A 144179-nucleotide genomic window follows, 5' to 3' on the forward strand; every position below is an offset into this window, starting at 1 on the left:
CACACCAGCAGTGTGAGGAGACCTGAAAGTGGCACATGGCAGAGTGTGGCGATGGAGGCAGCAGCAATGGGAGGCCGTACAGGGACCCATGACAGATTACGGGCCTGGCAGCAGCATGAGAAGGCGGTACAGGGGCCCATGACAGATTACGGGCCTGGCAGCAGCAATAGGAGGCCCGTAATCTGCCAGCACCCTATGACAAAATGGAACCCACCAGCAGTGTGAGGAGACCTGAAAGTGGCACATGGCAGAGTGTGGCGATGGAGACAGCAGCAATGGGAGGCCGTACAGGGACCCATGAGAGACTCTGGACCTGGCAGCAGCATGAGGAGGCGGTACGGGGGCCCATGACAGATTACGGGCCTGGCAGCAGCAATGGGAGGCCCGTAATCTGCCAGCACCCTATGACAAAATGGAACCCACCAGCAGTGTGAGGAGACCTGAAAGTGTCACATGGCAGAGTGTGGCGATGGAGACAGCAGCAATGGGAGGCCGTACAGGGACCCATGAGAGACTCTGGACCTGGCAGCAGCATGAGGAGGCGGTACAGGGGCCCATGACAGATTACGGGCCTGGCAGCAGCAATGGGAGGCCCGTAATCTGCCAGCACCCTATGACAAAATGGAACCCACCAGCAGTGTGAGGAGACCTGAAAGTGGCACATGGCAGAGTGTGGCGATGGAGACAGCAGCAATAGGAGGCCGTACAGGGACCCATGAGAGACTCTGGACCTGGCAGTAGCATGAGGAGGCGGTACGGGGGCCCATGGCAGATTACGGGCCTGGCAGCAGCAATGGGAGGCCCGTAATCTGCCAGCACCCTATGACAAAATGGAACCCACCAGCAGTGTGAGGAGACCTGAAAGTGGCACATGGCAGAGTGTGGCGATGGAGACAGCAGCAATGGGAGGCCGTACAGGGACCCATGACAGATTACGGGCCTGGCAGCAGCATGAGGAGGCGGTACAGGGGCCCATGACAGATTACGGGCCTGGCAGCAGCAATAGGAGGCCCGTAATCTGCCAGCACCCTATGACAAAATGGAACCCACCAGCAGTGTGAGGAGACCTGAAAGTGGCACATGGCAGAGTGTGGCGATGGAGACAGCAGCAATGGGAGGCCGTACAGGGACCCATGACAGATTACGGGCCTGGCAGCAGAATGAGGAGGCGGTACAGGGGCCCATGACAGATTACGGGCCTAGCAGCAGCAATGGGAGGCCCGTAATCTGCCAGCACCCTATGACAAAATGGAACCCACCAGCAGTGTGAGGAGACCTGAAAGTGGCACATGGCAGAGTGTGGCGATGGAGACAGCAGCAATGGGAGGCCGTAAAGGGACCCATGAGAGACTCTGGACCTGGCAGCAGCATGAGGAGGCGGTATGGGGGCCCATGGCAGATTACGGGCCTGGCAGCAGCAATGGGAGGCCCGTAATCTGCCAGCACCCTATGACAAAATGGAACCCACCAGCAGTGTGAGGAGACCTGAAAGTGGCACATGGCAGAGTGTGGCGATGGAGACAGCAGCAATGGGAGGCCGTACAGGGACCCATGAGAGACTCTGGACCTGGCAGCAGCATGAGGAGGCGGTACGGGGGCCCATGACAGATTACGGGCCTGGCAGCAGCAATGGGAGGCCCGTAATCTGCCAGCACCCTATGACAAAATGGAACCCAACAGCAGTGTGAGGAGACCTGAAAGTGGCACATGGCAGAGTGTGGCGATGGAGACAGCAGCAATGGGAGGCTGTACAGGGACCCATGAGAGACTCTGGACCTGGCAGCAGCATGAGGAGGTGGTACGGGGGCCCATGGCAGATTACGGGCCTGGCAGCAGCAATGGGAGGCCCGTAATCTGCCAGCACCCTATGACAAAATGGAACCCAACAGCAGTGTGAGGAGACCTGAAAGTGGCACATGGCAGAGTGTGGCGATGGAGACAGCAGCAATGGGAGGCCGTACAGGGACCCATGAGAGACTCTGGACCTGGCAGCAGCATGAGGAGGCGGTACGGGGGCCCATGGCAGATTACGGGCCTGGCAGCAGCAATGGGAGGCCCGTAATCTGCCAGCACCCTATGACAAAATGGAACCCACCAGCAGTGTGAGGAGACCTGAAAGTGGCACATGGCAGAGTGTGGCGATGGAGACAGCAGCAATGGGAGGCCGTACAGGGACCCATGAGAGACTCTGGACCTGGCAGCAGCATGAGGAGGCGGTACGGGGGCCCATGGCAGATTACGGGCCTGGCAGCAGCAATGGGAGGCCCGTAATCTGCCAGCACCCTATGACAAAATGGAACCCACCAGCAGTGTGAGGAGACCTGAAAGTGGCACATGGCAGAGTGTGGAGATGGAGACAGCAGCAATGGGAGGCCGTACAGGGACCCATGAGAGACTCTGGACCTGGCAGCAGCATGAGGAGGCGGTACGGGGGCCCATGACAGATTACGGGCCTGGCAGCAGCAATGTGAGGCCCGTAATCTGCCAGCACCCTATGACAAAATGGAACCCACCTGCAGTGTGAGGAGACCTGAAAGTGGCACATGGCAGAGTGTGGCGATGGAGACAGCAGCAATGGGAGGCCGTACAGGGACCCATGAGAGACTCTGGACCTGGCAGTAGCATGAGGAGGCGGTACGGGGGCCCATGGCAGATTACGGGCCTGGCAGCAGCAATGGGAGGCCCGTAATCTGCCAGCACCCTATGACAAAATGGAACCCACCAGCAGTGTGAGGAGACCTGAAAGTGGCACATGGCAGAGTGTGGCGATGGAGACAGCAGCAATGGGAGGCCGTACAGGGACCCATGACAGATTACGGGCCTGGCAGCAGCATGAGGAGGCGGTACAGGGGCCCATGACAGATTACGGGCCTGGCAGCAGCAATGGGAGGCCCGTAATCTGCCAGCACCCTATGACAAAATGGAACCCACCAGCAGTGTGAGGAGACCTGAAAGTGGCACATGGCAGAGTGTGGCGATGGAGACAGCAGCAATGGGAGGCCGTACAGGGACCCATGACAGATTACGGGCCTGGCAGCAGAATGAGGAGGCGGTACAGGGGCCCATGACAGATTACGGGCCTAGCAGCAGCAATGGGAGGCCCGTAATCTGCCAGCACCCTATGACAAAATGGAACCCACCAGCAGTGTGAGGAGACCTGAAAGTGGCACATGGCAGAGTGTGGCGATGGAGACAGCAGCAATGGGAGGCCGTACAGGGACCCATGAGAGACTCTGGACCTGGCAGCAGCATGAGGAGGCGGTACAGGGGCCCATGGCAGATTACGGGCCTGGCAGCAGCAATGGGAGGCCCGTAATCTGCCAGCACCCTATGACAAAATGGAACCCACCAGCAGTGTGAGGAGACCTGAAAGTGGCACATGGCAGAGTGTGGCGATGGAGACAGTAGCAATGGGAGGCCGTACAGGGACCCATGAGAGACTCTGGACCTGGCAGCAGCATGAAGAGGCGGTATGGGGGCCCATGGCAGATTACGGGCCTGGCAGCAGCAATGGGAGGCCCGTAATCTGCCAGCACCCTATGACAAAATGGAACCCACCAGCAGTGTGAGGAGACCTGAAAGTGGCACATGGCAGAGTGTGGCGATGGAGACAGCAGCAATGGGAGGCCGTACAGGGACCCATGAGAGACTCTGGACCTGGCAGCAGCATGAGGAGGCGGTACGGGGGCCCATGACAGATTACGGGCCTGGCAGCAGCAATGGGAGGCCCGTAATCTGCCAGCACCCTATGACAAAATGGAACCCACCAGCAGTGTGAGGAGACCTGAAAGTGGCACATGGCAGAGTGTGGCGATGGAGACAGCAGCAATGGGAGGCCGTACAGGGACCCATGACACACTCTGGACCTGGCAGCAGCATGAGGAGGCGGTACGGGGGCCCATGGCAGATTACGGGCCTGGCAGCAGCAATGGGAGGCCCGTAATCTGCCAGCACCCTATGACAAAATGGAACCCACCAGCAGTGTGAGGAGACTTGAAAGTGGCACATGGCAGAGTTAACATGTTTGGGGCATGATTCATGGCGGATTTAGTCAGTTGTGTCAGGAACTGGTGGTTTGAAATCCAGACTAATCCACGCCTGATTCATTTTCACAAACGTGAGTCTCTCCACACTTTGGGTGGACAGTCGTGTCCTCCGCGGAGTTACAATACCTCCTGCCGCACTAAACACGTGCTCCGATGCCACGCTACTGGCCGGGCATGACAGCCTTTCAAGGGCAAATTCAGCTAGTTGGGGCCAAAGGTCAAGTTTCGTTGCCCAGTAGTCAAGGGGATTGTCTACCTCGGTTGGCAGGGTGCTGTCCAAGTAGGCCCAAGCCTGTTGTTTGAGGTCCTGCTCCAGGTCCACCTGATGCTGCTGCTGCTGCGGCTGGTTAGTAGTTTCCTCACTGCGCTGGTGAAGAAAGCTACTCATCATCGACTGCAGACTGAGGCAGCCGCTGCTGGTGGAGCTGCCACTGCTCCTACCACCCCACCCCTCCCCTGCTGCCATGGCAGCGGAACGCGAGCGCACAGGGCCCACAGTGTCTGAGGATGGACGTTGGTGCAGAAAGGCAGAGACCAACTGACTACATAGGTGGTTTTTATAGTACGTTATTTTGGCCTCCCTCTCAGCAGGTGTGAAAAAGGCCACCATTTTTGAATGGTAGCGAGGGTCCAACAAGGTGGACAGCCAAAAGTCATCCCTCTGTCTGATGGTTATTATTCGGCTGTCGCTACGCAAGCAACCGAGCATGCTATGGGCCATTTGTGCCAAGGAATGCGAGGGACTCCCTGCCTCCATCTCCACAGCATACTGCCACGGTGCGTCTGGGTCCTCTGTCTTCTCCTCCTCCTCTACCAGATGCTCCTGCTCCTCCACTCCTGTCCGCTGAGTGGAAAAACCACCCATTTCACTCAATAATTCCTGAGCACCAATGTCCTCCTCTACCTCCTCCTCTTCTTCCTGTCCTGCCCCCACAGGGGTCATGTGGCGTTGAGATCTGTGCGCCACGTCTACCGCACCCTGACCAGCCATTGTTAACAGCATTTGTTCCAGGACGTGCAACAGAGGAATGACGTCGTTCATCCCATAGTCCTGCCGACTCACGAATAGCGTGGCCTCCTCAAAGGGCCTGAGCAAGCGGCAGGTGTCACGCATGAGCTGCCAATGGCTGACATCTAAGTTACACAGGGGAGTACCTTTATCCGCTTGTAACATCAGGAAATCGGTGATGGCCTTTCGCTGTTCGTAAAGGCGGTCTAACATATGTAGGGTTGAATTCCACCTTGTTGCAACGTCGCAGATCAGGCGATGCTGTGGAATTCCGTTCTGCCGCTGCAGCTCAAGGAGGGTGTGCTTTGCGGTGTAGGAATGGCTGAAATGCATGCAAAGTTTACGTGACATTTTAAGGATGTCTTGCAGTGGGATGGTGGATTTTAGGAACCGCTTGACAACCAGATTGAGCACGTGAGCCATGCATGGCGCATGGCACAACCTTCCTTGACGCAGAGCAGACACCATGTTCTTTCCGTTGTCGGTCAACATGGTTGCGATTTTCAGTTTGCGCGGAGACAGCCATCTGTCGATTTCTCTGTTCATTACACTCAGAAGTTCCTCCCCTGTGTGACTACGTTCGCCAAGGCATACCAGGTGCAGCACAGCGTGACACCGTTGCGCCCTGCACATGTGATATGCTGGTCGGGTAATGGGACTTGGCACGGGGGTGGCGGCTGAGGACACGGCGGAAGAAGAGGTGGTAGAGGCGGACATCTTTGCTGGACCAAGGACGTGCAAACGTGGAGGCAAAAGCGGCGTGACCTTTCCAAGTTGCTGGTGCGGCTGTTCCGGCACCACGTTCACCCAGTGGGCCGTAAATGACATGTACTGTCCCTGACCGTAGTTACAGCTCCACACGTCGGCGCTGCCGTGCACTTTGGCAGAGACCGACATGCTCAAAGACTGGCCCACCATCTCTTCTACATGTGAATGCAGGGCTGGCACTGCCTTTTTGGCAAAGAAATGACGGCTTGGCACTCTCCACCGCGGCTCGGCACAAGCCATCATTTCTCGGAAAGGTGCTGAGTCCACCACTTGGAAAGGGAGGGACTGCAGCACCAGCAACTTGGACAGGAGGACGTTCAGCTTCTGCACCGTCGGGTGCGTGCTTGCAAACTGTTGTCTCTTGGAAACGGATTCCAAGAAAGACTGCTGACGGAATCCGTGAAGAGGAGTAGCAGGAGAAGGAGCATCTGAACGAGCGGAAGATGGCAACGAGCGACAACTCCCCTCAGCAGAGGTGTTGGAGCCTTGACTGGCTGATAGAGGGCGATTGACGTCGGGTGACGGAGCAAGTAACGGAGCGGGTGATGGAGCGGGGGCTGGGGCAGGCAGAACCGCCGTATCTTTATCACGGTTTTCCCAGGCCACCGAATGGCGACGCTGCATATGCTGACGCAACGCTGTAGTCCCAACATGGGCCCCCTGGCCACGCTTGACTTTCTGGCCACATAGTCGACATACGGCTACGTTTACTTCCTCGGGCGGCTTGACGAAAAATTGCCACACCGCCGAGTAGGAAACTTTGCCCCCGCTACTCCTCACTGGCTGACTGCTACTTCCTCCGTGCACACCGGCACCACTACTGGCTGTGGTGGTAGGCTGCAGTGGAGCTGGTGCTCTACTCCGTGGCCGTTTGCCTCCACTGACACTGCTGCGACCCTGCTGCCTCCTGGGCAACCCACCGACTGTTTTGCTCGCTGCCAAGCTACCACCCTCTTCTCCTGATGATGCGGAAGAAATAGCCTGATGACGACGAGGCTGCCAAGTGCGATCAGCCTCATCATCATCAATTAGGGTCTCCGCCTCACTACTAGCCCCCTCGGCTGCGTGTGGGTCAGGAGACAGACCTGTATCTAGACCGGCTACCGAGCCACTCTCCTCGCCAGTACTTCTTCGCCTGGCTGCTGAAGAGGCGGATGTCTCCCCCCGTTCCTGACCGCCCTCTGTTAGCTCTTCCTCACTGTACAGTGGGGCTGAGCCCACAGCATGCGATACTTCGCTTGGTGAGGGAACACCAAAGGACAGGGGCAGGTAGAGGACACGTGATTTCAGTGGGCTTGCTCCCGGGCCATGCCAACTAACGGTTGTGTCTGACGTACCCACCGACCGTTGGCTGTAGGTGTCAGAGGTGACCTGGGAAGAGGAAGATGACCGAGCCAACCAATCGATGACGGCAGGGTTGTCGGTGGAGACACGACCGCTGGATGACACCGGGAGCACTGGCCTCTGGCTGCGACTAGTGCTGCCTCGACCCCTTCCTCTGCTGCCACGTCTGCTCGCTCCTAAAACATGGCCTCCTCTGACACTCCTCTGCGTGTTGTCTGACATACTCTTTAATTCAACGATTCTGTGTCCCTGAGTAACGATTCTGTGTTCCTGAGTAACAGTTCTGTGTCCCTGAGTAACAATTCTGTGTCCCTGAGTAACAGTTCTGTGTCCCTGAGTAACAATTCTGTGTCCCTGAGTAACAATTCTGTGTCCCTGAGTAACAATTCTGTGTCCCTCAGTAACAATTCTGTGTCCCTCAGTAACAATTCTGTGTCTGTCCCTGAGTAACAATTCTGTGTCCCTCAGTAACAATTCTGTGTCCCTCAGTAACAATTCTGTGTCCCTCAGTAACAATTCTGTGTCTGTCCCTCAGTAACAATTCTGTGTCCCTCAGTAACAATTCTGTGTCCCTCAGTAACAATTCTGTGTCTGTCCCTGAGTAACAATTCTGTGTCCCTGAGTAACAGTTCTGTGTCCCTGAGTAACAATTCTGTGTCCCTGAGTAACAGTTCTGTGTCCCTGAGTAACAATTCTGTGCCCCTGAGTAACAATTCTGTGTCCCTCAGTAACAATTCTGTGTCCCTCAGTAACAATTCTGTGTCCCTCAGTAACAATTCTGTGTCTGTCCCTGAGTAACAATTCTGTGTCCCTCAGTAACAATTCTGTGTCCCTCAGTAACAATTCTGTGTCCCTCAGTAACAATTCTGTGTCTGTCCCTGAGTAACAATTCTGTGTCCCTGAGTAACAGTTCTGTGTCCCTGAGTAACAATTCTGTGTCCCTGAGTAACAGTTCTGTGTCCCTCAGTAACAATTCTGTGTCCCTGAGTAACAATTCTATGTCCCTGAGTAACAATTCTGTGTCCCTCAGTAACAATTCTGTGTCCCTCAGTAACAATTCTGTGTCTTTCCCTGAGTAACAATTCTGTGTCCCTCAGTAACAATTCTGTGTCCCTCAGTAACAATTCTGTGTCCCTCAGTAACAATTCTCTGTCCCTCAGTAACAATTCTGTGTCCCTCAGTAACAATTCTGTGTCCCTCAGTAGCAATTCTGTGTCTGTCCCTGAGTAACAATTCTGTGTCCATGAGTAACAGTTCTGTGTCCCTGAGTAACAATTTTGTGTCCCTGAGTAACAGTTCTGTGTCCCTCAGTAACAATTCTGTGTCCCTGAGTAACAATTCTGTGTCCCTGAGTAACAATTCTGTGTCACTCAGTAACAATTCTGTGTCCCTCAGTAACAATTCTGATTCTGTCCCTGAGTAACAATTCTGTGTCCCTCAGTAACAATTCTGTGTCCCTCAGTAACAATTCTGTGTCCCTGAGTAACAATTCTGTGTCCCTCAGTAACAATTCTGTGTCTGTCCCTGAGTAACAATTCTGTGTCCCTGAGTAACAGTTCTGTGTCCCTGAGTAACAGTTCTGTGTCCCTCAGTAACAATTCTGTGTCCCTCAGTAACAATTCTGTGTCCCTCAGTAACAATTGTGTCCCTCAGTAACAATTCTGTGTCTGTCCCTGAGTAACAATTCTGTGTCTGTCCCTGAGTAACAATTCTGTGTCTGTCCCTGAGTAACAATTCTGTGTCTGTCCCTGAGTAAAAATTCTGTGTCCCTCAGTAACAATTCTGTGTCCCTCAATAACAATTCTGTGTCCCTCAGTAACAATTCTGTGTCTGTCCCTGAGTAAAAATTCTGTGTCTGTCCCTGAGTAACAATTCTGTGTCTGTCCCTGAGTAACAATTCTGTGTCTGTCCCTGAGTAACAATTCTGTGTCCCTCAGTAACAATTCTGTGTCCCTCAGTAACAATTCTATTTCCCTCAGTAACAATTCTGTGTCCCTCAGTAACAATTCTGTGTCCCTCAGTAACAATTCTGTGTCTGTCCCTGAGTAACAATTCTGTGTCCCTGATTAACAGTTCTGTGTCCCTGAGTAACAATTCTGTGTCCCTGAGTAACAGTTCTGTGTCCCTGAGTAACAATTCTGTGTCCCTGAGTAACAATTCTGTGTCCCTCAGTAACAATTCTGTGTCCCTCAGTAACAATTCTGTGTCTGTCCCTGAGTAACAATTCTGTGTCCCTCAGTAACAATTCTGTGTCCCTCAGTAACAATTCTGTGTCCCTCAGTAACAATTCTGTGTCCCTGAGTAACAGTTCTGTGTCCCTGAGTAACAATTCTGTGTCCCTGAGTAACAGTTCTGTGTCCCTCAGTAACAATTCTGTGTCCCTGAGTAACAATTCTGTGTCCATGAGTAACAATTCTGTGTCCCTCAGTAACAATTCTGTGTCCCTCAGTAACAATTCTGCATCTGTCCCGGAGTAAAAATTCTGTGTCACTCAGTAACAATTCTGTGTCCCTCAGTAACAATTCTGTGTCCCTCAGTAACAATTCTCTGTCCCTCAGTAACAATTCTGTGTCCCTCAGTAACAATTCTGTGTCTGTCCCTGAGTAACAATTCTATGTCCCTGAGTAACAGTTCTGTGTCCCTGAGTAACAATTCTGTGTCCCTGAGTAACAGTTCTGTGTCCCTCAGTAACAATTCTGTGTCCCTGAGTAACAATTCTGTGTCCCTCAGTAACAATTCTGTGTCCCTCAGTAACAATTCTGTGTCTGTTTTTGAGTAACAATTCTGTGTCCCTCAGTAACAATTCTGTGTCCCTCAGTAACAATTCTGTGTCTGTCCCTGAGTAACAGTTCTGTGTCCCTGAGTAACAGTTCTGTGTCCCTGAGTAACAGTTCTGTGTCCCTCAGTAACAATTCTGTGTCCCTCAGTAACAATTCTGTGTCCCTCAGTAACAATTCTGTGTCTGTCCCTGAGTAACAATTCTGTGTCTGTCCCTGAGTAACAATTCTGTGTCTGTCCCTGAGTAACAATTCTGTGTCCCTCAGTAACAATTCTGTGTCCCTCAGTAACAATTCTGTGTCCCTCAGTAACAATTCTGTGTCCCTCGGTAACATTTCTGTGTCTGTCCCTGAGTAACAATTCTGTGTCTGTCCCTGAGTAACAATTCTGTGTCTGTCCCTGAGTAACAATTCTGTGTCTGTCCCTGAGTAACAATTCTGTGTCCCTCAGTAACAACTCTGTGTCCCTCAGTAACAATTCTGTGTCCCTGAGTAACAATTCTGTGTCTGTCCCTGAGTAACAATTCTGTGTCTGTCCCTGAGTAACAATTCTGTGTCTGTCCCTGAGTAACAATTCTGTGTCCCTCAGTAACAATTCTGTGTCCCTCAGTAACAATTCTATTTCCCTCAGTAACAATTCTGTGTCCCTCAGTAACAATTCTGTGTCCCTCAGTAACAATTCTGTGTCTGTCCCTGAGTAACAATTCTGTGTCCCTGAGTAACAGTTCTGTGTCCCTGAGTAACAATTCTGTGTCCCTGAGTAACAGTTCTGTGTCCCTGAGTAACAATTCTGTGTCCCTGAGTAACAATTCTGTGTCCCTCAGTAACAATTCTGTGTCCCTCAGTAACAATTCTGTGTCTGTCCCTGAGTAACAATTCTGTGTCCCTCAGTAACAATTCTGTGTCCCTCAGTAACAATTCTGTGTCCCTGAGTAACAGTTCTGTGTCCCTGAGTAACAATTCTGTGTCCCTGAGTAACAGTTCTGTGTCCCTCAGTAACAATTCTGTGTCCCTGAGTAACAATTCTGTGTCCATGAGTAACAATTCTGTGTCCCTCAGTAACAATTCTGTGTCCCTCAGTAACAATTCTGCGTCTGTCCCGGAGTAAAAATTCTGTGTCACTCAGTAACAATTCTGTGTCCCTCAGTAACAATTCTGTGTCCCTCAGTAACAATTCTCTGTCCCTCAGTAACAATTCTGTGTCCCTCAGTAACAATTCTGTGTCTGTCCCTGAGTAACAATTCTATGTCCCTGAGTAACAGTTCTGTGTCCCTGAGTAACAATTCTGTGTCCCTGAGTAACAGTTCTGTGTCCCTCAGTAACAATTCTGTGTCCCTGAGTAACAATTCTGTGTCCCTCAGTAACAATTCTGTGTCCCTCAGTAACAATTCTGTGTCCCTCAGTAACAATTCTGTGTCCCTGAGTAACAGTTCTGTGTCCCTGAGTAACAATTCTGTGTCCCTGAGTAACAGTTCTGTGTCCCTCAGTAACAATTCTGTGTCCCTGAGTAACAATTCTGTGTCCATGAGTAACAATTCTGTGTCCCTCAGTAACAATTCTGTGTCCCTCAGTAACAATTCTGCGTCTGTCCCGGAGTAAAAATTCTGTGTCACTCAGTAACAATTCTGTGTCCCTCAGTAACAATTCTGTGTCCCTCAGTAACAATTCTCTGTCCCTCAGTAACAATTCTGTGTCCCTCAGTTACAATTCTGTGTCTGTCCCTGAGTAACAATTCTATGTCCCTGAGTAACAGTTCTGTGTCCCTGAGTAACAATTCTGTGTCCCTGAGTAACAGTTCTGTGTCCCTCAGTAACAATTCTGTGTCCCTGAGTAACAATTCTGTGTCCCTCAGTAACAATTCTGTGTCCCTCAGTAACAATTCTGTGTCTGTCCCTGAGTAACAATTCTGTGTCCCTCAGTAACAATTCTGTGTCCCTCAGTAACAATTCTGTGTCTGTCCCTGAGTAACAGTTCTGTGTCCCTGAGTAACAGTTCTGTGTCCCTGAGTAACAGTTCTGTGTCCCTCAGTAATAATTCTGTGTCCCTCAGTAACAATTCTGTGTCCCTCAGTAACAATTCTGTGTCTGTCCCTGAGTAACAATTCTGTGTCTGTCCCTGAGTAACAATTCTGTGTCCCTCAGTAACAATTCTGTGTCCCTCAGTAACAATTCTGTGTCCCTCAGTAACAATTCTGTGTCCCTCGGTAACATTTCTGTGTCTGTCCCTGAGTAACAATTCTGTGTCTGTCCCTGAGTAACAATTCTGTGTCTGTCCCTGAGTAACAATTCTGTGTCTGTCCCTGAGTAACAATTCTGTGTCCCTCAGTAACAATTCTGTGTCCCTCAGTAACAATTCTGTGTCCCTCAGTAACAATTCTGTGTCTGTCCCTGAGTAACAATTCTGTGTCTGTCCCTGAGTAACAATTCTGTGTCTGTCCCTGAGTAACAATTCTGTGTCTGTCCCTGAGTAACAATTCTGTGTCCCTCAGTAACAATTCTGTGTCCCTCAGTAACAATTCTATGTCCCTCAGTAACAATTCTGTGTCCCTCAGTAAAAATTCTGTGTCTGTCCCTCAGTAACAATTCTGTGTCCCTCAGTAAAAATTCTGTGTCTGTCCCTGAGTAACAATTCTGTGTCTGTCCCTGAGTAACAATTCTGTGTCCCTAAGTAACGATTCTGTGTCCCTAAAGTCTCTGTGGCCCTAACTCTGTCCCTAATACAGAGAGGTCTGTCTCTCTTGAATGACCGGAGGCTAATGGAGAATTCTAAGATGGCCGCTATTTATAGCTCGACCATTACACAGTGCTGGCTGGCTGGCTGCTGATTGGCTAATGCGATCACATGTCATGAATGAATGCATTATGGGTCAGCGCGCCTTGTCTGCGCGCCTTCCCAGAGATTCCCGCTCCGTCGCCACACATGTCGCCGCCATTTTTGGAAAAATTTCGATTCGCGCATCCGAAGTCTGCTAATTTTCGGATTCGGCGCGAATCGAAATTTTCCTAATATTCGAAACGAATTCCACTTCGCCAAGTTCGATTCGCTCATCTCTAGCTGTAACATAACAATGTGGCAAAAGTTAAGCGCTGTGAATACTTTCTGGATGCACTGTATATAGTAAAGATCCGTCATTGGTAATATCAAAGAATCTTCTCCAAAGACCATCATTTGCTTGTCAGGGAAGTAGAATTCAAGATAACTTATAGCAGCAAATCCATGGATGTGGTAGAAATTTTGCCACAGAATGTATTTTGTAATGTTGATAGGCCGAGCTTTACTTCTTTCGTTTAAATTTTCCAAAATGCTTAACATTCAGTTTATATTTATTCATGATCAGCTAGGTGAATTCATTTCAATGTTGACTTAATTTTGTTTACTAAAGTCATCTGCAAGTCATAGGATATTCAGCCGATGGAGCTGTGATTACCAAGTTCTTTTTTTTGTAAAATAAACCTTCAATTCACTATTCAATACTATCTATTCTTTTCTTGTCTATATGTAGGTAACTTAAATCATTATTTTAGCTATTTTATATAAATGATCAAAAATTTTCAAAATTTCAAAACAAAAGACATTGAAAAAATATTTATTTAATCACAAACAAGAACATTGTAGTGGAGTGCCACTGTCCTCACCATACTCAGATACAGGTACAAGATGCTTTTTTTCCACAATCCCCTGGGTTCCCACAAGCCTGTGGGCTTGTGGACATACGCAGGGAATATATGCTTCTCGATTTTCCACCCTCAGTTTCTGCAAAGAGACTGCACACGATAAGGCAGGGATGGCTGGGCATGTGATCTGAAGCCAGGTCCACTGTTAGTCCTGGCAGGTGGGCAGCCAGACAGGAGAACATTAGAATTCAGCTTCTAGGGAAGACCCAGTCACTGCTGGAAATACAAATGCTACAATAGTACTACTCTTCAGCTGAAGTAGCCCTAAATCTACAGCCACCTGCCTGTGGTACTAGCCCTGGGACTCCTGTCTCCGCTCTCCTGTGGTGCCAGCCTAGTGATTTCTCCAGCTGTTTACCTGTGTACCCAGACCTACTTTGAACTTCACTGTGAGAGACACTGTTGTGTCACTGTAGTATACACCATTTGGGCATATATATTTAGAGCGAGGCACTGATGTTGTAGGAATTTTAGTTGAAAAGTGGGAGACTTTTTTGTGCTGCTGCTTAGCACTGAATTTTATAGATTAGTATATTTTTTTGTTGGTGAGCATGAAAGTTTTTTGTTCTTTAGTTTAAAAAAAATAATTAGTAGAACACTATTTTACAAAATATAGGAATAGCTAGTTTATTTCTAGGAAAAGTAATTTTATTAAGAAGTAAATATCAATGCATTTTCTCGCAATTGAGCATCAAAGTGCTTATAGACATAGTAAGATGAGAGTTAGGGTCTATGGGACAACCGGAGAAATTAATTGTTCACTGGAGAGAATGGTCTATAGTCTAGTCTGAAAACCATGTCTGACCACTATTTGGTTGGAGACAGAATTGCCTGCAGGGCTCCTTGCCACCTCTGTCTATAGGCCTAGACCAGGGGCGGACTGACCATTCAGGCATTTCCCGAGGGCCTGGGGTCAGTAGGGGCCCAGTAAGAGGCTCACTGGGCACAATTCACTAAGCGGTAACTTAACGCATCTGAGTATGCGGTAGGATTCCACATAGCATTTAAAAAAAAATTTTTTAATTGACTAAAAAAAGCTACTAAAATACCGCATGAGTTATCTTATCAAGTCATGCAGTATTTTATTAGTGAAAATCATTCAGCTGTCAGGGGGGTTCCCAGGTTCCCCCCTGACAGCTGAATGTAAAAGAAAGAATTGCCAGAAGTTTAAAAATAATAAAAAAACAGCGTGGGGTCCGCCCTCCATCCATACTAAGCCCTTCGAGTCTGGTATGGATTTTGAGGGGAACACCCACGCCAAAATTATTTAAAAAATGGCCTGGGGGTCCCCCCAAAATCCATACCAGACCCTTATCTGAGCATGCAGCCCGGCAGGTCAGGAAAGAGGGGGGACGAGTGAGCGCGCCCTTCCCTCCTGAACCATACCAGGCCACATGCCCTTAACATGGGGGGGAGCTTTGGGGCAGGGGGGCTCCCTCCACAAAGCACCTTTTCCCCATGTTAAATTGCTAGCAATTTAGAAATAATAAAAAAACAGCATGGGTTCCACTTCGAGAATGGTATGAATTTTGAAGGGAACCCCCCACGCCAAAATTTCTTAAAAAATGGCGTGGGGATCCCCCCAAAATCCATACCAGACCCTTATCCGAACATGCAGCTTGGCAGGTCAGGAAAGGGGGGCGGGACACGAGCGAGCGCGCTCCCCCATCCTGAACCATATCAGGCCACATGCCCTCAACATGGGGGGGTGCTTTGGGGCAGGGGGGCTCTCCCCTAAAGCACCTTTTCCCCATGTTAATGGGCCAGTGGTTGTGGGGGTCTGTGGGTGGGAGGCTTATTGGAATCTGGAAGCCCCCTTTAAAAAGGGGTTCCCCAGATCCCGCCCCCCCATGTGAATGAGTGTGGGTACATGGTACTGCTACCCATTCACAAAAAAAAAAAGTGTAGTGTGAAAAAAGACAGGAGACAGTCCTTTATTAAAAGAAGGAAAATAAAAGAATGTTCCCTGAAGTAGATCCAATGTCAATCACAATGTCCGCCACAGCTGCTGCCACCCGAAAAAGCAAAAATTTCAAATAGGCTCTGCTCCCGCTGCTGGATCTCGGCAGTCTGACTGCTCCGCTGGCTTTATAGTTCTTAAATATGTAAGTGTGTGACCCTGCCCCTAGTGACATTATTGATCCAGCAGGCCCTGGTTGATGATGCCACAAGGGGCGGGGTCACACATGTGATGTCCCCGGGTGGCCATGTACCCCATACTCATTCACATAGGAGGGGCGGCATTTGGGGGCCCCTTTGCTGAAGGGGCTTCCAGATGCCGATAAGCGCCCCACCCGCAGACCCCCACAACCACAGTCCAGGGTTGTGGGGAAGAGGCCCTGGTCCCAATCAACATACTACCCACCGCCATACACTCCGCACTCCTCTCCCTGTACATACTACCCACTGCCATACACTCCGCACTCCTCTCCCTGTACATACTACCCACCGCCATACACTCTGCACTCCTCTCCCTGTACATACTACCCCCCGCCATACACTCCGCACTCCTCTCCCTGTACATTTTACCCACCGCCATACACTCCGCACTCCTCTCCCTGTACATACTACCCACCGCCATACACTCCGCACTCCTCTCCCTGTACATACTACCCACCGCCATACACTCCGCACTCCTCTCCCTGTACATACTACCCCCCGCCATACACTCCGCACTCCTCTCCCTGTACATACTACCCTTCGCCATACACTCCGCACTCCTCTCCCTGTACATACTACCCCCCGCCATACTCTCCGCACTCCTCTCCCTGTACATACTACCCCCCGCCATACACTCCGCACTCCTCTCCCTGTACATACTATACCCCGCCATACACTCCGCACTCCTCTCCCTGTACATACTACCCGCCGCCATACTCTCTGCACTCCTCTCCCTGTACATACTACCCCCCGCCATACACTCCGCACTCCTCTCCCTGTACATACTACCCCCCGCCATACTCTCCGCACTCCTCTCCCTGTACATACTACCCACCGCCATACACTCCGCACTCCTCTCCCTGTACATACTATACCCCGCCATACACTCCGCACTCCTCTCCCTGTACATACTACCCGCCGCCATACTCTCTGCACTCCTCTCCCTGTACATACTACCCACCGCCATACACTCTGCACTCCTCTCCTTGTGCATACTACCCACCACCATACACTCCACACTTCTCTCCCTGTATCCCTGTACATACTACCCACCGCCATACACTCCACACTCCTCTCCCTGTACATACTACCCACCGCCATACACTCCGCACTCCTCTCCCTGTACATACAACCCACCGCAATACACTCTGCACTTCTCTCCCTGCACATACTACTCACCACTATTCACTCCACAATGTATATTCCCTAGCAGGGGTGGACTGACCATTTGGAAACTCGGGCACTGCCTGAGGGCCCGGGGTCAGTAGGGGGCCCCATGAGATGCCCCTGGTGCCTTTCTCATAGGCTTTTTTGAGTTTGGGCAAGGACGCAGGGGCCCCATGATCCCTTATTGCCCGGGGGCCCCATGAGTTGTCAGTCCGCCCCTGTTCCCTAGTTAACATTAACACTTTCTGCAATGTAAGTTATCTCAGACAGTACTTAACCATACCCCTTTTAAGCCAATTTGTAAGCCCAATTGTTAGCACAATTTAAAACACACACCCTCTCTCACCCCCTCCTCTCTCTCTCTCTCTCTAACTCCTCCTCCTCTCTCACCCCTCCTCCTCCTCTCTCACCCCTCCTCCTCCTCTCACCCCTCCTTTCTCTCACCCCCTTCTCTCACTCCCCTACCTCCCCTACTTCCCCCAAATGGTAGCCATGTTTACACCTGCAAGTGCCCAGTGGCTTCTACTGAAAGAAGCTGAGAACATTCATGCTGTTTTTGCTTCAGTAAATATTTAAATGTCCTTTCTATGCAGCTGAGCTGCAATATGTAGGTGGGGTGTTGTGTGGTTTTGGCTTGAGTGTAGGCGGAGACACAGGGGGCCCCATGAGTTGTCAGTCCACCCCTGGACAGCTTATTTCAGACTGGACAGAGATGGATACAAGTACATTTGAATAATGAGTGATGGAGAAGGATGCCGCTGGATGATTTGAGCTCCCCAAATCTACCAACAAAGCAAATTTTCAGGGGTTACAACATAGTAACAATCCTAGAGAAAGAGGTTACAATGGAAACAGGGAAAGAGGAGGATATAAAGGTAGAGGAGGAGGGCAACCAAGGGATGACAGATGTTTTGTATGTGGACAGGAGGGTCATTGGAAGAGATTGCCCAAATAGAGGAGGTAAACCAGCACCACAGGAGGCAAGGTGCCGGAACCCACCCATTGAGTACCCAGTCAGTTGGCAGAATCAAAGTCCACAATATGGCTGCCCTGAAGGTAAAAGCTCCCTCATATATTCAGCTGTCTCACATACTCCCCAACAGGTATCTATAATAATTCTAGAAGAATAGGAATTTGAGAAAGGAAAATATGTTTTGTAATTGATACAGGTTTGACCAGGTAAATTTTAAAGGAAGAAAATTATTTGGGACCACTTAATTTATGTGAACCTTCTATGGGAATTAGAGGAGCAATTCTTCAAACTTTGAAGACCCCCTCCCCTACCTGTAAGAGGGGGAATTGCTAGTAAAGGAAATGACAAGATTATTTGGCATGAATTTACCATCATTTCAGATTGCCCAGACAACCTGTTAGGAAGAGATTTACTTTGTAAAATGGGCACTATATTGGCACTTGATGAGGAAGGCATACACATGAGTACCCTCTTTTTGACATGCTAGCCATGACCAGTTTTCCCAAATTACAGCTAGTGGCATAATTATGGAATTCCTGGTTGACACGGGAGTCAGCCAGTGTAGTTTGAGGGATGACTATTATTAAGGGAAAAAAGAATGTGAACCTTCAATTGGTATCACAGGGGTATGTGTCAAAACCTGGGAAACATCCCCTTTGAGTGTAGAAAACCCTTATGGGAAGGGTCCCATGGTGAATCATTCCTTCAAAATCATACCGGGATGCCCCATGAATCTTTTAGGCCAAGATTTGTTGGGGAAGTTCAGAGCTACAGTCAAAGTAAATGAGAATGGAGGAATGCACATCGAGTCACCACACTGTTTTGTGAGCATGGGAGATCTAGATAAAGTGAAGCCTGAGGTCTGGGCCACCAGTAAGTTAGATGTAGGGTATATTCCCTGTACACCTTACAAAGCCAGACTTAAACCAGGAAGTGGCCTAGTATACCAAAAGCTATATCCCTTGTCACAGGAAAAGATTGATGATAATATGTCAATAGTAGAGAAGCTCCTTAAAGAGGGAGTTTTTAAACCTGTGATTTCCCCATTCAATACCCTGGTAAATCCAGTGAAGAAAGCTTATGGTACTTTCTGTCTAGTGCAAGATCTGAGGGCCATAAACGACCTCATTATTCCGATAGTACCTATTGTCCCGGGTGTGCGCTCATTGATTACCTCCATTCCACACAATACACATTGTTATACTGTGATGGATTTAAGTAATGTTTTTTATTCCATTCCTGTTGATGAAGAGACACAACTACTGTGAAGCTTTGCACTGGTCGGCAGGCAGTTAACCTAGGTCAGTTTGCCCCAAGGCTATGTTAATTTACTGGCTATATATTCCATGGCCCTCCGAGAATCCTTAAAGGGTTGGGCACCCCGCCATGGTTCCACGTTGCTCCAGTACGTGGATGATTTATTATTTTGTTCACCTGACAAGGAGGCTTGTAGGAAGGACAGTATATTTCTGTTAGATTTTCTGGGTACCACGGGACACAAGGTGGCAAGGTACAAGGTACAATATTGCCAAAATATTACGGTGGGTTACTTGGGCTTCACTCTGTCACAAGGCACCAGAATGGTGAGCCAGTCAAGGATCCAAGCCATTACAGGTCTGCCCCACCCAAAAACTAAAAAGGAAATGCTCTCCTTCCTTGGTATGGTTAATTATTGTCACCAATGGATACTTGACTGTTCCCATCATGACAATATACTCAGGCATCATGCTAAAACTGAGGCTCCAGACCATAAAAAATGGGACTAAGAATTCACCATGCCTACCAAACTTTGAACTCTTCATCAGTTTCCTCTCCTGCTCTGGGTTTAGCAAATTACAATGCTGATTTTCATGTATATGTTCGTGATAATTGTAAAACCATGGCGGCTGTTGTCGTTCAGGATCATGGAGGACACATGAGGCCAGTAGCGTATTTTTCAGAAGTAGTACCAAGTGCGGTGCAGGGCATGCTGGCAGGTCCCCTAGCTATGCTAAATTGTTAGGGATAAAGGGTGAAACTGATCACCTACCCCAAGGAACATGACCGTGTCCAGGTAATACATGAGGACACTACTCTTAGACATGCAACAAACCCCCATGCTGGATGCTCTGTATATATTTGTAGATGGTTCTTGTTCCAGACCTTCAGATGATACCTTTTTAACAGGGCATGCAGTGGTTCAGTTACCTGATATTGTCCATGAGGCACTACCCCTCCCTTACAAGTCAGCATAGGCGGCAGAGTTGATAGCCTTAACCAGAGCATGTGCATTTTTTGAGAATGAGGATGTAAATGTTTACACAGATTCTAAGTACATTTTTGGGGTTGTTCATGACTTTGGAAAAATATGGTAGAGGCGGGGATTCACTACTGCAGATGGAAAAGGAATATCACATGCAGACCTAATAAATAATTTTTTGGATGCCACTCAGAAACGTAGGCCCATAGCAGTAAATAAATGTAAGGCACCCACATCCTCCTCCGACTTTGTAGCCAAAGGCAATGCACTTGGCTAAAATGCTGCCTTGCAGCAACAATTTTTGCAAAACTCACAAATGTCTATGGCCATATTAGAAACACCTATGATACCGGAACATTTTTTTTTAAGGAACTTCAGTATACAGCAAATGAGGAGGATATAACATACTGGCAGCTAAAAAGGGTTGATATTAGATGGTCTAATGTTGAAAGTAGGAATTATAAGAGGACTCCCACGCCACAGTGCTCCTCTTATCATATCATAGTTCCATGGCATAGGACATCAGGGTTGGCAGGTAGTGAGAGGTGAAAAAAACAAAAGATTCTGTATACCAAATCTTTTGGAACAAACACAAGACCAAATATTGTGATGTGTAACATGCATTAGGAGCAACTCTAACAATCCCAATCAGGCTAAACATGATTATTTGGTGTCACCTAGTGGACCATTTCAGGAACTCCAGATTGATTTTAAACACATGCCTAACAATGTACGAGGTACGTTTCTGCTAGTGATAGTGGATCATAATAAACAAGGAGGATGCAAAAACCTTTGCTAAAATCCTTTCCAAAGGAAGTCATCCCTCAATGGGGATGTCCAGTAAGTATAGACTTGGACAAAGGACCAGCATTTACTATGAAGGTTACACAACAGGTAGCCAAACTGATGAGCATTGACTGGCAGTTTCACATACCCAACCATCCACTTAGTTCTGCTCAGGTAGAACAGCAAATAGGACCCTGAAGGAAAAATTAAGGAAGGCAACAGGTGGGACATTTAATGGATGGGAGGTGTACCTGTTAGCTGTTCTGGTTGAGATGGGGATCACACCTAATAAAGTCACTAAACTTTCCCCTTTTGAAATTCTTATGGGAGGATATTCCCCACCCCTGGAGAAGAGGCCCTTTGATAGTTTTGTCAGGGGATTTGGAAATAATCCAGAAGAGATATGTCCAGGAGTTGAATAGGATGTTGAATGGTGTATACGGTGATGTCTCTCGTTTCCTCTTCTCACAGATGATCCACCCACCTGTACAAGCCAGGAAATCGGGTGGAGATTAAGGAACTTCACAGACACGAGACCATAGATCCTCCATATGGGGAACCCACCATAGTGATGGCTGTGACGAGAACAGCTGTTCTGACAGCTGATTCCAACGTCTGTATACATGCTTCTAGAGTAAAAAAGCTCCCAGAACCACGAAAGAACCACGAGTAACAGACAAAACAAGGAAAGGAGACAGACTTATCAACGCCCTCCAACCTACAGGATGCTGCTTCATCCAGAGATGACTTGGAAGAACTTTATTTTGATTTCTGTCTCTCAGTGATAACTTTTCAGTGACTTACTGGGCTAGCCATTGCTGCTATCACCCAGAAGAATGGCCACCAATTTGTGGACACAACAGTGAGACTATGAATGACACTGAACTGATAAAAAAAGGAGCAGAGGGGGCATGGCTTGGCCGGTGATGGAGATGGCCGCCTAATCCACTCGCTCCGACACATGGAGGTCTACTGATAGTCCTGTGTAAGATGGGGAAACAGCTCTCATTTTTTGAACACTGTTTGTGTGGAAGTAAATTAATGTTTTGACTGACATTCTGCGATTTAGCCACAAGATGTCACTGTTTTTCTAACATAGCTTCAGACTGCATAGATATTTGTATATTCATGAAGAGGTGGGGTTTTGCACTCAGAGTTGGAGTTTAGTGAACAGGAAGAGAGACTGCAGCCATGTTTTGGATGATGCTGAATGAAGGGGCCGTGTGAGCTGAGAATCCGATGACATCCAGGTGTGAATGCGTCCCTCAGTAACCAGAGATTGCTGCCCAGAAGCTGATGAGATTGCTGCCAGGAAGCTGATGAGATTGCTGCCAGGAATGCTGAGGAGATTGCTGCCAGGAAGGCTAATGAGAGCAGAGGAACTAAGCAACACATACGGCAAGACCGCATGCTTGTTGGAGAGACATTTGTTATGTTCAGAGTGCCCAGCGGATGAAAAGCAGACCCGGGTCGGTAAGATCGTTTACGCATCTCATTTCAGTTTTGGCGCCTTGAGACTGAGTCCAGGCCTATAGTTAGTTACTTAGGGTCTCTGTTTGTGTCAGGCCACAAGTGTTGTTACTGATTATTGGAAGGACTCCACAACTTAAAGTGACATTTCACATTGGAGAGCTGATAAAATCCTACAAACTCAAGCCAGACTGGTGTTTTGCTCATAAGGAATACTCAGGCACGTGCTTCAGGACCAGTTATGGGAGGGGGAATACTGTAAATTTGTGTAAGATTGTAAGCTGTTGTGCTGCACCACAGGCTAGCCCATACCGTACACCCATACACTGATTCCTGCTCTTTTAGGGTAATAACAGGTAAGGTGTGGCAGCTTAGTTGTGCCCGCCAGTAGGTAAATTACTTCACTTTCTACCTTCATCCATCAGAAGGCGCCGTGCTGTGCAGCACAAGGGTCTCAGCCTTTGGGCTGGGTGTATGTAAATTTATTGTATGTTTCCAGTATTTGTGGTTGTGTTTATTTGCCACATCTAAGTAAAATTCTGTTGTGACAAAAGCTGGTGTTGGGGTTGCTTTCCTTGTTCGTGACTTCACTGTATCCTGGGGAGCCCACCCCGATACACGGCTTACACCTGCACGGGACAGCCTGCCATGAAGCTGCATTACATCAGGTAAGGGGCACTGCAGAGGCCCATACTGCTCATATTCATGAACTTCATAGACATTTAGAGAACTTAGATAATAGGGGCAGACGCAACAATCAGATCAGATGTGTCCCGGAAACAGTTGAACCAGGCTAGCTACCCCACGCAATTTTAGTGATACTGAACGACCTCTTAGACAGGTCCCCAGACACGTCGGTCAAAATTGAACGCCTACACAGGGCGCTACGCCCCAGAAGCAGAGATACGGACCCTCTTAGAGATGTAATATGTTTCATTACCAGCTTTCATATGAAAGAGGAGATCCTACGGCGAGCGAGGAATAGAAGCTGCCTCACTTATCATGGGGCTGAAATTACACTTTTTAAGGATCTATCCCATGTAACTTTACAGCATAGGAAGGATCTCCGCCCTCTCCTCGAGCTCCTTCGAGGAATCGCATATAGGTGGACGTTCCCCTTTTGCCTTACTGCTACCCACTCGGGTCACACAGCGATTCTGCGAGGCCCTGAAGACATGCAACTGTTTTGTGACACTCTAGATAAACTGGTAGTGGCACTGCCAGACTAGTATAATGGTCTTTGACTGTCATCCCTACCTGAAGAGGAACCCCTTGAGCTCCAGTTCTAGCATAAACCCGCGACAGCCAGACGCCCTAGATCTCCGCGTCAAGAATTGCCAGCACCTGCAAACCGGCAATCCCCACATGAAGGCAGCCAACCAGCTTCCCCTGCACATCGTAAAGCCTGACGTGACTAGTGCCAACATGGAGGCCTGCGGCCCCCTGTTTTCTCCACAAGGAAACTGTCTCATATTATAATCGACTATATTCAATCTACAGCAGATTCTTTTCGAGGTACGCATATTTGAACTCCCTAGTCTCAGGAAGAAGATTCCTATGTTTTTGCCATCCTGCATATCAGTGATCATCTGACTAGGGACAGTGCAATCCCGCAATACTTTTGATACCATGTGTAGGCCCCCCTCCCTCGGTATATGACAACCTGGAGCTTGAGTGCTCACAACTAGTTCCTAGAGGTTGTAGGCCATTATCACGCAAACCTGTGTAAAGGTTATGTATATCTCCAGCACATTGCACATTTTGGTGTCTCGTTACTGAGATAGTGATCTCCCATCCCACATGTGCCTTATGTAAGAGGTTCACCTATATGGCATTGATTACATAGAATTACCAGGTACATAGTTTCATGGTTAGTTTGGTTGAAAAAAGACAAAAGTCCATCCAGTTCAACCATAGAAATAAAAAAAATTATAATCCTACACACACAGTTGATCCAGAGGAAGGCAAAAAAACCCAGCAAAGTACGATCCAATTTGCTCCTGCTGGGAAAAAAATTCCTTCCTGATCCCCCGAGAGGCAATCGGATATTCCCTGGATCAACTTTACCTATAAATGTTAGTATCCAGTTATATTCTGTGTATCTAAGAAACAATTCAAAACAATACATTGTCAGTTAACACTTAAATGTTATAGTGACCGCATTTTTCAGGATCTTGTCACTTCCCACCACCTGAATCCCTACCAGGGGGAATAATGTTACTGAGCCATATATTAGGTCAAACACTGTGTCCATGTATTGTTTGTGTTACTTTTGTTTGATTGTTTGCTTTTTTTCCCTACTGTAGTTTGCCCATTGGGAAGTGTAATTACCACTATAGGACCCTCTTATGAGTCCTCTACTGTAAATCTGCTTAGATATATGCCTCAGCTAGTGCACTGATCCGCTTAACCCTCATGACAGTGAATTTCGGTGAGGTATACTCAGTTTTAGAATACCTGAAGTAACATCAATACACGGGTGGGTTGTTTCTCCACTAGTTCTGTGGAGGATATTAACATATTGTTATCCGGAGCAGTGCACCCAGCCTTGTCTGAGCGGACCTCATGTACTTTAAAAGCACCATTATAAGTGCTGCTGACGAAGTCACTCCACTTATGTGTTGTGATGGATATAGTATCATGCTTACAAGCTCCCTTGTGTATTCAGCTTAGTCTATGTTTGCGAATGTGCCCCATTGGGGATGCCCCTCGGGTAGAAAGGTGAGATAGGCAATCTGTCCCAGTTGAATAGGAAACTTGACAGCATCACTGCGCCATTACGTCCAAGGCCTGTGTTCGCTATTAGCGGGAAACGTAATACTGACTTGGTCCCACAGGCTGCCACAGTATCTTGTAATATTCTAACTTTTGATACACCCAACAGATAGTGGGATTAGATCTCAGCCACCAGACTTCTTATGATGACAATGAGACAGGTAATGTGCACCACATAGGCACTTCTTCTTGAGAATCTCCGCCTACACTGTAATACGTTCATGAACAAATATATTGTTAATATAGAGTTTTCCCTTTCAGCCCAATGTATAATATGGGTATCAGTCCCTCTTTTCATTGGCTACCTGACCTCTCCGTGGTCGGACATATTCTGACATTACTCTAAGACTTTCAATACCGGTGCCTTGGGTGGCACAGCGGGCGGCATCCTAACACTCACCCACATAGTTGGTTCCCCTGAACCGAGCTACACCTACTTATCCGGACTTATCCTCCTCCATGGGTAAGACAGCTGGTCTGTCATACCACCGGTTGACAACTTCTCCCCTCTTCATATAGCTTTGGACTAGACCCTTCTCCTCCCCCCCCCTTTTTTTTTTCTCTTCTCTCTCCTTTTTTCTCCATCTACTTTATCAGACCAGACCAGACCAGACCAATACCATGACCTATAAAGCCTCCTGGCCGAGCCGTGCCTGCGGCACCGGCCCGGGCCAGGCCTCCTGAGCCAGGAGTCCCCTGGCCGAGCCGTGCCTGCGGCACCGGCCCGGGCCAGGCCTCCTGAGCCAGGAGTCCCCTGGCCGAGCCGTGCCTGCGGCACCGGCCCGGGCCAGGCCTCCGGAGCCAGGAGTCCCCTGGCCGAGCCGTGCCTGCGACACCGGCCCGGGCCTCCGGAGCCAGGAGTCCCCTGGCCGAGCCGTGCCTGCGGCACCGGCCCGGGCCAGGCCTCCAGAGCCAGGAGTCCCCTGGCCGAGCCGTGCCTGCGGCACCGGCCCGGCCTCCTGAGCCAGGAGTCCCCTGGCCGAGCCGTGCCTGCGGCACCGGCCCGGGCCAGGCCTCCTGAGCCAGGAGTCCCCTGGCCGAGCCGTGCCTGCGGCACCGGCCCGGGCCAGGCCTCCTGAGCCAGGAGTCCCCTGGCCGAGCCGTGCCTGCGGCACCGGCCCGGGCCAGGCCTCCTGAGCCAGGAGTCCCCTGGCCGAGCCGTGCCTGCGGCACAGGCCCGGGCCAGGCCTCCTGAGCCGTGTAGAGAAGCTAACATGCGGAGAGACATGTCAACTGTACTCATTTATCATCGTCAAAATATTTCCAAGCTGCTTGCTCTGGAGGCACTAGACGGGAGGAAGGGAGGGACCAGAAGCAATATAGATAAAAATACTTGTGTGCTGCCTATTATTGTATTGTTTATAAGTGAATGAGAAAATTATAAAATGAAAACAAAAAGATAAAATGAAATAATAATAATAATAAAAAAGAAAATAATTGAAAAATAAAGAATAAATGGTACAGTGTGATCACAAACACCTGGTATGTATTAATGCCACAATACCACAAATTAATTTTGTAAAGCGCTGTGCAAACTGTTGGTGCTGTATAAATCCTTTATAATAATAATGTAAAAATGATAATGAAAAATGCCTAGTGTCTTTAATGGAGGTATTGATTCCACAACCTCTGTGCTGTAAATCATTTCTCAAAATAGAAATAAATACTGTAGAACAAATGCTATGTAATCCAATATCACCCCAGTCATATATATCTCAAACTCATAAGTCTAATAAACCACAGATCGTGCTGTAGCAAAAATAAGTCATTCCTAACAAAAAAGTCTGCATCCAGATTTTATGTGATAAGTGGTCCAAGAAGAATCTATCCTTCATACTAGAATCTCCAACTGCATAACATGTCCCACCGTTCTGTGAGAAATGGCTGTTCACCTTATGCACAGACCCATATTCTCATATAGGTCCAATGGCTCTAATGTCGGACACCTCGGGCTGTGTACTGCTGTCACTCCTCACATACAGTGGGGATCGAAAGTTTGGGCACCCCAGCTAAAAATTTGTATTAATGTGCATAAAGAAGCCAAGGGAAGATGGAAAAATCTCCAAAAGGCATCAAATTACAGATTAGACATTCTTATAATATGTCAACAAAAGTTAGATTTTATTTCCATCATTTACACTTTCAAAATAACAGAAAACAAAAAAATGGCGTCTGCAAAAGTTTGGGCACCCTGCAGAGTTAATATCTTGTACTGCCCCCTTTGGCAAGTATCACAGCTTGTAAATGCTTTTTGTAGCCAGCCAAGAGTCTTTCAATTCTTGTTTGAGGTATCTTTGCCCATTCTTCCTTACAAAAGTCTTCCAGTTCTTTGAGATTTCTGGGCTGTCTGTCATGCACAGCTCTTTTAAGGTCTATCCATAGATTTTCAATTATGTTGAGGTCAAGAGATTGTGAAGGCCATGGCAAAACACTCAGTTTACACCTCTTGATGTAATCCCCCGTGGATTTCGAGGTGTGTTTAGGATCATTTTCCATTTGTAGAAGCCATCCTCTCTTTAACTTCAGCTTTTTCACAGATGGCATCAAGTTACCATCCAAAATTTGCTGAAATTTTATTGAATCCATTTTTCCTTCTACTCGTGAGATGTTCCCTGTGCCACTGGCTGCAACACAACCCCAAAGCATGATTGATCCAACCCCATGCTTAACAGTTGGACAGAGGTTCTTTTCATTAAATTCTGTGCCCCTTCTTCTCCAAACGTACCTTTGCTCATTCCGGCCAAAAAGTTCAATTTTAACCTCATCGGTCCACAGAACTTGTTTCCAAAATGCATCAGGCTTGTCTATATGTTCATTTGCAAAGTTCAAACGATGATTTTTGTGGTGAGGACGTAGAAGAGGTTTTCTTCTGATGACTCTTCCATGAAGACCATATTTGTACAAGTATCTCTTTATAGTGGAATAGTGTACCACAACTCCAGTGTCTGCCAGATCTTTCTGGAGGGATCGTGCAGTCAAACATGGGTTTTGAATTGTTTTTCTCACAATCCTGCGAGCTGTTCTGTCTGATATTTTTCTTGGTCTTCCAGATGTTGCTTTAACTTCCACTGTTCCTGATGACTGCCATTTCTTAATTACATTCCGAACAGAGGATATTGACATCTGAAAACGCTTTGCTATCTTCTTATAGCCTTCTCCAGCTTTGTGAGCATCAACTATTTTCAGTTTCAGTTTTTTAGACAACTGCTTAGAAGAACCCATGGTGCTGATTGTTGGGGCAAGGTCAGATGAGCCTGGGCATTTAAAACCTTTGAGATTGACATAACCTGGTCTTCCCAGACGATGATTGAGAACAATCCATGACACTGGCAGGTCTCAGCTTTGCAAAGGGGGCAGTGCATGCTATAAATTCTGCAGGGTGCCCAAACTTTTGCAGACGCCATTTTTTTGTTTTCTGTTATTTTGAAAGTGTAAATGATGGAAATAAAATCTAACTTTTGTTGACATATTATAAGAATGTCTAATCTGTAATTTGATGCCTTTTGGAGATTTTTCCATCTTTTCTTGGCTTCTTTATGCACAGTAATACAAATTTTTAGCTGGGGTGCCCAAACTTTCGATCCCCACTGTATGTATGTATATATACATGCTCCGGTAATGGAGTTGTGGAATTGATTCCGGTAGTTTCTTCAGATATGCCTACATTAAAGCTGCTTGTATTTTTCTTTTCTTGATTAATTTCACTCCCCCCCCCCCCTTTTCTGATTACATTTTTGAGTAAAACCTTTCCAGTGTTACACACTGTGATTCTCTATGCAATGTCCTGGCAGGACAGGAAGTACTACATACAACCTTTGTACTTCCATGAAGGAAATGTTTTAGTTATCAGTAAACCCATCTACTGATGTACTTAATTGGCAGGCAATGACAGGCGTGAAGATTGAGGGTAGATTTAGATGTGTGTAGAAACTCACCACTCCTCTGAAGAGCAATCCATGTTCAGAATGCTTTTCAAAGGTTATTGACCAGCAATGAGGGGAGGCATTGTGATAACTTCTCACTGTCTGTCGAACAAATGTGTCACAACCACATGCATTGTACATGGTCGGGGGACATCAGGGCTCTTCCACTTTTGATTGAATGGGTTGTGTTCATCACAAGGCAAGCAACATGTGGGCAGTTTTTGCTGCAGGTGCGAGGTATTGCAATCGTGGCATTAAACACTGACTAGTGGTAGTATGGGGTGCTAAAAATTAAGCTCAGCCCCCCCCCCCCAAACTGCACTTCTAAACTTGGCCTTCGGGTAGAGGGCTGGGTAGGCATGTTTGCAGCCTGGACTAGATAGGGGCCCATTCCCAGAACTGCCTAGTGGTAACACATGGTGAGGAAGGTTATGTGCATAGGTGCGCTGCAAATCATTGTAAATGGCCCCCTAAAGCTCCATCCATGTGGGCATTTTGACATGCTGTGAATTCCAGCAGCAGGAATGTATTGATAGCTTCATGCAGATAACAAAGTGTGTCCAGCAGCAATCACCTGCAGTGATCACTGGCTGTGCAAACAGGCGGAAATACAGTCAGGTCCATAAATATTGGGACATCGACACAATTCTAACATTTTTGGCTCTATACACCACCACAATGGATTTGAAATTAAACTAACAAGATGTGCATTAACTGCAGACTGTCAGCTTTAATTTGAGTGTATTTACATCCAAATCAGGTGAACGGTGTAGGAATTACAACAGTTTGCATATGTGCCTCCCACTTGTTAAAGGACCAAAAGTAATGGGACAATTGGCTTCTCAGCTGTTCCATGGCCAGGTGTGAGTTATTCCCTCATTATCCCAATTACAATGAGCAGATAAAAGGTCCAGAGTTCATTTCAAGTGTGCTATTTGCATTTGGAATCTGTTGCTGTCAACTCTCAAGATGAGATCCAAAGAGCTGTCACTATCAGTGAAGCAAGCCATCATTAGGCTGAAAAAACAAAACAAACCCATCAGAGAGATAGCAAAAACATTAGGCGTGGCCAAAACAACTGTTTGGAACATTCTTAAAAAGAAGGAATGCACCGGTGAGCTCAGCAACACCAAAAGACCCAAAAGACCATGGAAAACAACTGTGGTGGATGAGCGAAGAATTCTTTCCCTGGTGAAGAAAACACCTTTCACAACAGTTGGCCAGATCACGAACACTCTCCAGGAGGTAGGTGTATGTGTGTCAAAGTCAACAATCAAGAGAAGAATTCACCAGAGTGAATACAGAGGGTTCACCACAAGATGTAAACCATTGGTAAGCCTCAAAAACAGGAAGGCCAAATTAGAGTTTGCCAAACGACATCTAAAAAAGCCTTCACAGTTCTGGAACAACATCCTATGGACAGATGAGACCAAGATCAACTTGTACCAGAGTGATGGGAAGAGAAGAGTATGGAGAAGGAAAGGAACTGCTCATGATCCTAAGCATACCACCTCATCAGTGAAGCATGGTGATGGTAGTGTCATGGCGTGGGCATGTATGGCTGCCAATGGAACTGGTTATCTTGTATTTATTGATGATGTGACTGCTGACAAAAGCAGCAGGATGAATTCTGAAGTGTTTCGGGCAATATTATCTGCTCATATTCAGCCAAATGCTACAGAACTCATTGGACGCCGCTTCACAGTGCAGATGGACAATGACCCAAAGCATACTGCAAAAGCAACCAAAGAGTTTTTTAAGCGAAAGAAGTGGAATGTTATGCAATGGCCAAGTCAATCACCTGACCTGAATCCGATTGAGCATGCATTTCACTTGCTGAAGACAAAACTGAAGGGAAAATGCCCAAAGAACAAGCAGGAACTGAAGGCAGTTGCAGTAGAGGCCTGGCAGAGCATCACCAGGGATGAAACCCAGCGTCTGGTGATGTCTATGCGTTCCAGACTTCAGGCTGTAATTGACTGCAAAGGATTTACAACCAATTATTAAAAATTGAAAGTTTGATTTATGATTATTATTCTGTCCCATTACTTTTGGTCCCTTAACAAGTGGGAGGCACATATGCAAACTGTTGTAATTCCTACACTGTTCACCTGATTTGGATGTAAATACCTTCAAATTAAAGCTGACAGTCTGCAGTTAAAGCACATCTTGCTTGTTTCATTTCAAATCGATTGTGGTGGTGTATAGAGCCAAAAATGTTAGAATTGTGTCGATGTCCCAATATTTATGGACCTGACTGTAGCTTCAGCTGCCAATAGCCTGTCTTTACAGTGTATGGGCTTAGTGGCCACTGCTAACCACACTTGGCGTTCAATCCCAATCCGTAGATTCCTGCCGCTGGGATTTGCAGCATGGTGAAATACCCGCATGAATGGTACCTGATGCACCTGCATTGCAACTCAAGCATAAATGCAGCGTGTGTGATTTTTGGTTCCGCACATGAAAGTACTGCAACAGACCACCCTGGTGTGAAGGAGCCCTTAATGTAGCTCTAATCCAGAGCTAAAAAATATGTTAAATAAGATTTACTACTTTACTCTTCTGTCAAACGTTATTTTCAGTCTTTGCAAATCTGCAGCTTTCATTAATATAAACTCTGGTCATCCTGCCATGAAGGTCCTTGTTCATGCACTTCCTGTGACAGGATGACAATGCCCTGTCCTGGACTCCCAAATGAGCTCCTGAGTTGTCACCCTGTCATTCATTCAACTGATGGAAAATACAAGTTGCTGTGCCCACACACATTAAGCAGACATGGTCCACTGTTGTTACCAAGACGTCAGCCTGGGGCAATGATGTACAGCCTGTGCTGGGGTGATTTATAGGCAAGAAGAAGCTGCAGGAGCACTGTGATATCATAAAGGATGGAAAAAAGGTGAAAAGATTTTATGGAAATAACATGGCAATGGTGTATGATACACAGTGCAGAGAACACGTTAGTCTGTATTTATTCCCTATTTAGAAGCGTTTTAATGTTTGCACCCAGAGAGGTGCGCCGTTCAGTGATCTACATCTCTGACTTCAATACCATCCACAGGAAAGGTGATGTGTAAAATGTGAGAGCGGGTATCTTACACTATGCTCAGAAGGAATGGTTAGTAGATGAGAAGCCGCCATAGATACTTCTAGAATGGATTAGGTATCTATGGCAGCCCCTCCACCTAATAGCCCATCTGCCTCAGTGTGGCCAATAAGAGCTCAGATCTCACGCTGCCCTCTGCCCTGCTGGAGATGTTAATGAGCTGGTTATTGTCCTTCAGTGCCAATCACTGGAAGAGTTTAACGTGGAACTGTAACCTCACATATCACTTTCAGCTCAATCAATGCTTGAGGTCAGTTACTTCCAGCACTGGATTTCTTATCCCAAATAAGTTTCTTCTGTTCCAGTCCTGGATACTGTAGATACACACTGCTCACCATAATCCTGGCAATGCCAGAATGTGGACTGTTTATTTACATGCAACAGACTGATATTTCGGTGCACTCAGTTCAAGAAATCTGCACATGCTCAGATCTCAGGATGTCTAAGGTGCCACACAACCAGGATGAAAAGTGATGGGCACTACACAGTATGGTGCTGATGTCTGTGTGTCAGCTGCCTTACAATCACGGCTGGATTTTATTACAAGAAGATCACACTAGATTGCACACTAGATCACACTGTGTGCAATTTAGAGCATAGCAGGAGCTCTGGTAAATACATTTTAGTCCAAAAGTCAACTTTATTGCTCAGTTTAGGTCAACTTTAATTCTTCCATTGAGAACCTCTTCAAAACAAAGCTGTCATAATCATGATTGTAAACTAAAGCTGGCAATGGATGGATGGAATCTTGGCCAGTTCAGCAGTGACTGGACAAGGTTCTATCCATCCATGGGCAGGCTGGTTGTACTGAAGTCAGTCCATTAATCAACTTCAGTACAACCAGCTTATCGGATTGTTAGCATGCGAACAATGCCAGCAGCTATAGCCACCAGAAGTGATCATAGTGTTCTGCCAGCAGGGAAGGCAGAATACAATAGCGTTGAAAGAGTGATTCCCCCATCAACACATGACTGTGTTGATGGGGGAATCAAGCAATTGTCCTTCCTTCCATCTGTGCTGGAAGGAAAGAAAATTGTTTCATCTATGACCGAAAGGTTAAGGTGACCATAGATTACCCTTTTTTTTTTTTCTCAATCAGTCAGCAGGCTGAATGGAAAAAAAAAGAACCTCTTCCTCCTACGACACAAGCAAGGTGGATGGAGGAATTCTCCCTGCTGGGACATTGTATTCAGACAGCAGGGCTCTCCACTGTCCGATACACTGAGCAGCAGCTGCAGATGACTAATTGAGAAAAGTTTTCCAACAAGCCTGTTTTGACAGAAGTCGATCCAACAATCAGTTTCTGTCAAACAGGCATGGACACACTTAATACACAAGTAATAAAGGGGAAATCTTGCAATGGAGAAACTAGTTTTTGTGTCCTGGGGGACCCCAAGAAATTCCCTCACTTTGGGGGGGGGCGGGGGGTGCTAAAAACTCAGGCCAACCATGCATATTTAGTGCCACACTTTCCCAACGGCTAGTCTAAATGAGGCCTGAGAGTTTAGTTCTGCTTTAGGGTTCGGTCTGAACACAAATCCGAACCATAGCTATTGACATGCAGACGAATGACTGAACGTTTTCTCATTCACTGGGAACAGAGTGTAATGGTCTCAAGAAATGAGATATGCCATCAATATTTCAGAATTGATCAATTTTCAAATAACCAGTTGTGCTCAAAAGTTTGCAAATCCTTGGAGAATTGGTAATATACAGCATGCACCATTTAAATGTTTTTTTATTTTTTAAAGAAAACATAAGTGAACAGGCAAAACATTTTTTTTTCTTATGGAATTTTTACAAGTGAAATGACCCCTGTTCAAAAGTCTGCTTAGCTTTACACTCATATTGCCCCCTTTAGCATCAATGACAGCGTGCAGTCTTTTGTAATACTTGTCTTTGAGGCCCCAAAATATTGCAGGCGGTATAGCTGCCCATTCGTTCTGCCAAAATGCCTCCAGGTCCTGCAAAGTCTTTGGTCATCTTGCATGAACTACACATTTGAGATCTCCCCAGAGTGGTTGGATATTAAGGTCAGGAGACTGATGGCCACTCCAGAACCTTCATCTTTTTCTGCTGTTACCACTGGAGGGTCAACTTGGCCTTGTGCTTAAGGTCATTGTCATGATGGAAAGTCCAAGAGCGTCTCATGAGCAGCTTTCGTGCAGAAGATTGAAAATTGTCTGCCAGTATTTTCTGATAACATGCTGCATTCATTTTGCCATCAATTTTCACAAGATTCCCCGGGCCTTTGAACTCACACTCCCAAAACATCAGTGATCCACCACCATGCTTCACAGTAGGGATGGTATGCTTGTCTCCAAACATAGTGCTTATGGTTGTGACCATAAAGCTCTACTTTGGTCTTATTACTCCAAATTACTTGTTACTCCAGTGTGCCAGAAGCTGGAGGTGTGTCAAAGTGTTTCTGGGCATATTGTAACTGGGCTTTTTTGTGGCATTGGTGTAGTAAAGGCTTCTTACTGGCAACTCAACCATGCAGCTCATTTTTATTCAAGTATCGTTGCATTGTGCTCCATGAAACAAGCACACAGTCTTTTTCTAGAGCAACCTGTATTTCTCCTGAGGTTATTTTTAGGGTTTTAATTTCTATCCAAAACAATTCTTCTGGCAGTTGTGACTACAATCTTTCTTGGTCTACCTGACCTTGGCTTGGTATCAAGAAATCCCCAAATTTCCCACTTCTTAAGGGAATAAACAGTACTGACCAGCATCTTGAAGGCACTGGATATCTTTTTATATCATTTTCCAACTTTATAAAATTCCATTATCTTGTTACACAGGTCTTTTGACAGTTCTTTCCTGCTCCCAATGGCTCCGTATCTAGCATGTTCAGTGTTCAGTACATCCACACGAGAGCTAATAAACTCATTGACTATACACAGACACGAATTGCAATATAAAAAGCCACAGCTGTGGGGAATTAACCTTGAATTGCCATTTTAACCTCTGTACTGTTTGGGGAAAGAACCAGTCAATATCTGAGGCCCCTGCGGGGGTAGCGCTATACATATAATGCAGTACTAATAGGCCAGATTGAATTAAACAAATATAAGAACCTGTGGGGCAAGTTTACAATCATACCACCCCAAAATAACCATAACTCATTCAAAGAAAAACAGGGCTTTAAAAAAAAGCATGGTTCCTTAGTCAGTGCATCACATATCAAAGTTAGATAAAACCCATATGGTTATTTGTACATAAACAAGATACAACATCTAATGCAGTTTGTTGATGGTGAACATCAATTGTGATCAGTAAACACCCTACAGAGGTAATACAAAGAACCAGTTACAGGTCTAACTTGTTGTAGGACAGCTTATAGCTACCCATTAGGGAAATGTAAGGCTCATGGGTAGATGGCCGTTCACGTCATATGCAGTCTCCTCTATTCTAAAGTATGCGCTGGAATACAACATGCTGTGTTTGACAAGAAAATCTTTGCTTGTCTGAAACGCAGCAAACCCATTTCAATAGGACTTGCTGTGTCTGAAGAAATACAAGAGAAAGCAGATGAAATGCAGTCTGAACTCTTATCTACACTACTTTAAGTCAATGGAATTCGGGTGACCTGCATTTGATGTACCTGTCTACATGAGCCCTCATTTCTCTTCCTATATTGTTTTTTTCCAGAGATTTATCTTTAGAATTAGATTTGTTTTTTTATTAGGCTTTTTTCCATAAACTTTTCACAAATTCAAAACATATAGGAAGACTAAGAAATATAAAAGTTTAACACTCTCAAGCTTGTGAACAGGCGACATACCAGAAAACACAGTGCAGTGCAAAAGCGTATTATAGTCCACTCAGACCAGAGAAGTTACCCATAAAGGGACTTTAATGTACAAAAAAAAAACCCCGACTTGACTCTACACGACACGTCTCTACTCGACACGACACTACTCGTCTCTAAACTACACGTCTACTCGACACTACACTACTCGTCTCTACTCATCATTGCACAACACTCTAGTGTAGTGTACTCTGAGCAGATGTTGCCTGAGTCAAGGCACCTGAAGAACGCAGAAAAGATCTGTCGCACACACACGGAAAATCAAAAACTCTCAGCTGAATTATCTGATTGGTCTTCATTTTCTTCAAATCAGTTCAAAGAACATCTCATGTTTCATGTGCCTTTCAAGTTCCATGACATCTTCCAAGCTGAAGTTGTATATCTCCCACAAGTTAGAGATCCACCAGTGCCATGATCTGACAGGATCCTGGGTAAAAATTAAATCACTTAGAGCTGTCCAGAATAGAAATAGGTGTATGATACATTCCAGATTGCGCTGTTCAATCAATGCCCTGCAAAAGGGACACATTGTGACACACCATCCATCTTCTGAGGCAGCTAGAGTGAAATTGGTGGGAGCAGGGTATAGTTGTATCCTTTGCCACTCCATAGTCACCCAAGCAAATGGAACAAATTAGCTGCTTATCTTGCTGCTCTCTAGCTGGCGGTTTTCTCTGGTGCTCAGCAACCACAATGCATTTCATTGGAGAAAAGACTTCTGTTGGTGGAATTGGTGTCCTCTTTATCTCTGACGAAGTGCTGCTCTGGATCTGATCTAGTGAACAATAGGAGAATCCCAACCTGCAATAACAATGCAGATTTCAGATGTTTCTTCATGGAACCCTATCAGAATTTTAAACTCTAAAATGACCAGGGCCCTTGCTGTCTGGGGAAATTTACATTTTTCACATGCATGATAAAGTTATTTTTTTCTAGGAAATTACTTAGAGCCCCAAAAATTATTTTCTGAAAACAAAGGCCCTTGAGAATAAAATGGTGGTTGTTGCAATTTTTTTCACACGATATTTGTGCAGCCATTTGTCGAGCACAAATTTGCAGAAAAAATTACTTAAATTAATTTTATTGCACACACATGCAAACACAATTTTTTGTAAAATAAAAGAGGTTGTTGTGTCAAGCAAATAGATACCAAACATGTCAAGGTTTAAAAAGTGCGCACACCTGGGAAATGGCGACAAACTACGGTGCCTTTATGGACCTTGCTTTGTGCGCTGGTACACAGTCATGTTGGAACAGGAAGGGGCCATCCCCAAACTGTTCCTACAAAGTTGGGAGCATGAAACGGTCCAAAATATCTTGGGATGCTGACGCCTTAAGGAGTTCCCTTCACTGGAACCAAGGGGCAAAGCCCAACCCCTGAAAAACCCCACACCATAACCCCCCTCCACCAAAGTTTACACTTGGCACAGCCCATTCTTGTTTGTACAAGCAGTCTGCAAGCCTAGGTGCTTGATTTTATACACCTGTGGGAGATGATTGGAACACCTGAATCCAATGATTTGTAGGAGTCTCCCTATACTTTCGGCAATGTAGTGTATATACAATGCACAAAAAAAATATTTAAGGAACACTTTGAAACCACATCAGTTCTCAATGGGGAAAAATATCATGCTGGATATCTATACTGATATGGACTGGGTAATGTGTTAGGAATTTAAGGATGCCCCATTGTTTGATGGAAATGAAAATTATAAACCTACAGAGGACTGAATTCAAAGACACTCCAAAAATCAAAGTGAAAAAAAGGTGCGGTAGACTAGTCCATTTTGCTTAAATTTAATTGCAGAAACTCAACATGGTCTCAGTAGATTGCATGACCCCCACATGCTTGTATGCATACCTGACAGCGTCGGGGCATGCTCCTAATGAGATGGATAGTGTCCTGGGGTATTTCCTCCCAGATCTGGAACAGGGCATCACTGAACTCCTGGACAGTCTGAGGTGAAACCTGGAGGCGTCAGATGGACCAAAACAAGATATCCCAGAGGTGTTCTACTGGATTTAGGCCAGGCGAGCGTGGGGGCCATTTAATGGTATCAATTCCTTCATCCTCCAGGAACTGCTTGCATACTCTCGCCACATGAGGCCGGGCATTGTTGGGCACCATGAGGAACCCAGGACCCATTGCACCAGCATAGAGTCTGACAATGGGTCCAAAGATTTCATCTCGATACCTAATGGTAGTCAGGGTGCCATTGTCTAGTCTGTAGAGGTCTGTGCGTCACTCCATAGATATGCCTCCCCAGACCATCACTGACCCACCACCAAAATGGTCATGCTGAACAAGGTTACAGGCAGCATAATGTTCTCCATGGCTTTCACAGGTAAATGCACCTTTCTCCTACCTCCACTCTTAACTCCAAAACGCATTGACTCCTGCTGCCTTCCTCCTGGGTAAATGCACCTTTCTCCTACCTCCACTCAACTCCAAAACGCATTGACTCCTGCTATATTCAGAACAAATGGTGTATTTATATTTGTGTATATGTTGACCAGCTCTCACCTTCAGCTGCACCCGTTTTACGATTGGTGTCTGTTTCCTGAGAGAATCATCCCCCACTACTCATGTGATCTTTATCAGCTTCTAATTGGGGTGGAGTTGAATGCTCATTTGAGCATCTCCCTATAAATTTAGATCAGCTCATGGGGGAGATCTCTGATGGGGGGCACAGTCTCTGATGGGGTGCTGCTTCAGATTGAGTGCGGCTTTGAACGAGTGCATAGAAGAAGCAGTTAAATGCAGCAGTTGAACTAAAGCAGGAGAACTCAAGCAGCAGGAAGACACAACAACAGCCAGAAGCTCTACTGCATGCTGGAAGACTGCAAGCAAACACCCTGGGAAACCTCTTACATGCCTGAGACCCACTCCGTGTACCTTTATATAATACACCCCTCTTCTCCTTATCATATTACTACCCTCTGTTCCCAAATCTCATTTCTTTACCCCTCTGCTCCACCCCACAACCTGTACATCTCCCCCTCACTGCTATCATCTCCCTACTACTGCTCTCTTTACCTCCCCAAAATGTCTCTTCCACTCCTCCTTCTCATTTTCCTCTCCTCCATTCCCAAAATCCATTCACTATATCCCTCTGCCCCTCCCAAACATTTGTATATCGTGTCCTCACTGCTTCCCTCACCCCTCTATGGCACCCACCACCTCTTCCTATTACTCCGCTCTCCCACTGACCCCAACACCTCCACTAGGAGTTTCTCACGCTCCTGCACATCCCGCTCCCATGCCACCTTTCTCACCCTTCTCCTCCTCCTAGCCGCGGGGGACATCTCCCCGAATCCTGGCCCTCCACCTCCCTCACCCGCTCAACACCCTCCCACCTCCACGTCCTACTGCAACCCCCACAACTTAGTATCTGTCCCCCTGCTCCCTAAAATCTCCCCCCCATTTTCATGTGCACTCCTGAACGCCTGTGTTATGCCGCCTGGCAGAGTCTCTAGCAGCCCACCGCACGGACGCTCCCAGGGCGCGGGGTCTAAGTCCCAGCCTGCTGTTCACCAGGGCCCCTGATGGTGGGGATGGACTTGGTGCAGACTGAAACCAGGTCGCGACCCCCGAGTGCGTCCTGCTGTGGTAGAGAATACTGACAGGGGAGTGCAGGAACGGAATCTACTTGGAAGAGGCAGACAGATACACAGGTCTGACCCAAACCGGATGGATGGATACGGTATGCGTGGTCAGACAGGCCGGTCGGTATTATGCGGGCAACAAGGTACAGAGGAGCGAGCTAAGAATGGTCAGGTCACAAGCCAGGTTCAGCAGGATGCGGGCAAATACAGTACCAGGGATCAGACAGAAGAGTAGTCAGGCAAGCCAGGGGTCAAACAGGAGAGAGCAGGATCAGGAACAAGCAGAGGTCGGCAACAGAGTATACAGCAACACAGGAACAGGATGCAGGACACAGGATACAAGACCAAACGGCAACTAACATACCTGTTCCTGCGTTTAAATAGCCCGCCTTCCGCTGTCATTGGTGCCAGGCGCGCGTCCGTGATCCCGAGTGCGCATGCGCGAACCCCGCCGCTGCCATGCGCGGCCAGGTCCTACCGCCCGCCGGGTAGAGAGAGTAGGTGTTCTGCGCATGCGCCGCCCGACGCGATGCCGCAGAACACCTGGATCCTGACAGCCTGTTCGGTGTGCAACAAGCTTACCGCCATCCACGACCTCTTTGTTTCCCGCTCCCTCAACCTCCTAGCGATCACGGAAACCTGGATCCAGCCCACTGATTCTACCTCCCCTGCTGCACTCTCCTACGGAGGTCTCACCTGGACCCACTCACCCAGGCCTAACGGTCGTAAAGGTGGTGGGGTTGGTCTGCTCCTGTCACCGCAGAGCACCTTCCGAGTCCTCCCAAACCCCCCCTCCCTATCCTTCTCCTCCTTCGAGGCCCACTGCCTCCGACTATTCTCCCCAACCCCCCTGAAGATTGCTGTGATATACCGGCCTCCTGGATCCATACCCCGCTTCCTGGATGACTTCTCCTCCTGGCTACCCTTCTTCCTCTCCTCTGAGCTACCCACCATAATTCTTGGGGATTTCAACATCCCTGTCAACCTCGACAACCCGGACACAGCCCGTCTCCTCCACCTAACCTCCTCCTTTGCACTTGCACAGTGCATACAATCCACCACCCACTCCGACGGAAATATCCTGGACCTTGTCTTCTCCAACCGCTGCGCTCCCCACAACCTCACTAACACCCTCTTCCCTCTCTCTGACCACAACCTGATCACCTTCTCTATCTCCTCGTCCTCCAACGCCTACCCCTCCAAATGTCACACTACTACCAGCCGTAACCTCCGCAACCTTAACCCTGCCTCCCTCCACTCTGCAGCTGATCAACTCCACGACCGCATCCTCCCCCTGTCCTGCCCCGACTTGGCTTTGACCGCCTACAACAATGCGCTCTCAACAGCCCTTGACTCACTAGCGCCTTTAACCACACGCAACATCAGACCCCGACCGCTCCAGCCCTGGCAGACTGATCACACCAAAACCCTCAAACGACAAAGTCGTGCCCTGGAGCGACTATGGCGCAAAACCAAATCCCAACAAGCCTTCACCCGCTACAAATCTGCCTTCCACACCTACACTTCCTCCCTCCATGCTGCCAAACAGGCCTACTTCTTGACCCTCATCAAGGCCCTCTCCTCCAATCCTCGCCGACTCTTCTCTGCCTTCAACTCTCTACTCTCTCCACCCCCACCTCCACCCAGCACCTCACTCACTGCCCTTGAGATTGCCAATCACTTCAAAAACAAAATTGACACAATTCGCAAGGACATTGCCGCAACTCACACACCCTCTCAACCCGTCCCCTCTCACACAGCTACCCCCTTATCCCCCCTCCCCCTCGACATAACCCGCAGGGACTTCGTCGCTGCTCAAACTCTCTCCAACCCCCTTCACCCTCACTCAGCTACCCCCTCATCACCCCTCTCCCACAGCCCCACCACTGCTCTGACCTCCTCTTCCACCCCACCCCACATTCCTCATACTGAAGCTCCCCCAACACTCCACACCTTTGACCTTACTACCATCGAGGAAGTCTCCAAGATCCTCTCTGATGCCCGCCTCACCACCTGCCCCCTCGACCCTATCCCCTCACAACTGCTACGACCTTCCTCCTCCTCCATCCTACGCTCCCTCACCCACATCTTCAATCTCTCCCTCTCCTCAGGCACTTTCCCCTCCCCTCTGAAACATGCACACATCACCCCCATACTTAAAAAGCCCTCCCTGGACCCCAATGACCCGAACAACCTCAGACCCATCTCCTGCTCCCATTTACATCTAAACTCCTCGAGCGCCTAGTCTACACCCGCCTATGCTCTCACCTCAACGACAACAACTTCCTCGATCCCCTACAGTCCGGCTTCCGTCCCCTACACTCCACCGAAACTGCCTTACTCAAACTCTCCAACGACCTGCTAACCGCCAAAGCTAATGGCCACTATTCAGTGCTCCTACTCCTTGACCTCTCTGCGGCCTTCGACACAGTCGACCACCCCCTCCTCCTCAAAAAACTACACTCCCTCGGCCTCAGAGATTCTGCTCTCTCCTGGCTCTCATCCTACCTGTCACAACGCTCCTTCAGCGTTACCTATAATGCTACCACCTCCCCCTCACTCCCCCTCTCTGTTGGGGTCCCTCAAGGCTCTGTCCTCGGGCCCCTTCTCTTCTCCATCTATACCTCCTCCCTTGGCCAACTCATACACTCTCACGGCTTCAACTACCACCTCTATGCCGACGACACACAAATCTATCTCTCAACCCCCCACCTCACCCCCTTGGTCTCAGCCCGAATCACACACCTACTGAGCGACATATCAGACTGGATGTCGCTCCACTTCCTTAAATTGAACCTCTCCAAAACCGAGTTTCTTGTCTTCCCCCCAGCCCAGACACCACCCCCCATTGATTTCTCCGTCACATCCAACAACGCTACCATCAAACCCGCCCTGCAGGCCAGAGTACTGGGTGTCATTCTGGACTCCAACCTATCCTTCCAGCCCCAAGTCCAATCTTTAACAAACTCGTGCAGACTCCACCTCCGCAACATCGCCAAAATCCGCACGTTCCTAACCCCAGAAACCACTAAACAGCTCATCCACTCCCTCATCATATCACGACTCGACTACTGCAACTCCCTCCTCACTGGCCTGCCTCGCCGCTGGCTATCCCCTCTTCAGTCCATCCTGAACACGGCTGCCAGACTCATTCACCTTTCCAACCGCTCTGTCTCCGCCACCCCCCTCTGCCAATCCCTCCACTGGCTTCCGATTGCGCAACGGATCAAATTCAAAATCCTAATGCTGACGTACAAAGCTGTCCACCATACTGCCCCGTACTACATCTCTGACCTAATATCCAAGTACTGCCCAGCACGCACACTCCGCTCCTCACAAGACCTCCTTCTCTCTAGTTCCCTGGTCTCCTCCTCCCATGCCCGCCTCCAGGACTTCTCCAGGGTGTCACCCATCCTCTGGAACTCCCTGCCCCAACCCATCAGATTATCACCTACTCTCCTCTCCTTTAGGCGCACCCTGAAAACCCATCTCTTCAGGGAAGCCTACCCCACCCCCTGCTAACTTGCCAACCTCCTCCACTCTTCCTACCACTCCATCCCCCACAGCTATCTCCTCCTGTGCCACCACCCCCTCCCCCCTAGATTGTAAGCTCGAAAGAGCAGGGCCCTTGATCCCCTCATGTTTTGCATTGTATTGGTATTGTTCTGTCACATGTTCTGTCTCCCTTTGTAATGTACAGCGCTGAGCGAACTATTGGCGCTTTATAAATACTGTATAATAATAATAATAATAATAATGGCTTCTCCAGACCCTTTCATGTCTGTCACATGTGCTCAGGGTGAACCTGCTCTGATCTGAAAAGCACATGGCACCAGTGGTGGACCTGCCAGCTCTGGTTCAATGGCAAATGCCAATCGAGCTCTGTGGTGCCGTGCAGTGAGCACAGGGCCCACTAGAGGACATCAGGCGCTCAGGCCACCCTCATGAAGTCTGTTTCTGATTGTTCAGAGACATTCACACCAGTGGCCTGCTGGAGGTCATTTTGTAGGGCTCTGGCAGTGCTCATCCTGTTCCTCCTTGCACAAAGGAGCAGATATCAGTCCTCTTGCTGAAGCACAGAACAAAATAAACAATTACATATATAAAAAAAAAAAAATCATGGATTCGTTCTCTTTAACAAAATGTAATTAAATTTTTGGCTCAAAGTAGACACCTTTTGCAGATGTAACAGCCAAACATACTCGTGGCATTCTTTCTACAACAGAAATCAAATATTGTTTGGAAAGTTCTTCCCAACACTGTTGAAGACGTTCCCACAAATGTGCTGCACTTGTATGTTGATTTGCTTTCACCCTTCTGTCCATTTCATTCCAAATCAGCTCGATGCGGTTTAATCTGGAGATTGCGCTGGCCATTCCATAATTGGAAGCCCACCATCTAATTTTTTCTTCTAAGGTTGTTTTGACATCTTGGAGGTCTGTTTTGGATTATTATCTTGCTGTAGGATAAACCCTTGACCAACTAAGCATAAGAGGGTATTGCATGACGCTGCAAAATGCTGTGGTAGTAGTTTTAGTTCAGGGTGCCACTCACTCTGTACGTCATCCACTCTGGTTCCAGCAAGAGCCCCAGACCATCATGATAGCTCCTCCATGTTTGACAGTTGGTGTCACACACCGAGGAACCATCCTTTCATCTACTTTATCTCAAATTTTGATTCATTGGTCCATAAAACCTTCTTCCAGCCTTCAGTAGTACACTTGGCCAAAGGAAAGCCTCTTTTTTCTTATTTTACCATCTTAGCAATGATTTTTATAGCCACTCAACTATCAAACCTGCAGCTCGAACTCTCTTTACAGTTGAAAATGAGACTTGCTTACTTTGATCAGTGTTAATCTGTGCTTGAAGCTGTTGTCCTGTGAGCCGCCTGTCACACAAGCTTTTAAATCTCAGAAACCTGTCTTCTGATTCTGCTGTGGTTTTAGGTCTGTCAGACCTCCTCCTGTCAGTTCCAAGTACCTTTTGATGGTGTAGGAAACTGTACTCACTGACACCTTGGTTTTCTTTGCTATTTCTCTAAAGGAAAGACTTGCACTTTTAAGGAATATAATGGGGTGACAGGAGCTATGATTAAGGGCTGATAGTGGCGTGAAACGCGGTAGCTGGAGTGCTATGTTCCCTCTTTTGTATATTGTGGAGTGTATTTTGAATATGTCCAAATAAAGGTGATTTAATTGGATGTGTGGCCGACCGGATTTTTGTTCTCTACCATGATGTCTGCTAAGAACAGGGCCAGCACCTGCTAGTGTGCAGTGGTGGGGATACAGGTGGAGACCAGCCTTCAGAGGTGATTACTCTTCATTCATTGACAGGAGTAATGTTCTTCATGAATGGGAGAGGGGTGACAGGTCACAATGCCCCCCTTTCACCCTTAACTCCTCCAATACATAGGGGGGTAAAATGTGCATGGTAGCAGTATATGCAAGGGGGAGGGTTGGGGAATGTGTGCAGAGAGAAAGGGGTTCTCAGGTTTCTACATTGTTTGCAATCAGAAATTAGGCTACACCCAATGTTCAAATTAATGTAAAACACGCAAATTTCTTTGTGGTGTACTAAGCACATTGCTGGTCACAGTCTCTATAAAATGTCCCTGCTCTCAGGAAGTTTTGGGTGGGGGGCAAACTTGCACCCGGATTACCTAAGCAGTCCCAGCAGAAGTGGAAACCTGCTGAAACTAGGTACCCACTCCTCCACCCCTCAAAAAAAGTTTACAATATGGAGAGGCTAGGGGAATCTCTTTTTAGGTGAGGTTCTGCTATAAAGTGGAGTATCAGTTTTCTGAAGTTCCATCTTTTATCAATAAAAAGTTGTTTTGAGCTTCAGTCAGTAACTTTGATGTCATCAGTTGCTGAAGACAGGGGGAAGCATTTCCCCAGTAACCAGGCTATACACAGAGATGTTCAATTTATATCACCCAAACGCCCAGAACATCTAGTTCTGGGTGCTGAGCATGTAGTTTCTTTTACACTTTAGCCCTGCAGCTTGTCCATCTATCCGGTGGAAGCATTTTGGCAGCAGCGCTTCCGCCAAATGCTTCCACACAGCTCCCTACTGTTCCAGCCTCCTCAGCAAACTGCTGCCCTGCCCGCTATGTCACCTGGGCTCCGCTTGCCCATCCGCATACCTGTTCAGGGAGTGTCAGGGGATAGAGAATCCGCTCTCCTCCCTCGCTTCCCGTGACATCACTTCTGGCTCTCCGTTGAAATATTTCCTGGCCATCGAGGCTGGGAAAGAATGTAATGTGGTGCAATGTGCACTGCATTACATCCAGTGGTGTACAGGGGAGACATCCAGGGTCTTTTAGACCATGCATGTCTTATTAAAGGGAACCTGTCACCAAAAAATCATCACATAGAGGACTTTTTAACTCCTATCTGATGGGGAAAAAAAAAAAAAAAAGCTGAGTAAAATTTTTTTAAAAAAAATTGTAAAAAAGTAAAGCTACACCCAAGCACACAACCCCCCCCCCCCCACATATATGCACATACAAATTTAAAAGCACACATCAGGGTGCCTATGCATGAAAATGTTGATTGCGATACACGTTACATATCGCCACACACGCCGTAATGAGCAATAATTCTAGAACCAGACCTCCTCTGCAACACTAAACCGATTACCTAAAAGGGGCATTCACCTATAGAAAATATAGGGTACCGAAATTTGTCACCATTTCACACAAGGGCACGCAAATGTAAGGTTTGACATGTTGGATATTTACTCAGTACAACCTCTTTTTTTTTTTTTTGTAAAATATAAAAAAGGGCATTTATTGCTTTTTGTGCCCTAAAATTATGTGCATTTTTTACTGAAATTTTGCGTTTCATAGACCTTTGTGGTAATATTGTATGACATAAAAAATTGGAACTACCACTATTTTATTCTTTAGGGTCTCTGCTTTCAGAAAACTGTTTTGGGGGCTTTATGTAATCTTCAGGTCTAAAATGATTTTTTCAATGTGTGCAAAAAAAAAAAAAAAAACACGCAATAAGGGCTCTGGTAGCGAAAGAAATAAAGCATAAGCCTGACACTCCCCTTTCCTGACGAGCACCCAATCGGTGCTCATCACACTGCAAAGTCACTCCCCTGCTAGGTCCGGGGTGTGGTGCTGGAGACAGGCAGGGAGGGGAGGAGGAGATATACAGCGCAATGTTAAATTATTATACACCTTTAAGTCGCCATAAAGCCCCTTTTGTTTTTTAAAGCCCCAGACTAAAATCACCTATCTAAATACAGTTTTGGTTAAAATGTATTTATTTTTTATCTGGACAAGTAGATTGTCATGATGGACAAGTAGACTGGGACCCCGATTTCGTCCCTGGACAAGTAGTTTGTGTACATTGTACTTTGTAGCAAATCACAGGATACACATGGTAGTCTGAACACTATTACACCACAAGGAATAAATAACACTCAGAAATATAGATTATAAAATGCAAAAAAAACCAAAAAACTTTATTCCAAAGAAATTTAAAACAAAATAATTTTACAAGCTGAAATCCATACATTTGTTGTAAGGTGTTACAGGACATCTGGGTTGGCCCCCTCACCCAAGTCCGTGATTTCAGACAACTGTGATGGATGCAAGTGCAGCATCACAATCTTCACCCTTCTATGGGCTCTGTTGAATTGCCATAATGCTTAGCTGGACAAGAGGGCCTAAGTGCAGGTCTGTTCTCATTCTTGTTCCTCTATGCTGGGTGCTCAGTGTACGTCATCCCCATCCTCTCCTTTACATGGAAACCTGTCCTGAGAATACCTTTAACCTCATTCTGAAAATGCCAGTTGTCTGGCCGTCATACACTGCAGAACTTTCCAAGTCCCTGATGTTGAGGCAAGAAATACATTGTTGGATATGGAGAGACGTTTTGGAGGGATTGTGATGTTTGGAAAGGATGGGGATAGAGGAGGAGACATTAAGGATTGGGATCTTGGGAACAAATGTTACTAGGGATGCTGGAGAGGGACGGAGACATTGGGAAGGAATTGGGGTGTTGTGGAGGGATGGAGACACTTGGGAGGGATGTGGGTGTTGCAAAGCAATGAGAAGAGAAATTCGGGAGGTATAGGGAAGGATGGGGATTTTGGGGGTGGAGACATTAGGGAAGGATTGGGATGTTGGGGAAGGATGAGATTGTTGGAGAGGAATGGGGATAGGAACAGTGTGGAGGGATGAGGATGTTGAAGAGGGACGGGGTTGCTGGAAAGAATTTGGGATGTTGGAGTGAGATAGTGACATTGAGAGAGATGAAGATGTTGGGAAGGAAAGGGGATAGAGAAATTGAAGATGTATACAGAAGGATGGGTATTTTGGGAGGGAGGTAGAAAAATTGGGGAAGGATATGGATGCTGGGGATGATGTTGGTGAGGGATGTAGACACTGGGGAGCAGTTGAGATGGAAACATTAGTAAAGGATTGGGATGTGATTGTCGACGAGGGTTGAGGATGTTGGGAGAGGGATGGGGTTGTTGGGGAGAGAGAGGGACATTAGGAGGGCTGAAGATTTTGAGGGGAATAGGGAGGTTGGGGTGAGATGTAGACATTTGGGGCAGGATGGGTATAGGGACATTGGGGAGGGTTAGGGACATTAGGGTGAGATAGAGACATTGGGGAGGGATGGGGATAAGGGACAGGTATGTTGTGGAGGGATGAAGATATAAGGGAGGGATACGGATGTTGGAAAGGGATGGAAATAGCAAAACTAGAAATGTATAGGAAAGAATAGGGATTTTGGTGGGGGTGGAGACATTGGGGAGGGATAGAGAAATTGGGGAGAGATGTGAATAGGGACACTGTGGAAAGAGGGCACTGTTGAAGAGGGATGAGAATAGGAACATTGGGAAGGGATGAGGATGTTTGTGGAGCAAATGTGATGTTGGGGAGAGATGGGAGCATTGGGAGGGATGAAGATGTTGAGGAGGGGATAGGGCAGTTGAGATGCGATGCAGACATTGGGATGGAATGGGGTTGTTGTGGAAATGTTGGTGAGAGATGGGAACATTAGAGAGAAGGATATTAGCAAGGAATAGGGACATTGGGGAAGGATGATGATGTTGGAGAGAGATATGAATGTTAGAGAGGGATGGGGAAGAATGAGGAATTTATAAAGGGATGGGGACGTTGAGGATGTTAGAAAAGTATGGGGACACTGGGAAAGGATGATGATGTTGGATATAACGATGTTGGGGAGGTATGGGGATGTTGCAGCTACTTTCCAAAATTTAATGAAGATCAGATAATGAAATAAGATGTGGTTGGCAGCTACAGATATCCCTGTTCTCAGTGCCCCCTTCCTTCCTACAGCTGGAAATACTCAATGATGTCATTTATTAAAGGAGAGCTCTGGGGGAACACCAGAACGCTGACATCTGCAGCCAGGGCACAAATGTTTGTACAGATGGAGCTGAGTAGGTTCACCCATGGTTTTTTTTTTACTGACAAAACCGAAAATTCTTATGGAGCACATTTTGTATGGACATCCTGAAATACAATATAAACACCTTAATATAAACTAAGACAATGAATATTTTAACAGTATAAATGATATGTAAACATTGACAATACTCAGAACAAATAGTCTTCAGACCTTACAATGAAATACTCAAAGCAGAGTGACAAAACATGAGCATGATGAATGGCCTGGGGCACCCTGGGATAAACAGAAAAATACGTTCTGTGGTGAACAGAGTGCATGGTCAAATTTTGTCTAATAGCGGGAGGGGGCTTAAAGGGAGATCAGTAAACCAAATCTGTGCCTAGTCACTATATACACTGCACACAACAGTCCTTCCACCCAAAAAATATTCCTAATTACTGTACCATAACAGCCTCATAGACACGATGTTCCCCTTTATATCAGAGTCCCCCTTTATGTCAAGATCCAGAGCCCCCCTAAAGTGCAAGGAAGAACACGAGCTATGATGTAAGGGAGGAACTCTGACAAAAGGGGGGGGGGGGGGGGGGTCGCTGGTCACCAAAGTCCCACTCCCCCCTTACATCAAGGTCCACAGAATTTCCACTTGCACTGCAAGACCCCTTTTACATGAGGTGGATTCCGTTCTGATCTGCTCACAGATCCCCTGCTGATTGGAGCAGAATGGGCAGATGACAGGTCCATGTCTGCTTAGTTTATGCAGAGCGATCTCCAATACAGCACGCTCTTCTGTATGTGTGCCGAGGAGTAAACTGACTCATCTGTCCATTTACACCCAACTACATCTGATCCGACCTGTCATGCCTAAATGGAGGAGGACAGAGTCCCCTTCTGTCTTTAAGGCCCCATTCACACCTCAGCGTTTTGGAGCTTTGCACAGGGAAAAAAAAAAAAAATCAATATTGCTCTGTGGAGATGGTTCACATCTCCATTCCAAGTCGCCTGAAGCTCAAAGTTTTGGAGCTCAAATTGGGTAGATCTGCACGTTATTGGTGCGGTTTTATTCTCATAGAAAAGAATGGAAATGTGTGATTGGCGCTTTTTTCTACTCCAATGAAGATATGGAAAAAAAATAAAAATAAATGTAAGATAAATACACATAAAATATCATGATAAATATTAACCCCTAACCTTAAAAAAAATAATTAATAGTAATAAACACCTGAACAAAAAAAAAACAAAAACACATTAATAAAAAGTTATTTTATAACTTATTTTTTAGGTTTTAGGGGGTCAAGGTTATAGGTTAATTATTATTACAAGTATACGATTATTTTTATTTATGTATTTAATTTTTTTATCAGGTTTAGAAGTTTAATTAATAATAATAGTTTGTTTAATTTTTTTTTTTTTTTAAGGATTAGGTGGTTAAGGTTAGGGGTTAATTATTATTTTTATATTTATTTAACCGCTTTCCTGCTGCCTACAGCAGATATACTGCTACAGGGCGGCAGGGGTGCGCAAAATCACGTATATATACATGATTTTGCATTTCTGGGTAGGAGGAGAACGCGCCCTACCAGCGCCGCTATTCGCGGCTTCAGCTGTCAATCACCAGGTCCCAGCCGGTGATTACTCGCCAGCACCCGGTGATTGTGGAGCATTACCGACGGAGGGAGAGAACTAGGTAAACAAAACCGTTCTCTCTCCTGTCAGCTCCTGCACACTGCTTTGCATGGCTCTGCATAGCAAAGCCATACAAAGCAGTGTGCCTACAGTTAAAAGCACACACACAGCACAAAGTTAACGCTCTGATCGCCGCACGTTAACCCCTTCCTGCCCAGTGCCATTAGTAGAGTCAGTGCTTTTTATTTTAGATTGTAAGCTACAAGGAGCAGGGCTCTCCTAACCATCTTGTATTGAACTGTATTGTCTCAGTTTATGTTGTAAAGCGCTGAGCAAACTATTGGAGCTAAATAAATCCTGTATAATAATAATTAGCACTGATCACTGTATTGGCGTCATTGGGAATGTCAGTGACACCAAGTCAGTTCACCCAATGTCAGAATACCTGCCGCAGTCCTGCTATAAGTCGCTGATTACTAGTAACAAAAATGAATATAAATAATCCATATATATCTATTTTTTTTTTTGCAAAGACATGCCGCAGAATACATTTTGGCCTAAATTTATGAATAAATTTGATTTTGAAAATCTTTTTACTGGACACGTTTAATAGCAAAAAGTCAAAAATAGTTTTTTTTCTCAAAATTGTCTTTAAGAGCGAACACCCCCTCCCCAAAATGTACAGGCGATCAAATACCACCAGAAGAAAGCTCTATTCAAGGGAAAAAAAACCCTGCAAATTGACTTTAGGTGCAGTGTTGCATGACCGCGCAATTGTCAGTTAAAGTAACGCAGTGCTGTAACGCATAAAATGGCCTGGTCAGGAGCAGGGGTAAATCCTCTGGACAGCAAGTGGTCAACTTCATTTTATTATCATCGTCCTAACAAAAAAAACAACATAATAAAAGAAATAAAAGCAGAAAAACCTAACAACAAATGATAATTTTCTCTATTGCCTAATAAAAAAAAAAAAAACACGAAAGCTCAAAACCAGCTAAAAAAACATTGTATGAAAACACATAAAAATCACGGTAAACTGTGCAAAAAGCGCTACACTCAGATGTGAATGGAGCCTAATGCAGGCCATAGACGGTTCTTTTATCAGCCGATTTTTCATCCAAAAAAACTAAACATCGGTCGTTCTGTTGCCACCAATGATTGCAAAAATCGGCCGTTTTTCACAAATTTTCCAGCATGACCGATAAAAGAAATGAGGAGGAACCACGAAAATCAGCCTATGCCATTGACCCACTAACAGTGCGAAAATCAGCCGATTATTCTTTGGGACGAAAAATCAGTCGATAAACGAACCATCTACGGCCTGCATAAGGCTCAGCACACCGCAGTGCAACCCCAACGTCGTACAACGCTCCCGCAACATTACAGCTTACTGGACTCAAAGAAGTGCAGGAACCTTTTTTTTTTTCTTTGAAGATGCTGCAACTTGAGTCACAGATTGGACTGGGTGCCATTGAAACAAATGGGTTTGGAGCTGTGCGACACACATGACAAGTGTGCGCCAAGCCTTCACAGACCCAATTGGATCTGGAGGTAGGCGGTGTAAACCCAATGGACTGTCGGGGTGAATTCACCATCCAATCAGGTCCACCTGAAAAACTGCCAGTCAGAGCGGATTGGATCACCCATGTGAAAGGGGTCTAGGGGGGAACTCTGCGGACTCGTGTGTAAAGGGGAACTGTGATGGTGGTGATCAGAGACAGCGCTGCGTTACTTTAACACCAGTCTGCAGAGCAAACACACTGAGGTCAGAGGGGAGGAACACCAATATAAGGGGGACCTGTATTATCACCATCACCCCCACAGACTCTGTTGGGCAGGTCAGTCACTCTATGGCCTGGAGAGGTCAGTATACTCACACTGTACTGTAACATGCAGTCCTCCTTACTGTGGGCACCACCTTCCTCCTCCTCACTGGGGCACCACCTTCCTCATCCTCCTCACTGGGGGCACCACCTTCCTCATCCTCCTCACTGGGGGCACCACCGCCTTTCTCTTCCTCATCACTGAGGGCACCACCACCTTCCTCATCCTCCTCACTGAGGGCACCACCTTCCTCATCACTGAGGGCACCACCTTTCTCTTCCTCCTAGCACTCTCTTTCTCGATGTGAATAAGGCGCCAAACTCCACGAAGTCACCTCCGCCCGAGCCAATCCTGAGCCGAGCCGATTACTAATAAGACCTGCGGTGAGGTACAGAGGCTGACGTTTCGCCCTCCGGCCGCCGGGGGTCACTGTGGATTCAGGGCGGCGCTCTAGACTGAGCCTATGTCTCTATTGTTCAACTGCGCAGGCGCAGACACCAAAGAACGGCTCAGAATGGCTGGCGTTCATGTGACCCCTGTGACGCGAGGAGGCGGTCCGAGGGCGGAGCTACAGAGTGACAGCCGAAGGAGTCTCGGTTCCTCCCTCTGCCAGGTGAGACCGGCTGCTGCGGCATGAGGAGGGAGACTACCTGCTACATCCGGAGAGGTGATCCCACAGAGATGTGACGTCAGCAGTGACAGGTGAGCTGTGGGTGTGCTGGGACTTGTAGTTCATCACCCAGCACATCCCTCCCCCAGCTGTCCACCTGACATACTACCCACTCACAGTGTTTGCTGGATGGTTGTCAGTTACCACCCTGAAAATGCCAAGCGCCTGGCTGCCCCGAGGTCTGATACTCCATGGTGCCTACCAGGGAGCAGCGTGTAGCCAGTGACGGCAGAACCTCAGGTCTACATGGAGATCGTGACCAGCATGGCAGCCAGGCACCTGGCATTTTCAGAAAAAGCATTGATGGACTCCATATTCCTCTCCATTCTACAGCCAAAACCGCTGCCCCTGTTCTGAATAGGGTGGGGCCAAGGCGGAGTTTCTGGTGGAGTCTGTGACTCCACTGGAGAGATTTCCCCTCACTTCCTGTCCCGGTGGCCCGGTGATAACAATGTCCCTAGGACAGGAAGTGAGGGGAAATTGCTCCAGTGGAAATGAAAAGCTGATGAGGCTCTTTCCATCCAAAACAGAACAGTTGCAGTTTCTAATCTCGGGGGTTGGGATCTCAGCACACACTGGAGTCCATCGTTACACCTGGCTCCACCTACACCTGAAGGGGCATGTTTGATTTCTCTGGTTACCATAGTGATCTGCACAAAGCCCCACCCTTTCTATCTATAGATGTTTCAGTCTGGCCCTGCAATCTGATTGGCTCTCCGTATTTGTAGTAACCTGACTCTCTATCTCCTCTATAGATGGCGCTTGTCGCGTCTGAAGTGCTGGTGGCCCCCCTGAAGGACCCCCGGAAGAAATGGAAGTTCCTGGCTGGGGGTGTGCTGATTGTTTGGCTGGTCCTGGTCCACCTGCTGGTCAATGTGTGGCTCCTCCTCCTCTTCTCAGCCATCATGGCAGCAGCGGGGGCCTGGCTGGGCCCTCAGTTTATCCTCGGCAGCTCCACCCCCGTCCACCTGGAGCGGTTCATCACCCTGGAGCAGAGCGCCCGAGCTGCTGACGCAGAAGAACAGCTGGACAAGGAGATCAAACTGACCATCCAGAAGATCGTCCAGGACTTTGTGTCATCATGGTACCGCCGCCTGAGCCCAGAGACCGCCTTTGAGGATGAGGTCAGAGGGGTCATGTGGGAACTGGGGGCGGAGTTGAAGAGAAGGCTGCGTTCCACCGACCGCGAACAGCTGACCAGGAGGTTGCTGGTCCTGGCCGGGTGTCACCTGCAGTGCTATAAGTGGGCGAAGGCCCGGGTGGAGGGCGTGGGCGAGGAGTCCGAGAAGGAGTTGCTGCTGTGGGACGCCTACCAGGAACTCAGCCCAGTCCACCCAGCTCTGTCCGGCTCCGCCCAAGAAGTGAACCACGCCCGCTGGCTGGTGGGGCTCTTACTGTCAGAGTTGGTACCCAAACCCCACCTAGAAACCCGCACCGGGAGGCATTTAGTGGTGGAGCTCATCGCCTGTAATGTGGTGCTGCCACTCGTCGGGCGGATGTCTGACCCAGACTGGATCAACATTGTTCTGACCAACGTCTTCTCCAAGACTCCCCTGAAAATGGAGGAGGAAAAATATGAGAGTCTGGCTCCACCCACCATTCCGAAGTCCCTCCCACTGAGCCCCGATCCAGCTCCATTGCTCATCCTGCCTTCTCCTCCATCATCCCACATCTCTGGCTTCGAGGTGGATGATAGCGTGGAGGCAGAGCCCGACGAGGCACTGGATGGAGGCGAGGAGTCTTGTTACACTGTTCAGTACCTGCACCCACCCAAACCCAGCAGCCCTTTCTTCCTGTGCGAGGAGTCTGAGCCTGAGTCCCCCATGTCTGATTTAGGACGGGAACTGGAACGCCCTCTGATGAACTCCACTGAGGATCTCCTGTCTGACTGCGGCCTGGAATCAATAACGCCGGCTGAGAGCCCTGGAGCTGCTCCCCAAAATGAGGCTGTGGCTGGTCTGTCTGAGGAAAGCTGCTCGCCCCTTGCAACGGTGACCCCACCCTGTCCTGATATCCTCATTGAGTCTTCTGTGATTCCAACAGAATTCACCACTACTCCACCGAACGACAAAGATGGCTGCAGTCCAATGGACACCTCCCCCCTCATCACTTCTTCCCCCACCGCCCCCTCCCCCCACATCACTTCTTCCCCCACTGTCCCCATCCATCCCTTCAGCTTCATACCCCTCAGCAGTCCTGATGGACCCGTCCTGATTCAGAACCTGCGAATCACTGGGACCATCACTGCACGGGAGCATAGCGGGACCGGATCACACCCCTATACCCTGTACACCATCAAGGTGAGGACTACCTGAAAGTGCATCACCTGCAGGATAGGCTAGGCAGCTGAGTGGCCAGGATGGTGGGGACATCCGCGTGGCCAGGACGGCGGGGACGGCCGTGTGGTCAGCATGGTGGGAACGAGTGGTGATTAATGTTGGGGGGGGTCGAGTGGCCGTATTCTTGGGGCGGCTGAGTGGTCAGGGACAAAGGAACATAATAGATGGAGATGCAGATAACGTCACCTACACTGGACCTCAGATGATTGATACCTGGGGACTTGGTGTCTCAGTGAGCTGTTATTTTAGGCTTAAAGAGAACCAGTCACATCTTGGCTTGTTCGAGAATCTGAATATTAAGTGCTCTTTCACACCAGCGGCTGGGTCTTGGTAAAAACAGGTGGCTGAGTCATGACTTTATCATCTCCCCGCCCACTCAATAGGCCCCACCATTTGGGAGACATCAGTAGCACATTCTTGGTTCTCATTCACACAGCTGTATTTAAGCATATGCCAGCTGTATTGGCCGGCATTCATCTCACTTGGAATACAATGGCTGCTCCCAATTTGATAGTCATGTGGTTCCGAGTGCAAAAGGGTCCCCAAATGTTTACTGTCTGTCTTTGGGGACCCGCATATGCACAGCTGTCAAACTGGGAGAAGAGGCAGTGTTTGTGAAGCTGCTGGGTCCCAATTGACATGAATGGGACTGCCTGCAGAGGATACACAAACACATGTACATCCTGTGTGGGCAAACACAGCCTTCACATGGATATATGCTAAAGTATGCCTGTATCAGGCCCCATTTATGTCTGCGTGATGCAATAATGCATGTTTTTATTTAAGCTTTTTTTGTGTGCCAGCATAGGACAGCCACTTCACTTGAGCAGGCTGCTCTATAGATAAATAGATAGATAATAAATGTGCCAAAAGAGCTCCTGCACTCTTTTCAAGTGCAGAACTTGGTGTGTCGTTTTTTTGCTTGCAACACAACAAAACACAGGTCTGCTAACTGCATTTGGGGTGCCATTTAGAATTAGTGACAACAAGCTTGATGTGCGTTTTTTTTGCATGTTCTGGGAATGCGCACAGAAAGGCTTGTTTCTTTGCACATTCCCATTAAAGCTTAGGAGTGAATGGGGACTTAATGAGGCTGTATGACCTGCCAACCAGGGCTGTCTTAATGCATGAACACTCCTGGGCACTGTCCAGGAGCCCCAGGTGCATGATCAGGGCCAGGAAAGGGGGGGGGGAGTGCAATGCCGATTTGGCCGCTTGTGCTGCTCTTCTTTGACAGGAGTAACTGCAAGGTCACCCCTGTCAGAAGGAGCAGCGGCTGGCTTCTGCTGGAGAGAGAACTCTGCTTTCTCCTCCTTCCTCACCGTGGTCTCATTGTAGTAGAGGAAGGAGGAGGTGCCTTCATTGCAGGTGGGAATAGTATTTGAGATCTGTGAGTACAAGGGGGGAAGGGAAGCGCACAACTCTAATATAGGGGGCATTGTGATGGGGACACCTGATGGATGAGGACAATGTGATGTATATGGACATTGTGATGGGACTCCTGATGGATGGGGGCAATGTGATGGGAATATCTGATTTATGGGGGTGCTGTGATGGGAATATCTGATTTATGGGGGTGCAGTGATGGGGATATCTGATTTATGGGGGTTCTGTGATGGGGATATCTGATTTATGGGGGTGCTGTGATGGGAATATCTGATTTATGGGGGTGCTGTGATGGGAATATCTGATTTATGGGGGTGCAATGATGGGGATATCTGATTTATGGGGGTGCTGTGATGGGGATATCTGATTTATGGGGGTGCTGTGATGGGACACCTGATGGGTGGGAGCAGTGTGATTGGAATATCTGATTTATGGGGGTGCTGTAATGGGAATATCTGATTTATGGGGGTGCTGTGATGAGGATATCTGATTTATGGGGGGTGCTGTGATGGGACACCTGATGGGTGGGAGCAGTGTGATTTGAATATCTGATTTTTGGGATGCTGTGATGGGACACCTGATGGGTGGGAGCAGTGTGATGGGGATATCTGATTTATTGGGGCGCTGTGATGGGGATACCTGATGTAGGCGAGTAGGAGTCCCAATGCATTAGTTTGCCCAAGGGGCCCATGATGCTATTAAGATGGCACTTCTGCCAGCTGGTGCTATACCACCCTTTGAAAAGCAATCCACTGCAGATGACTTTCCAGAGGTCCGTAAGCATTACCACCTGTCTGAAAGAGCCCTCAGTCTGTACAGGGATAATGTTATAGTATACATTGTGTGTGTGTAGTGTCCCTAGAAGATCACTGGCACTTTGGACATGGAAGAGTTAATCCCAGGTTTCAGTCGGGAATTCCTTTCTCCAGCTCATCACGCTGGCTGCCCTCTTCCCATCCAGGAGAAGAGATTGTGTCATTAATAGAAATAGAACGAGACAAACGAGACTTAATCATTTGGAAATGTAACGTTAATGAGAAGTTGTTGTAGAAAGGAACTTCAAAGGTCCGGTAATGGTGCCGGGCATCTGGATTGGGTTCAGCACAAACCTACAGGGTATTGGATCTTCAAAGGGAACAAGTGTAAGGCAGCCAGGCACTTAATTAGAATAAGAACAATGTGACAGTGACACAGACAGCCCTGAGCGGATCTGATGGAATCTCCCATGTGGCCTGTAGAATAATTATCATACAAAGTATGTGGGCTCCAGGTACAAGGCTGAGGGATCATCAGTCCACAAGAGGCCTTGCGAGCACCGCAGCTTCAGTGTTTCTGTACAATGAGAGGCAGACCTGGTGTGTTCTCCATGTGAGGGTACATTTGTCACTTAGTTATTTTCTTCTGGGAGAAATAGACAGCAAAACTCCTAACGGAGGCCCCCTTTATGTATTTCATCACAATGCAAACTCTAAGACTTCATTTAGACTTGTGGTTGGGGGACAGCAAAAATGTGTGGTTGAGCCGCGTTTCTGCAACCCACCATCCACCCCCTCCCCCTTAACCCATTGGCACTGGCACCTCCTGGCTCTTTAAGGGGTGTGTGACGCTGGGAGATGGGGTTTAGGGTCATGTGACCACCATGAATGGGCCCTAATTAATACTATGTGATGGTTTTGTACTTCTTGGTCACATATCTGTATGTGTACAGTAATGTGTTCTTATAATAATTGGGTAGAGAGAAATTGTAAGGCCTTTATCACAATGTGCAGTCTGATGTTAATAAATTAAAAAAACATTGTTAAATGTTTTGGAAGAAGTTGGTACATGCTGCCTGTTTATTCTGTCATCTCCCCGGCAGTATGACACAGCCCTGGACAGCCAGTCACTGGGCACCCTACAGCCAATGGCGTATCACACGGTTAACCGCAGGTATCGGGAGTTTCTGAACTTACAGACCCGTCTGGAGGAGAGAGCCGATCTGCGCAAGTTTATTAAACGTGAGAAACCTTTCTAAGTGATGTTTGTGTAATTTCCTAATAAAATCCATGTGTCAGTAAGGACTGCCAGCACAACAGTTTATAGTTCTTTATTTCCAGGACTCTGTCACAGTTATGTCAAAGCAGAATCGATTTAAAGAGTTAATTCACCGAAAAAACTGCCTATGAAGGTAAGTGGCATCTGTATATACACTGCTCAAAAAAATTAAAGGAACACTTTTTAATCAGAGTATAGCATCACGTCAACTAAACTCCTGGGATATTGCTCTGGTCAGTTAAGTAGCAGAGGGGGTTGTTAATCAGTTTCAGCTGCTTTGGTGTTAATGAAATTAACAACAGGTGCACTAGATGGGCAACAATGAGACGATCCCCAAAACAGGAATGGTTTTTTAGGTGGAAGCCACTGACATTTTTTTCCTTACTCATCTTTTCTTGCTGTTTTTCACTAGTTTTGCATTTGGCTAGGGTCAGTGTCACTACTGGTAGCATGAGGCCATACCTGGACCCTACAGAGGTTGCACAGGCAGTCCAACTCCTCCAGGATGGCACATCAATACTTGTCATTGCCAGAAGGTTTGTTGTGTCTTCAGAGCATGGAGGAGATTCCAGGAGACAGGCAGTTACTCTAGGAGAGCTGGAAAGGGCCGTAGAAGGTCCTTAACCTATCAGCAGGACCGATATCTGCTCCTTTGTGCAAGGAGGAACAGGATGAGCACTGCCAGAGCCCTACAAAATGACCTCCAGCAGGCCACTGGTGTGAATGTCTCTGACCAAACAATCAGAAACAGACTTCATGAGGGTGGCCTGAGGGCCCGACGTCCTCTAGTGGGCCCTGTGCTCACTGCCTGGCACCATAGAGCTTCATTGGCATTTGCCATTAAACACCAGAATTGGCAGGTCCACCACTGGCGCCCTGTGCTTTTCATAGATGAGAACAGGTTCACCCTGAGCACATGTGACAGACGTGAAAGGGTCTGGAGAAGCCGTGGAGAACATTATGCTGCCTGTAACATTGTTCAGCATGACCATTTTGGTGGTGGGTCAGTGATGGTCTGGGTAGGCATATCCATGGAGGGACACACAGACCTCTACAGGATAGACAATGGCACCCTGACTGCCATTAGGTATTGGGATGAAATCCTTGGACCCATTGTCAGACCCTACGCTGGTGCAGTGGGTCCTGGGTTCCTCCTGGTGCACGACAATGCCCGGCCTCGTGGGGAGAGTATGCAGGCAGGTCCTGGAGGATGAAGAAATTTATATAATTGAATGGCCCCCCACGCTCGCCTGATCTAAATCCAATAGAAAACCTCTGGGATGTCATGTTTTGGTCCATCCGACACCGCCAGGTTGCACCTCAGACTGTCCAGGACACCATCTGTCTTCTCAATAGGAGCATGCGCTGGTGTTGTCAGGCATGTATACAAGCACATGGAGGACATACACACTACTGAGCACCATTTTGAGTGGCTGCAAGGAAATTTCAGCAAAATAGACTAGCCTGCTGCACCTTTTTTTCACTTTGATTTTCGGGGTGTCTTTGAATTCAGTCCTCTGTAGGTTCATAATTTTCATTTCCATCAAACGTTGGGGCATCCTTACGTTCCTAACACATTACCCAGTCCATATCAGTATACATATCCAGCATGATATTTTTCCCCTTTGAGATCTGATGTGTTTTCAAAGTGTTCCTTTAATTTTTTTGAGCAGTGTAAAAAACCAACTGGGCAGGTTTGACCGAAGTTAAATAATGCCCTTGTTATTGTTGTAGGCCATTTATGTATGTACCTCCCAAAGCATGGCCAAACTCCCAGAGCTGGCATCATTTTATACTACCTTGTTGCTAGGGTATTGCTAAGACACTCCCAACTGATCCCAGTAGCTCTGAGCTCAGCGATGCTGTAATGGAGGAGATAGGGACTACGCAGGTACGGAGGATTGAGAGTCCGCTCCTGTGATGGTGGGGGTGAGCCATAACGACTCGGAGTATCTTAGCAAAGTCCTAGCAACAGGGCAGGATGGGATGGTGCCTTCTTTGGGAGTGTTTCGGACAAATTTCTGGTAGGTACATAAATGGCCTACACCTATGACAAGGGCATTTTCCAACTTTAGTCAAAGCTGCACGGTTTGTTTTTATCTACGGTTGCCCCTTACCTGCATAGACCGTTTTGTTGTAAATGTGAAGTCACCCTTTAACTGTTTTGAAAAACAATCACATCAAGGCATGCCATGAATGATAACTGTCAAAGTTGCTGCTTATCTTAACAGAGGTGTAAGGCTACAATCACACCAGCGATTTAGGCTGCAGCTCTAAGAGACTAGCTGTGGCTGCTGACCCTGTTCACTATAATGACAGGTCGCCAACAACCGCAGCTATTCGCAGCTAACCACGCAGTGAGCGATTACCTGCAGTGATCTCTGGGCACATACAGTCGCTGACCATCTCTTGTATTTTTTCTGCAGTCTTTGACCATCTTTTGTACCAGGTCTGCAATCTCTGGCCATGTCTTGCATCATGTTTGCAGTCTCTGACCATCTCTTGTATAATGTCTGCTCTCTAACCATCTCTTGTACCTTGCCTTTAGTCTCTGGTCATCTCTTGTATCTTGTCTGCAGTCTCTGACCTGCTCCTGTCCTGTGTCCACATTCTCTGGCCATCTCTTGTATCTTGTCTGCAGTCTCTGGCCATCTCTTGTATCTTGTCTGCAGTCTCTGGTCATCTCTTGTATCTTGTCTGCAGTCTCTGGCCATCTCTTGTATGCTGTCTGCAGTCTCTGGCCAGCTCTTGTATGCTGTCTGCAGTCTCTGGCCAGCTCTTGTATGCTGTCTGCAGTCTCTGGCCAGCTCTTGTATGCTGTCTGCAGTCTCTGGCCAGCTCTTGTATGCTGTCTGCAGTCTCTGGCCAGCTCTTGTATGCTGTCTGCAGTCTCTGGCCAGCTCTTGTATGCTGTCTGCAGTCTCTGGCCATCTCTTGTATGCTGTCTGCAGTCTCTGGTCATCTCTTGTATCTTGTCTGCAGTCTCTGGTCATCTCTTGTATCTTGTCTGCAGTCTTTGGCCATCTCTTGTATGCTGTCTGCAGTCTCTGGTCATCTCTTGTATCTTGTCTGCAGTCTCTGACCTGCTCCTGTCCTGTGTCCACATTCTCTGGCCATCTCTTGTATGCTGTCTGCAGTCTCTGGCCAGCTCTTGTATGCTGTCTGCAGTCTCTGGCCAGCTCTTGTATGCTGTCTGCAGTCTCTGGCCAGCTCTTGTATGCTGTCTGCAGTCTCTGGCCAGCTCTTGTATGCTGTCTGCAGTCTCTGGCCAGCTCTTGTATGCTGTCTGCAGTCTCTGGCCAGCTCTTGTATGCTGTCTGCAGTCTCTGGCCAGCTCTTGTTTGCTGTCTGCAGTCTCTGGCCAGCTCTTGTATGCTGTCTGCAGTCTCTGGCCATCTCTTGTATCCTGTCTGCAGTCTCTGGCCAGCTCTGACCCGCTTTTGTACTGTGTCTACAGTCTCTGGCCATCTCTTGTATCTTATCCACAGTCTCTTGCCATCTCTTGTATCTTCTCTGCAGTCTTGGACCATCTCTTGTATCTTGCCTTTAGTTTCTGACCATCTCTTGCATCTTGCCTTTAGTTTCTGGCCATCTCTTTTATCTTGTCTGCAGTCTCTGGCCATCTCTTGTATCTTACCTTTTAGTCTCTGACCATCTCTTGTTTCATGCCCATAGTGTTTGACTAAATCCTGTTGTGTGTCTGCTGTCTCTGACACCAAATATTCACAGAATTTTATGTGCAGCCCTTTTGGTGATATCAGGGGCCACACTTGAGTATAAGTTGACTACCATGTTATAGAGCAGTGGTAGGATTGTACACACACTGGCAGAGTTGGGAAAGCTTTTTCATTTTTGCAAGGCATGTACATTATTAAAGTGTTTTTGTATTTGTAAAGGCTCAAGGTGCATTCTATGCATGAAGGTAAAACCTTCAGTGTGCAGTTCCTCCACCACCCCCCAATCCGCCCCCCCCCCCCCCCCACGACACTTACCCAAGCCCCATTGCAATCCAGGGATGTGCGCGAGAGCCTCGACTCTCCGGGTTATTTCCTTCCGCGTTGGTTGAAACAGCAACATTAGCTAGTGAGCCGATGACAGAGAGAGTGGACTGGGCTGAGCTGTGGCTCTTTGTGTGAATGAACATGCAGAGCAGCGGCTTGGGAGCGAGCCTCCTTGGGTGCGCCCATAGCAAGCTGCTTGCTCTGGGTGCACTCGGCAGGAGGGAGGAGCCAGGAAGGGGACCTATGAAGAGGAGGATCAGGGCTGCTCTGTGCAAAACCACTGCACAGAGCAGGTAAGTATAACACATTTGTTATCCTTTTTTTTGCTTTTAATATCACTTTAATATTGGTACATAGACAAGCTGTAGTTTAGGAAACAAAGGAGATCATGTGACTAGTAGCCATTTCTACAAAGGGAGAAAACAGTGGTGCCTGGTTACACAAACCAGAGACATAAGTGGCATATCTGGGGACAATAAAGAGTGGAAGAAAGTTCTGTATAAACGAACTCACAGCAGTGTTGAACAAGGTCAGGAAGCCTCTTGTCAATGATATTCTATTCTCCCTGGCTGGCATTCAGCTTTAAGAGATCTGTGACAGATCGGAGGGCAAATTTCATCACTAAATGCTGATCGTTGGCGGCACAACAGAGAAAAGAGACGGGCAATCACTATTGGCCACACTATCACACAAAGCTAAATTTTTTTCTTTGTTTGCAAAACAAACCTGAAGACATTTTTGCACATAAATTGCATGTTGATACACAACTGCTTTAATAAATGTCTCCCATTACATACTAATGCCAGGTCTCTGTCCTTGTGAATTTTAGACATTAAAGGGCCCAAGAAGTTTCTTCCAGATTTGCCATTTGGGAACATGGACACTGAGAAGGTGGAGGCAAGGAAGAGTCAGCTGGAGTCTTTTCTGAGGGTAAGGGAGCATTCTGTAGATGACCCTATTATATACTGTACGTTGTCACTGAAGCTGTCATCATAAGTGCCATCAAGACTCCGACCACCAACCACAATGTCTTGGCTTGTGGTCAGACACATTTCTGGTGAAAAAAGATATTTATTATATAATCACATACACATGCAGTAAATGAGTGTCTCTGTGTTCTCAGTATGGTGATACAGGAGCTCCATATGCATTATGACTACTTGTCAGGGAGTGTGCTTCCAGGGCCTAATTTGGGCTTCTCTCCAAGTAGCCAGTTTTTATGTCTTTGGTTACACAGAAGTCTGGCTACACATAGGAGACCAATTCAGGAGTTTAAAATTCAGTTCACCGTGCATGCATTAAGCTACCTAAATTTAAGTGTAAATCACCAGCTCACTACTCACCTGCTCTGCACTCAAAGCCTTGTACTTGCCAGTCCCTCACTCATCAGCCCTGCACTCACCAACCACACACTCATAGGCCCTTCACTCACCAACCACACACTCATAGGCCCTTCACTCACCAACCACACACTCATAGGCCCTTCACTCACCAACCACACACCCATAGGCCCTGCACTCACCAACCACACACTCATAGGCCCTTCACTCACCAACCACACACTCATAGGCCCTTCACTCACCAACCACACACCCATAGGCCCTGCACTCACCAACCACACACTCATAGGCCCTGCACTCGCCAACCACACGCTCATATGCCCTGCACTCGCCAACAACAAACTCATAGGCCCTGCATTCACCAACCACACACTCATAGGCCCTGCATTCACCAACCACACACTCATAGGCCCTGCATTCACCAACAACACACTCATAGGCCCTGCATTCACCAACCACACACTCATAGGCCCTGCATTCACCAACAACACACTCATAGGCCCTGCATTCACCAACAACACACTCGTAGGCCCTGCATTCACCAACCACACACTCGTAGGCCCTGCATTCACCAACCACACACTCGTAGGCCCTGCATTCACCAACCACACACTCGTAGGCCCTGCATTCACCAACCACACACTCGTAGGCCCTGCATTCACCAACCACACACTCATAGGCCCTGCACTCACCAACCACACACTCGCTGCCCTATATTTACCAGCCTCCCACTCACCTGCCCTGCACTTGCCAACCACACGCTCATAGGCCCTTCACTCACCGACCACACACTCATAGGCCCTTCACTCACCGACCACACACTCGCTGCCCTATATTTACCAGCCTCCCACTCACCTGCCCTGCACTCACCAACCACACGCTCATAGGCCCTTCACTCACCGACCACACGCTCATAGACCCTTCACTCACCGACCACACGCTCATAGGCCCTTCACTCGCCGACCACACGCTCATAGGCCCTTCACTCACCAGTCTCTCTCTCACCTACCCTGCACTAACCTACCACTTACAGGTCTTGCAATCACCGCCCCTTTCTTACCAGTCCTTCACTCACCAGCTCTGTACTCTCCTGCCCCTGTGCTCATTGACCATACACTGACTGGCTCTGTACTCACCGCCCTGTACTTACCAGTCTTTAACTCACCAGTGCTTAAAGCGGTATTAAACCAAAAACCAAAAATGTAATACAGTGCAGCTTACCAATCATTAGATGTGATGGCTGCATTAGTTTCCTTTTAGGATTTTTTCCCTTTGTTTATACTTGGTGATCTGACCAGTAATACACCTCACTGTATTACAGTGCCTTCACTCCGAATGAAGGAGCACAGGGGGCACAACAGACAGCAGAATTGTCAGTCTGGTAGGAGGGGAGTGTTAGATGTACTAGAAGATTTAAATACACTAATTGAAGCCAAGCTCCAGCTCACACTTTATAATCAGTTACAGCAGACAGTGTTTTTTTTCCTTTAGGGATAAAGGTTTTACATGAATAAATAAAAGCTGATCTTTTAAACCACCATGCGAGTGCCAAATGCTTTGCCTGATCCATGTAAACTGATATATTCTGCTGGAGAGCTTAAGCTTTTAAAAAACAGACTTGCTCGCTGGATCACCAGATGAAAAAGAGAGAAAACCTAAATAATAAAATGAATGCAGCCATCACATCTAAGAATTGGCAAGCTACAATATACTAAATGTTTCCTTTTGGGTTTTATATTCTTTTATCTCACCAGTCCTAAACTTACTTGCCCTGTACTCGCCTACCACGCACTACCAACTCTGCACTCAATGGCCCTGCAATGAGTAGCTCTGTACCTGCCAGCCAGGCATTTGCTGGCCCTGCACTCGGTGGCATCTCACTCATTTGCTCAACCCTCACTGGCACCGCACCTGCCATAGGATGGACACTACTATAGTTTGGCGAGGTGATAGGTGGGTCAATATAGAGCATGGACAGGAAAAAGACCAGTAGCCCTGGTAGATGCTTCTGGATGCTCCCAGGTTGAGGGGGAGTCAAAAGTGATTGTAAGAGAATTCCTGACCTCCCTAGTTGTATCTTCAGACATCAGCTGGTAGAGTCAGGGGCCTCCCACATATGACATTGTTGCTTTGTCTGAAAATGGCGCCATCAAGGACCTGTCACTTTGGGGGAGATTTACTAAAACTGGAGCACTCAGAATCTGGTGCAGCTGTTCATGGGTATCCAATCAGCTTCTAACTTCAGCTTGTTCAGTTAAGCAATAGAACCTGGAAACTGATTGGTTTCTTTGCAGAGTTGCACCAGATTTTGTACTCTCCAGTTTTAGTAAATAATCCCCTTTATGTCTAGCATTTGACAAGCTTTGGATAAAGCTTGAATGAAAAAGGTCTGCATATAAGACGTCAGAACACTTTATTAGATGTGTCTGCGCTGACCAGTCCCGTCAGATCCCTTGCACTAATGTCACCCCTGCAGACTCCTTTTCTAGATCATAAGAGGACCTGGCTGCTGGACAGCCAATAGGAAGAATCCATATCATGCAGGCAGTGACATAGGCACCTAAAGCAGAATCCTACTTTCTGTAAAGAAAAGATTTGAGAAGGCCTGAGACTGGAGCGTCATGTGACTGCGGTTTTAGGTGAGTGAAAAAAAAAAAAAGCATTTAGATAGCAATCAGTGGTGAGGGGGGGGGGGGATAGTGGGAGCCTGGAGATCAGCTTTAATGCTACACATGCCTGGGTTTGTTTGAAAAAGCATTGCATTCAGTGAACGAATCCCACGGGATCCTCTTATTTATCAAAGCTTCAGCATTATTATTCCGAAAAGAAGAACATTAACCAGCCGCAGCGTTTAGGAAGCAAATCACCATTTTGTTTGATGAAGTGTCCAAATGTAACATCTGTTGTGAACAGAACTCACAAACTGTAAATTTGTAAATGTAACAAATGCAAAACATCCAAATAAACAGCAAACTATTGCCAGAAACACGCCGCCTCCAATTTATTCTACGCGAATAACGAGCCGAGCTCCCGGCACTCTAATACATTTACCTGTAAACTGAACCCAATCTTTCTGACATACGTCTTTCACCAATTGGGGATGTTCCTATTATAGGGGGATGTTCTTACTGAAGGATGATGTTAGCATTGTAGGGTGTTTTTAGCATTATAGGGTGATGTTTCTTTTATAGCTTCAGTTAGCATTATGGGGTGTTGTTAGCATTATAGAGTTGTTAGTGTTCTGGGGTGGTGTTAGTATTATAGGCTGTTGTTCTCATTATAGGGTGATGTGTTATGGGGTGGTGTTAGTTTTATAAGGTGATGTTAGTATTATGAGGGGATGTTGGTATTATTGGGTGGTGATTTTAATGGACTCTTGTAACGATGAGTCTTTTGTACAGCAATTGTGCGCGGTGCCGGAGATCGCCAGCAGCGAGGAGGTGCAGGAGTTCCTGGCTCTGAACACTGATGCCAGGATTGCATTTGTCAAGAAGCCATTCCTAGTCTCCCGGATTGATAAGGTACCAGAACACCTTGTGATATCCTCTATTGTATATTGCTGGAATTCGCAGACATAAGAAATTCTGCTGCACAAATATGTTTGAGAGGTGCTTGTCTCTATCGCCTAACCCATGAACTGCTGCAAGATGTAGAAAGAAATGTTATCCCCCTCCTCTGATTTCTGCATGATTGATGTGACAATACTGCCCGTGATCTTGTCATCTGTGATTTTGTCATCTACTGTAGGCCATGTATGAACTGTGTCTCAGTGGAATGGGCAGCGGCTAGTGGAAGGGGCAGGGCAGCGGCTAGTGGAAGGGGACGGGCAGCGGCTAGTGGAAGGGGACGGGCAGCGGCTAGTGGAAGGGGACGGGCAGCGGCTAGTGGAAGGGGACGGGCAGCGGCTAGTGGAAGGGGACGGGCAGCGGCTAGTGGAAGGGGACGGGCAGCGGCTAGGGGAAGGGGACGGGCAGCGGCTAGGGGAAGGGGACGGGCAGCGGCTAGGGGAAGGGGACGGGCAGCGGCTAGCGGAAGGGGACGGGCAGCGGCTAGCGGAATGGGACGGGCAGCGGCTAGTGGAAGGGGCCGGGCAGCGGCTAGCGGAAGGGGCCGGGCAGCGGCTAGCGGAAGGGGCCGGGCAGCGGCTAGCGGAAGGGGCCGGGCAGCGGCTAGCGGAAGGGGCCGGGCCGTGGCTAGCGGAAGGGGCCGGGCCGCGGCTAGCGGAAGGGGCCGGGCCGCGGCTAGCGGAAGGGGCCGGGCCGTGGCTAGCGGAAGGGGACGGGTTGGGCCTAGTGGTGACTTTGCTCATCCTATGATTGCCCGATCTGGCCACCAAATAAAAGATCGCTCTACAAATATTGTGTGTACTTTGTGAGATGTACATATTTTAGACAGTGTGGCAGTTCTGGGCACTCCCACAGTGTGAATTAAGGTTACAACCCAGGATTCTCAACTAAACAGGTTGAGGTGCTCCAGGGGGTTTTCTTAATGCAGAAGAAACTGGTTTTTCAGTGTCCTCATTTGTTTGTAAAGTCAGTTTTGGGACCTGGAGCCTGGAGATTTTGAAGTTATTTGGGTTGAATGAAATCTCCAATCCTGGGTCCATGGTTTTTGAACCCCCAGCACACTAATTGTACAGGTGTGTGCAGGGCTTTAAATAATAACCTGATTAGGTTTCTGGGCTCCACCCCGGCAGATAGAGGAGGTCTCTGCCTAGGAGCACAAATTGGAGCTGGAGCAGCAAGTGGCTTCCGAGAGTGTGGACCAAGCTGTTGAGTGAGTTCCTAAATGGTATGCGGTCACAGTCTGTAAGAGGCCAAGGCTCGAAGAGTAAAGCCTGAGCTATGGTGATGTCTGTCTAAGCCTGGAGACTGCACATGTATTTTCTCTGAGGGATCATTTGTTTGGATGGCAAACGAATGCTGAAAACTCCTATGAGGGAAACCAATGATGTTCATTTTTCCTTTTAATAAAAGTAGGCCAGAAAAGCCCTTAAAAAGAAGATGGCAAGTGGAGGTGTCCTTTTTAAACCTCTACCATTTGATGCTAGGTGTCACAACAGGTAACGGAGAAGCATAAGGGAAAATAATAGCAATCTGTCACAAAAATTCATCTTGGCCAACAGATTCTCTCTTGGCTTATAGACAAAAGATTCCTTTACTTCAACCATTACAGGGCTGGTTAAGCAAACATTCCCTCCCATCCACAGCACATTTTATTTTTGGGCAGAGCAGCCTGACTTCTCTTGGCCTGTGATCTATTTCCTGATGTCAGACAAGGCAATTCATCTGAACACAGAGTTATGCGGCCATGTTTGTGTCTGGATGTTGTGTACTGATAGCGGCTCCATGGCTGTCACTGGCTGTCTCTGTACACTCTGATTAGACACAGCGTGATAATACACCTGAGATAGATCCGCGATATTTCAGAGTATCATCTCTGCACTGTCTGTATTCTGATTCTCCCGGCTCTCTGCTGATTTTATCTCCTCATACATCACCTCTATTGTCGTCTCACATTTAAATAACACAAGTGCTGCCATTATTCGCTACACGGTGTCTGCATTCAACATCTGTGCTAGGAATGCACACCGGGTCACATGTCATTGTTAAAGGGACTTTACCAGTGAAAATATATCCAGACTTATTCACCCCTCCTCCAAAGGATGCCATACTTCCCATTAATCTCTACATATTACTCTATTGTGAAGACAAATGTCCCTCAGTAGGCCTCCAAAAACATACACATTCTTGCATTTCATTTCCTTTAAGGAATGTTAACTCTAAACTCCAGGCAATGCTGAACTCCAGGTGAACAGCCAAAAAAACAGCAGAAATACTTCACACGTTTTACCTGCCAATTGATTTGTATTTGTGTCCATCCAGTTTTGAGATTTACACCGCTGTGCCAAATAGCTAAGTTCTGTCTGGTAGGGCGGGAGACCTGCAATTTCTCTGCTGCAGTTCAGTAACACTTACAGGTCTTGTCTCTACCCCTGCCTGTGACTGGGCAGTGAAAGGAGAAGCAGCAGACTGAAGAGCTCACCTCTCTGTCACTCTGCTGTGCATTCTATCAACACATTCTTTGTTAATACAGCATAACTCATTGGCTCCTTTGCTGCCCCCCTCCTTCCTCTTCTTTTTTTTTTCTTCACTCATTTCTGCAGTAGAAAGCAAGTGGTTTCTAATAAGTCAAATTCAGGTACTAACACTGCTGGGATTTAAAGCTGAAGGCAAAATATCTGCTTATATTTTGCCTTTCCTGGCTCTTCTCTCCCCCCTCATCAACATGCTGATTACATTTTTAAATAAAACCTTTCTGTTCCATACCTTAAGATTCAGTGATGTCATCACTGGCTCTCTGTGTTACTCTGTGCAACGCAGGCAGATCAGTGCTGATGGAAAGAGCCGGCAGGGTGCTGCACATAGCTTGAAAACCTCACAGCACCCTGTAATCATGTATAAATGATTACAGAGATGCCTTAATTTATGAGGATTTCAGCTTGTTATATTGTATAAAGTAAGATTTATATACTGTCATGGCCAAAAATATTGGCACCCCTGCATTTCTACCACTTAGCCCAGAAAATTGTTGCAATTGCAAATGTTTTGGCATTCCCATGTCTGTTTCTTTTGTTTGTATTGGTATGACACAACAAAGTGAAGAAACAAAAAGCCAAATCTGACACATTCCACGCAAAACACCCAAAATGGATTGGAGAAAATGATTCCCCTCAATGTAATATTTGGTAGCACACCCCTGAACTGAAATCAATCGCTTCCTGTAACCACCAAGTTCTTACACCTCTACTGGAAGTTTGGAAAACGCTTCTTTCACCAACTGCTCCAGACTGCTCCAGTCTCTCAGATATGAAGGGCTCCTTTTCCCAACTGCTGTTTTTAGTTCCTTCCACAGGAGCTCTATGTGATTTGAGATCTGGACTCATTGCTGGCCAGTTCAGTCCTCTCCAGCACTTTGTCTGAAAACATTTCTGGGTGCTTCTTGACATATGCCTTGGGTCGTTGTCCTGCTGTAAGACCCATGACCTCTGATGGAGACCCAACTTTCTGACACTGGGCCCTATATTAAATCCCAGAATTGTTTGGTAGTCTTCATATTTCATAATGCCATGCACACGGTCAAGACATCCAGTGCCTGAAGCAGCAAAACAATCCCAAAACATCAGTGACCCCCCACCATGTGTCACTGTAGGGACTGTATTCTTTTCTTTAAAGGCCTCATTGCTCTTTCTGAAAGCAGTAGAATTATGGGCTTTACCAAAAAGCTGTCATTTTGTTTGGTCTGTCCACAGCACATTCTCCCAAAAGGATTTTGGCTTCCTCAAGTAAGTTTTGGCAAACTCCAATCTGGCTTTTTTCTGTTTCTATGTCAGCAGTGGGGCCCTTCTGGGTCTCCTGCCATAGCGTCCCTTTTTCATTCAGGTGGCAACGTATAGTGCAAGCTGACACAGTTGTACCCTGTGCCTGAAAGTCAGCTTCAATCTGTCTGGAAGTTGATCGAGGTTCTTCATCCACCATTCGAACAATCCTTCACTGCAATCTTTGATCAAGTTTTCTCTTTCACCCACATCCAAGGAGATTAGCTACAGTGCCATGGGCTGTAAACTTCTTGACAATGTTGCACACAGTGGACACAGGAACATTAAGATCTGTTAATTGATACAGGTGAGTTTAATTACAAATTACAGGAGCATCACAAACTTGGAATGCAACTATTTCTTACAATTTTGAGACAGTGCCAATAATTCTGTCCATTCCATTTTTGGGGTTTTACGTGGAATTTCTACACTTTTTTGTGTCATACCGATACAAACAAAAGAAATAAACATGAGATGGCCTAAACATTTGTAATTGCAGCAATTTTCCTGGGCAAAGTGGTGCATTATCTGACAGGCTTGTGTGCCAATATTTTTGGCCGTGACTGTATATTGTGTGTGTGTGTGTGATATAGATAGATAGATAGATAGATAGATATACAGTGGGGATCGAAAGTTTGGGCACCCCAGCTAAAAATTTGTATTAATGTGCATAAAGAAGCCAAGGAAAGATGGAAAAATCTCCAAAAGGCATCAAATTACAGATTAGACATTCTTATAATATGTCAACAAAAGTTAGATTTTATTTCCATCATTTACACTTTCAAAATAACAGAAAACAAAAAAATGGCGTCTGCAAAAGTTTGGGCACCCTGCAGAGTTAATATCTTGTACTGCCCCCTTTGGCAAGTATCACAGCTTGTAAACGCTTTTTGTAGCCAGCCAAGAGTCTTTCAATTCTTGTTTGAGGTATCTTTGCCCATTCTTCCTTACAAAAGTCTTCCAGTTCTTTGAGATTTCTGGGCTGTCTGTCACGCACTGCTCTTTTAAGGTCTATCCATAGATTTTCAATTATGTTGAGGTCAGGAGATTGTGAAGGCCATGGCAAAACCTTCAGTTTACGCCTCTTGATGTAATCCCCCATGGATTTCGAGGTGTGTTTAGGATCATTATCCATTTGCAAAGTTCAAACGATGATTTTTGTGGTGAGGACGTAGAAGAGGTTTTCTTCTGATGACTCCTCCATGAAGACCATATTTGTACAAGTATCTCTTTATAGTGGAATAGTGTACCACAACTCCAGTGTCTGCCAGATCTTTCTGGAGGGATCATGCAGTCAAACATGGGTTTTGAATTGCTTTTCTCACAATCCTGCGAGCTGTTCTGTCTGATATTTTTCTTGGTCTTCCAGATCTTGCTTTAACTTCCACTGTTCCTGATGACTGCCATTTCTTAATTACATTCCGAACAGAGAATATTGACATCTGAAAACGCTTTGCTATCTTCTTATAGCCTTCTCCAGCTTTGTGAGCGTCAACTATTTTCAGTTTCAGTTTTCTAGACAACTGCTTAGAAGAACTCATGGTGCTGATTGTTGGGGCAAGGTCAGATGAGTCTGGGCATTTAAAACCTTTGAGAATGACATCACCTGGTCTTCCCAGACGATGATTGAGAACAATCCATGACACTGGCAGGTCTCAGCTTGGCAAAGGGGGCAGTGCATGCTATAAATTCTGCAGGGTGCCCAAACTTTTGCAGACGCCATTTTTTTGTTTTCTGTTATTTTGAAAGTGTAAATGATGGAAATAAAATCTAACTTTTGTCGACATATTATAAGAATGTCTAATCTGTAATGTGATGCCTTTTGGAGATTTTTCCATCTTTCTTTGGCTTCTTTATGCACATTAATACAAATTTTTAGCTGGGGTGCCCAAACTTTCAATCCCCACTGTATATGACACAGACACACAAGGTTTTCAGACATTGGTTAGTGTAAAAAAAAAATTTCTTGACCGTGTTATTTGCTTCCTCCCGGTAGATTGTGGTGAATGCCATTGTCGACACATTGAAAACGGCATTTCCCCGATCAGAGCCACAGAGCCCGACTGATGAGCTGAGTGAGAACGAGGTGGATGGCAAATCTCAGAATGACAAGAAAAGCACCAAGTGAGTATCCCAGTGCCACATACCTATGTGACACCTCTACAGTCCACCAGTACAAGAGCATGCAGCTGAGGGTGGTCTCATGGCTTCTCTCTTTTCACACAAACTCTTTTAGTACATTGCAAAGCAGCTGGTATTTTATTCTTAAAGTGTCACTAAACCCAGTCCAAAAATTTAAATATAATATTCTGTACCTTCATAAGTAGTCCTCTAAAAACCTTCAGATAGCAATGAGGGATTGCATATACTGAAATATATATTAAATCTCTGCTCAGTTGACTTACTTTATGAGGGTGGCTACACTGGCTCTACATGTTCCTGCTGTACAGGATGTAGCCACCTTCCTCTGCACAGTCCCACTACAGGCTACATGCTGACACAACCCGCATCACTATGTAAAAGACCTTTGTAATGTCTAATCCCGCCCATTCATCACTGCCACAACCACACATAAATGCATTGCAGTATGCTAGCGCATTGAATCTTGGGAGTTGTAGTGCAAGGAGAGCATGTGAATACCATAAATTACGTGCACTGCTCATACCTCAAAATTGGAGATTCAGAAGAAGCTCTTCTGTGGATAGACCTGTGACAATATAATCATGATGCTGGAAAAGAAAAAGCTAATTAAACATCATTACTGATTATACTCGGATGTGATGTTTAGGATATCATTATGGATTGTTCATGGAAGTTAATTTTTAGTCACACTTGAATTTCATGGATAAGGGCAAATTCACACTGCTTGTCAGTGAAATTGCATTGCAGCTGGAGCGATTCCGCACTCCGGTCTCTCTGCATTGCCGGCTGGTTGGGGGCAGTGTGGTGTGCAATTTAGTGCAATGTCCCTTGTTTTTGTAGCAGCTTTATTTTAAGTGTACAAAACCTACACTTCATAAGGGGGAGGATTCAGGAACGCCAGCAGGGGACCTGAGAAGAGGAGGATCCAGGCTGTAGGTAAGTATGACATATTGTTTTTTTCAAAAAAGCTGAACCGATCGTTTTAAATGGAATTTCCACTAAATACAGACTCCATATTAAATCTCAATAAGTTTTTTTTTGAAGACCTTTGTCCTTAACCTTTGCAAAAGGTATAAAAAAATGCCGAGATCAGGAGTGACTGCTATAAGAGAGTGTTAAGGAGATAGGTTACTCCCAAGGGTTGCAGTAAAATGGCTAAAATCTCCTAGATGTAAAAAAAAAAAAAAAATGTATGCAACAAATGCAGTTTTCCCAACAATGCAATATTAGGTATAGTGACATTCACGAAATCCTTGCACATTTGAGATACTGGCTCTAAGCAGAAGTTTTTCTACCTGGCAGATATGAAATCCCCCTGTTGTACGGACATGGCAGCATGTTGAGTGTCACATACCCAGCTTTGTAACCCATGGGAGTCCATCGTTGGGCACAGCCAATATACACGTTCCCACTGAGTTGTCATCTGTTCCGTACATGTGATATCCAATATTAGAGTCTCAAAAAATTCGAAGCACGAGAAGGAACATCACAGATTGCAACAAGACTGAAACTTGTGATGATGAATATTTTTTCCGTTTAACATCTTCCAGACAATTGTGCTGGTTGTAAACAGTGACAGAGCCTGGCCACCCGCCAGTCATTAACCGCTGAGACCCGTTCCTGGCGCCAGGCCCAAAGCGGCACGTACAACTATACAAGAAATAAAGTGCTGTGTTCATCTGTCACTGACACAATTGAGACTCGACTGCTGGAGATCTGGCGTCCTGTCAGGAGATCTCCTGAAGGCTGTGTAAGCCAAACCTCCCGGGGTTTCATCACGCCATCGAGCTGCTGCGCTCTAATAGACTTTTGCCTTACTTATGTGTTTATTAAATTCTCGCCATTATCTCAGAACGGACCAGTCTCAAGCTTTTATATTTGTGGTTCCTAGACAAGACACAGTTCAGTGTGTATCTCTATTATCTGTTTATCAATCTATTTATCACAGATTTTCATTGTTCAATCTTGGGCACTGTACAGGTCAGCCACCAGTGTACTAACAACCACTGACATCATTGGTTGAAAAGGAGGACATCAGGCACCTGCACAGAAATCTTGTTCGCCCCCCCCCCCCCCCACTCCTGTCAGCACTGGGGTCACATTATTTGCGAGGGGGAGAAAAAATAAGGAAGGAAGAATGCTGGAATACTAGTCAGTACCAGTGGGCTAAAGTGTATTAGCTTTCAAAGAATAAATCACCTCTAATGTTACATGTCTGGATGCTACTGCAATGTGCAAAAATACTAGTTGACTTTCTAACATTTTAGAATGGGGTGCCTCGAAATTTTCCATAATTTTAAAGGGTGCCTTGAGTGGAAAAAGGTTGAGAAACACTGTTTTAGACAGTAAATGTAACCTATATACAGAACTGGGATAAGCCGAGGCAGGAGAGGCACCTGCTTTGGGTGCCGTGTTGAGAAGAGCTTCTCCTGCCTCCACAGCACCCATGACATCTTGTGCACTGTGCAGTGCTGGGCTGTCAAACTGACAGCTTGGTTCTGCAGATTACACTGACAGAGTGGTGGCATAGAGGTGGTAGTTGAAGCCGTGAGAGTGTATGAGTTGGCCAAGGGAGGAGGTATAGATGGAGAAGAGAAGGGGCCCGAGGACAGAGCCTTGAGGGACCCCAACAGAGAGGGGGAGTGAGGGGGAGGTGGTAGCATTATAGGTAACGCTGAAGGAGCGTTGTGACAGGTAGGATGAGAGCCAGGAGAGAGCAGAATCTCTGAGGCCGAGGGAGTGTAGTTTTTTGAGGAGGAGGGGGTGGTCGACTGGTGGTCGAAGAGAGGTCAAGGAGTAGGAGCACTGAATAGTGGCCATTAGCTTTGGCGGTTAGCAGGTCGTTGGAGAGTTTGAGTAAGGCAGTTTCGGTGGAGTGTAGGGGACGGAAGCCGGACTGTAGGGGATCGAGGAGGTTGTTGTCGTTGAGGTGAGAGCATAGGCGGGTGTAGACTAGGCGCTCGAGGAGTTTAGATGTAAATGGGAGCAGGGAGATGGGTCTGAGGTTGTTCGGGTCATTGGGGTCCAGGGAGGGCTTTTTAAGTATGGGGGTGATGTGTGCATGTTTCAGAGGGGAGGGGAAAGTGCCTGAGGAGAGGGAGAGATTGAAGATGTGGGTGAGGGAGCGTAGGATGGAGGAGGAGGAAGGTCGTAGGAGTTGTGAGGGGATAGGGTCGAGGGGGCAGGTGGTGAGGCGGGCATCAGAGAGGATCTTGGAGACTTCCTCGATGGTAGTAAGGTCAAAGGTGCGGAGTGTGGGGGGAGCTTCAGTATGAGGAATGTAGGGTGGGGTGGAAGAGGAGGTCAGAGCAGTGGTGGGGCCGTGGGAGAGGGGTGATGAGGGGGTAGCTGTGTGAGAGGGGACGGGTTGAGAGGGCGTGTGAGTTGCGGCAATGTTCTTGTGAATTGTGTCAATCTTGTTTTTGAAGTGATTGGCAATCTCAAGGGCAGTGAGTGAGGTGCTGGGTGGAGGTGGGGGTGGAGAGAGTAGAGAGTTGAAGGCAGAGAAGAGTCGGCGAGGATTGGAGGAGAGGGCCTTGATGAGGGTCAAGAAGTAGGCCTGTTTGGCAGCATGGAGGGAGGAGGTGTAGGTGCGGAAGGCAGATTTATAGCGGGTGAAGGCTTGTTGGGATTTGGTTTTGCGCCATAGTCGCTCCAGGGCACGACTTTGTCGTTTGAGGGTTTTGGTGTGATCAGTCTGCCAGGGCTGGAGCGGTCGGGGTCTGATGTTGCGTGTGGTTAAAGGCGCTAGTGAGTCAAGGGCTGTTGAGAGCGCATTGTTGTAGGCGGTCAAAGCCAAGTTGGGGCAGGACAGGGGGAGGATGCGGTTGTGGAGTTGGTCAGCTGCAGAGTGGAGGGAGGCAGGGTTAAGGTTGCGGAGGCTACGGCTGGTAGTAGTGTGACATTTGGAGGGGTAGGCGTTGGAGTACGAGGAGATAGAGAAGGTGATCAGGTTGTGGTCAGAGAGAGGGAAGGGGGTGTTAGTGATGTTGTGGGGAGCGCAGCGGTTGGAGAAGACAAGGTCCAGGATATTTCCGTCAGAGTGGGTGGTGGATTGTATGCACTGTGCAAGTGCAAAGGAGGAGGTTAGGTGGAGGAGACGGGCTGTGTCTGGGTTGTCGAGGTTGACAGGGATGTTGAAATCCCCAAGGATGATGGTGAGTAGCTCAGAGGAGAGGAAGAAGGGTAGCCAGGAGGAGAAGTCATCCAGGAAGCGGGGTATAGATCCAGGAGGCCGGTATATCACAGCAATCTTCAGGGGGGTTGGGGAGAATAGTCGGACGCAGTGGGCCTCGAAGGAGGAGAAGGATAGGGAGGGGGGGTTTGGGAGGACTCGGAAGGTGCTCTGCGGTGACAGGAGCAGACCAACCCCACCACCTTTACGACCGTTAGGCCTGGGTGAGTGGGTCCAGGTGAGACCTCCATAGGAGAATGCAGCAGGGGAGGTAGAGTCAGTGGGCTGGATCCAGGTTTCTGTGATCGCTAGGAGGTTGAGGGAGCGGGAAACAAAGAGGTCGTGGATGGCGGTAAGCTTGTTGCACACCGAACGGGCATTCAGGAGTGCACATGAAAACGGGGGGGAGATTTTAGGGAGCAGGGGGACAGATACTAAGTTGTGGGGGTTGCAGTAGGACGTGGAGGCGGGAGGGTGTTGAGCGGGTGAGGGAGGTGGAGGGCCAGGATTCGGGGAGATGTCCCCTGCGGCTAGGAGGAGGAGAAGGGTGAGAAAGGTGGCATGGGAGCGGGATGTGCAGGAGCGTGAGAAACTACTAGTGGTGGTGTTGGGGTCAGTAGGTGAGCGGAGTAATAGGAGGAGGTGGTGGGTGCCATAGAGGGGAGAAGGAAGCAGTGAGGACACAATATACAATTGTTTGGGAGGGGCAGAGGGATATAGTGAATGGATTTTGGGAACGGAGGAGAGGAAAATGAGAAGGAGGAGTGGAAGAGGCATTTTGGGGAGGTGAAGAGAGCAATAGTAGGGAGATGATAGCAGTGAGGGGGAGATGTACAGGTTGTGGGGTGGAGCAGAGGGGTAAAGAAATGAGATTTGGGAACAGAGGATAGTAATATGATAGGGAGAAGAGGGGTGTATTATATAAAGGTACACGGAGTGGGACTCAGGCATGTAAGAGGTTTCCCAGGGTATTTGCTTGCAGTCTTCCAGCATGCAGTAGAGCTTCTTGCTGTTGTTGTGTCTTCCTGCTGCTTGAGTTCTCCTGCTTTAGTTCAACTGGTGCGTTTAACTGCTTCTTCTATGCACTCGTTCAAAGCCGCACTCAATCTGAAGCAGCACCCCCATCAGAGACTGTACCCCCCATCAGAGATCTCCCCCAAGAGCAGGATATAATTATACTGAATATTCTCCACATTAAATGCCTCTTATTGTCCATTATCTGCCCATTATTCAGTGGAAATGAGAGCTCCCAGTAAAGTCCTTGATCTTCATACTTTACTTAAAACTAATAAAGAGAGAAAAAAATCACGTACGTGCAGAATTTAGAAAGTACATTTGTGTGCAGCGTACAGACATTTGTGTGCTGGCAGTGCCCTCTGCTGGAGGAGACTCATCCCAGCCATCCCACAGTACTGCCCTGTGTGGCATTATGGGCGCACGTATTCTGGCACAAAGTACATCAGCTTGTAGAATTAGCTGTAGGAGTCATTAGCACATCACATTTCAAATATACATAACAGTAGGTACATTTGTTTTAAGTGCTATGATGTACACCTCCATGCAGCAGTTTGGATGCACTTGAAGGGGAAATAAACTTTTAAAGCCCAACTCCGGGAAACGTAAAAATCATCCCCTGCAGTGGGGCTGCAAGAGTTTACTGCTTGTTTAGTCTACGGCAGAGGTTTTTTGCGATTTGACTTACCTGATCCTTTGCTCCCCTGTCAGATGATACTCCTCCACGCTAGTTTTGGTAAGTATCTGCTCCCGCTTCCAGTGGGATCACCTCAGCAATTCCACCAAACATTTGGAACCCCCCTCCCGCCCGCAATCTTCTGGGACACATCCCAGGTTTCAGAAGGCTGTGAGACCATACACACAGTGTAGCTCGTGCATGCGCAATGGGAAGAAGGCTGTGAAGCCACAAGGAGTCTGCTTCCCACACTAAACATCGGAACCCAAAGACCAGTGAAGAACCATCTCAGGTGAGCACGGTGCTGGATCCCTGGACAGGTAAGTGTCTTTTTTCTCTTTTTTTTTTTTTTTTTAAATCAGCATCAACAGCATTTGTATCTGCTGACTTTTAATTTTTTTCAGTCAAAGTGAAGAACCACTTTAAGATTTTTGAGATTGGAGCAAATATGAGACTGAAGAACCATCACAGTATTTATTAAATCACATAAAGGCATGAAATGAGATACCATACAATAAATATCCTATGAGGCAAAGAAGACCTTGTAAGTTGGTATACGTCATCTGTAATAGGACCCATTAGTATTACCAAGAGTATAATGGAGACCCCTGCTTTTGGTTTTGATGTTGTCAGGACCTTAGACTGCTGGAGCATGATTTAGAAGAAGTTGTGGGGACCAGTTTATCAGTATGGACCAGCAGTGGAGTAGTTTATTTTCTTTGTCCCAAAACAAGCAGTTAAAGGATAGGTTCACCTTTAGTAACATGTTCCATGTTACAACCATATTAAGGGTGTAACATGTAACATATTACTAAATTACCTGTCGCCACCCTGACCCAATCCCCCATTGTGATAATGGATGGGGGATCTTCTCCCTGCATCCGCTGTCACAATTCAACAATAGCACGGGCTTGCAGACCTCCTCCCACAGGGCCGTGTCATTCATTCACAAAGTTCTGTGAATGAATGAACTACAACTACCATCTTCCATTGTGGCAGACAGCTTGTAGAACATTGCACACATGATCTGCTGATCACGGGTTTACAAGATCCTAAGAAAAAAAAATTCTGTTTTTTTTTTTTCTTTTTCTTACCTGCAAAAAAGTGATTTTATTATTTTTTTTAAAAAGATGAACTTATCCTTTAACCCTCGCAGTGTGGGTGCAGCTCCACCGCAAGGGATCATTTTCAATTTTTTTGGAGTTGGGCTTTAAAATGAGCAGGTAGGTTTTTTGGTAAAAGCAAATTTTATACAAATCTTATGATAAAAAAAAATTATTTTCCTGCTAGCAATCAACAAAATAATAACATCACGCAGCACTGATGAGGAAGGAGTGGATGCAAGAAGCTTGGATCAAAAAGAAAAAGCCTTTGTGATCCTGAGGCAAAACTGGCATATACAGTATATGGAGCATATATGATCCCCCCCCCCCCATCCTATGTACATGTTCAACACAAGCTACCTTATACTTAGAAAGTAGTTTTCACATACTTAGCTAAAAACCCTTTTTAAAGACTATAAATCCCTGGTGCTGAACCTGCAGTTTGAGGGCTGCATGTGGCCCTTTGGTACATGATGCGTGGCCCTCGGATCTACAGCAGTTTGTAGTGAGAATATTGATTAAGGTATTAGCACTGATCTCTACTATCCTCATATCATGTTTCAAACTTCATTTCGTCTTCCGCAGCATATCCCCAGCCAAAAATGGCCATGTCCACACTCTCTGACCCTCATTTCCTCTAAGTTCTACATTCTGGCCCTCTGTGATGTCAGGGCCGCATCTGAGGCTCCCTTTAGCTCATATGTCGACAACCACTGGTATAAATTGTCTGTAAACCAAACCTAGCACTTGGGGAAGCTAAAAATCCCTATGGACCCTTCTCTGATGCTTACATTGTCAGTGGGAATCCTTCTCCAGGATTGATTAAAAGTTATTGGCTGATGGATTGGACAGATTCACTTTAAATCTTTGTGCTGCCTACACAGTCACGGCTGTATGAAATTCACAGGTAATCTGATATCCTGTCAGGAAGGATTTTTTTGTGTTTCAAGGATGATCTTTTAAGTTAGGGGAGTCATGTATGTAATCAATAGCAGTAGTGTCTCAGTAACAATCTCTGTTTGTTGTCAGGTCTCGTCTGCGTTTCCCATCCAGTAAAATCGCTCCGGTCCTGAGCTCATGTGACGTCCAGGAGAAAATCCTGTACTCCGTCCGGGAGGGCAGCACGGTGAGACCACATAGGACATTACATATATGAAACCGCTCCAGGAGCTTGTTTCCTCATATTACTTCTAAGGTGAAGATATATTCTGTACAGCACTTTATAAGGACTTTTCAGTCACCTATGCCAAAACTTTTCTGGGAATTTATTTTAATGGAGATAGAGGCATAACTAGAATCTTCAGTGTCCCAGTGCAAGCAACAATAAAGGGCCCCCCTGACCCCCAGCTGGGGCCCCCCTCTGTGGCAGAACACCAGGGTCCAGGCGCTAGTGTGACCTTTGTGACCCTGGTACTTCTGCCACTGATATCAATAATGTTTTATTTTTGTTAATACACAATTTTTTGTATTTATTTATTTATTTTTATTATTTTTTTAACTTTTTATTTTTTTTTACAGGCCTTCAGTTTGGGCACTGGTCTTCCAACAGAATCACCAGAGGCTGCAGGCAGATCTCAGGAATGTGATGGTGAACTTTTGCCGATGTAACAAGATTTCATTTGTACATGCACAAAGATGGCAGTAAAACCTACATAATCATTTCTATGCATGTACAATTGAAGTCTTGGGAGATTTTGTTATTTTATACTGAGATTTGCATGCATCCTCTGGTGATACAGGCTTCCCGGGAAGACACTGACTATGTCACCACGGCCTGAACGGAACTGAATAGAGTCAGTGCTTTATTAAATAAATGCTGCAGTTTTAATGACTTTTTTACTGTTATTTTTAAAAAAGGTGATTAGGATGACAGAGAAGATTTCTCCAATGTGGGCGGGAGGGGGGTGAAAGGGCCTCTGTAAATATGTATGGACTGGTCCTGTACAGACTTTCTGTAAGTGTTTGAAGGGAGCAGTGTTGGCGTTGCTGATAGCAGTCAGCTGTGATACCTGTTTGTTGTAACCTGCAGCAGGAAGATGACAGCCTTCCAACACCATCTGAGCACATTGAGCTGACACCACACACCGATCTGTGTACAGAGTAACCGCACTTCTGCTCCAGTCTTGGCCCTGAACAGAATTACAAAACTGAAAATTAAAGTGTTAATTCCGTTCTAATTTTCATTCTGCTGTCTTGTTTAGATGATTTCCTTTTTGCATTTCAAAGGCCCCAAAATTGCATAAAAATGTCATGAAAACATCCATACGTGCATTTTTAAAAGGTCATTCAATACAGAAATGCCAAATTTCCATCCACAGTCCTGACCCTGCAGATACACACCATGGAATCCCCCTCCTCCTGCTTTGTTGCATTCCGCATATTCTCAAATAAACTAAAGATACAACAGGGATGCTGGGAACTGCGCATAGTTTGCCATGTTGAGTATGGATCTGGTAGATCCATTTCTTCTCCTTTCTTCAGTGTGTATTTCATACATTTAATTTTTTTTATACTTTTTATAGACACACAAATTATTTTTCTTCTTCCTCTAACTAATAGCACATAAAAAGGGGTGCCTGTCCCCTGCAATGTGTTGGCTGTATGTTCTTGTTCAATTCAGATCTTAAATGAACTTCCAAACTAGATGGCCGTTTTTACTAGGCATCTCAACCATCATTAGGTATGGAGACCTTTTGTATTGTTAGATATTTTAACCTGAGAAAATCTCACCACTAGAGTCATAGAGGTTTAACCTTGATTTCACTGTTTAGTTTTCATCTAATGGGGTTGATCCTTTACATTCTATTCCATACATTACATGTTTTAAAAATGCAGATGAAAGCTTATTAAGGAAAGAAAATATTATTTATTATTTATTTTAGGTACTTCTATAGCGTCGTCTATTTACGCAGCTCTTTACATATATATATTGTACATTCACATCAGTCCCTGACCCTCAAGGAGCGTACAATCTAAAGTAGAATTGGGTAATGATAACTAGGAAGGCAGTAAAATAGATCCCCATGCAGCCAGCAACAATAGACCCTCCAGCAACAATAGATAGTTCTAGCAACAATCAATCCCCCCAGCAACAACTGATCCTCCACCTGCAACAATGGGTCCACCTCAACAACAGTAGATCCTACACCAGCATCAGTAGATATACCCCATCAGAAACAGTAGATCCTCCAGCAGCCACAAACACTAGACCTCTCCTGTAACAGTAAATCACCCCAACAATAATAGACCTCCCCCAGCAACATAAGACCCCTTGACCAACACTACACTTCCCCAGTGACAATAGACCCTCCAGCATGCCCAAGCACCCCTTGCCAGTACATACATTTAGTGCTGAAGATGCCAGGACTGCGTATCACCGTGTTTCCACTTGAGAAAAAAAACCCTGGTCATGCTATTTTATGAGGAAAGACTAGAAAGACGCTTAAGAGAGGATTTGATAGCAATATACAAATCTTTAAACAAGGACTGTATCATTGGGAGAAAATGATTTGATGTTTGCTTTCAAGAGAAGTGGTTCTATCTTAACCACTTGCCTACTGGGCACTTTTACCCCCTCCCTGCCCAGGACAATTTTCAGCTTTCAGCGCTGTCGCACTTTGAATGACAATTGTGTGGTCATATAACACTGTACCCATATGATATTTTTATCATTTTTTTCACACAAATAGAGCTTTGGTGGTATTTACCAAAGTTTTTTTTGCACTATAAACAAAAATAGAGGGGAAATTTTTTTTTAAAAAAAAGGTTTTCTTTGTTTCTAGTACAAAATTTAGCGAACATGTAATTTTTCTACTTCACTGATGTGCGTTGATGAAGCTGCACTGATAGGCAGAACTGATGGGGTGGCACTGATAGGCTGCACTGATGGGGTGGCACTGATGAGGCGGCAATGATAGGCATCACTGCTGGGCACTGATGGGCAGCACTGTTGGGCACTTTTGGGGCTGCACTGATAATCAGTGCAGATGTCTTCTTTGACAGTTGCAAGTTATCGGCAGTACTTTCCTCATGGTGTGACAGCTTGTGGAAAGTACTGCCGATAACTGGCAGTACTGGTATTTACATGATGGTCAGCTGTGATTAGATACAGCTGATCATGTGGTAAAAGGCCGCCATGATTGGCCTTTTACCATGTCATGTGATCATCTGTGTACAAAGGACACAGTGATCATAAACAGCGACGAGTGCGCGCTGCTGAGGGGCGTGTTCTGGGAGGATGTCATATGACGCCCTCTCAGAACTGGACGACCGCGCTGTAGCCATCATTCAGCTATCACACGGTAAGGAAGTGGGTAGCCTATGTAAGGGGTTCTTTACTGTTAGAGCAGTAAGGATGTGGAACACCCTTTGACAGTTGGTGGTGTCAGCGAGAAGTGTAGATAATTTCCAAAAACTATAAAACAAAATGTTTCTTAGCGAAAACAATATAAAAGGATATTGAAAATGTAGTCACATGAACACACTCACACATTGAACTGGATGGACAGGTGTCTTTGTCAACCTTACCAACTATGTAACTATTTAATACTCCATGCGGCTAAAGGGATAATCCATCTATAACTGCAAATTTCTTCCCATTAAAGCAATACTGACATTTATAACATGCCTTTCTGCTGTAGGAAAATGATATAAAATGGTATGGATAGGGAATTGTTGGGTGTTAGTGATGAAGAGGGATATGGTGTAATAAGTCATATAAGTTGTGGACCCCAGGCACCACCTGTACTGATTCCTATCCTCCTGTTCAGGTGTCTGATGTTCTCTCATTGGGCGGCATGGAGTCTTTCGTCCAGAAGCAGGAAAAGATCCTGAATGAGATTTCTGCCTCTCTGGAAAGGTCAGCCACATCTGGCTCACAACAACTGCCCTTCACCCTAAATGCAAAAGCAGCAGGTAAGAAAGAAAGAAAGCAGAATGGGGTCTAATGGAGGGAATGACATATATAAAGGTATATATGGTATATGCTGTGTGTGTGTGTGTGTGTGTAAATATATATATATACAGTTGTGTTCAAAATAATAGCAGTGTGTTGAAAAAAGTGAATAAAGCTCCAAATCCTTCTAATAGCTTTTATTTCCATACACACAAATGCATTGGGAACACTACACATTCTATTCCAGATCAAAACATGAAGAAAAATAGATCAAATTTGTGTTGTTCCTCTAAAAAAATTGAAGAAAAGTGAATATTAGACTGTTCAAAAAAATAGCAGTGTTTGTATTCTTCTTTACAAACTCAAACATTCACTATATAAACTGAAAAATGTTTGAAGATTTTGCTTTCCTTTGAATCACTTAATGAATATTTCGTTGTATAAGCACTGTTTCTGAGAACTGCTGTACATCTGTGTTGCATGGAGTCAACCAACTTCTGGCACCTGTGATCAGGTATTCCAGCCCAGGATGATTGGACTACATTCCACAGTTCTTCTCTATTTCTTGGTTTTGCCTCAGAAACTGCATTTTTGATGTCACCCCACAAGTTTTCTATTGGATTAAGATCCGGGGATTGGGCTGGCCACTCCATAACGTCAATCTTGTTGGTCTGGAACCAAGATGTTACACGTTTACTGGTGTGTTTGGGGTCGTTGTCTTGTTGGAACACCCATTTCAAGGGCATTTCCTCTTCAGCATAAGGCAGCATGACCTCTTCAAGTATTCTGATGTATTCAAACTGATCCATGATCCCTGGTATGCGATAAATAGACCCAACACCGTAGTATGAGAAAAATCCCCATATCATGATGCTTGCACCACCATGCTTCACTGTCTTCACAGTGTGCTGTGGCTTGAATTCAGTGTTTGGGGGTCGTCTGACAAACTGTCTCCGGCCACTAGACCCAAAAAGAACAATCTTACTTTCATCAGTCCACAAAATGTTGCGCCATTTCTCTTTAGGCCAGTCAATGTGCTCTTTGGCAAGTTGTAACCTCTTCAGCACATGTCTTTTTTTTCAACAGTGGGACTTTGCGGGGGCTTCTTGCAGATAGCTTGGCTTCACATAGGCGTCTTCTAATTGTAACAGTACTCGCAGGTAACTTTAGACCTTCTTTGATCTTCCTGGAGCTGATTGTTGGCTGAGTCCTTGCCATTTTGGCTATTCTTCTATCCTTTCGAATGGTAGTTTTTCGCTTTCTTCCACGTCTTTCAGGTTTTGGTTGCCATTTTAAAACGTTTTCAATCATTTTAGCTGAGCAGCCTATCATTTTCTGCACTTCTTTATATGTTTTCCCCTCTCCAATCAACTTTTTAATCAAGGTACACTGTTCTTCTGAACAATGTCTGGAGCGACCCATTTTCCTCAGAATTTCAGAGAGAAATGCACTGTAACCAGCATGTACAACATTTGCTGCCTCCCTTCCTTAAATAAGGGCAATAATTGTTTTTCAAAGAATGAATGACCTCACTAATAGAACTCCACACTGCTATTATTTTGAACATGCCCCTTTCAATTAGTGATTTAATTGCACAGAATCAGCAGCATGCATGTCATGACTGTTGGGTCTGTTGGATTTCTATTACTCTACTACACCTGCTAGTAAATTATTTGCCATGTAGAAATCTAATTTCTACCAAAAACAGTGATTGATCAGGTTAGTGATGTCTGACTGCTATTATTTTGAACACAACTGTGTGTGTGTATATGTGTATATATACAGTGGGGATCGAAAGTTTGGGCACCCCAGCTAAAAATTTCTATTAATGTGCATAAAGAAGCCAAGGAAAGATGGAAAAATCTCCAAAAGGCATCAAATTACAGATTAGACATTCGTATAATATGTCAACAAAAGTTAGATTTTATTTCCATCATTTACACTTTCAAAATAACAGAAAACAAAAAAATGGCGTCTGCAAAAGTTTGGGCACCCTGCAGAGTTAATATCTTGTACTGCCCCCTTTGGCAAGTATCACAGCTTGTAAACGCTTTTTGTAGCCAGCCAAGAGTCTTTCAATTCTTGTTTGAGGTATCTTTGCCCATTCTTCCTTACAAAAGTCTTCCAGTTCTTTGAGATTTCTGGGCTGTCTGTCACGCACTGCTCTTTTAAGGTCTATCCGTAGATTTTCAATTATGTTGAGGTCAGGAGATTCTGAAGGCCATGGCAAAACCTTCAGTTTACACCTCTTGATGTAATCCCCCGTGGATTTTGAGGTGTGTTTAGGATCATTATCCATTTGTAAAAACCATACTCTCTTTAACTTCAGCTTTTTCACAGATGGCATCAAGTTACCATCCAAAATTTGCTGAAATTTTATTGAATCCATTTTTCCTTCTACTCGTGAGATGTTCCCTGTGCCACTGGCTGCAACACAACCCCAAAGCATGATTGATCCAACCCCATGCTTAACAGTTGGGCAGAGGTTCTTTTCATTAAATTCTGTGCCCCTTCTTCTCCAAACGTACCTTTGCTCATTCCGGCCAAAAAGTTCAATTTTAACCTCATCGGTCCACAGAACTTGTTTCCAAAATGACTCAGGCTTGTCTATATGTTAATTTGCAAAGTTCAAACGATGATTTTTGTGGTGAGGACGTAGAAGAGGTTTTCTTCTGATGACTCTTCCATGAAGACCATATTTGTACAAGTATCTCTTTATAGTGGAATAGTGTACCACAACTCCAGTGTCTGCCAGATCTTTCTGGAGGGATCGTGCAGTCAAATGTGGGTTTTGAATTGTTTTTCTCACAATCCTGCGAGCTGTTCTGTCTGATATTTTTCTTGGTCTTCCAGATCTTGCTTTAACTTCCACTGTTCCTGATGACTGCCATTTCTTAATTACATTCTGAACAGAGGATATTGACATCTGAAAACGCTTTGCTATCTTCTTATAGCCTTCTCCAGCTTTGTGAGCATCAACTATTTTCAGTTTCAGTTTTCTAGACAACTGCTTAGAAGAACCCATGGTGCTGATTGTTGGGGCAAGGTCAGATGAGTCTGGGCATTTAAAACCTTTGAGATTGACATCACCTGGTCTTCCCAGACGATGACTGAGAACAATCCATGACACTGGCAGGTCTCAGCTTGGCAAAGGGGGCAATGCATGCTATAAATTCTGCAGGGTGCCCAAACTTTTGCAGACACCATTTTTTTGTCTGTTATTTTGAAAGTGTAAATGATGGAAATAAAATCTAACTTTTGTTGACATATTATAAGAATGTCTAATCTGTAATTTGATGCCTTTTGGAGATTTTTCCATCTTTTCTTGGCTTCTTTATGCACATTAATACAAATTTTTAGCTGGGGTGCCCAAACTTTCGATCCCCACTGTATATATATATATATGTGTATATATATGTATGTGTGTGTATATATATGTGTGTGTGTATATGTGTGTGTGTATGTATGTATGTATGTATATATGTATATATGTATATATATATACATATATAATGTATGTGTGTGTGTGTATGTATATATCAGGTCCATATATTTTTGGACACGGGCACAATTTTAGATTTTTTGGTTTTTTTAGGTATTTACCAAACCATATTGAAGCTATAGTTATATAATGGATATGGGCTGAAACTGCGCACTCTCAGGTTTAATTTGAGGGTATGTACATCTAAATTGGAGGAAGGGTTTAGGAATTACAGCTCTTAAGAGTAGCCATCCCCCTTTTTTCAAGGGACCAAAAGTAGTTGGACAATTGAATAAAAAGCTGTTTCATGGCCAGGTGTGGGCTACTGCTTTGTTATTTCTTCATCAATTAAGCAGGTGAAAGTTCTGGAGTTGATTCTAAGTGTGGTATTTGCATTTGGAATCTATTGCTGTGACCCTACATCATGCATTCAAAGGAGCTGTCCATGCAAGTGAAACAGGCCATTATAAGGCTTCAAAAACAAAACAAATTCATCATAGAGATAGCAGCAAAATTAGGAGTTGCCAAGTCAACAGTTTGGTACATTCTGAGGAATGAAGAACGCACTGGGGAGTTCAGCAACATAAAAAAGGCATGGACGTCCACAGAAGACAACACTGGTGGATGATCGCAAGATCCTCTCTATGGTAAAAAAAAAAAAAAAAAACAATTCACAACATCCAGACAAGTGACGGACACTCTCCAGGAGGTGGGCGTATCATTGTCAAAGTCTAAATTCAAGAGAAGACTTCACGAGAGCAAATACAGAGGGTTCACCACAAGGTGCAAACCATTCAAAAGCCTGAAGAATAGAAAAGCCAGATTAGACTTTGCCAAAAAAACATCTAAAAAAGCCAGACCAGTTCTGGAAAAGCATTCTTTGGACGGATGAAACTAAGATTAAGCTGTATCAGAATGGCGGGAAGAAAAAAGTGTGGAGAAGGCTTGGAACAGCTCATGATCCAAAGCACACAACGTTATCTGTAAAACATGGAGGCAGTGTGATGATATGGGCATGCATGGCTTCCAGTGGCACTGGGTCATTGGTGTTTATTGATGATGTGACTGCAGAATTCATCCGGCTGCTTCTGTCTTCTGTGTTTACTGATATACTGTCAGCCCAGATTCAGCCAAATGCAGCAAAGTTGATTGGACGGTAGATGGACAATGATCCAAAACACACTGCAGAAGCAACCCAGGAGCTTTTGAAGGGAAAGAAGTAGAATATTCTGTAATGACCAAGTCAGTCACCTGATCCCAACCCAATTGAGCATGCATTTCACTTGCTGAAGGTATAACTAAAGGCAGAAAGACCCACAATCAAAGAACAACTGAAGACAACTGCAGTTAGAGCCTGGCAAAGCATCAGAAAGGAGGAAACCCAGTCTTAGGTCATGTCCATGGGTTCCAGACTTCAGGCAGTCATTGCCAGTAAAGGATTCTCAACAAAAAATATTAAAAATTAACATTTTATTTATAATTATATTAATTTGTCCAATTACATTTGAGCCCCTGAAAATGGAGGGACTGTGTATAAAAATAGTTGCAATTCCTAAAATGTGTACTTGATATTTATGTTCAACCCCTTGAATTAAAGCTGAAAGTCTGCACTTCAAATTCATTTGGATTGTTTCGTTTGGATATATTCTGGTGGCATACAGATCCAAAAGTATGAAAATCGTGCCTGTGTCCAAATATATATGGACCTAACTGTGTTTGTGTGTGTAATATGTGTGTATGTATATACAGTGAGGAACAGAAGTATTTGAACACCCTGCGATTTTGCAAGTTCTCCCACTTAGAAATCATGGAGGGGTATGAAATTCACATTGTAGATGCATTCCCACTCTGAGAGACAGAATTAAAAAAAAAATTCAGGAAATCACGTTGTATAATTTTTTTTTTTAAGAATTTATTTGTCTTGCACTGGTGAACATAAGTATTTGAACACCTGAGAAAATCAGTGTTAATATTTGGTACAGAAGCCTTTGTTTGCAATTACAGGGGTCAAACGTTTCCTGTAGTTCTTGACCAGATTTGCACACACTGCAACAGGGATTTTGGCCCACTCCTCCACACAGGTCTCCTCTAGATCTGTCAGGTTTCGGGGCTGTCGCTGAGCAACATGAAGTTTCAGCTCCCTCCAAAGATGTTCTATTGGATTTAGGTCTGGAGACTGGCTACGCCACTCCAGAACCTTGATATGCTTCTTATGGAGCCACTCCTTGGTTATCCTGGCTGTGTGCTTTGGGTCGTTGTCATGTTGGAAGACCCAGCCACGACCCATCTTCAATGCTCTGACTGAGGGAAGGAGGTTGTTGCTCAAAATCTCACAATAAATGGCCCCATTCATCGTCTCCTTAATACAGTGCAGTTGTCCAGTCCCCTTCACAGAAAAGCACCCCCAAAGCATGATGTTACCACCCCCATGCTTCACAGTAGGGATGGTGTTCTTGGGATGCAACTCATCCTTCTTTTTCCTCCAAACACGACGAGTGAAGTTTAGACCAAAAAGTTCTACTTTGGTCTCATCTGACCACATGACTTTCTCCCATGCCTCCTCTGGATCATCCGGATGGTCATTGGCAAACTTCAAACGGGCCTGAACATGTGATGACTTGATCAGGGGAACCTTCCGTGCAATGCATGATTTGAAACCATGACGGCGTAGTGTTCTACCGACAGTGACCTTTGAAACTGTGGTCCCAGCTCTCTTCATGTCATTGACCAGCTCCTCCCTTGTAGTTCTGGGCTGATTCCTCACCTATCTTATCATCAGTGATACCCCACGAGGTGAGATCTTGCATGGAGCCCCAGTCCGAGAGAGACAGTCATCTTTAGCCTCTTCCATTTTCTAACAATTGCTCCAACAGTTGATCTATTTTCACCAAGCTGCTTGGCAATTGCCCCATAGCCCTTTCCAGCCTTGTGGAGGTCCACAATTTTGTGTCTGGTGTCTTTTGACAGCTCTTTGGTCTTCCCCATGGTAGTAGTTGGTGTCTGACTGACTGTGGGGTGGACAGGTGTCTTTAAAGAGCTCAGACAGGTGCTACTAAGTTAGATTAATGAGTGGAGTAGAGGTGGACTTTTTAAAGGCACAGTAACAGGTCTTTGAGAGCCAGAATTCCTGCTGTTTCTTAGGTGTTCAAATACTTATGTTCAGCAGTGCAAGACAAATAAATTCTTTAAAAATCATACAATGTGATTTCCTGAATTTGTTTTTTAAATTCTGTCTCTCAGAGTGGGAATGCACCTACAATGTGAATTTCAGACCCCTCCATGATTTCTAAGTAGGAGAACTTGCAAAATTGGCGGGTGTTCAAATACTTCTGTTCCTCACTGTGTATGTATATATGTGTGTATGTATATATGTGTGTATATATATATGTGTGTGTGTGTGTATATGTGTATATGTATGTGTATGTGTATATATATATATATATGTGTGTGTATATATATGCATAAATGCAGCGTGTGCGATTTTTGGTTACACACACACACGTGTGTGTGTGTGTATATATATATATATATGTATGTATATCTCTTATACTGCTCAGTCAGGGAAAAAGGGAAAAAGCTGCAGAATGGAAGAGGAAGGTGAGATATGCCAGTCAGCAAAAATGACATTTTAAGACCCATTTCTAAGAATGATCTGTATAAAGCAGGAGCTGTGTGGCCCATATTTCATATATTCATAGAAGCAGCAAACCATTATTAGGGTTGTTCTATGAATCTGAGATTGTACAAAATGCTGAGACCTGTTGGCAGCCTGCTAAAGGCAGCACACATAGCTGTATTATAGATGAGCAGAGGACTTTACATAGAGGTTTTATATTGCTCTCCCTCCAAGGACTTGAAGCTCCGTACACAGCATGACAAATGTCAGCTTGTTTGATGAATATGGTAACAAGCCATGCCAGAATAAATAGGAGGGTCTCTGGTCTGCTATTCAGCATCTCCAGGGATGGAGGGGGAAGGAAGGTTCACAGTTGGAGCTGATGGGGAGAAGGCTGTGCACTGTATGAATTCAGCTGCATTCTGGGAAGGGGCGCTTTTCTGCTCCGGTAATGGAGTTGTGGAATTGATTCCAGTAGTTTCTTCAGATATGCTGGGCCTACATTAAAGCTGCTTGTATTTTTCTTTTCTTGATTAATTCCTTCTCCCCCTTTTCTGATTACATTTTTGAGTAAAACCTTTCCAGTGTTACACACTGTGATTCTCTATACAATGTCCTGGCAGGACAGGAAGTACTACATACAACCTTTGTACTTCCATGAAGGAAATGTTTTGGTTATCAGTAAACCCATCTACTGATGTACTTAATTGGCAGGCAATGACAGGCGTGAAGATTGAGGGTAGATTTAGATGTGTGTAGAAACTCACCACTCCTCTGAAAAGCAATCCATGTTCAGAATGCTTTTCAAAGGTTATTGACAGGCAATGAGGGGAGGCATTGTGACAACTTCTCACTGTCTGTCGAACAAATGTGTCACAACCACATGCATTGTACATGGTTGGGGGACATCAGGGCTCTTCCACTTTTGATTGAATGGGTTGTGTTCATCACAAGGCAAGCAACATGTGGGCAGTTTTTGCTGCAGGTGCGAGGTATTGCAATTGTGGCATATAAACACTGAATAGGGATAGTATGGGGTGCTAAAAATGCAGCTCAGCCCCCCCAACTGCACTTCTAAACTTGGCCTTCGGGTAGAGGGCTGGATAGGCTTGTTTGCAGCCTGGACTAGATAGGGGCCCATTCCCAGCACTGCCTAGTGGTAACACATGGAGAGGAAGGTTATGTGCATAGGTGCGCTGCAATTCATTGTAAATGGCCCCCTAAAGCTCCATCCATGTGGGCATTTTGACATGCTGTGAATTCCAGCGGCAGGAATGTATTGATAGCTTCATGCAGATAACAAAGTGTGTTCAGCAGCAATCACCTGCAGTGATCACTGGCTGTGCAAGCAGGCGGAAATAGCTTGAGCTGCCAATAGCCTGTCTTTACAGTGTATGGGCTTAGTGGCCACTGCTAACCACACTTGGCGTTCAATCCCAATCCGTAGATTCCTGCCGCTGGGATTTGCAGCATGGTGAAATACCCGCATGAATGGTACCTGATGCACCTGCATTGCAACTCAAGCATAAATGCAGCGTGTGTGATTTTTGGTTCCACACATGAAAGTACTGCAACAGACCACCCTGGTGTGAAGGAGCCCTTAATGTAGCTCTAATCCAGATCTAAAAAATATATTAAATAAGATTTACTACTTTTACTCTTCTGTCAAACGTTATTTTCAGTCTTTGCAAATCTGCAGCTTTCATTAATATAAACTCTGGTCATCCTGCCATGAAGGTCCTTGTTCATGCACTTCCTGTGACAGGATGACAATGCCCTGTCCTGGACTCCCAAATGAGCTCCTGAGTTGTCACCCTGTCATTCATTCAACTGATGGAAAATACAAGTTGCTGTGCCCACACACATTAAGCAGATATGGTCCACTGTTGTTACCAAGACGTCAGCCTGGGGCAATGATGTACAGCCTGTGCTGGGGTGATTTATAGGCAAGAAGAAGCTGCAGGAGCACTGTGATATCATAAAGGATGGAAAAAAGGTGAAAAGATTTTATGGAAATAACATGGCAATGGTGTATGATACACAGTGCAGAGAACACGTTAGTCTGTATTTATTCCCTATTTAGAAGCGTTTTAATGTTTGCACCCAGAGAGGTGCGCCGTTCAGTGATCTACATCCCTGACTTCAATACCATCCACAGGAAAGGTGATGTGTAAAATGTGAGAACGGGTATCTTACACTATGCTCAGAAGGAATGGTTAGTAGATGAGAAGCCGCCATAGATACTTCTAGAATGGATTAGGTATCTGTGGCAGCACCTCCACCTAATAGCCCATCTGCCTCAGTGTGGCCAATAAGAGCTCAGATCTCACGCTGCCCTGCTGGAGATGTTAATGAGCTGGTTATTGTCCTTCAGTACCAATCACTGGAAGAGTTTAACGTGGAACTGTAACCTCACATATCACTTTCAGCTCAATCAATGCTTGAGGTCAGTTACTTCCAGCACTGGATTTCTTCTCCCAAGTTTCTTCTGTTCCAGTCCTGGATACTGTCCATACACACTTCTCACCATAGTCCCGGCAATGCCAGAATGTGGACTGTTTATTTACATGCAACAGACTGATATTTCAGTGCGCTCAGTTCATACTATAAGAAATCTGCACATGCTCAGATCTCAGGATGTCTAAGGGGCCACACAACCAGGACGAAAACTGATGGGCACTATACAGTATGGTGCTGATGTCTGTGTGTCAGCTGCCTTACAATCACGGCTGGATTTTATTACAAGAAGATCACACTAGGGACCTGTGTGCAATTTAGAGCATAGCAGGAGCTCTGGTAAATACATTTTAGTCCAAAAGTCAACTTTATTGCTCAGTTTAGGTCAACTTTAATTCTTCCATTGAGAACCTCTTCAAAACAAAGCTGTCATAATCATGATTGTTAACTAAAGCTGGCAATGGATGGATGGAATCTTGGCCAGTTCAGCAGTGACTGGCCAAGGTTCTATCCATCCATGGGCAGGCTGGTTGTACTGAAGTCAGTCCATTAATCAACTTCAGTACAACCAGCTTATCGGATTGTTAGCATGCGAACAATGCCAGCAGCTATAGCCACCAGAAGTGATCATAGTGTTCTGCCAGCAGGGAAGGCAGAATACAATAGCGTTGAAAGAGTGATTCCCCCATCAACACATGACTGTGTTGATGGGGGAATCAAGCAATTTTCCTTCCTTCCATCTGTGCTGGAAGGAAAGAAAATTGTTTCACCTGCTGAACCGAAAAGTTAAGGTGACCATAGATTACCCTTTTTTTTTTTCCAATCAGTCAGCAGGCTGAATGGAAAAAAAAGAACCTCTTCCTCCTACGACACAAGCAAGGTGGATGGAGGAATTCTCCCTGCTGGGACACTGTATTCAGACAGCAGGGCTCTCCACTGTCCGATACACTGAGCAGCAGCTGCAGATGGCTAATTGAGAAAAGTTTTCCAACAAGCCTGTTTTGACAGAAGTCGATCCAACAATCAGTTTCTGTCAAACAGGCATGGACACACTTGGATCGGCATTCTGTGGTCCCTGCTAAAACAGCCGAATGTCGATCCATCTATGGTCAGCTTAAGACAGCCAGAGTCACCAGGCATTGTCATGCTTCAACTTAAGTTTACACAGCTCATGCTAATGACAGCTTTGCTTTAAATACTATCACTTGGTGGCATTTAATTCTCCTTGTGTGATGAATATGTCCGGTGTATTGTACAGGTCTGGATGGCAGTATCTCTGCAGTGGCGCTGGAAGTTCTATGGCTGGTGATGAGGGAACAGTGGAGCTGGCTGTGCACAGACAACATGCAAAAAGTGACCCATCTGCTGTGCGGAAGCCTCATCCAAAGGTGAGATCCCACCTGACTGACGTCTGCAGCTTTCTAAAGCTTCCCGCTGTGGTTTCCACAGTCACATTCTCCATGTGTGAAAAGAAAATCTGGCCGCTCACTCCAGGTTCCATCATTCTGCACATTGCTTTGTTCATCTCATAATTGTCATTCACATTTTCACCACAAGATGGTGCCGCAGGACAGATCATTACCATGAGATGTGAGTGGACATAGGGTGGTCCCGGGTTAAAGAGACCCTCTCACCTCACAATGGAAGGTAAAGGCACACAAATCACAAGTATCTTATATGCTTACTTGCAGCATTTTTTGTTTCCATAAACAAATATGTAGCTGATGGGGGGAGGAGTAAAAAAGGGGAATACTATAGAGTGTCACTTGAGTGACAGATCTGAGTTGGCTGGAACTGCTGACATCACTTCCAAGATGGTTGTGCCCAACAGGGGCTTTTAGATATCTACTTTTTTAAGGTAAATAACATGCATAAAATAAGTTAAATGCACATATAATCTTTTTTTTTTTTTTTTAAATCTGATCCTTTTTTATTGAGAATTATGTCTACACATACTCACACTTGTTCGTACAGAAACACCAATGTGAAATCAATACACTATTAGGCATGATCGCCCTGTGGGGCAGGACCTTTAAAAAGAAATCATATGTACAGAGATTGCAACCCAATATCCTGCTTCCAGATGGTGTAGAAATCTGAAAGCACATAGGTGTGCTCAGTATAACACGATTATAGACCGTAAGACATAAAAATTCAGCAAAAAAAAACAGAAAAACACTTTAAACAAAACAAAATTTTGGTGAACAAGCTGCCATGACATGTCCAGTTGCATTGAATAAACTATGTCTTCAATTTCAAATAGGTAGACTTGATATATGAGCTGCCCCCATTCACTTCTGATGTCTTACTAGGTGAAAAATGTGAGTTTGGGGTATGGTCAATGATGACTTTTGACTATGTATAGGTACATCTGTTCAATTGGCAATATACTATTATTATTATTATTATTATACAGTATTTATAAAGCGCCAATAGTTCGCTCAGCGCTGTACATTATAAAGGGGGACAGAACATGTGACAGAACAATACCAATACAATGCAAAACATGAGGGTATCGAGGGCCCTGCTCTTTCAAGCTTACAATCTAGGAGGGAGGGGATGGTGGCACAGGAGGAGATAGCTGTGGGGGATGGAGTGGTAGGAAGAGTGGAGGAGGTCGGCAAGTTAGCAGGGGGCGGGGTAGGCTTCCCTGAAGAGATGGGTTTTCAGGGTGCGCCTAAAGGAGAGGAGAGTAGGTGATAATCTGATGGGTTGGGGCAGGGAGTTCCAGAGGATGGGTGACACCCTGGAGAAGTCCTGGAGGCGGGCATGGGAGGAGGAGACCAGGGAACTAGAGAGAAGGAGGTCTTGTGAGGAGCGGAGTGTGCGTGTTGGGCGGTACTTGGATATTAGGTCAGAGATGTAGTTCGGGGCAGTATGGTGGACAGCTTTGTACGTCAGCGTTAGGATTTTGAATTTGATCCGTTGCGCAATCGGAAGCCAGTGGAGGGATTGGCAGAGGGGGGTGGCGGAAACGGAGCGGTTGGAAAGGTGAATGAGTCTGGCAGCCGTATTCAGGATGGACTGAAGCGGGGATAGCCAGCGGCGAGGCAGGCCAGTGAGGAGGGAGTTGCAGTAGTCGAGTCGTGATATGATGAGGGAGTGGATGAGCTGTTTAGTGGTTTCTGGAGTTAGGAACGTGCGGATTTTGGCGATGTTGCGGAGGTGGAGTCTGCACGAGTTTGTTAAAGAGTGGACTTGGGGCTGGAAGGATAGGTTGGAGTCCAAAATGACACCAAGTACTCTGGCCTGCGGGGCGGGATTGATGGTGGCGTTGTTGGACATGATGGAGAAGTCAATGGGGGGTGGTGTCCGGGCTGGAGGGAAGACAAGAAACTCGGTTTTGGAGAGGTTCAGTTTAAGGAAGTGGAGCGACATCCAGTCTGATATGTCGCTCAACAGGTGTGTGATTCGGGTGGAGACCGAGGGGGTGAGGTGGGGGGTTGAGAGATAGATTTGTGTGTCGTCGGCATAGAGGTGGTAGTTGAAGCCGTGAGAGTGTATGAGTTGGCCAAGGGAGGAGGTGTAGATAGAGAAGAGAAGGGGCCCGAGGACAGAGCCTTGAGGGACCCCAACAGAGAGGGGGAGTGAGAGGGAGGTGGTGGCATTATAGGTAACGCTGAAAGAGCGTTGTGACAGGTAGGATGAGAGCCAGGAGAGAGCAGAATCTCTGAGGCCGAGGGAGTGTAGTTTTTTGAGGAGGAGGGGGTGGTCGACTGTGTCGAAGGCCGCAGAGAGGTCAAGGAGTAGGAGCACTGAATAGTGGCCATTAGCTTTGGCGGTTAGCAGGTCGTTGGAGAGTTTGAGTAAGGCAGTTTCGGTGGAGTGTAGGGGACGGAAGCCGGACTGTAGGGGATCGAGGAGGTTGTTGTCGTTGAGGTGAGAGCATAGGCGGGTGTAGACTAGGCGCTCGAGGAGTTTAGATGTAAATGGGAGCAGGGAGATGGGTCTGAGGTTGTTCGGGTCATTGGGGTCCAGGGAGGGCTTTTTAAGTATGGGGGTGATGTGTGCATGTTTCAGAGGGGAAGGGAAAGTGCCGGAGGAGAGGGAGAGATTGAAGATGTAAGTGAGGGAGCGTAGGATGGAGGGGGAGGGAGGTTGTAGGAGTTGTGAGGGGATAGGGTCAAGGGGGCAGGTGGTGAGGCGGGCATCAGAGAGGATCTTGGAGACTTCTTCGATGGTAGTAAGGTCAAAGGTGCGGAGTGTTGGGGGAGCTTCAGTATGAGGAATGTAGGGTGGGGTGGGAGAGGAGGTCAGAGCAGTGGTGGGGCCGTGGGAGAGGGGTGTAGAGGGGGTAGCTGAGTGAGGGGGAAGGGGGTTGGAGGGAGTTTGAGCAGCGACGAAGTCCCTGTGGGTTATGTCGAGGGGGAGGGGGGATGAGGGGGTAGCTGTGTGAGAGGGGACGGGTTGAGAAGGCGTGTGAGTTGCGGCAATGTCCTTGCGAATTGTGTCAATCTTGTTTTTGAAGTGATTGGCAATCTCAAGGGCAGTGAGTGAGGTGCTGGGTGGAGGTGGGGGTGGCGAGAGTAGAGAGTTGAAGGTGGAGAAGAGTCGGCGAGGATTGGAGGAGAGGGCCTTGATGAGGGTCAGGAAGTAGGCTTGTTTGGCAGTATGGAGGGAGGAGGTGTAGGTGTGGAAGGCAGATTTGTATCGGGTGAAGGCTTGTTGGGATTTGGTTTTGCGCCATAGTCGCTCCAGGGCACGACTGTGTCGTTTGAGGGTTTTGGTGTGATCAGTCTGCCAGGGCTGGAGCGGTCGGGGTCTGATGTTGCGTGTGGTTAAAGGCGCTAGTGAGTCAAGGGCTGTTGACAGCGCATTGTTGTAGGCGGTCATAGCCAAGTCGGGGCAGGACAGGGGGAGGATGCGGTCATGGAGTTGATCAACTGCGGAGTGGAGGGAGGCAGGGTTAAGGTTGCGGAGGTTACGGCTGGTAGTAGTGTGACATTTGGAGGGGTAGGCATTGGAGGATGAGGAGATAGAGAAGGTAATCAGGTTGTGGTCAGAGAGAGGGAAGGAGGTGTTAGTGAGGTTGTGGGGAGCGCAGCGGTTGGAGAAGACAAGATCAAGGATATTACCGTCGGAGTGGGTGGTGGATTGTATGCACTGTGCAAGTGCAAAGGAGGAGGTTAAGTGGAGGAGACGGGCTGTGTCCGGGTTGTCGAGGTTGACAGGGATGTTGAAATCCCCAAGGATGATAGTGGGTAGCTCAGAGGAGAGGAAGAAGGGTAGCCAGGAGGAGAAGTCTTCCAGGAAGCGGGGTATGGATCCAGGAGGCCGGTATATCACAGCAATCTTTAGGGGGGTTGGGGAGAATAGTCGGACGCAGTGGGCCTCGAAGGAGGAGAAGGATAGGGAGGGGGAGTTTGGGAGGACTCGGAAGGTGCTCAGCGGTGACAGGAGCAGGCCAACCCCACCACCTTTACGACCGTTGGGCCTGGGTGAGTGGGTCCAGGTGAGACCGCCGTAGGAGAGTGCAGCAGGGGAGGTAGAGTCAGTGGGCTGGATCCAGGTTTCTGTAATCGCCAGGAGGTTGAGGGAGCGGGAAACAAAGAGGTCGTGGATGGCGGTAAGCTTGTTGCACACCGATCGGGCGTTCAGGTATAATGAAAGGACAGGGAACATTATCATACCAAACCAGAAGAAATTCCCAAACTTAGTATTCTGTCCCTGACTAGTCGGAGTGGTGCTAGACCAGGGGTGCCCAGCTATGTATTCCAAATGTTTTACATTTCTTTGGGCATCCCCTATGTTGATAGACTCATTTCTCTCTAAACAAGGTGTCATTAACAGCCTTAATCCATGCCATATGAGAGGGGGGAGTGGGAGATAACCACCTTTGAGCTTCTGGGTAATAAATGTCACACAGAGGACTGCAATTTAGGGAGGGCGAGGTTCCAAAATAAATTGATTGTTTCAACAATGGATGTCCAATACCTTGTCAATTTGGGGCACTTCCACAACATATGGAGGAGGGAGCCGTTCTCTATTTCACAGGTGGGGCAAAGGAGGGAGTCTCTCCTGTGCCATGTATGTAATCTTTGAGGAGTGCGGTAGGAGCAGTGAATCTTAAAATGCTGTATAAGCTTTTGGGCTGGTGATGGAGAAACGTTAAGTTCATTATGTCATATTGTGGACCATTCCTCATCAGAGATCGTCCCTAAATCAGCAGCCCATTGTGTTCTACAGTTCAGAGACAGTACTTTAGAGACCTATTGTATAAGGGACCCATGTAGTCTAGAGGATGAGGTCGTAGTCTGAATGAGAACTGTGGGCTTAGCAAGCAACCAAGTGGAAAGTTTAGACTGTGTATAGATGGCGTGCCTAAGTTGAAAATATTGAAAGAAATAGTTATTGGACAGGCCAAACTCCACCTGCAAAGTCTGGAAGTCTTTCAGTAACTGGCCTTGGCATAGATGAGGTATATATTTAATATCCACCGGTGACTAGTTAGCAAATCCTCGCAGTCTCCGAAGAGTGGAAGGGGTGAAACCGGAGTAGTTACATTGAAGCTTAGCTTTATACCATAGTTTGTCAATTAAGACCAAGGTAGGGTATTGAGGTAAAGCTCCAAATTCACCCGCTTCCAGACATTCTACCAGATTGTCATTGGAAAGGACTTTTGCCAGAAGAGGCTTAATGGTGTCACTGGAAACATTATCCTGCCTGATGCTGAAGTTGAACATATGATCTTAAAGGGCCGGTTCACACTATGCTTGCACATGAATCGCAGAGACGCACTGGATGTTCCTGTGCAATTCAGACCGCACGCAAAGTACACTCCATTTCCAATCTGCAGTGGGTGTCAATAGAAAGCTAATGACACCCTGAACGCAGGTGGCAAACACTGTGTGTGTCCCTGCCCCAGATCATATGGTATTTTTGTAAAATGTGATCATACCTTTTTGGTGTGTGGTGTGATTTTAGTTAATTCAAAATGAATGGGCTGAAATTGCATCGCCCAGAGCTGCATGTGAATCACACAGGAACGCACAGCACCTTCCTGTGTGATTCATGTGCGGACATGATGTGAATCAGCCCTCAGGATTGCTATTAGAATGAATGACAGGCCTCTAGGATTTGTACATTTCCTATTACATTCATTATGTAACCAGAACAAGGAATGTGTCACCTTATTTTGAATATAAAGGGGGTTTCTGCTTGTCCCTGCAGATGGCTGGAAGTTCAGGTGGACAATTTCACCTGTATGCAGCGATGGGCGTTATATCTGCGCTTACTACAACAAGCGATATGGCCTGGAGGGGCCCTACGCACACAGCCACGACCGCCAAGGACACAGGCACAGAGGGATGCAGCTTACAATCAGGCCCTGCAAAGCCTCATGGGTATTATACCAGGTTAGTATGGAGGGTAGGTAATATTCCCTGCAGATATACCCACACAGCAGGGATGGGTGTGATGCTTACCCACTCAGCCGGAGCAAGATTGGGGTGTCACTGATCTGTTTTCTTTGGGGTGCTTGATCAGTCTGAGAATGCCATTGAGCCCTTCTCTCAGGGGGTTCCCAGATAGGTCTCAGGGTGTCACTAATCTCTTTTCTGGGAGTTCCCAGGTCAGTCTGAGAATGTCACTAATCTTTTCTCTCAGGGGGTTCCCAAATCAGTCTGAGAAGATCACTGATCTTTTTTCTCAGGGGGGTTCCCAGATCAGTCTGGGGGTGTCACTGATCTCTTGTCTCTCAAGGGTCACAGATCATTTTGGGGTGTCACTGATCTTTTCTCTTTTAGTGTGTCACTGGGGGTTCACAGATCTTGGGGTTCCACTGATAATTATTTTTTTTTTTTATTATTACAGGTACTTATATAGAACCAACAATTTACACAGCGCTTTACATATATATTGTACATGCAGATCAATCCCTAACCCTCAAGGGGCGTACAATCTGAAGTCCCTAACTCACATTCATACATACACATACTAGGGCCAATTTAGACAGGATCCAATTAACTTACCAGCATGTCTTTGTAGTGTGGGAGGAAACCAGAGTACCCGGAGGAAACCTGCGCAGGCAGAACATGCAAACTCCAGGCATGTGGTACCATGGTTGGGATTCAAACCAACAACCCTAGTACTGACAAGCAGAAGTGCTAACCATTTAGACACTGTGCTGTCCTAGACTGATCTATCTGATTATTCACAGATCTGGTGCAGGAGATACTGGGTGTCCAGAAGTGTCGTCAGGCATGGAAGTCTATTCTGGATTCATTGCAGCACCCTCCAATTAACAGGTAACCACCCCAATCAGTGTATGACATCATTGTCCACATTTTGAAAAGAGAAAACAAAGTAAAAATGGGGAGGAGCTACAAACACTTGTACACTGAGATACAATTATGATATAAATGTAAGTCTACTGTTGTCTAAATAAATCTCCATTATTTGCCTGGAGTTAATTATTGAATTGTGTCGGAGGGGGCAAAGTGGAGTGGGGGGGGGGGGGGGGGTTGATCTGGGGGTGGATTGAGTTAAGGCAGAAAAGATTTAGTATTTCTCTGCTGCACAGACTTGTTGAATGTTACCAACAGAGATGGAGAAGTGGGCAAGGTACTTAGGTATGCTCAGTCATTATGTACAGGCAGAATGGGTCGGTTATATGCACTGATCACAGTAAAGTTCCATTGTGTTAAAAATGTGACACAACACAGCAAGCATTTTGTATTGTGAAAAGAAATCATTCCATTTTAATCTGCAGTTTACCGTCAAAATAAAACCTTACATTTTACTTCTGATCAGTCATAACAGCTTGCTGGTTGTAGACTTGGAAGAATCCTCTTCCCCCTGCTTTTGTAACTGGCTCACTGCTGAATCCACACTAAGCTTGAGACCAGATTATGGGCATTCCTAGAATATAGACTCACTAGCAAAATCCTTTGTGTGTTCTGCAGTGGTAGGTTGGTCTTTGGTAAGATCATTGTACAGGGTGCTGTGTACCTCGAGGGTTGCCGGGGATGCTGTGTTTCGCAGTACTGTACTGGGTGTGATTATAGTGAAGATAGAAGCTGCCGCTGAACACTTGTTTTGAGAGATTTCTGCACTCAGTGACTCCATTCTGTCTGTGCCCATAACAAACTCTCAGGGTGTTCCTCTCTGCCTCTGCAGGCATTTGCTGTACTGCATATGGGACATCCTTCTGGAGAGTCTGACCACCGCACCAGCCTCATAGAAGACTTCATCCAGTACAGACCATAGCGTGGCCCATCATCGGATCCGACACAACAGGAAGGAGTAGTTTACATCCTGGGTAAATGAGGGTTAATCACCTTCCTCACGTCACCCTCTAGTGGTGGGGGAGACTGCATGGTCAACCACGCTTCTTCATCGCCTGCACTCTCCAGACACCCTGCGGAATCTCTGAGGAGGTTTTGAATGTTTAACATTTTAATTTGATTGTACAACGGAATTCACATGTTCACTGTATGTTGTTTGCCTGTAGGTGTTGTGTATTGTACATGAAATGCGCACAGGCTTTGTATATATTGCACGTATCACACTGATATTTCAAGTATTTCTTCACCTGTATGGACAATGCAGACACAGATCCTAATATATGGGGTGGATCTGCCCTCTGATATGTAGCATGAAAGTCTGTACACTGGAAGATGGCACAGAGCAGCTGGGATATGAGAGACAGAGCTCTGGATGACACCGGGGTCACCACACTCACATTATGGGGTTTATTTACTAAAGCTGGAGAGTCCAAAATCAGACTCCCTTCTGCATAGAAACCAATCAGCTTCCAGGTTTCATTGCCAAAGCTTCATTGAACAAGCTGAGGTTAGAAGCTGATTGGTTTCTATGCAGAAGGGAGTCTGATTTTGGACTCTCCAGCTTTAGTAAATAAACCCCTATGTGTCAAACACAGAGCAGTGCTGGGATATGGAGACATGGACCTCTATACTGCACCAGGGGCCACCGCTTTCACATTCCGTGTCACTTCCACAGCCTTGACACAACACAGAGCACTGCTGAGATATGACATACAGAGCTCTGTATAGCACCAGGGTTACCACATTCACAAAGAGAGGGCACACCAACCTAGGGCATTACCATAACACAGTTTTATTAGGTGTGTGTGTGTATATGTGTGTGTATGTATGTGTATATATATATATATATATATACACACACACTCATAATCGCTTTACACGTACAAGCGTATCAAGAATTACAAATGAGACCGCCTCCAGGTTCACAGTGCTCAAATGATGGCATGGGAGGACCTCATAATGTCCAAAACGGCTAATGCAAACCCTGAGGCTCTGAAGAGGGTTGGACCCTTGAAACGCATAAGCCGTTTTGAACGCTATGAGGTCTTCCCATGACATCATTTGAGCACTGTGGACCTGGAGGCGGTCTCATTTGTAATTCTTGATACACTTGTACGTGTAAAGCGATTATGAGTGTGTGTGTATATATGCTTGTGCATGTCACGTGTTTGTGAATGTTTAACTCGTTTTTATAAATACCTAATAAAATTGTGTTATGCCAATGCTCTAGGGCGGTGTGCCCTCTCTTTGTGGTTTCTCTAGTATATCAGAGGATACCCACAGTCCTGAGGGGGCAGCAATATGCTTCCTGCTATGCCTATGAGCCATTAAAGTGGAGAGTTCTTCAAGTCCTTTTAGCACCACACTTGAGGTGGAGGATATTCTTTGGTCAGCACACTCACATTCCATATCACTCCACTGCTGTGACACAACTCCAAACAGTCCTGAGATGAGAGCCATGGAGGTCTGTATGGCACCCGGGGACCACCACACTCACATTCCATGTCACTGCAGCCATGATAGAACATTGACCAGGGGTGAATTGTGAAATGTGGAGCTCTGTACAGCACGGAGGGGGGCACCACACTCACATTTCATGTCACTTTGCAGCCATGACACAGATCAGTGCTGGAGGTATGAAACACAAAGCTCTGTACAGCCCCAGGGGGCCACCAAACTCACAGCCTTGACACAGGCCAGTGCTAGGATATGAGACACTGAGCTCTGTACAGCACCGGTGTCGCCACGCTTCCATTCAGTGTCACTCCTCAGCTGTGACCCAACACCAAACAGTCCTGAGATGTGACATGTGGAAGTCTGTATGGCACCGGGGTCTACCACCCTCCCATTCAATGCCACTCTGCAGCCGTGATAGAACACCAAACTATTATTATTATACAGTATTTATAAAGCGCCAATAGTTCGCTCAGCGCTGTACATTACAAAGGGGGACAGAACATGTGACAGAACAACAACAATACAATGCAAACCATGAGGGGATCGAGGGCCCTGCTCTTTCGAGCTTACAATGCTGAATTATGAGACACGGAGCTTTATACGGCATCGGAGGGCCACCACATTCACATTCCATGGCACTTCACAGTCATGACACAACACAGAGCAGCACTGGAATACAAGGTATGGAGGTCTGTACAGCACCAGGAGTTACTGCACTCCCATTCAATGTCACTCCAAACCTGTGATAGAACACCAAACAGGGCTGAATTATGAGATGTGGAGTTCTGTACGGCGTTGGGGGGACCACCACGCTCACTTCCGTGTCACTCTACAGCCACGACACAACACAGAGCAGTGCTGAGATATGAGACATGAAGCTCTGTATGGCACTGGGGGCCACTACACTCCCATTCATTGTCAATCCCCAGCCATGATAGGACACAGAGCTGTGCAGAATCTTGAGACATGAAGCTCTGTACGGCACTGGGGAGGGGGGGATACCACGCTCACATTCCGTGTCACTCTACAGCCATGACAAAACACAGAGCAGTGCTGGGATATGAGACACAAAGCTCTATATGGCACTGGGGGGGGTACCACGCTCACATTCCGTGTCACTTTCCAGCTGTGACACAACACAAAACAGTCCTGAAATATGGGACATAAAGCTCTGGCACCAGGGGGCTACCACATTCACATTCCGTGTCACTCCGCAGCCATGATAGAACATCGAGCAGCGCTGAATTGTGAGACAAATAGCTCTGTGTACAGCACAAGGGGACCAGCACACTCATACTTTGTGTCACTCCGCAGCCTTGACACAATATAGAGCAGTGCTGAGATATGAGACCTGGAGCTCTGTATGGCATCGGGGCCACCAAACACATTCCGTGTCACATCCAGAAGTATACGTGTGATGTTACTGTTTCCTGGTTGGTTTGTGCAGGTACCAGCTGCTGTACTGTGTTAGAATTCATTTGTTTTATTATTATTAATATGTCTGGTTTTACTTCTTATTTTAATTAGTAAATTATGGTCAACCTGCAATCACTGTCTCTGTTTCTTGAGAAGCTCACGGTGTGCAGTGAAATCAAAGCAATTTCAGTCCAGGAGAGGATCCTGTACATCTGTATGAGACTGAAGGGAAGGCTGGATGTCAGATTTCAGATATTAATATTACAGGTACTTAGATATTCAGAAATTGGTACATTTTTCTGGTGTTTGAAAATTGGATGGTTTAGAAGTTTAAGCACCCAAAAATCCCAGTAGTCATAGATTTTGTCAACAATTCACTTTTCACACACAAGAAAGAAAGAGTCACTTAGTTAACCTAGCCCCAAACCTGACCCCTGAATATAACCCCCATCCTGAGCTTGACCTGCTCTTAGTCTGAATGTAACCTCCATCCCCAACCTTCAGATAGCACCACAGCGATCTGTAATTTCTCAGTGATCTGGGATAAATGTCATGATAAAACAGCTTCAGGGCCTGTTTACACTGTGCCGTGTTCTCAGCACCGGCGGCGGTTGTGCGGAAACCAGAGGACCGTCAGCTGCCTATCATCCACTCAACTCCATTCTGAGCCGGAATGGTAAATGTCAGGGCGCTCTCTCCCAGGATTAGCATGTTGTTTCTCCACTCCTCTCCTTTTGTCTCCTGTCTTCATTTCCCGTCTGTTTACTCTTTGGGAACATTTAATAATCCCCCCCCCCATCCATCGGAGCCTGGGGCTTTTCTCTAGGGCCCCTTCTGCAAACAAACCCTTCACCTCCCTTTTACTTCTACAAATATTGAGAGAGTTCTGCTAAGTAACTGGAGCTGGATTAAGACGTTTTAATAAGTGGAGTAATCCTTTACATAGACGGAGGATTAGAGTGCAGGCAAATGAAAGGCTTAGCGACAAGGAAAGCACAATTCACTCTCCCCCTCTTGTGAAGACGGGACAATAAATTGTGTGACAGCTCAGGACGGCTGCGGTGTAATATTTCCACCGCTGGATCACGCAAAGGACTAAAAGAGTTCCCTATTCTTCCCGGAGCGATCTTCTGCATCCATTCTCAACATTTTTATTATTGTATTTAAACCCATGATCATCCCAACAATGGAGACGTCTCTATCTGGGTAATAAACATGCATGTCTTACTGTATACATAAATATCAGTTTTTAATCACATTTGTCTCGGCACAAACATTGTATGTCAGACTTTTGACTCCACCTAAAATCATCCCTCCAGGACGTGGAATTTTGACTTACATTTCATTAGAGCAGCTTGCGTTCTTCAGCACCAAAGGGGATTATTTACTAAAAGTGGAGAGTGCAAAATCTGGTGCAATTCTGCAAAGGAACCAATCAGCTTCCAGGTTTTATTGCCAAAGCATAATTGAACAAGCTGAAGTTAGAAGCTGATTGGTTACCATGCACAGCTGCAGCAGATTCTTAGTGCTCCAGGTTTAGTAAATCTCCCCCAAAGTGTCTCAAATATACCAAAACAGGGTGCCATGCCATGCTATGCTATGCTACGTATTTTCTGACACATAGGACCCTATAGGACCTCCTCAGGGGGTGAGTTCTAATACCAGCTGGATTCGTTTTGGAACACACTATTGCGCACACTATTGCGTGAATTTGTTATGTGCGATTGCAGTAGCAGGGAATCTAGATTAATTCTGATTGGACAGACATATGCTAATTGCAAGCAGTAGTTGTGCAAGAGAACGCAAACCGCTTTAACCACTTCCCGTCCGGCCGCTGTTTATAAACGGCAGGACGGGACACCTACAGGAGCGGGTTGCCGTCTCTAAACGGCACCTTGTGTCTGAGGCTCGTGCGCGGCTCATAGAGCGCGCACCCGCGAGCCCGATGATCGCCGAATCCGACGGACACGGTAGATTACGTGACATGGTATGGGACCAATGAAATCGGTCCCATACCATGTGATCAGCTGTGTCCAATAAGGACACAGCTTAAGTGTAAACAAAAGCCGCATGGTGCGGCTTCCGCCTCCTTCTCCTCACACGGAGTTGTCTGTGAGAGGAGAAACAGCCAAGAAGAGGTAGTAGTCAACTGCCCTCCACCTCAGTGACACCTGATCGCCCCTAAAGTGTCCCTGATCGCCCCTAAAGTGGCCCTGATCGCCCCTAAAGTGGCCCTGATCACCCCAATAAGTGGCCCTGATTGCCCCAACAAGTGGCTTTGCCCATAAGTGGCCCTGATTGCCCCCACAAGTGGCCCTGATTGCCCCCAGTGGCCCTGATTGCCCCAAGTGGCCCTGATTGCCCCAAGTGGCCCTGATCGCCCACAAGTGGCCCTGATCGCCCAACAAGTGGCCCAGCAGTGTCCCTGATTGTCAGTGTCCCTGATCGCCACATAGTGGCCCAGCAGTGTTCCTGATCTCCACAGTGTCCCTGATCGTCACAGTGTTCCTGATCGCCACACAAGTGGCCAAGCAGTGTCCCTGATCGCCGCAGTGGCCAAGCAGTGTCCCTGATCGTCAAACAAGTGGCCCAGCAGTATCACCGCAGTGGCCAAGCAGTGTCCCTGATTGCCACACAAGTGGCCCAGAAGTGTCCCTGATTGCCGCAGTGGCCCAGCAGTGTCCCTGATCACCACAGTGTCCCTGATTGCCGCACAAGTGGTCCAGCAGTGTTCCTGATCGCCACAGTGTCCCTGATTGCCGCACAAGTGATCCAGCAGTGTCCCTGGTTGCCGCAGTGTCCCTGATTGCCGCAGTGGCCCAGCAGTGTCCCTGATTGCCACACAAGTGGCCCAGCAGTGTCCCTGATTGCCGCACAAGTAACCCAGCATTGTCCCTGATTGCCGCACAAGTGGTCCAGCAGTGTCCCTGATCACCGCAGTGGCCCAGCAGTGTCCCTGATCACCGCAGTGTCCCTGATTGCCGCACAAGTGGTCCAGCAGTGTCCCTGATCGCCGCAGTGGCCCTGATTGCCGCAGTGGCCCAGCAGTGGCCCTGACCACCACACAAGTGGCCCAGCAGTGTCCCTGATCACCGCATTGGCCCAGCAGTGTTCCTGATCACCACACAAGTGGCCCAGCAGTGTCCCTGATCACCGCATTGGCCCAGCAGTGTTCCTGATCACCACACAATTGGCCCAGCAGTGTCCCTGATCCCCACATTGGCCCAGCAGTGTTCCTGATCACCACACAAGTGGCCCAGCAGTGTCCCTGATCGCCGGACAAGTGGTCCAGCAGTGCCCCTGATCAACGAAGTAGTCCAGCAGTGTTTCTGATTGCCACACAAGTGGCCCAGCAGTGTCCTGATCATCGCAGTGGCCCAGCAGTGGCCCTGATCGCCGCAGAAGTGGTCCAGCAGTGTCCCTGATCACCGCAGTGTCCCCGATTGCTGCACAAGTGGTCCAGCAGTGTCCCTGATCACCGCAGTGTCCCTGATTGCCGCAGTGGCCCAGATCACCACACAAGTGGCCCAGCAGTGTCCCTGATCACCACACAAGTGGCCAGCAGTGTCCCTGATCGCCGGACAAGTGGTCCAGCAGTGCCCCTGATCACCGCAGTGTCCCTGATCACCGCAGTTGCCCAGCAGTGTTTCTGATCGCCACACAAGTGGCCCAGCAGTGTCCTGATCATCGCAGTGGCCCAGCAGTGTCCATGGTCGCCGCACAAGTGGTCCAGCAGTGTCCCTGATCGCCACAGTGTCCCTGATTGCCACAGTGTCCCTGATCGCCACACAAGTGGCCCAGCAGTGTCCCTGATCACCGCAGTGGCCCAGCAGTGTCCCTGTTCACCATACAGTGGCCCAATCAGTGTCCCTGATCACCTTACAGTGTGCCTGTTCATAAAGTGTCCCTGATCTCTGCCACACCAGTGGATCCTGTTCACTGCCATCGTCTGTGAGGAGAGAGATCCAGTACAGCTAACTGTGAGTAATTTTCAGCCTTTGCACAGAGTTTACACACACTCACAAAACATTGCCAGTCACCTCACTGTATCTCTGATTTTTGCCCAACAGTGACTAGTGTGAACCAACTGCAGCCAGATATCTGTCCCTCACTGCAACACCATCCTGATCACTGCCATACCAGTGGGTCCTGATCAGTGTCAAAAATATGGCCAAAAGATCATATACAAGCGAGGAGGCATTTCAAATTCTGAGTATGACAGATGAGAGTGACGGAGAACTCTCACTGTCAAACTCTGATTCTGTATATGAACCAGAACACAGCAGCGGTTCACTCTCTGAATCAGAAGAAGGTGTTCCAACAAAAAGAATGAGGAACTCCAAGGAGCAGCAAGCAACCACCAGCAGCTCAATACGTTCTTCTGATATGGCTACTACCAGCACTGTAAGTGCAAGTTCTAGTATTCAGGTGTCACATCAGCCACCAAGGATTAGGGCCCATACTGCTGTCCCAGATGCTCTTTTAAACCCTGTGTGGCTACCTTCAGGATCAGGAGCACCTATAATTCCCCCATTCATAGCCCAGTCAGGCATTCAGGCAGAAACCCAAAATTTTACAGCCATTGATTATTTCCATTTATTTTTCACTGAAGAGTTTTTGAATTCAGTTGTGCACCAATGCAATATTTTCGCCCAGCAATTAATGACTCAAAATCCCAACTCCTGTTATGCTCGAACATTTGAGTGGAAATGCCTCACAGTTGAAGAATTTAAAGTGTTTCTTGGCCTTACATTTAATATGGGACTAACAAAAAAAAATGAACTGCATGCTTATTGGTCGACAAATCCCATTCAACACATGCCGCTCTTTTCTGCCACTATGTCCAGGACCCACTATAAAACAATTCTGCACTTTCTACATTTCAACGATAATTCCCTGTTCCCCCCCAGAGATCACCCAGAGTACGACAAACTTTATAAAATTCGTCCACTAATCAATTATTTCAACCAAAAATTTTCAGAAATATATTGTCCTGAAAAAAACATCTGTGTCGATGAATCCCTAATCCATTTCACTGGGAGGCTGATCATAAAACAGTACATTCCAAGTAAACGGGCCAGATATGGGGTGAAGATGAACAAACTCTGCGAAAGGTCCACAGGATACGTGCACAAGTTCCGTATCTACGAGGGAAAGGACAGTCAGCTAGAGCCCCCTGAATGCCCAGCCTATATGGGGATTAGTGGAAAAATTGTCTGGGACCTGGTATACCCCCTCTTCAATCAGGGGTACCATCTTTACGTGGACAATTTCTACACAAGCCTGCCCCTTTTCCGCCACCTTTATCTCAAGGACACTGTAGCCTGTGGCACAGTTCGACCCAATCGGAAGGGATTTCCACAACAATTGGTTGCCACCAAGCTAAACAGGGGGGAGTCAGCTAGCTTGAGAAATGAAGAGATCCTGGCCCTTAAGTGGCGAGACAAACGGGATGCGTATGTCCTTTCATCTATCCATAACAGCAGCTCATTGGAAATTCAAGGAAGTCGCGGTCCCATCCGAAAACCCCAATGCATACACGAATACAACCTGTTCATGGGGGGAGTGGATTTAAATGATCAAATGTTACAGCCCTACATACCCAACAGAAGATCAATCTACTGGTATAAAAAAGTATCCTTCTACCTTTTCCATATGGCCCTGTACAATTCCTACATCGTTTTCCAGAAGTCAACACAAAGACCTGTCACCTTCTTACAATATCAGGAAGAGATTATCACATCCCTCATCTATCAAGTAAGACCCGTACCTGAACAAATTCGGTCTGATGCAGTGAGCCGATTGCATGAAAGACATTTCCCCAATATCGTCCCCCCTACCGAAACAGACCGCAATCCTCAAAAGAGATGTCGGGTATGCTCCAAACATAGAATTCGATCTGACACCCGATACTACTGTCCCCAGTGACCCTCAAAGCCTGGTCTCTGTATAGAAGAGTGCTTCCGTATCTACCATACCGCACTACATTATTAGTGAAGTACGGTGAAGATATATTTCTTTGTCCTCTGTTTGCTATTTCCCTGCCACGTTTCTGCCTGTTGCCTGAATTCATTTTCCTGCCTTCCATCTGAACTGACCTCGGCCTGTTTATTGACCATGCCTCTGCTTGCTGCCTGAACTGACCTCGGCGTGTTACTCGACCATGCCTCTGCTTGCTGCCTGAACTGACCTCGGCCTGTTAATCGACCATGCCTCTGCCTGCTGCCTGAACTGACCTCGGCCTGTTAATCGACCATGCCTCTGCCTGCCTCCTGGACTGATCTTTTGCTCTCCCACTTTAGTAGTGGGATTCAAGACAACACAGGGGTCTCACGTATGTGAGGGGATCCAGAGTAGTGTTTCCGAGCAGAGAAAACTTTTTTGTTTTCTTTGGGTTTTTTAATTCCCGGATCAGGGTCTGGAGACCAGAGGCTTCGAAGAGATTTGGGTGGGATGAAGCCTCTACCCCTTTGTCCAGTCTTACCTAACCAAGGCCCTAAGCTTAATGTTTCTGCCTGGACCAATCCTTTTACCACGTCTTTGCTTGCTGTCTGTATTGACTGTGGCCTTTTTATGGACCATGTTCCTGTCTTCTTCCTGGACCACTACTTTGCCTGTTTGCTCACCACGTCTATGCATGACACCGGCACTGACCCATCTGCACATCCCACTGGCTACCTTCCTGCAAGACACTGGTGCCACCCATCCTCTGCACTGAAACAACAGGTACTCTTTGGTTTATCTTTTGTTCAACTTCTTGGTGAATGAACATAGTGCTATGTGGACAGCCACGTACTAGTAGGTTAAGCTTTTAGGAACAGGCTGTAGGTGAAGCTACACTATGCTTTATTGATATATAATGTTTGCTAATTTTTGTGATAAACAGGTTGCAATGACCAGTAATCAGTCCAAACACTGAAAATGTCTTACACATGTGGTATCCCCATACTCAGGAAAAGTAGCAGAATGTGTTTTAAAGTGTTATTCTAAGAATACCTATGCAGTGTGTTAGAAATATGTTATTATTGGTAACATTGCATTAAAGAAAAAATAACTACTTTTTTTTCACATTTTCTAAAAATCTGTGTAAAAAATTAAGTCTTCAGAAGACTTTGCTGCTCCAGGACCTCCAAAATTGTGATACGTAGTCAATAAATTAGATGTGTAATTTTTGCCCTTAGTATGCCTAACGGTGCTTATTGCATGTGGGGCCCCTCCATTTGGTTAGGCTGTGAAAAAGTCTTGCACGTGTGGTATCGTTATACTCAGGAAGAGTTAGAGAATGTGTTTTGGGGTGTAATTTTAAGTATGCCTATGCAGTGTATTAGAAATATCTTCTATATTGACAACTTTGCATAGAAAAAAATACATTTTCATTTTCTTTTAACATATTCCAAAAACTTTGGGCAAAAAATGAAGTCTTCAGAAGACTCCCCATGCCTCTTAAAACATACCTTGGGGTGTTTGCTTTCCAAAATGGGGTCATTTTGTGGATAATTCCATTGCCCTGATGCTCTAGGACCTCCAAAACGGCAATAGGTAGTCAAGAAATTAGATGTGTAATTTTTGCCCTTAGAACGCTAACAGGTGCTTATTGGATGTGGAACCCTTCTATGTGGCCAGACTGTGAAAAAGTCTCACACATTTGGTATCGCCATATTCAGCAGGAGTTAAAGAATGCATTTTGAGGTGTAATTTTAAGTATGCCTATGCTGTGTAATAGAAATATCTCATAGATTGACAACTTTGCATAAAAAAAAATATATTTTCATTTTCTTTTCACATTTTCCAAAAACTTATGGCAAAAAATAAAGTCTTCAGAAGACTTTGCTGCTCCAGGACCTCCAAAATTGTGATACGTAGTCAATAAATTAGATGTGTAATTTTTGCCCTTAGTATGCCTAACGGTGCTTATTGCATGTGGGGCCCCTCCATTTGGTTAGGCTGTGAAAAAGTCTTGCACGTGTGGTATCGTTATACTCAGGAAGAGTTAGAGAATGTGTTTTGGGGTGTAATTTTAAGTATGCCTATGCAGTGTATTAGAAATATCTTCTATATTGACAACTTTGCATAGAAAAAAATACATTTTCATTTTCTTTTAACATATTCCAAAAACTTTGGGCAAAAAATGAAGTCTTCAGAAGACTCCCCATGCCTCTTAAAACATACCTTGGGGTGTTTGCTTTCCAAAATGGGGTCATTTTGTGGATAATTCCATTGCCCTGATGCTCTAGGACCTCCAAAACGGCAATAGGTAGTCAAGAAATTAGATGTGTAATTTTTGCCCTTAGAACGCTAACAGGTGCTTATTGGATGTGGAACCCTTCTATGTGGCCAGACTGTGAAAAAGTCTCACACATTTGGTATCACCATATTCAAGAAGAGTTAGAGAATGTGTTTTGGGGTGTAATTTTAAGTATGCCTATGCAGTGTATTAGAAATATCTCATAGATTGACAACTTTGTGTAGAAAAAAATATATTTTCATTTTCTTTTCGCATTTTCCAAAAACTTGTGGCAAAAAATGAAGTCTTCAGAAGACTCTGCATGCCTCTTAAAACATACCTTGGGGTGTTTGCTTTCCAAAATGGGGTCATTTTGTGGATAATTCCATTGCCCTGATGCTCCAGGACCTCCAAAACGGCAATAGGTAGTCAAGAAATTAGATGTGTAATTTTTGCCCTTAGAACGCTAACAGGTGCTTATTGGATGTGGAACCCCTCTATGTGGCCAGACTGTGAAAAAGTCTCACACATTTGGTATCGCCATATTCAGCAGGAGTTAAAGAATGCGTTTTGAGGTATCATTTTAAGTATGCCTATGCTGTGTAATAGAAATATCTCATAGATTGACAACTTTGCGTAAAAAAAAATACATTTTCATTTTCTTTTCACATTTTCCAAAAACATGTGGCAAAAAATGAAGTCTTCAGAGGACTCCCCATGCCTCTTAAAACATACCTTGAGGTGTTTTCTTTTGAAAATGGGGTCATTTTGTGGGTAATTCAATTGTCCTGGTGCTCCAGGACCTCCAAAACTGTGATAGACAGTCAAGAAATTAGATGTGTAATTTTTGCCCCTAGAACGCCTAAGGGTGCTTATTGGATGTGGGGCCCTTCTATGTGGTTAGGCTGTGAAAAAGTTTTACACATGTGGTATTGCCATACTCAGGATGAGTAGCAGAATGTGTTTTGGGGTGTAATTGCAAGTATGCCTATGCCATGTGAGAGACAGAACTTGTTAAATGACAACTTTGTGGGAAAAAAAAAAGAATTTTTTTACTTTCATCATTTCCTTAAAAAATTGGCAAAAAATGACAACTTCAAAAAACTCCCCATGCCTCTCATTAAATACCTCAGACTGTCTACTTTCCAAAAAGGGGTCGTTTGGGGGGTATTTGTACTGTCCTGGCATTTTAGGGCCCCAAGAAATTATATAGGTAGTCCGTGCATCAGGATTGATACATTTTCAAATATATCAAATATATATACCATGGTCTGTGGACTCTATAACTTTCACAAAGACTAAATAATACACACTGATTTGGGTTATGTCTACCAACAAAATGTAGCACAATGGATTTTGGCCTAAATTTATGAAGAAAGTATATTTATTTGCAAAATTTAGTATCAAATACTAAGAAAAACATGTTTTTTTTCAAAATTTTCAGTCTTTTTTCATTTTTCTAGCAAAAAATAAAAACCCCAGTGATGATTAAATACCACCAAATTAAAGCTCTATTTGTTTGAAAAAAATGATAATAATTTCATTTAGATACAGTGTTGTATGCCTGAGTAATTGTCATTCACAATGTGAGAGCGCCGAAAGCTGAAAATTGGCCTGGACAGGAAGGGGGTAAAAGTGTCCGGACAGGAAGTGGTTAATGAAATTGCAAAGGTTTTGTAAAAACGATATGATAAATGAAAAATAAAGTATAAACCTGAAACTATTATATTTATAGAAAATTTGATTTATGATCTATTTTAAGGATTCCAAATGAATGTAGACGTTGAATATTGGTGGTATGATCACAGCAGAGCCAGTGCTTCTATACAACAAAGTGTGTCATGGTTACATAGTTACATAGTTAGTCTGGCTGAAAAAAAGACAAAAGTCCATCCAGTTCAACCATTAAAAAAAAAAATTATAATCCTATACCCACAGTTGATCCAGAGGAAGGCATAAAACCCAGCAAAGCATGATCCAATTTGCTCCTGCTGGGAAAAAAATCCTTCCTGATCCCCCGAGAGGCAATCAGATATTCCCTGGATCAACTTTACCTATAAATGTTAGTATCCAGTTATATTCTGTGTATCTAAGAAATAATCCAGGCCTTTTTTGAAACAATCCACTGAGCTGGCCAGAACCAACTCTTGAGGGAATCTATTCCACATTTTCACAGCTCTCACTGTGAAGAAACCTTTCCGTGTTTGGAGATTAAATTTCTTTTCCTCCAGACGTAAAGAGTTCCCCCTTGTCCTCTGTGATGACCTCAGGGTGAATAGCTCTACACCGAGTTCACTATATGAACCACTGATGTATTTATACATGGAGATCATATCCCCCCTTATGTATTATACATGGAGATCATATCCCCCCTTATGTATTATACATGGAGATCATATCCCCCCTTATGTATTATACATGGAGATCATATCCCCCCTTATGTATTATACATGGCGATCATATCCCCCCTTATGTATTATACATGGAGATCATATCCCCCCTTATGTATTATACATGGAGATCATATCCCCCCTTATGTATTATACATGGTGATCATATCCCCCCTTATGTATTATACATGGAGATCATATCCCCCCCTTATGTATTATACATGGAGATCATATCCCCCCTTATGTATTATACATGGAGATCATATCCCCCCTTATTTATTATACATGGAGATCATATCCCCCCTTATGTATTATACATGGAGATCATATCCCCCCTTATGTATTATACATGGAGATCATATCCCCCCTTATGTATTATACATGGAGATCATATCCCCCCTTATGTATTATACATGTTGATCATATCCCCCCCTTATGTATTATACATGTTGATCATATCCCCCTTATGTATTATACATGGAGATCATATCCCCCCTTATGTATTATACATGGAGATCATATCCCCCCTTATGTATTATACATAGAGATCATTTCCCCCCTTATGTATTATACATGGAGATCATATCCCCCCTTATGTATTATACATGGAGATCATATCCCCCCTTATGTATTATACATAGAGATCATTTCCCCCCTTATGTATTATACATGTTGATCATATCCCCCTTATGTATTATAAATGGAGATCATATCCCCCCTTATGTATTATACATGGAGATCATATCCCCCTTATGTATTATACATGGAGATCATATCCCCCTTATGTATTATACATGGAGATCATATCCCCCCTTATGTATTATACATGGAGATCATATCCCCCCTTATGTATTATACATGGAGATCATATCCCCCTTATGTATTATACATGGAGATCATATCCCCCCTTATGTATTATACATGGAGATCATATCCCCCTTATGTATTATACATGGAGATCATATCCCCCTTATGTATTATACATGGTGATCATATCCCCCCTTATGTATTATACATGGAGATCATATCCCCCCCTTATGTATTATACATGGAGATCATATCCCCCCTTATGTATTATACATGGAGATCATATCCCCCCTTATTTATTATACATGGAGATCATATCCCCCCTTATGTATTATACATGGAGATCATATCCCCCCTTATGTATTATACATGGAGATCATATCCCCCCTTAATCTCCTCTTCTCAAGAGAGAATAAATTCAGTTCCTCTAATCTTTCCTCATAGCTGAGCTCCTCCATGCCTCGTATCAGTTTGGTTGCCCTTCTCTGTACTTTCTCCAGTTCCCCAATGTTCTTTTTGTGAATTGGTGCCCAAAACTGAACTGCATATTCCAGATGAGGTCTTAATCTAGGTTCACACCTACGCGTTTTCTGTTGTGTTTTGCAGAAACGCACAGCAGTCCATTTAACATTTGCTGTGGTACAGGCTCACATCTCCGCATTTTGCGTTGCGTTTTTTTGGAAAGGGTCAGGACTTTTTAAAATGCAAAACGATGCATTTTTGTTTCAATAGACTTCAATGGAGACATTGCAGAAAAGCATGTAGTGTGTTTTTTGCGTGTTTTTTTATGCGTTTTGCATTTGAATCTGCCCAGCAACAAAGTGGACAAAAAAAAGCAAAACACGTCAAAAACACACGTGCAAAAACACAAAATGCATCACAAAAAGCACTGTAGAAACGGATCAAAAGCAAACTACATATGTGTGAACCTAGCCTTACTAATGTTTTGTACAGGGGTAATATGATCTCTCTCTCTCTCTCTCTCTCTCTCTCTCTCTCTCTCTCTCTCTCTCTCTCTCTCTCTCTCTCTCTCTCCCCCTCTTTTAATACAAGAGAGGATTTTAATAGTGTTAGAAATATGTAATAATAGTCTTCTAAATCTAGCATTAAAAAAACGAGCAGACCCTTCCCCCACTCTATCCAATCTAAAATGTTCTTTTCTTTTTTTTGGTTTTGTTTCTTTTTTCACTTTTTGCCAGTTTTTTTTTTTTACACTGCAACTTCAGATTTTTATATGGAGCCGTTGTCTATATCATCCCATTATAAAATGTGTGGCTGCTATGGGGTAAAGTTCCACTTTTCATCAGTGGGTTGGTGGTCTTCCCTTCTGAAGTGTTCTGGTCATGTATTGTGTCCAGAATGTTGGTCTATTCTCCTTGTAATAACTGTGCTGAGACCAGTATTTCCTCTGCACTTTCTCTGTAACCCCCATCATCAACCTTCAGATATCACCACAGCAATTCGTACCATCTCACCGATCTTGGATGAATGTCACGATAAAATACTTCAGGGCCTGTTTACACTGTGTCATGTTCCCAGCTTTAGCGGTGGTTGTGCGCCACTGGCGCTAAGAACGCGGTGCAGTGTTCAGGACTTCAGGATCTCACTATCCATTTCTGGCGCTATGCTTGACCAGTGTTTGTGTTTTATTATATGATATATTTATTATATCACCTTTTGTATCATCTCCCCCTTCCTTCAGATTGTAAGCTCCACGAGCCGGGCTCTCCTATGCCTTCTGTACTAAAAGTATTGTAATTGTACTGCCTCCCTTATATTGTAAAGCGCTGCGCAGACTGTTGGCGCTGTATAAATCCTGTATAATAATAATATTATATCATGTTCTATTGCCCAGGTTGGTTGCAGGTAGGGGTGAGCAAAATTGAGGGTTTTCAATTCCCCCAAATTTCAGGGAAAAAAAATCTTTTTGCAAAATTTTGCCCTTTTGGTAAAATGTTTTGGCGTCAATGGAGAGGGTAAAGTAGAGTTCCACCCATTTTTTCATGTTTCTTGCAGCACAATGCTCATCCGCAGAACAGTCTGTAATGGCAATTATTTTAATTTTTTTTCTTATAAATACCTTATTTTTCTATATGTAGTCTGCACTTCCGGTCTCGGCCGCCTAGGCGAATACATCATTAGGGCTCCTGGGATATCGCCGTCATCTATCTCAGGAACCTTCAGACTGTACTTGCCTTCTTTCCAGGTTCATTTTTTGTTTGACAGGTTGCCATAACAATGAGGATGGAACTTCTGCCAACACCGACATTGTTATGGCAACCTGTAAGCGGCACAGTGCGCCGTGCTGTGTCCTTACTGCGCAGGCTCAAAATCGGGAGGTGCAAGCTGGGTAGACGGTTACACGGAATCCCAGAAGCAAATAGGAGCTGGCCTCAGATGCCCACACTAGTAATGGAACTTCTGCCAACACCGCTATTGTTATGGCAACCTGTAAGCGGCACATTGCGCTGTGCTGTGTCTTTACTGTGCAGGCGCAAAATCGGGAAGTGCATGCTTGGTAGCCGGTTACACGGAATCCCAGATGCAAGTAGGAGCGGGCTTCAGATGCCCACACTAGTAATGGAACTTCTGCCGACACCGCCATTGTTATGGCAACCTGTAAGCGGCACAGTGCCCAGTGCTGTGTCCTTACTGTGCAGGCGCAAAATCAGGAGGTGCATGCTGGGTAGCCGGTTACACGGAATCCCAGAAGCAAGTAGGAGCGGGCTTCAGATGCCCACACTAGTAATGGCTGCTGCCTGTCTGCTGGGATCATGTGATGAATGTCATATTTCCAAGTAAGAAGAAGAAATACACTTACAACAGTATCCTTTTTATATTGTGCAACTAAAGAGATTCACAGAGGTGCCTTTTGTAGAAAACTGCCAAGGTGACTGGAGCTCCGCTTTAAAGAGGAACTTTTTACTCAAGAAAGCAACATTTTTTGTTCACTCCTCTTCCTTACACAAATGTAAAAAAAATTAGAATTTGTACTTTTTTGTTGATTTTTGTGCTGCAATGCTTTCCAGCCTAGGCTGCGCCCCACTGTTTCCTGGGATAGCTGTGACTTCGCAATCCCTGGAGATGAAATTTAAGTGCCACGCCACTTCTAAGAGGTCCAGATACAACTTTATTCCATTAAAGGGCAAGGATAATTTGAGAAGTAGCCAATGCGTTTCTGGGGTCTAATTGCCCCCTTCATCAGGGCTTGACTGGCTACAAAGGGAACAAACCAGACGTGGTTATTTATTCCAGTGTGAATTAAAATCAGAAGCCTGATCAGCAGCTTGTTTGGCAGTCAAAGCCCTGATGAGGGGGGCACTTAGACCCCTGAAACGTGTTGGATACTTTTCTAAATATACCCCTGACCTTTAACTAGCTGCCGACCGCAGATAGCCGAATGACGGCTGCACTGCGGCCGGCCAGTTCTGAGTGGACGTCATATGACATCCTCCCAGAACGCGCTCTCCTGCGCGCCCCAGGGGGCGCGCACCTGGCGATCTCCGTGATCGCTGTGTCCTACGGACACAGCTGATCACGTGATGTGGTAAAAGGCCAATCACAGCGGCCTTTTACCACGTGATCAGCGGTGCCCAATGACACGCTGATCAGAGGGAAATGCAAGTGCCGGTTCTCGGCTGCACTTTCCTCACGCTGTCAGATCGTGAGGAAAGTACTGCCGAGAACCGGCAGTTGTCAGAGCGTGGATCGGCACCAATCATCAGGGCACTGATGATCAGTGCCCTGATGATCGGTGCCCAGCAGTGCCACCCGCAAGTTCCGCCCACCTGTGCCCAGCAGTGCGCCCACTAGCTTCGCCCACCCATGCCCAGCAGATCACCCACCTGTGCCCAGCAGTGCACCCACCTGTGCCACTCTGCAGTGCCACCTACCTGTGCCCAGAGGTGCCACCTACCTGTGCCCAGCAGTGCCACCCACCAGTGCCACCCACCTGTGCCCACCCACCAGTGCTGCCCACCAGTGCCACCCACCAGTGCAGCCCAGCAGTGCTGCCAGTCAGTGCCACCAGTCAGTGCCCAGGGGTTGTGCCAGTCAGTGCCGCCAGTCAGTGCCCAGCAGTGATGCCAGTCAGTGCCGTCTATCAGTACCCATAAGCAGTGTCACCTATCAGTGCCGCCTATCAGTGCTGCATATTAGTGCCGCCTATCCGTGACACCTCATTAGTGCTGTCTATCAGTGCCGCCTATCCGTGCCACCTCATTAGTACTGCCTATCAGTGCCCTTTAGTGCTGCCTATCAGTGCCCATCAGTGCCGCCTATCAGTGCCCATCAGTGCTGCCTCATCAATGCACATCAGTGAAGGAGAAAAATTACCTGTTTGAAAAATTTTATAAAAGAAACAAAGAAACTTTTTTTTTTTTCAAATTTTTTGCACTTTTTTTATTTATAGCGCAAAAAGTAAAGCGCCCAGTGGCGATTAAATACCACCAAAAGAAAGCTCTATTTGTGAGAAAAAAATGATCAAATTTTCATATGGGTACAATGTTGCATGACCGCGCAATTGTCAATCAAAGTGCGGCAGCGCTGAAAGCTGAATATTGGCCTGGTAAATAAGGGGGTATAAGTGCCTGGTAGGCAAGTGGTTAATGGAGCAAAGTTGTATCTGAACCTCTTTGCAGTGTTGGCGCTTCAATTTCAGCTCTTCTTACATTACACCACAAGCCAGGGAGACTGCAGAACATTTGAGGTGTAGAAGCCGCCTGCCCAGGAGCCAGATCATTTACATCAACATTACCATAACAATACCAGTCAAGTCCAGCATTGTCTTTACACTTTCTTCATAGCAATCCCTGGAGACAGCGATTTCCCAAATGTGCACATGCGCTGCACAGAATTGCAGTTGTGGCGCATGCGTGACTGATTTCTGTGCATGTGTGCAAATTCCACTAAAGTTTCAACTACCAAAAACCTGTGCCTGCGTGGGTTTCCTCTGGGTGCTCCGGTTTCCTCCCACACTGCAAAGACATGCAGGTAAGCTAATTGGATCCTGTCCAAACTGGCCCTTGTATGTGTATGTATGAATGAAAGTTAGCGACCTTAGATTGTACGCCCCTTGAGGATTAAGGACTGATGTGAATGTATAACATATATGTAAAGTGCTGTGCAGGGGCGGACTGACCATTTGGAAACTCGGGCACTGCCCGAGGGCCCGGGGTCAGTAGGGGGCCCCATGAGATGCCCCTGGTACCTTTTTCATAGGCTTTTTTGAGTTTGGGCAAGGACACAGGGGCCCCATGAGCCCCTATTGCTCGGGGGCCCCATGAGTTGTCAGTCCGCCCCTGGCACTGTGTAAATTGGCAGCGCTATATAAGTACCTGAAATAAATTTAAAAAAATGAGAAGTTTGTGTGTACCGTATGTGCGGAAAACCACCATGCATGAGCCAATGTGCCACCAGTCTCTGCCAGGTCCCAAGTACATGGAAGAGACTGCTGGCATATTGTGCCAGATTTTGAAAGATGGCAGTGCAGAAAAAGAGCGGGGTGGAGATTTATTCAGAGGTAGTTCTGCTTTAAAACGGTACTAAACTCTCTCAATCAACACTTGTTTTAAACTTTTATTTTTCACATCTCTTCAGCTGCTTCCTAGTTTCTGGCCTAGGCCAAAATGATGTCATACATCCCAGGAGTCCTCATGGGCATTTTTTTCTCTTTTATTTGTATGGAGGGGTTTTCTCAGCTAAACACACCCCCTGTGTAAAACTAAAAAAAAAATGGGAGTTTTATATAAAAGTTTACTGACCCACTAAATTTATATTCTAGTAGTGTGGACCTTGTAAACAAAAATTCACAATGTTAATCATCAGAGAAATCCACTGAAATGGGTTGATTACCTTTAAGATCCAAGCAGTAAAACTGAATAGAAATCATTTTTATTTTATATGAAAAGCGTTTATTATTGTACTAAACCTCCAAAATACAAAGAATTACAATCTGGCAGTACTAGGGTTGTTTTTTTGAATCCCAACCATGGCACCACCTGCCTGGAGTTTGCATGTTCTCCTTGTGCCTGCGTAGGCTTCCTCCGGGTACTCCGGTTTCCTCCCACACTACAAAGACATACTGGTAGGTTAATTGGCTCCTGTCTAAATTGTCCCTAGTATGTGTATGAATGTGAGTTAGGGACCTTAGATTGTACTCCCCTTGAGGGTCAGGGACTGATGTGAATGTACAATATATATGTAAAGCGCTGTGTAAATTGACAGCACTATATAAGTACCTGAAATAAATAATAAAAGTATATAAAATTAATTATTATTTGGGTTTAGTGCTATAATAAACGTTATTCATATTAAATAAATATTATTTCTATTCAATTTATGGGTTACACAGCTTGCATCTTAAAGGTAACAAAAGTGGATTTCTCTTAACGTTTGATGATTTTTTGCTATGCACACCCTCCTGCCTGAGCTAAGGGCAGATGGATTTCCAGGAAGTAAATGTTCCCTGAATCATTTGCCCTTACTCAAGATGGCTGTAGCTAGAAATTCTAGGGGGTGTTTTTCAAAGTGATTTCTCAATAAAGAATAAAAGCATGGATGGATGGGTGAGTTTCCTGTGAATATTGCAAATAAATGAAATCATGTGTTTAGTTTGTAGGGTTCAGACACAGTTAAAGCGGTATTAAACCCAAAACCATAAATGTAATATATTGCAGCTTCCCGATCAACAAATGTGGCTGCATCAGTTTTCCTTTCTTTGGCTTTTCCCCTCTGTTTTCACCTGGCCAGTAACACAACTCCTGTATTAGTGAGTCTCAACTCTGGATGAATGAGCACAGGAGACACAGCAGACAGTAGCATTGTCAGTCTGGTGGGGGAAGGAAGTGTTACGAGCACTCCTAACCAGGGGCGGACTGACCATTTGGAAACTCGGGCACTGCCCGAGGGCCAGGGGTCAGTAGGGGGCCCCATGAGATGCCCCTGGTACCTTTATCATAGGATTTTTTAAGTTTGGGCAAGGACACAGGGGCCCCATGATCCCCTATTGCCCGGGGGGCCCCATGAGTTGTCAGTCCGCCCCTGCTCCTAACCCTCTTGTATAGAACTGTATTGGTGCTGTATTGTTTCCCATTATATTGTAAAATGATGAGCAAACTGTTGGCGCTATATAAATCCTGTATAATAATAACATTAGCAGATTTAAATACACTAAGAAATTGAAGCCAAACTCCACCTCACACTTTTATAGTTACAGCAAGCATTTTGTTCCCTTTTGGGATAAACATGTTTACATGTATAAATAAAAGCTGATCATTTTACATGCCCCTGCCAGTGTTAATGGTTTTTCTCATCCATATAAACTGATACTCAGCTGCAGAGCTTGAGCTTTTGAACAACAACGTTCTGGCTGGATCACCAAATGAAAACAGAAAAAGAAAAGCCTAAAAAAAAAAAAGAAAGAAATGGAATGCAGCGATCACATCTAAGAATTGGTAAGCTGCATTATAGTAAATGTTTGCTTTTGGGTTTAGTACGGCTTTAAGTTCTTTAAGGTGGATTTTGGTGGTATGTGAGGGACAATGGGCTTTAAACGGCTCCTGAGAGTTTTAATCTCCTTTCACTTATCCTGACCTGGTCCTGTGCCAGAAAACAGCCCGTCTTTAACCTCATATAGCCTCAATTAGGCTACTTGCACACTGATTCCCGTTTGTACGGTTTACATTGCGTATTTAACATGACATGTGACTCAATAACAGCACCATAAACACACTGCAGGTGCAATTTTTTATGTGTATTTGCCACGTTTTCCATTGATTTCATTGGGGAGGTGTATTTTTTTTACCACACATGCAGCAAGCAGGACTTTGAAAAATGCAACTGATCTGCAATGGATCAGAGTGAAGAGTTCCATAGGAATACATGGTCACATGTTCTTCTTCCACTTTTTTTTTTTTGCAACAGTAGAATAAAATCGGATCAGTGTGAAAGCAGCCTTAAAGTGTTACTAACCCCGGACCCCGCATTCACTATATCTGGTCTCCCTGGACCCTGCATTCACTATATCTGGTCTCCCCGGACCCTGCATTCACTATATCTGGTCTCCCCGGACCCTGCATTCACTATATCTGGTCTCCCCGGACCCCGCAGTCACTATATCTGGTCTCCCCAGACCCTTCACTCACTATATCCGGTCTCCCTGGACCCTGCATTCACTATATCCGGTCTCCCAGGACCCTGCATTCACTATATCTGGTCTCCCCGGACCCCCCATTCACTATATCTGGTCTCCCCGGACCCCGCATTCACTATATCTGGTCTCCCCAGGACCCCGCATTCACTATATCTGGTCTCTCTGGACCCTGCATTCACTATATCTGGTCTCCCCGGACCCCGCATTCACTATATCTGGTCTCCCCGGACCCCGCATTCACTATATCTGGTCTCCCCAGGACCCCGCATTCACTATATCTGGTCTCCCCAGGACCCCGCATTCACTATATCTGGTCTCCCCAGGACCCTGCATTCACTATATCTGATCTCCCCAGGACCCTGCATTCACTATATCTGGTCTCCCCGGACCCCGCAGTCACTATATCTGGTCTCCGCAGACCCTTCACTCACTATATCCGGTCTCCCCGGACCCTGCATTCACTATATCCGGTCTCCCAGGACCCTGCATTCACTATATCTGGTCTCCCCGGACCCCCCATTCACTATATCTGGTCTCCCCGGACCCCGCGTTCACTATATCTGGTCTCCCCAGGACCCTGCATTCACTATATCTGGTCTCCCCGGACCTGCATTCACTATATCTGGTCTCCCCGGACCCCGCATTCACTATATCTGGTCTCCCCGGACCCCGCATTCACTATATCTGGTCTCCCCAGGACCCCGCATTCACTATATCTGGTCTCCCCGGACCCTGCATTCACTATATCTGGTCTCCCCGGACCCTGCATTCACTATATCTGGTCTCCCCGGACCCCGCATTCACTATATCTGGTCTCCCCGGACCCCGCATTCACTATATCTGGTCTCCCCGGACCCCGCATTCACTATATCTGGTCTCCCCGGACCCTGCATTCACTATATCTGGTCTTCCCGGACCCCGCATTCACTACATCTGGTCTTTCCGGACCCCGCATTCACTACATCTGGTCTCCCCGGACCCTGCATTCACTATATCTGGTCTCCCCGGACCCTGCATTCACTATATCTGGTCTCCCCGGACCCCCCATTCACTATATCTGGTCTCCCCGAACCCTACATTCACTATATCTGGTCTCCCCAGACCCTGCATTCACTATATCTGGTCTCCCTGGACCCCGCTTTCACTATATCTGGTCTCCCTGGACCCCGCATTCACTATATCTGGTCTCCCCGGATCCCCCATTCACTATATCTGGTCTCCCCGGAGCTTGCATTCACTATATCTGGTCTCCCTGGACCCCGCATTCACTATATCTGGTCTCCCTGGACCCCGCATTCACTATATCTGGTCTCCCCGGACCTTGCATTCACTATATCTGGTCTCCCCGGACCTTGCATTCACTATATCTGGTCTCCCCGGACTCCACATTCACTATATCTGGTCTCCCTGGACCCCGCATTCACTATATCTGGTCTCCCCGGACCCTGCATTCACTATATCTGGTCTCCCCGGACCCTGCATTCACTATATCTGGTCTCCCTGGACCCTGCATTCACTATATCTGGTCTCCCCGGACCCTGCATTCACTATATCTGGTCTCCCCGGACCCTGCATTCACTATATCTGGTCTCCCCGGACTCCACATTCACTATATCTGGTCTCCCACAGTACACAGAACATGGAAATGCAATTATTGCATTTCCTCCATTTGCGGCCATGGCTATCAATCACTGCATCCCAGCCAGTGCTTGCTCGCTGGCACCCGGAGATTGCTGAGTATCTCCGATGGGGGGGGTTGACCGGTATGTAAACAATACAGATCTCTCCCCTGTCAGCTCCTGCACACTGCTTTCTATGGCTCTGCATAGCATAGCCATACAAAGCAGTGTGCTTACAGTGTAAAGCACACACAGCCCATACAGTAAAACAGCACACAATTAACCCTTTGATTTCCCTCATGTTAACCCCTTCCTGCCCAGTGCCATTAGTACAGTGTCATGACACCAGATGTCATTGACACCAGATCAGCTCCCTCCAGTGTCAGAAAGCCCGCCACAGTCCCCCTATAAGTTGCTGATCGCCGCCATTACTATTTAAAAAATGAAAAGTTCCAGTATATATACCGCCATTTGTAAACGCTATAACTTTCACGTAAACCAATTAATTTACAGATATTGGGATTTTTTTAGCAACGCCATGGAGCAGAATACATTTTGGCCTAAATTTATGACGAAATTTGATTTTTTAACATTTTTTACTGGACATGTTTTATAGCAAAAAGTCAAAAATATAGGTTTTTTTCTCAAAATCGTTGGCCTTTTTTTGTTTATAGCGCAAAAAATAAAAACCACACGGGATCAGATACCACCGAAAGAAAGCTCTATTCGTGGGAAAAAAGGACTTACGTTTCATTTGGGTGCAGCGTTGCATGACCGTGCAATTGTCAGTTAAAATAACGCAGCGCCGCATCGCAAAAAATGGCCTGGTCAGGAAGGGAGAGAAATCCTCTGGAGGGCAACCAACTGAATGGATTTTGTGAACCCATTTCACCCAAGCAGCTGGATGAGTGAAATGTAGTAATAAACCCAAAAGCAAACATTTATTATACTGCAGCTTACCAATTCTTAGATATTATGGCTGCCTTCGTTTTCTTTTTCAGGCTTTCTTTCTTCTGATTGGATCTGGTGATCCAGCCAGCAAGTCTTTATGAAAAGAACAAGCTCTACTGCAAATGTATCAGTTGGCGGAATGAGCCAAAGTACTTACCACTGACAGGGGTGCCAACAATAATCAGCTTTTACTTTTATCACAGAAGAAAAAAATACAGCTGTAACTGCTGGAGTTTGGCTTCATTTTGTTAGCGTATCTAAATCTACTAGTACATCTAACACTCCCCTCCCCCACAGAGTGACAATGTTGCTGTCCAAAGGTGCCCCCCTGTGCTCCTTCATCCAGAGTGGGGGCACTCTAATACAGGAGGTGTGTTACTAGCCAGATCAGCAGGTTAAAACGGAGGGGGGAAATAACAAAAAAAGGAAAACTAATGCAGCCACCACATCTAATGACTGGTAAGCTGCAATATATGACATTTTTGGTTTTGGGTTTAATAGCGCTTTAATTCCCATCCTACCAAAGAAATGTCCAGCACAGAACTGGCAGAACCCACTTGGACCCTGATACATCCATCTACAGTCTGGAGACGTCTCATCAGAAGTGGTCTGCAAGGAAGAGTTGGGACCAAAAATCAATTCTGTACAAAAAAAATGGCAACTTCCCTGACCTGTGACTGGCCTTTACAGCAAGGTGCACAGGGGAACAAAATGGCATCTTCTAGGTACACTTCACACAGTTTTGGAAGGAACTGGGCAGGTAGGTTGTTCCAAACATCTACCACAGATCTTCAGTGGATGTAGGCTGCCTCAGATCCTTCTGTCTTCATGTAATCCCAGACAGACTCGGTGATGGCTCTGTGGGGGCCAAACCATCACTTCCAGGACGTCTTGTTCATCTTTATGCTGAAGATAGTTCCTAATGACATTGGCTGTATGTTTGGGGTCATTGTCCTGCTGCAGAATATATTTGTGGCCAATCACAGGCCTCTCTGATGGTAAGCCATGATGGATAAGTATCTGTCGGTATTTCTCAGGATTGAGGACACCATTGATCCTGACCAAATCCTCATTCTAGACTCCAGTCTGTCCTTCCAGCCCCAGGTCCAAACGCTGACAAATTCATGCAGACTCCACCTCCACAACATCTCCAAAATACGCCCATTCCTAACCCCAGAAACTACAAAGCAACTCATTCACTCCCTTATTATATCACGACTTGACTACTGTAACTCCCTCCTCGCCGGCCTACCCCAACACAGGCTATCCCCGCTTTAGTCTATCCTGAATTCTGCGGCCAGACTCATCCATCTTACTAACCACTCCGTATCCGCCACCCCCCTCTGCCAATCCCTCCACTGGCTTCCGATTGCCCAACGGATCAAATTCAAATTATTAACATTGACGTACAAAGCTGTTCATAATACTGCCCCAAACTACATCACCGACCTAATATCCATCTACCACCCAAAACATACTCTGCGCTCCTCACAAGACCTCCTACTCTCCAGTTCCCTGGTCTCCTCCTCCCATGCCCGTCTCTAGGACTTCTCCAGGGCTTCCCCCATCCTCTGGAACTCCCTACCCCAATCCATCAGATTATCACCTACTCTCCTCACCTTTAGGGGCACCCTGAAAATGCATCTCTTCAGAGAAGCCTACCCTGCCCTCACCTAATTGCTGATCTCCTCTGCTCTTCTCACCACTCCATCCCCCAAAGCTATTTCCTCCTGTACCACTATCCCCTCCCTCCTAGATTGTAAGCTCCAGGGAGCAGGGCCCTCAAACCCCTCGTGTATTGTATTGTATTGTTACTGTACAGTCTCGTGCACTGTCTCCCATTGTAATGTACAGCACTGAGCAAACTGTTGGCGCTATATAAATAATGTATAATAATAATAATAACTCCATTTGGAGAAATGCAGCTCCAAACTTGCAAGGAACCTCCACCATGCTTCACAGTTGTCTGCAGCCGCTCATTATTGTTCCGCTCTCCAGCCCAGCCAACAAACTGCCTAATATTTCAATTATTTCATATTATTACTCATCAGTCCAGAGTGTCTGCTGCCATATTTCTGCACCTCGGGTCCTGTTTTCCTGCATTGTTTGTTGTTTAGCCTTGTTTCCATGTCAGAGGTTTGGCTTTTTGGCCGCAATTCTTCCATGAAGACCACTTCTGGCCAGACTTCTCTGGACAGTAGAAGGGTGTACCTAGGTCCCACTGGTTCCGCCAGTTCTGTGCGCTCCTGGACACCTTCCGATGTCACATGATGTATCTTTCACCTGTTGCATTTCTTTGGCTGATCACTATGTCTACAGTCCTCAACGTTGCCCAATGAATGGTGTTCCCGTTGTCGCTCAATGGTGTCCTGCCTTGCTGATTTGTGAGAATTCAACATGACAAAATGTCTTCTGATCTTAGCCGCCTCTATCTTGCCTGTGAAAGTAGTGGACCTGCCAGCTGAATATGCTCATCGAATCCTTCTGGTTTGTGCATTCACATCGGCTTCCCACATGTAGTAAAACAGTCATGTGAACCCTGGAGCTCAGAGTCAGTACTGAGGTTACAAGTAGCCAAAGACTTCCTCTGCTGCTAGAAGAAGAGTTCTGACATCAGGCATCAACACAGCCATCTGAAATTTCCATTGAGGGAGCTTATGACAGGGTGACAACACAGGAGCACAACTGGGAGACAGGGACAGAGTGTTGTCATCCTATAACAGGAAGTACCTGAACAAAGACATTCATGGCAGGATCAGTAAGGATTATTATATTTAAGCTGCATATTTACAAACATTGAAAATGACTTTGAAATGACTTGAACCTGCTTCCTGCCCAGGCCAATTTTCAGCTTTCAGCGCTGTCGCACTTGGAATGACAATTGTGCGGTCATGCAACACTGCACCCATATGACACTTTTATTATTTTTGTAGACATGTAGAGCTTTCTTTTGGTGGTATTTAATCACCACTGTGATTTTTATTTTTTACCAAACAAAAAAAAAAGAATGGAAATTTTGGGGAAAAAAAACATTTTTCTTAGTTTGGGTTATAAACTTTTGCACATAAGTAATTTTTCTTCTTCACTGATGTGTGCTGGTGAGGCTGCACTGATGAGGTGGCACTGATATGGCAACACTAATGGACACTGATAGGCAGCACTGATAGGCACTGATAACCTGCAGTGATGAGGGGTCACTGTTGGGCACTAATGAGGTGACATTGTTGGGCACTGATGGGACGGCACTAATAGGGACTGAAGAGGTGGCACTGATATGGCAACACTAATAGACACTGATAACCTGCACTGATACTGTTGGGCACTGATGGGGTGGCACTGATGGGCACTAATGAGGTGATATTGTTGGGCTCTGATGGGGTGGCACTAATAGACACTGATGAGGTGGCACTGATATGGCAACACTAATGAACACTGATAGGCAGCACTGATAACCTGCACTGATGAGGTGACACTGTTGGGCATTGATGGGCACTAATGAGGTGACACTGTTGGGCACTGATAGGGCGGCACTGATAGGCACTGTTAAGTTGGCACTGATATGGCAACACTAATGGACACTGATAGGCAGCACTGATAACCTGCACTGATGGGAACTGATTGGCACTGATGGGGCTACTCTGATCATCAGGACACTGATGATCAGTGCCCTGAATATCAATATAAGCAGTGTGCTGACAGCCTTGGCAGATATTAGCACTGCCGATAACCAGCAAGTCTGTTTCCATGTGATCAGTTGTGTCCCAAGGACACAGCAGTCACAGAGTGCACCCCAGGGGGCTTTCAGGGGCATGGTTCTGGGGGGACTTCTATGGACGCTCTCCCAGAACTAGGGAGCCAGTCTGTAATAGAGATGTGTTAAAGGATTAAGGAGATCACAGATATAAGGAATGTTTATGGGGTTTTCCTGGCCGGCATCCACCAAACATGGTAATATCAGTTCAGGGTGGAGTGACCCTTTAATTGGATAATTGGACGTGCGTTTCTTGATTTATCTGGAACTCTGGGGAAGGTTTTGTGTCCTGATGGACGTGATGTGGAAGGCGCACAGGTCTTATAATGAAGAGAATATAATAGACAATCTGACTGATAGACTGGAGGGGAATAGATACAAACAGCGGGGGAGGGGAAGTGTGAAATAGGATTAAATGGACAAGGCATTTCCATGGCGGAGGGCTGGGTGGTCTCTTATTGAAGTCCTCAGCGGGGTCATGCCATGTAATAATAGCGATCGGTGAGGGGGTCATCCACCGCTGGGACGATCGTTGTCTCACTTGAGTGCGCCATGTGAAAGGCCGGCGGTGAGGATGTGGAGGGGCCGGCGACTCTCAGAGGAGAGTGTGTGGGAAGAGATCATCCATTTATGAGGCTTTGTATTGTCCCTGCTGAATGATGGCATGTTACACTCTGACATCGCACAACAACCACCGGGGGGCGCAATGCTTTCTACCAATATCCATCAGCACCACTGACATTGGAACTTTCCAGGCAATTACTTCTTCTAAAACATGATTGCTACATTGATGATCGCCACATTGATGATCGCTACATTGATGATCGCTACATTGATGATCTCTACATTGATGATCGCTACATTAATAATTGCTACATTGATGATCTCTACATTGATGATCGCTACATTAATAATTGCTACATTGATGATTGCTACATTGATGATCGCTACATTGTTTCAAGACTTCAATTCATTAAAAAATATTCATTTAAACAGAAATAAACTAAACAATAAAAAGAATCCTCTGCTATCCCAACATGTCGGGATGAGTCCTTTGTCCTCTCTCATGTAGTAGATTCCAGTCTGCAGACGTATTGCACGATTTCATGGAATAGCCTAAGTGGCCACTGGCCATAGGCAGACATTTTTACATTTCCATCTGGCCAGATGATTCCCCTTCCCCACTGCGATCCCTGTACGTCTATCAGACTCCAATATTTTGCTCCAACGCAGCATTGCCTGGACACTGATGTTTGATTACTGCAATTAAGTAACTATAGTGTGTATTTATTAATAATTTCTAGAGCTTTCAGCGAACCTTCTGTGCAAATGTCTGCAACATCGATTGTTAGTAGGCTATTTTCTTTCCAGGTCAGATCTTCTTCATTCATAAGAGTAGCATGACTCAGGAAAATATTATTATTATTATTATTATACAGTATTTATATAGCGCCAAAAAGTTTGCTCAGCGCTGTACATTATAGTGGGGGACAGAACATGAGACAATACAGTAACAAGACAATATACGAGGGGTTCGAGGGCCCTGCTCTTTCGAGCTTACAATCTAGGAGGGAGAGGAGAGTGGTACAGGAGGAAGTGGCTGTGGGGGATGGAGTGGTAGGAGGAATGGAGGAGATTGGCTGTTAGGTGAGGGTGGGGTAGGCTTCCCTGAAGAGATGGGTTTTCAGGGTGCACCTAAAGGTGAGGAGGGTAGGTGACAGTCTGATGGATTGGGGTAGGGAGTTCCAGAGGATGGGGGAAGTCCTGGAGAAGTCCTGCAGTCGGGCATGAGAGGTGGAGACCAGGGAGCTGGAGAGTAGGAGGTCTTGTGAGGAGCGAAGATTACGTGTTGTGTGGTATTTGGGTATCAGGTCGGTAAGGTAGTTTGGGGCAGTGTTATGAATGGCTTTGTATGTTAATGTTAGTAGTTTGAATTTAATGCGTTGGGCAATCGGAAGCCAGTGAAGGGAATGACAGAGGGGGGTGGCAGATGCGGAGCAGTTGGTAAGGTGGATGAGTCTAGCCGCTGAGTTCAGGATAGACTGAAGCGGGGATAGCCTGTGGTGAGGTAGGCTGGCGAGGAGGGAGTTGCAGTAGTCCAGGCGTGAGATAATAAGGGGGTGAATGAGTTGTTTAGTAGTGTCCAGTATGTCCAGTAGATGGTGCTAACGGTGATACCAAACAAATACATATTTGCCATGATCGTCAGCTCCATCTAGTGACTGTAATGTGGTATTCTGAATGAAGAACATCTGACCTGGAAAGCAAATAGCTGAGTAACACTGGATTATGCCGGCATTTGCACAGAACAAATGTAGATGCAATTTCTAAGGAAAAAATTAGCTCTGGGTTGTTTTTAAAAATAAATACACCTCTTAGTGTTGCATCTTTTCTTCCGAGTGCTGGTCTTTGGCTGCGTTGATTGGCCAGTGTGAGATGATGTCACTCCCACACATGCACAAAAATTCAGTCATCCTTTGCCGGATTGGAAACTGAAGTGCACATGCACAGCTCAGTGTACACTCTAAGGGCTCATTTACACTATTGGCAAGGACTGCCACTCCTCTGAAAACCAATCCATGCTCAGATTGCTTTTCAGAGGCGAAGATGTGATATGTCACCTCACTGCCTGTTTTAACCTCCTAAATGGCGCAACCGCATGCAAAGCATTTGGTTGCAGGGCAGTTGCTGGGGCGGTAGTGAGAACTGAATGGGATAGAGGGCATCATTTCTGCTGCAGCCTCCAAATCATTTCGGATGAGGCATGTGAAGCTAAAATGGGAGCAGTTGAGGGCAGTAAAAATCAAAATGGCTCAGCCACATAATTTTACCGCCCCCCAACTGTTAGCATACATGAGCCCTAAAGAAGACTGTGAGCAGACATGTAGGCTTTTTCTATTGCATGTCTCTTCTACAATAAAGAGCCTGCCCACTCACAGTTTTTAATTGTATAGTCAATTTCCAATTAATTATTTACTTCCCTTAGGAGTAGCGGAGATTTATTTTATTTTCCTTGTGTGAGCATACCACAATTACCAAACAAATGGACAGCCAGAAAGAGTGACTTTTTTTTAAATCTGTTGATTTAATTTTTAAGAAAAACCTGCTGATCCTGCCATGAAGATTCTTGCTCTCTGATATAGGGTGGCAACGCTCTGTGCCTGTTTCCCAATTGTCCTCCTGCGTTGTCACCCTGTCACACAGGCTTCTGATGGAGACTACAGGTGGCCATTTCAGCACAGGTATGGTCCACTGTTGTCACTCTCAGGAAACCTGTCCTGAGAAATGCCAAGCAGCCTTCGCTGGAGTACATGTAGGCAGGACATGGCTGCAAAGACGCTGCAAGAGATCAACAACACTGAAATGTCATAAAGGATGTTTAATATAATAACAAGTACTTTCTTAAAAATAAGAGTTGATTTCAGGTGTATCAAAGGATATATTAGAGGCCATTAGAATGGATGTCATTGCACAGAGGCAGCTCAGACAGCGAAAAGAGTGGAAGGGAGGGGGAGGGGTAGTATTTACTATCATTGAGATCACCCCAGGAATAGATCCTAAGGTGACAGATCCCTCCTAGCTTGGAGCCACCAACGTTTCTGCTATGTAATGACAGTGAACTGTAAACGTTCCTGGAAAAGATCTCAGGTTTGGGGTAAAGGATTGGTGAAAATGTAACCAAAAACTCAGAAATGATCTATATATTGGCAAAGTGTGTGCACAGCTATAATTTGTTGGATTTATTGCATATCTGTTAAAATCCAGGAAATCAAAAATATTATTTCCCATGAGCATTAATAAAAGTTTAAATATCAAATTCTGTAGGTCTCGATTTAATATATTAATTTGTGTAATTATTTCAAAGGACCACATGAGGGCGCTCCTCACTAAGATATCTGAAGACTGCACTGTCACAAGGTGTCCATCAGGTGGCACTATTGTACTATCTTTGGCAATTTGGAAATGATGGCAGAGGTGCAGCACTGTGCATTAACTGTTTCTTGTCACTTCTGCACTGTGCATTAACTGTTTCTTGTCACTTCTTTTTTGTGTGCATTTCCAGTGACAGTCACATTTGTCCTTCAGTTTAATTATTTTCTGTGCTCATGCTGATATCTGTAAGTGTAAGGTGTTTCCAAATGATTAAGTATAAGATTTAGTACATATACGGTACTGTGCAAAAGTTTTAGGCAGGTGTGAAGAAATGCTTTCAAAAATATATATTGTAATTATTTATTTTTATAATTCTACAAAATGCAAAGTGGGCGAGCAGAAGAAGAATCTAAATCAAATCAATCTTTGGTTTAGAGTCAGGTGTATGATTAAAAAACTATACAAAGCAGGTGCTAATGATCAGCAATTTCATATATACGTGAAACACAGTCACTAACTGAAACAGAAACAGCTTTAAACTGGGTGAGGAACAGCCAAACTCTGCTACTACGGTGAGGCTGGGGAAGACAGTTTCATGTCACAGGTCATACACCATGGCAAGATTGAGCACAGCAACAAGACACAAGGTAGTTATATGGCATCAGCAAGGTCTCTCCCTATACAAAGCAGGTGCTAATGATCATCAATTTCATATATAGGTTGAAACACAGTCACTAACTGAAACAGAAATTGCTTTAAATTGGGTGAGGAACAGCCAAACTCTGCTACTACGGTGAGGCTGGGGAAGACAGTTTCATGTCACAGGTCATACACCATGGCAAGATTGAGCACAGCAACAAGACACAAGGTAGTTATATGGCATCAGCAAGGTCTCTCCCTATACAAAGCAGGTGCTAATGATCATCAATTTCATATATAGGTTGAAACACAGTCACTAACTGAAACAGAAACAGCTTTAAACTGGGTGAGGAACAGCCAAAAACTGCTACTACGGTGAGGCTGGGGAAGACAGTTTCATGTCACAGGTAATACACCATGGCAAGATTGAGCACAGCAACAAGACACAAGGTAGTTATATGGCATCAGCAAGGTCTCTCCCAGGCAAAAATGTCAAAGCAGACTTGGGTTCCAAGATGTGCTGTTCAGGTTCTATTGAAAAAGCTTAAAGCGGTAGTAAACCGTGAAAAAAAAAATCTATCAAAACTGCTTTACCCCTTTAGAGTTTTGCCTGTCCTGGTGTTCCCGCATTTCTGCGCTCATTGCAGTGCATACGTTTATATGGGTTCAGGTAAACCAAGGCTGAACAGATACCTGCTTTATAGGTCAAAGACTCAGGGTAAGATAGGGATGCGGAGCGTCAATTGTTACTTTAAAGTAATAGCCCCTCTTGCTCAACTGTTTGTGGGTCAGGCTGCACCTCTTTGGACTCAAATTCATGTAGTGGACATGGACCCAGTCCCTCTGTCATCTTTACTCTGGCTCCTGCCTTAACTACGTCCTAAACCTCTAAACCCTGTCCTGACCATACCTTAATGATATGGGACTCTATGAAATATTCGGCCCATTTGGTATCATCGCACCTCCCTATTCTTCAAATATTCAAATGCCCCCTGTTCCCCCCAGGTTTGGAAAACCCCCCGAGATACCATTGGTGGCACAGCAAATGATTGTCGACAGTTCGATCTTTACTGTCCTCCTAGGGTATCCTCACCTTTCAGCATCTTAAGGACACATGACATTCCAAATTCTGAGAAATTTCACTACCTCCATTTGTTGGAAACTTTGGCAAAAAACCATGATTGGTCAACGACTACGACGGCATTTGAAATGAGTTGTGGGACATCTCCTACAACCCAAGGTCTGCTTTCTTTATTATACTCTTCCATACACAACAATTCTAACTCTTGTATCTCCTCCTACTCTTCCAACTTGGAAAGGGACTTGGTGTCACGCAAACCCTCGAGACTTGGAACTAAATATGAGAAGCGTTACAGGGGTTGGACAGCAATATGGAAACAACAGGTAAAAGAACAGAATCATTACCTAATATGGGGTTGGACTACCTCTGGCATCCAAGATGGCCTAAATTCACCTGAGGATTGACAAATATCAGTCTTGCAAGGTAGATAATGGAATCTGATACCACTCTTTATGCACAAATCCTTCCAGTTGTCACAGAGATGCTGGAGGCAAATGAACCTGGACCTTGTTCTCCAAAATGATATTGAGGTCTGGTGCCTGAGGTGCCAAGGGAAGGTGCAAGACTTTATCAGCATGCTCGCAAAACAGATTTGACAACACCAGCTATGTGAATCAGAGCATTATGGTCTTAATAAATGGGCTACGGGAAACAATGTCTGCACCATGGGGTGCATATGGTCAGCCAAAATGTGTACAAAGTCGCTGGCAGTGACTCTACCTTTCAAGATGATGATGGGACCTGCAGAATACCAAGATATGGCTGCCTAAACCATGATTGCGCCACCACCATGCCTTACCGTTGGCATAAGACAGTCCTGGTTTGCACACGTAAACACGTCCGGTGGTTGAGAATAGTGTGAAGCTTGATTCACTGGACCATATTAGAGTCTTCCATTGATCGATAGTCCACGATTTATGGGTGCTGTACCACTCTCTCCTCCTCTGAGCATTAATATCAGTCTCTATTGATTTGACAATTGCAACTCACCCATGTGAATGTTTTGCTTATGGAGTTCCCTCCTCACAGTTTTTGTGAACATGGACTTTAGAAGAATGAGAGTGAATCTGCAGTCACTTTTGCAGCAGTTGTTTTCTTATTCCGGGTCACAATCCTGTGCAATGTTCTTTTGTCTCTTTTGGTCAGTTGACCAAGTCGACCGCGCTTATATCAGAGACTGTACCTCACGACACAGCAAATAAATTGGAAACTTCAGTCCCAGAGGCACCAGCTAAGCGGCACCAACAATTTGCCCTCTATGAAGCTTAGTAAGCTCTGATATAACTCCATATTACTAGCAGCGCACGCAGTGAATGACGAAAGTGAGACTTCCCACCTGTTAGCTAGGTGTCTCATCACACAGCGGAAGCAAAAGAATGTTACATCACTTCCACTTTCAACACGAAATGTCATCACTTTCACACCTGCAAATCTTGTAGTGTTTCCATATTTTTCTCCATCCCCTGTATAAGTAAAGCAAGATATATAAATATATAGAGGTTGGGCATAAATATGGAAACACTACATGATTTGCAGGTATGAAAGTGACAATGTTTTTATGACGGCATATACAGTCTGCAGGAAAATGTCATCTGATAAGCATAAGCACGGTCGACATGGTCAGCTGACGGAAAAAGACAGAAGAACATTGTGCAGGATTGTGACCTGAAATAACAAAACAACTGCTGCAAAAGTGACTGCAGAGGGAACTCCATAAGCAAAATATTCACGGGCGAGCTACAATTGCCAAACCACTAGAGACCGATATTAATGCTCAGAAGAGGAGAGGGACTTATATTTGTTCATTCCCAGGAGAATTCAGGCCGTCATGATAGGGCATATCGTGTGGAGACACTCTGCACATGCTCAGTTTAGTGTGCACTGCTAGAGAGGTTTGTTTTTTTTCTTGGGAGAGTGCATGTGATCAGCACAGGGCCAATCAGCACTGTCCAGACAGAGGTCAGGGGTCCTGCATCCTTATAGAGCAGAAAGTGCATGCAGGGTCCTGAGTTTAGCAACACTTTAACCCCTTGGCGCCAAGCTACGCAAATTAGCAGACCACTGGACTGGGCTTTTTTCCATGGGGCCACTAATTTGCGTACCTGTCTTTGTGCTGGGACGCACTGCACGACATGCTCCCAGCACAAAGACCGGGGTGTCAGTGAGAGCCCGGGTCCCGTTCTAATGATCGGGACCCGGAGCTCCTAATTCCGGGTCACATGTTTGCTTTGAAAGCCTCTGCTTGGATCAGTCACTGTGAAGCCCGCCCCTCGTTTTCTCTCTCTGAATGGAGGAGAGAGATACATTATATCTCTCTCTGTCCTTTGCAAAATGAACAAAGTAAATAAACCAACTATACAAAGCAGGTGCTAATGATAGTAAACAAAAATAAAAATAAAAAAATAAATAGAAATACCTGAGAACGAGGTTTGATCTAGGTCAGTGCCAGGGTTAGTGTTTGGGTCAAGGTCAGGGTCAAAGATCAGGGTCAGTATTTTTTTTTTAATTTTTAAATTAGTATCAGTGTCAGATAGTGGCAGGATAAAAAAACAAAAAACAAAATTGCACTATTGTTTCTGGGCTGTACTAAGGGGACAAACAAAAACTAACATACACATACTGTATGTGGTATTGCTGCGATCATCAGGAGCAGGAGAAATTATTTTGGATTGTTCTTTTGTGGTTGGTTATGGTATATATATATATATATATATATATATATATATCACTTGTTGTATTAGATCGATAGATAGATAGATAGATAGATAGATAGATAGATGCATGATAAACTTTTTTTGGTTTGTTTGATTGATTAGGGGATAGAAAAACAATTTTTCATATGGAGTAAATTATCTGTTTCATTCAGTAGTAGTTTTGCTATGAGATAATTCATTTATTTAATTCACATAGCTAATTGATATTATTATTACATTATTTAATTTTTGTCCTTGTTTTATTTTAATTTTAACTTTTATTATTTGATTTTCTTCATTCACGCTTGTGTACATATGTGTGTATAAATATATATATAAAAATATAGAGATATTTATATTTGTGTGTGTGTGTATTTATCTATATATATGTGTTCAATTATAGATGCGTATGTGTAGGGCATTTTTCTTAATTTAAAAGTTAATTATTATCATTATTTCCATTTTCGTTATTTTTTGTAGATCCTCATCATGGTTACATAGATCAATTAAATTATATGAATTATTAATAATTTACTTGATTTTATTTTTAATCTTCATTTTATCACATTCACTAGTTCATGTATTATCAATATTATTAATACTTTATAATTTAAGCGTTATATATATATATATATATATATATATATATATATATATATATAATATTAAAACAATTTAATAACTAGAGATTTTTTTAAATCTCATGTACCTTTCAAAGCTCTATAATACGCATGTTTGAAGATTATACAAATATCCTGCATATTTTTAGAGCCCTGGGTGCACTTCATATACACATCAACCTATTCCATATTGGTTTGTTACTATGGAGTTCAATCAGTTACTTTAGTCCTGTGCATCTGCATTTGAAAAAAGGGTTACCCTGTGGTATGGGGTTTTCATTACTACTAATGCATTATTTCCTTTTAATTTAGTTCTTGTGCCGGGGGCGTGGCTTTCAGTGAAGAGTTGCACTCTTGATGATATGGGAAATGTTACAGCTGTCAGGTTCCAGAAACCGACCATTGCGCTCCATTGACAGGAGCCATGCGTTCCAGCATGCGTTGGCTTTTGAGGTCACCCCTACACTGCTTCCCCCCCACCATTGAGGAGCACCCATTGGTGGATCCAATGCAATAGTAAGCTCCTGCAAAATTGGTGTTTGGACTTATATATGAATTATGGACATTTATAGATATATTTTTTATTTTATTTATGTATTTATTTGCATTTTCGTGTGATTTGGTATTTAGCGCATTCCTTTATATATCTTTTATCACGTACCTTTTACATCATTTCTTTCTCTACAGAATACGGATTGTATACTTTAATACCAAATATAGAGCTTTATGGTCACAACCATAAGTGCTATGTTTGGAGAAGGGCTAACAAGGCCTTTAGCGACAAGAAAACCATCTCCACTGTGAAGCGTGGTGGTGGATCACTGTTGTTTTGGGGATGTGTGATCTCTAAAGACATGGGGAATCTTGGTGAAAACTGATGGCAAGATGAATGCTGCATGTTTCAGAAAATACTGGCACACAATATGTATTCTTCTGCACGAAAGCTGCACATGGGATGCTCTTGGACTTTCCAACACAACAATGACCCTAAGCACAAGGCTAAGTTGACCCTCCAGTGGTAACAGCAGAAAAAGGTGAAAGTTCTGGAGTGGCCATCACAGTCTCCTGATCTTAATATCTTTGAGCCTCTCTGGGGAGATCTCAAAATTGCAGATCATGCAAGAGACTTTGCACGACCTGGAGGCATTTTGCCAAGATGAATGGGCAGCTATACCACCTGCAAGAATTCGGGGCCTCATAAACAACTATTTCAAAAGACTGATACTAAAGAGGGCAATACACAGTATAAACAACTAAGGGTATGCAGACTTTTGAACAGGGGTCACTTCATTTGTTTTACTTGTTGCCATGTTTTGTTTTATGATTTTGCCATTCTATTATGACCTACAGTTGAATATGACCCCCATAAGAAATGAAAGAAATGTGTTTTACCTGCTAACTTGTGTTTTCTTTAAAAATAGTGCATATTGTGAACAATTTTCCATGGAATGCAAACTTTTAAGCACAAGTGTCTATTTTATCATATCAGAAAATCTACTGACAGGTCTTCTTTATTGTTAGTATGGCAGAGCAGCGTTCGGCCGAGTTGTCGTCCTCCTCACATCTCCAACCTTCATAGGCCGAGACCCTGCCAGTTGCTCGGGAGACCAGAGAAGGTTTGGGCGGTGAGAGTTTGTATCCACGAGACGGAATCATGCTGAACTCTCGCCCACCGTGATTACATTTATTCAGCGAGAGCTTTTCAGGCTGAAATTCACCGTCACGGTTTTAATTCTCTTCTCTTTGCTTACATTTACCTACATGGGGACGGAACGGAGCTGCCTTTGTCTGGCTCTGCGGCGTGACATTGGGTAGATGAGGTGTTTGGTGTGAGAGAAGCACGAGGAGGGGGTGACGGGTTGGTGGGGGGTAGACGGGTTGGTGGGGGGGTGCAGTACACAGCGCTGTAATAAGCAGAAAAAGACCACTTGTTATGGAGTGCCAATAATACACAGTGACTGGGAACAAAACACCGGGGGGACTGAGGAGACCACCACACAGATGGAGGAGCGGGACCTCCGCTTAGTGGGGGGATGA

General features: G+C 45.7%; 1 protein-coding gene and 1 long non-coding RNA gene across 3 annotated transcripts; one reads left to right on the plus strand and one right to left on the minus strand.

Moving 5' to 3' along the window:
• Nucleotides 1–33934: 33934 nt before the first annotated feature.
• Nucleotides 33935–52915, minus strand: LOC149438265 (uncharacterized). Its single transcript, XR_016307935.1, has 2 exons — nt 52533–52915; nt 33935–36829 (listed from the first exon to the last, which is right to left on the minus strand). It is a non-coding gene; the product is annotated as an uncharacterized LOC149438265 (long non-coding RNA).
• Nucleotides 52916–53010: 95 nt separating this feature from the next.
• SNX19 (sorting nexin 19) lies at nt 53011–105344 on the plus strand. Of its 2 annotated transcripts, XM_089660071.1 has the most exons (12): nt 53012–53181; nt 53905–55449; nt 58733–58871; nt 63739–63839; nt 67651–67770; nt 73624–73751; nt 81766–81862; nt 85506–85650; nt 96443–96572; nt 102355–102539; nt 103343–103430; nt 104302–105344. In XM_089660071.1, exons 2-12 carry the CDS (start codon nt 53905–53907, stop codon nt 104363–104365), a joined length of 2742 nt encoding a protein of 913 aa, XP_089516197.1. In that variant the 5' UTR covers nt 53012–53181; the 3' UTR covers nt 104366–105344. The 2 variants fall into 2 exon arrangements, with proteins under 2 accessions (XP_089516198.1, XP_089516197.1); XM_089660072.1 differs by lacking the exons at nt 85506–85650; nt 96443–96572; nt 102355–102539; nt 103343–103430; nt 104302–105344 and adding an exon at nt 82766–82919 and having other exon boundaries at nt 53011–53181.
• The last annotated feature ends 38835 nt before the right edge of the window (nt 105345–144179 follow it).

The sequence above is a fragment of the Staurois parvus genome, unplaced genomic scaffold (genome assembly GCF_062004578.1).
Source record: "Staurois parvus isolate SC_StPar_1 unplaced genomic scaffold, SC_StPar_1.0 ptg001200l, whole genome shotgun sequence".
NCBI lineage: Eukaryota > Metazoa > Chordata > Amphibia > Anura > Ranidae > Staurois > Staurois parvus.

Coding starts and splice junctions, on each gene's coding strand:
- SNX19 (XM_089660071.1), top strand. CDS start 53,905: ATGGCGCTTGTCGCGTCTGAAGTGCTGGTGGCCCCCCTGAAGGACCCC. Junction 96,573..102,354: donor TGCGGAAGCCTCATCCAAAG/GTGAGATCCCAC, acceptor TTGTCCCTGCAG/ATGGCTGGAAGTTCAGGTGG. Junction 102,540..103,342: donor CCTCATGGGTATTATACCAG/GTTAGTATGGAG, acceptor GATTATTCACAG/ATCTGGTGCAGGAGATACTG.